The sequence below is a fragment of the Myotis daubentonii genome, chromosome 16 (assembly GCF_963259705.1).
Source record: "Myotis daubentonii chromosome 16, mMyoDau2.1, whole genome shotgun sequence".
NCBI classification, from domain to species: Eukaryota; Metazoa; Chordata; class Mammalia; order Chiroptera; family Vespertilionidae; genus Myotis; species Myotis daubentonii.
Window position 1 is genome coordinate 47,089,022 of NC_081855.1, and position 135,792 is coordinate 47,224,813.

Consider the following 135,792-nt stretch of genomic DNA (forward strand, 5'->3'; position numbering starts at 1 on the left):
AGTTGCCAGGGGACAGTCCAGCATCCACCTCCTTAACCCCTGGAGGGGTGTGTCTGGTGTAGACTGGGCTCCAGGTCCCCCCTTCCTGGTGGGAAGGAGTTAAAGTTGGTGGTAAAAGAACTTTGACCTTGAGTTTAGCTGTGTCGCCATGACTTCAGCCAGAGGTGAGGGGATGATGTCCAGTTCCAGCCAGAATGAGGCTCCCCTTCCCGCCTCTGGACTGCTTCCATTTCATTGGTAGAATATCTACAAAGGAGAGGAATTCATTAGTATCTTGTTAGAGGAGAGAGGGAGAGTTGCATTCTGATCTTTTTCCAGGGCGTTTTCCCTATTCAAAACCAGCTGAGTGAGGATGGCCTAGTCTGTTACCAACCACCTGGGTTACCAACTGCCTGATTTCTATCCCTGTCTTTTACACATTTCTCCCATTTCAAGTCCTGTCCCCGGGCTCCAGTCCTCTGTCTCTGCTCTTGCCTGTGGAGAGATCTAAACTTCTGAGATCCTACCCACCCTAGGCCTCTGGGATGCTGATACACACATGTCCCCTCTCCACCTCCTGGCCCGGATTTCCTGCAGCCCCTGGGACCCCCTGCTACACTTTTTGGCCCAAGCTTGCTCTCCTGTGAGGTCTGCCAGGGAGGTACTCTACTCTGAGGAAGGAATGGTTCTGAATAATCAATATAATTTTTCCTCGGAGATAACCAGTCTGCCTGTGTAGACCCAGCTGCCAAGGGCACTGTTGTTTCTGGATGTGCGCTTCATTTGCGGTGGTGCAGGGGAGCTGGCGGGAGGATGTGGGAGATGAGAAGAGGAAGCAGGCATGAGGAGCCAGAGAGGCTAGGGAACAGTCTCCCTGTGGGCATGAAGTTTCTCTCTCTTCTCTAGGCCTCTGTCCAGTTAGACTCAACATCTGGATATAAACCGAGAAAAGGGGAAAAAACAACCCGAGCCCACAACCTAGACGTTTGGTTTGCATGCCGCTGAACATCTGGACACTGGAAAATATCTGGTTTGGGAACTATAATTTTAGCTTCCTTTCAAATTTTGGAACCTATGGTCATATTTGATGGCCATGTGACCTTAAACAAACACGTCTTTCACTCTTGCACATCTTGAAGAGATCTCTGTGTGCACAACATCATAGATAACTCACGCTTTCCTTTTTCTTTTTTTTAAATATATTTTATTGATTTTTCACAGAGAGGAAGGGAGAGAGAGAGAGAGAGTTAGAAACATCGATGAGAGAGAAACATTGATCAGCTGGCTCCTGCACACCCCCCACTGGGTATGTGCCCGCAACCCAGGTACATGCCCCTGACCAGAATCGAACCTGGGACCCTTCAGTCCGCAGGCCAACGCTCTATCCACTGAGCCAAACCGGTTACGGCATAACTCATGCTTTTCAAGGCTTCACAAAGGGCAAAGGAAAAATACACAGAGAGTCCAAGAGATCCAGATAACTGAGTGTGGTTGGGGAAGTCTGTGTAGGCATGACTATTTACAGCCTAGAACACAGAGGAATCTCTGGAGAGCATTGTTCCCATCCTCCCCCCTCCCCGCCCCCACCACTCAGGATGTGTATTGGAGCACATCCTCCTTTGTCCATCAGCAAATGAAATCCCAGACGGACTGGTGCTTGGATACCATGGCAGTGACACGGCCCCCAAGCTCATCAATGTTATGAGCTCTGCTTTATTGGTCATTTAATAACCAGCTGAGGAGCCAGTCCAGGAAACAAGGCCTTCTTTTTCCAGGAAACTACTTGTCTTGGCTTTGGAATAGCTTTCCCAGCCACCTCTTGGCTGAAGAAGAACACAATCATGAACTCTTTTTGCCAAAATCTCCAGTTCTGCCACATCAGCATGATTCGCCTCCCTCTCTGGGAGGGGCCCGGCGGCGATGGGGGTGGACCCTGTCCAGATGGCGCTGGCAGACTTGGGCCTGGTAGAAAGATGCTGAGGAGGTCATATTCTGATTGTAAGCCAGCCGAGCGGCCCTGCAGAGGTGACAGCACGCCTGAGACTGCTCCGTTTCCTCTCCTACTTCACCTCTCTCAGGACAACCAGCGGCATTGTAATTCTTTCCCTCATTTTGCAGATGAGAAGACTGAGGCTCAGAGAAGTGACGCAACCTCCTAAAGTCATGTAGCTACTTAGTACTAGAGCTGGGGTCTGCACTCAGACTGTCTGATTCGAAGCTTGGGCTCTCCACTCCAACCCAAGGCGCACAGCATCCACTGCAGAGACAAAACCAGCCCTTATGAAGCAGGAGGTGACAGCGGAAGGGTGGGCGGAGCTTGCAAAATGAAGCTAGTTGGAGTAGTCACGGGAGGCTTCCAGAAAAAGGGGCTACATGAGCCTGGAAGAAAGGGCAGGATATGGTGAAAGGAGGAAGGAGAAGGCATTGCAGCCACTGAACAGGGAATGCAGAATTGGGTTTGGATGGCTCATGGCCCAACAAGGGGAGTTGCCTAATTATTGGTATTTTGATTTTAAATAATAGCCAGACGTGGGAGGGCTCTTAAAACCCCCACAAAAGTGCCCCATTAGAAAGAGTTACCCTTGGGACATTGCCCATATCAAGAGCGCTCCAAGCTGATTAAAACTGTAAGGTTTTTCCTGCCCCTGTCTTTCCTTGCCTTTTCTCATTCCAGCACCGATGAAGGCAGTACAGGAGTAAGGTGGGGAAATAGTAAAAAGCGTTGGAGGGCCCTAAAGTGGGCCTAGGCTTTGGGAGGCAAAATTTAGAATGGACTAAAGTTTAGAGTATTGATGTTAATCTGAAAACACACACATATGTTTATAACTGGAATGGACTGAAAGCGCTATGAATCCGCCTGACATTTCATCCACAAGAAAAACGAGGCCCAGGTTAGCTTGAAAGACAGACATGAGAAAGACTAAAATTGCTCTCTGCTTGCTCCCTCTAGAGTTTGACTTGTTTAAAAACAAGAAAGCAAAGAATTCCACTGTGGAGAAGATGGAGGAGCTGTATTTTTCCCCATTCCTCCCACTGGAACCCGAGGCTTTAGCTGTAAGACAACAGCAGGAAGACTTGAAAGGTGGAGAGAAGGCAGGCTGGCCCTAGACCTCGGTGATGACACAGTGGTGAGTTCACTCAGTTTGCTTTTTGTTTCATGTAGCCAAGACTTGGAACAGCGACCCAGAAGAGCCAGTGGGTGCAGACAAACAAACAAAGCCCCAACAAAAAGCCTGCTCTCACTAGCCAAGAACCAGGAGAGGGACAGCCCCACAAGACAGGAAACTTAGAAAATAACCACTCTACTCCAGCCAGATACCTGGGGACAAATGCGGACCCATCATGTTAGCAGAGGTTGAGTGAGGAGCCAGGACTTCCACTCTTTCGAGGGTGAGGCTGTAACAAGGCCCCCTTAACATGCCCCCTGGGGTGGGATCAGTAACGGCCAAGTGGGGATCGGGGACCTTCATTCCTGCGGCCAATAACCTCCCTGAACACCTCCGCCTGGCAGTAATAAGGTGCTCTTCCTCTCCCCACTACCCTGCTGTCAGGGGAGGCCTACTGGGGAGGCAGGACTTTCCCCACTACCCAGTGGTAACAAGGACACCCCCACCGTGGTGTCCCTGGGGACTGGGTGGGGGGAAGCAGAACTCTGGGGGTCCCTGCCCAGCAGTAATGAAGAATAGCCCCCCTTTGGGTATCAAGAAAGATGACGTGAAAAACCTGGACTTTTACCTCCACCTGGAGATAAGCAGGGAAGCCCACCTTTCTCTCCCTCTCTAAGCAGCGCGGGTGCAGACCAGCTAAGACCGAAGGATTAAATAAGTCCAGAGTCTCAGGATTTGAAAATATGTAGGTATCAGTGAAAAATCGGTCATCACCCCGTATCGGTAGCAGTTAAATCCCTAATTGGGTGAGACTTTCTAATGACACTTCCCAGCAAAAGGGAGGGGGAGAAAAACGGAAGTCAGAGATAGACTCTATCGAGAGAGTGCCACCCCCACTTAGAGTTTAAAAAACAAGCTGAGAGGCTAAGCCAAGACGTTGGCTGATTCGGGACTCAAATCCAGGTCTCTGTCCTTCCCACCGCACCACTGCCAAAACCAAACCAAACCCATACATTTGGATTTTTCTGTGTCGTTTTAAAAATGGACTTTCAGGGAGACAGTCCATCTAGTCAGCCTGTTTTATGTTCCAGTTTTCCTCTTGAGCCTATGCCTGGCTTTGGACAAAAGGCTGCCTTTTCTCTGCTCTCCTGTTGTTGCCATCCTACTGGTCAATATTCACACGTCTGTCTAGGGCAGTGATGGCGAACCTCTGACGCGCGTGTCAGAGGTGACACGCAAACTCATTTTTTTGGTTGATTTTTCTTTGTTCAATGGCATTTAAATATATAAAATAAATATCAAAAATATAAATCTTTGTTTTACTATGGTTGCAAATATCAAAAAATTTCTATATCAAAAAATTTCTATCTGTGACACGGCACCAGAGTTAAGTTAGGGTTTTTCAAAATGCTGACACGCCGAGCTCAAAAGGTTCGCCATCACCTTGATCGGCATCACAAGCATCAAGGTCCTCAAAATGCTTTGGACAAGGACAGTGGGTTATTGAGGCGGGTGAGGATGGAGATGAGGCTGAGAGTTTCGGAAGCCGTGGGGCCACATGGGAGGGAACATTATAGGACATTTGGAGCCACAGGCCCACAGCATTTTTTCACACTTCCGTTTTATCACATCAGTCATTTCCCCACACCTTATTCTCAATGTCACTGGTCACAAAAACGAGTCATTAAGCTGGTTTACTTAATTTATCTTGTGAACATTCTAATAAAAAGACTGTTATCAAATCCCCTTGACGTAGGCAATGGAAGGTGGGTAGGAGTTTCAGGAGATCCAATAACCCCTTTAATTAAATTAGATAATGGCCATTAGAGCTAGTAATTAGTGTCGCTTGCCTGGTAATGGGACGGTTGAAATGAAAAATGGCTCTGTATCAGGATCTGTCTTGGAATGACTTTAAGAGGTGTATAAATTTATGTACTCCGCCATATTTATTGTGCGTCAGGAACTACGTTGAGCAACAGGCTCAGAGCCGTGAGCAAGACAGATGAGGTCTCTACCCGGCCGGAGCTTGTATTCTAGTGGCTGGTTTCACAAGCCCACCAACAGGGGACGTTTCTAACAACTGAAAAATGCCGTCCCCTACTTCTCTTCTTAGCAGGAGAGAGCACCCACCAGGACCCAGGCCAAAGTGTCAGGAGAGAATAATCATAGCATGTTCACATTTTAATTCTCACTATAGCGCTGCAAGGCAGGGTAACATGGTGGAAAGGGCCAGTCCTGGGTTCAGATGCTGACCTTGCCACCTCCTGCAGCTAATTCTCTCTGAGCCACAGTGTCCTCAAATTAAGCCCTGAGATGGTAGTATACAGAGCATATGGCATACAAATCTTGGGCACATGGCATAACAGCTATTCTTTTTTTATTATTTAAATTCTTTATTGTTTAAAGTATTACATGAGTCTTCTTTTTTCCCCATTGACCCCCCCCCCCGGCCACTCCCACCCCACAGCACATGCCCTCACCCCCCGCCCCTTACTGTCTGTGTCCATTGGTTATGCTCATATACATCCATACAAGTCCTTTGGTTGATCTCTTACCGCCTCACCCCCCACCTTCCCTCATAGGTTGCACAGTCTGTTCGATGCTTCTTTGTCTCCGGTTCTATTTTTTTCGTCAGTTTATGTTGTTCATTATATTCCACAAATGAGTGAGATCATGTGATATGTATCTTTCTCTGACTGGCTTATTTCGCTTAGCATAATGGCTCTCCAGTTCCATCTATGCTGTTGCAGATGGTAAGAATTCCTTCTTTTTTACTGCACCATAGTATTCCATTGTGTAGATGTACCACAGTTTTCTATCCACTCATCTGCTGAAACAGCACTTAGGCTGTTTCCAAATCTCAGCTATTGTAAATTGTGCTGCTATGAACATAGTGGGGCATATATCCTTTCTGATTGGTGTTTCTGTGTTTTGGGGATATATTCCTAGAAGTGCGATTACTGGGTCAAATGGAAGTTCCAATTTTTTAAAAAAATATATATTTTATTGATTTCTTACAGAGAGGAAGGGAGAGGGATAGAGAGTTAGAAACATCGATGAGAGAGAAACATCGATCAGCTGCCTCCTGCACACTCCCTATTGGGTATGTGCCTGCAACCAAGGTACATGCCCTTGACCAGAATCGAACCTGGGACCCTTGAGTCCTCAGGCCGATGCTCTATCCATTGAGCCAAACCAGTTAGGGCTGGAAGGTCCAATTTTAATTTTTATTGTCATTAGCTCATTTTTGAAGACGAGAAACTTGACACAGAGAGGCAAAGTGGTTTGTTTGCCCAAAGTCACACAGCCGGTAATTGACAGAGCAGGAACCTGACCCCAAGCCCCACCCTCTTTCCAATTTGGCACCACTGTGTACCATAACGCCAAGAGGTAATTATCCATCGGTGGAGTGCCGTTCGCTTATGGAGGGGTGCAGGCACCCTTACTTGGGAGGGGCAGCCCCGGAGAGCCAGGAAAGATGTGGGGGTCCCGCTAGGCGAGAACACAGACAATGGTGGTGAACAAGTCCAGACAGATTGGTAGGGACAAAACCCAACTGGAGGAACCCCACGCAGCCGCTGGCTGCTGCCTGCTCACGTGCGGCCAAACACTGACCCCTGCCGGCCGCCTGAGTGGCCAGGCCCTGGCCCCGCTCCTGGAGCCTGCGGGCTGCCCAACCAAGGCTGGAACCACCCGGCTGGAGCTCGCTGCACAGGCAGGAGCCCTGGGGACCACGCCCTCGCTCCCGGAACAAGGCAGAGGGCTGGAGAAGCGGCCGCAGCTCGAGACCTCTGTGCCCACCTGGGCCACCTCGGTGCCTCGAGACCTCTGTGCCCACCTGGGCCACCTCGGTGCCGTCGCACTCCCCTCTCATTCACTCAGCTTTTGACCAGAAGGGGCCAGAGCTGAGGATTTTGCCTGCAGTGTTCCCCCACCCTGGGCCTCTCTCGGGTCTCCCCTTGTCGCGCAACCTGTCACCCCGTTTGGGGACCTAAGGACCGCCAGCCTCACCCTGCTTAGGACACCACCCACCTGGGAGCTGAACCTGAGCCTTGCGTGGAGCACCTTAACCAATTCTGGACCAAATGCCACTTGATCTCCGGCCGAGGGGACAGTGTGGCAGATGCCACCAAATGCAGCTGCAACTTGTTCCTCCTCCTGGCATCCACAGCCCAGATCTAGAGGGGTTAATCCTGCCAGCGCACTCACCACTATTTAGGCCCATAGACGCCAGGTTTGGGGGTTGGGCTTCTCCCCACGTCATCTCATCCCTTTCCTCCCTGCTGTCCACCTTCCTTGGCCAGAACTGCTAAAAAAGAAAAATGAGTTAAAAGCTAGTATTTCAGCTTTAATTCCAACGTGGCCCTGCGCCTTCTTTGCTCTCTGCAAAATGAACTGAGTTCAATACTCTGAGAACCAGAGTGAACAGCACGTCTTCATATAACCATGCATTTCTTTCTTTTTTTAAAAAATGTATTTTATTGATTTTTTTTTTTTTTATAGAGAGGAAGGGAGAGGGATAGTGAGTTAGAAACATCGATCAGCTGCCTCCTGCACACTCCCCACTGGGGATGTGCCTGCAACCAAGGTACATGCCCTTGACCGGAATTGAACCTGGGACCCTTGAGTCCGCAGGCCGACGCTCTATCCACTGAGCCAAACCAATTAGGGCTAACCATGCATTTCTTAATATAAGAGAACCCCTTGGGCGAGCAATCTGCAGGAGACCTTTTTTGCAACTTAGCCAAACATCAGACACAGCCAGGGAGCCAGCGGGAGATGTGACATATGTCTCACACAATACTTAGAAGTTGGTGAAACCACAGAGGACAAGCCCAGTAGCATCTGGAGGGAGGTCTGGGTTGGGGTGGAGTGGAGGGGGGTTCTCTAGCCTTCTGTGCAGGGCTTTGCATTTCACCCTAGGACTTGGATAAAAACAAAGAAGACAGGGTTGTTAGCAATTCAAATGTATTGATTTAGGGGGCAGGATTTTTAAAAATGTCAGTGAGCTCGGATTACCATTAGAAAGGGAGGAGAAGTTTCACAAATAGGGGTTGGTGTCAAGTCCTTTTTCTTCTTCTCCTCAAGTCAAGAGTCCTCATTTGGAAGCGAAGAGCTCTGACTCAACTAAGATTTCCTTGAAAAAGGAGGGAGGGTAGCGGGGTAAGCTGGCCGAGTTGACCTTGCACTGGGGGTGAGAGCGTCTGCAGCCCAGTTGTCTGCAATTGAAGGTAGCTGAGCCTGATTGGATAGGCCACACTCCCCTTTACAAAGTGTGAGGAACTTTCCAGAGCATCTTCAGTCATCTGAACTCCACTCTGCCGGAGGCAGGCCAGGCGGCTCTTGCCATCCTCATTTTCCATAAGGAACTTGGAACTTGAAGCTCAGAGAAGTGAAGAGTATAGCTTGCCTGGCTGGTGTGGCTCAGTGGTTGAGCATCGACCTATGAACCAGGAGGTCACGGTTCGATTCCCAGTCAGGGCACATGCCTGGGTTGTGGGCTCCATCCCCAGTGTGGAGGCAGCCCACCAATGATTCTCTCTCATCATTGATGTTTCTCTTTCCCTCTCCCTTCCTTTCTCAAATCAATAAAAAAAATTTTTTTTAAGGAGATTACTTTGGTGGAAAGAGGAATCAGAACACAGGTTTTTTTTGTTTTTTTTTTTCTTTCCAACCCAGTGCATTGATGCCTTTTTAATCAAGTGTGACCTGTGCTAGGTCCCTGGCCTCTTGAGCACTGCATTTTAACCAGACACCATCAGACTGTCTCATTTTCATTATCAATTAGATCTCCACGCAAATGTCCCCTCTGAGTGGTCTTCCCTGGCCTTCCTAGTATTGTCTCCATCCCCAGCGATATACTTGCCCTCTGTGGCACCATCACCTGAACATGTCTTATTTGTGTGCACATGTTCACGGTCTGTCTCCCCTCAAGAATGCCAGGCATTTCTTGTTTCCCCCTGTGTCCCTAGGGCAGTGGTTCTCAACCTTGGCTGCACATTAGAATCACCTGGGAATCCTGATTTCTGGGCCTCATCCTCTGGAAATTCTCTTTCTTTGTTATGGGGTGGGGTCACAACATTAGTAACAAAGAAACAGAATTTTCTGGAGGATGAGGCCCAGAAATCAGGATTTTAAAAAGATTCCCAGGTGATTCTAATGTGCAGCCAAGGTTGAGAACCACTGCCTTAGGGCCTAGTTAAGACCTAGCATTACATCAGGTGCTCCATTAAAATGTTTGACTGAATGAACTAGAACAGTGGTTCTCAAAATCTGGCCCACAGACTCCTTGGGGGCTCTAGACTTTCCAGGGGGTCTGTGAAATCCAGCACTAAGTCATAACGTGTCTTTTTCGCTGCCTTGACATTGGCACAGTTTACAATGATGGTGCAAGAGCAGTGGTGGATAACGCTGCTGTGGCACCAGGTGGAACTAGTAGTCATTGCATTCTTCACCACCGGGCACTGATAGTTTCCCTTAAGAATGTCCTTGACGCCTGGCCGGTGTGATTCAGTGGTTGAGCGTTGACCTATGAACCTGGAGGTGATGGTTTGATTCCCAGTCAGGGCACATGCCCCGATGTGGGCTCAGTCCCCAGTGGGGGGCATGAAGGAGGCAGATGATCAATGATTTTCTCTCATCATTGATGTTTCTATCTCTCTCTCCCTCTCCCTTTCTCTCTGAAATTAATAATATATATATTTTATATAAAAAATATATTTTATATAAAAAATATATTTTATATAAAATATATATATATATATTTTTAAATGCTGCTATGATGGATGAGTAAGACACTGCCCTAGTTTTCTGGAAGGTCACAGCCCAGCTGAAAGTCAGTTGGTGAAAGTTTGGGGGAGCCAGATTTCTGCTAGATACAGCCACTTGCTGTCCCCTCCTAATTCTCCCAAAGTCCTTAGTCTCGGAAACAACGCAGCAGCGACTGCACTTTAAATCAAGGGCAAGTTTCAGAACAAGCAGTCCAAACGCTCCCTGGCAGTTCTCTGCGCCTGGAAACATGTGGCTTTCTGAGCACGGAGCACCCTCTAGTGTCTGTCTCCGGTAAGGCAGGTCCAAAGAGGAACTCCGAAGATGCCTATTTACTTCGAAGAGTTTCTTCCTTAGGTTAGCGCTGCTTATGGCTGAGCTACGTTCAGGTCTCTGCTGCAAGAAACAACACTGCCAGTTTAAAAAGTAATAAATGACATAGTTGCCAACATTTTTGAGCACTTACTGTGTCCCAGGCCCTATATTAATTACCTTACCTTGCTTACCCAAGAGGCAAACACCATTATTATTATTATTATTATTAATTATTATTATTATCATCATCATCGTTATTTCCAGTATACAGGTGAGACAGCCAACTAGAGGCAGAGACAGGATTCAATCCAATCCAAGTGGTCAGACTCCATAACTATGCTATTATTATTATTATTATTATTATTATTGGTTTATTGTCAAGGAGAAGCACTAGTCACAGGCAATACCAAGACAATTCCAGTGAAATGTCTCCTGTTTACTTGGGAGAATTGTAATTTATGTAGCTCTGGAAAATTTATGTTGACAGATCAAGGATGGAATGAGAATGAGCCTTTCTTTGGTTTATAATGAAAGTGATATAAAGAAAGAATCTAAATTGGAGTTTTCAAACTGAGGTTGGAACTCATTGATGAGCTGTATAAAACTTGATGTACAGTCGATCAGAAAAACACTAGAATGTCCTGTCATGACCCAGTGTGCTCCCCCTGACATATGAATATGAATATATAAGGGGCTGATAAAAACATTGGAAAACTACTGACCCAGCTATGCGCCTGTCCACCCAGGACTAACAGTGAGCCATTTCTGTGCAGGGGAAGCTCCCTGTTGTGTTCTGAGACCCCAATAATCTGACGTCACAACCTTTCCCCTCCTCTTAGTCATTGGTTTTCTGTGAGTGACCCATGCTGCCAAAAAAGTCATCTTGGGTCTAAATTTATCCATGCCATAGCCCCCTCTCTTCTGTTTTAGATATGAAGAACTGAGCTCTTTTATTCTTTTATGATAGATAGGACCCGTGGCTAAAAATAGCAAGTTTAGCCCTAGCTGGTTTGGTTCAGTGGATAGAGTGTCACCTGCGGGCTGAGGGGTCCCGGGTTCGATTCCAGCCAAGGGCACATGCCAGGTTGCAGGCTACATCCCCTGTGGGGGTGTGTGCAGGAGGCAATTAGTCAGTGATTCTCTCTCATCATTGATGTTTCTATCTCTCTCTCCCTCTCCCTTCCTCTCTGAATAAAGAGATATTTTTTAAAATAGCAAGATTATTATTAAAATCTAAATTTGGTATCCAGTAACTATTTTTTCACTAAACTTTAGGCGTCGGAGTTAGCCTTCTCTGTGATGGTTCATTGAAAGGTAGACATCAATTAGTCCCGATTTGCGTTTATATTTTAGAGAAGATAAGAACTTTGTCCCAGTTCATATAGTTAATAAGAGGAAGACCTGGGATTAGAACACAGGACAGTCTGAGTCCAGGACAGCAAGCTTTCAACCACTATGTTATGCAAAAGAATCAGAGCTGAGGGTACACAGACAGTGTCTGGGATGCTGATGAACTGGGTAGAGCAAGAGTGTGTGTGGGGTTGTATTATAAGAGCTGCTACGTTGTAGAGATACTTGTCTTTCCGTGTGTTGGAGGCGCCGTGACAATGGGTTGGGGGATCCTTGGTGTTTGTGCCCTGATCTGTGACACTGAGGGAATATGTGTTGCAGTGTGAAACACTCGAGAGGTTTCAGAACAACTCTGAGATGTTTATCATTCACATAACAGATGAAGAAACGGAGGTTCAGGTTGGTCCACGGAGAGTAAATAGCTGAGATGTAAATCAGGTAATAAAAAAGTATAACTAACAGTATTTGAAGGCTTACTCCATGACAGGAACTATGTTAGGATATTCCCATACATTATCTTATGTAACTGTCTCAAGGAATGATCTGAATGTTAAAGCCAACGGCACTGGTGCTCAGCGCAGGTGATTAAGATGCCTGAGGTTGCACAGTGAGTGCAGAGCCATGAGTCAAACTTCGGTCTACCTGACTCCGAAGACCTTGCTTTCCACCACTCTTAAGACCTAACCAGAGAATGTCTGACCTTCTCCTCAGTCACAGAAACAAAGTAAATTATAGATAGATAGATAGATAGATAGATAGATAGATAGATAGATAGATAGATAGAAAGATAGTGTGGCTGGCGTGGCTCAGTGGTTGAGTGTTGACCTATGAACCAGAAGGTCACGGTTCGATTCCCTGTCAGGGCACATGCTGGGGTTGCGGGTTTGATCCCCAGTGTGGGGTGTGCAAGAGGCAGTCAATCAATGATTCTCTCTCATCATTGATGTTTCTATCTCTCTCTCCTCCATTTCTCTCTGAAATCAATAAAAAATATTTTTTAAATGGAAAAAAACTCATAGCCATAAAAGAGTCAAAGTGGTATGGTGGTTAGTACCCAATAAATATTGGCTGTTATTTATTCCAGTTTCCTATTGCTGCATAACAACTCACCCATGAGCTCAGCATGGCTATAGTGGCCTCCTTGCTAAAAGGAGAATGTTATCTATAGGACAGATCAAAACTTGATCTAATAGCGTATTCCACCTGAAGGAGGGGGTAGCCCTCAGTTCCTGGCCAAATACCACAGTACTGGAGAAGGTCATTTCCCTCCCAGACCCCTTGGCTACTTGGGGAGCCCCTTGGAATCAACTGAGTGAACAGCAAAGGAGAGTCATATATTTTAGGGACAGCAGCACAGCCATCATACCAGATGAGCCTTGCTTTCTGTCTGTGCCTCTCAACCCTGAAGAGACATCACTGATAAAGGACAGGCCTCGAGGGTCCACACCATTAGCCAAATGTCAACAGTCACCTTAGCAATAGAGGATGCCTTGGCCAACCATTGGCATCATCTGCGCATTTTTTTCAGACCTTCAGGCCATTGCCCATGACCTAGCTGTCTGGTCCAACACTGAGGACAACAACAGCTCTTTCTTCAAAGTCACCCCTTTGGGGAAAAGAACTATTGGAATGTTCTTGTTTCACAGATGCCCAAAATAAAAATCAAGGTCAGACATATCTTTGCACATACTGAAGCCACATTACAAGGCCTCACCAAGACACTGTCCTCTTCAGAGTTCCAGACATTATTGACAGTGACCAGGGCATTCATTTCTAAAAATACATAACACTGGGCCCTTGAACAAGGCATTCAATAGAATTTTCACCTCCATTACTGGCTCCAGGCTGTAGCCCTCATAAAACATCGTAATGGCTTTACATAGAAAAGTTCAAATTCAATTAAATGAAATGACACATTTTAGTCAAACACCAGGGGTGAATTGTAATAGAGTCCATGTTTGTTAATGTGCTTGATCATCTTTTCATATGATTACTGGCTTATAATGTAGGCAATAAAAGAATTCTCAATAAATTTAAAAGGATTGATGTTATACAAAGTATGCTTTCTGACCAAAGCAGAATTAAAGTCAAAATCTATAACAGATTTGACAAAGCATTAAAACTTGTAAAAATTAAACAACATACTGAGCTTCTATCTTTTTTAAAAGTATGTTTGTGTTGACAGTATTATAGGTGTCCCCCATTTTCTCCCTTTTTTGCTCCCTCTACCCACCCCCTCCCCCCGCCTCCCCCCTCACCTTTACCACACTATTGTCTGTACCGATGGGCTATGCAAACACGTATATAAATTCTTCAGTTTACCTCTTCCTGTCCCGCTCCCCTCCCCTCAGAGATATATCAGTCAGTTCCATGCCTCCATGACTCTGGACTTATTTTGTTGGTCAGTTTATTTTGTTCATTAGATTCCACAAATAAGTGAGGTCATACGATATTTGTCTTTCTGTGTCTGGCTTATTTCACTTAGCACCATAATCTCCAGGTCCATCCATGGTATCTCAAAGGGTAAATGATCCTTCTTTTTTAGAGCTGCATAGTATTCCATTGTATACTCGTACCATAGCTTTTTTTTTCAATTTAACCATTCATCTATTGGGCACTTGGGCTGTTTTCAGATCTTAGCTATGTAAATAACACTGCTATGAACATAGGCGTGCATATATTCTTTCTGATTGGTGTTTTACGGTTCTTAGGATATATTCCCAGAAGTGGGATTGCTGGGTCAAACAGCAGTTCCATTTTTAATTTTTTTGAAGAAACTCCATGTTGTTTTCCCTGAGTTTATATCTTAAGAAGTTAGGTCCTGGCCAGTTTTGCTCAGTGGATAGAGCGTCGGCCTGTGGAATGAAGGGTCCCAGGTTCAATTCTGGTCAAGGGCACTTGCCTGGGTTGCGGGCTCCATCCCCAGTGGGGGCTTGCGGGAGGCAGCAGATCAATGATTCTTTCTCATCTTTGATGTTTCTGACTCTCTCTCCCTCTCCCTTCTTCTCTGAAATCAATATATATATATATACACACACACTGAGTGGCCAGATTATTATGACCGACCAGATTATTATGACCACTCTTCACTTCATCGACACTTCCAAAAATACTGAATATTGGAAACTTCCTAAGCAAATACTCTCAAGGTTTTATTATTATTACTATTTGCATAACTAATTCACTTCATTGTACTGATGGGGTGATCATAATAATCTGGCCACTCAATATATATAGTAAATTACACTTAAAGTAAACTGAGGGAAGGAAATAATAAATATAAAAGTTGAAATCAATGAAATATAAAATGTATAAACAATCAAAATATCAATGAAACAAACACTAAAAAACAAAGATCAATAAAACCTTACAAGGCAAAAGGGATTTGCAGATATGATCAAGGACAGTGAGATGGGGAGGTTATCTTGAATTATTCAGGAAGGACCAATCTAATCACATGGGCCTTTAAAATCGGAGAAACTTTCCTGGCTGAACCAGAGAGATAAAACCAAAGAAGAAAAGGAAATTTGGCCCTGGCTGGTGTTTCTCAGTGGTTAGAGTATCAGCCCATGCACGGAATGGTCTCAGGTTTGATTCCCAGTCCAAGTCACATGGATTCGCTCCCCACCCCCAGTCTGGGTATATGAGGGAGGCAACTAATCGATGTGTCTCTCTCCCATCGATACTTCTCTCTCTCCCCCTTCCACTCTCTCTGAAAAGCAGTGGAAAAAATATTCTCATGTGAGGATTAACAAAAACAAAAACAGGAAATTTGAAGCATAAGAGGTACTTTAATGGCCACTGATGGCTTTGAAGATGAGGAAACGAGGCAGAATAATAAGAAGTCAGGAAAATTCCCTGGCAAGTGGAATGGGGAAACTGAGACAGAAGGCTAATACAAATTGGTTATTGATTAGAAGGAGTTATAAGGGAGACTTCTGGTAGGCTGAAAATATGGCTGGAAATATCTTGATCTAGATGGTGTTACATGTGCATGTATGCAAAAATACATTAAGTCATACACTTAATATTAACACCCTTTGCTGTGTTTATATTATACATCAATAAAATGTAAAGAAAATAGAAACATAGATTCAACCATGGAAATACAACTTCACTTTACCGTATTGCTATCTTCAGATTGAAGTGGCTATAGAATAAAATCATCACTTGGATGCTTTTCCCCCTCCTGGCAGTACAAGCTCACGGTAACCTGCAAACCAGATCAGGATGCAAAGTTGATCACCCAGCACTCCTCCATTATACAGAGGAAATAAACTGAGGCCGGAAGAGGTGCGGGCTGGAGTTCCACAATGAGTTAGTGGCAGAGCCAGCCTAGGACTCAGATCTCAGACACACCCCATTCTACTCCCGGGCAACTGTTTGCAAGAAAGGGCTGGGTATGGTGGGTACAGTGGGTACAGAGGAGGAAGGGGTCAGGTCTCAGGCCAGCAGGCAGGCTTGCAGTCAGGGCGGCTGGAACTCCAACAATCGGTGGCAGTGTCGCTGGTTTTCAGTAAGTTGGAACCTCCATTTGCGTCTCAGAGAGAAATAAAGAGAAGAGCCTGCGGCTTCAAGGTGACACCCAAGGAACCCCAAGGGCCAAAAAGCGCCAAGGGGGCCTATGGGCCGGGATGGAAAGTGAAACTTGCAAGCTCTTCCTTTGACCTTGGCCAAGGTCGGTCCCTCTGGACTCACCTCTGTTCATTCAGGGGGGGATGATCCCAGTTAAGGCCCAGGGAACAGAAGAAAGGAACAGGTTGAAGGGCGGTCCTCAGCCGGGTGCTGTCCCCCAGGCAGGACGAGCCCCAGACAGGCGGGGCGCCCCGGCGTGGGGGGGGGGGGGGCGGGCGGGGCGCCCCGGCGTGGGGGAGGGGGGGGCGGGCTGGAAGTCTCGCCCCGTAGCAGCATCAAACAGGAGACCGGCTACATCAGGGCGAGGAACCTGATTGGGGGGGCGGGGGGCGGGGGAGCACAGAGACGGAGGAGGGTCCCGGGCTCTCCTCCTCCTGGCTCTGCGTTCTCTGTGGGGATCGGTGGCCTCCAGGGTGTGTGTGTGTGTGTCTGTGCGCTCCCTCCCCTTCCCAGACTCCACCCGCCTCGACCCTCACATTTCCAACTCCCAAGGACAACTTGTCGTGGCTTCCGAAGGGGGGCTTCTTCCTGCCCCCCAGACTCTGCTGTCCTTTTGTCTGTTTCTGCATTTGACGGTTTCTGAGATTGGCTTCTCTCTTGTCTGTTCTCTCTCTCTCTCTCTCTCTCTCTCTCTCTCTCTCTCTCTCTCACACACACACACACACACACACACACACACACACACGCAGACACACCCTCTCTCTGCCGGCCATCTCGGCGCCTTTCCTCCGAGGCTCTAGCCTTTCACAGGCGCGCAGGGCCCATTCCTGGAATCTTGACGCAGCGATCGGACGGCGCCCCGGGGAGGGGCAGGTGAGATTCGCCGGAGCCCCGCCCGGGACGGGACGCGGGGAAGGTGGCGCCAGCGCCAATCCGCCGCCGCCGGGGGCCCTGTCCTCGCCCCCGCCCCCCCCCCCCCCGCCCCTCCTGTTCTCCGGCGCCAGGGGGACCGGGACGCAGGAGTCCCTTTGCGCCCCCAGCGCCTGGCTGCGCCGCTGCCCTGACCCAGACGCCGCCGTGCGCCCAGAGGCCTCCAGGGGCTGGGGCTGGAGCCGCCCAGCCCCCCGGCTCCCCAGCGCCGGCCACTTTGGTCCCTGGACTGTGTCGCGCCTAAAGGCCCGCGTTCCCGCAGCCTGTGAAGACCCGCGGAAGACCTGGCGGTTGGGAAGGTAGGTGAGGCACCCCGCGCCCTTTCTCTCGCTGCTGGGGACCCCGGCCATGCAGATCAGAGCGCCGGCGTGGAACACCCCCGCCCGGACTGGGCACCCCGGCCGCGCATTGAGGACTGATGGCCGCGGCGGGCGGGCCTGAGCGATAGGGACCACCGGTTAACCTTGAGCTCCGACCCATCCCACCTCCCCGAGGGGCCTGGGGCGCCCGTGCAAAGCCACGGCCTCCCGCTCTCTCCCACCCCATCTCCTTCTCCAAGCCCGGGTGTGTGAGGGGGCAGAGGGCCGCCTCCCATCCCTCCCCCACGACTTGGGCTCCCCAGAACCGGGTGTCGAATGTGCAGCCTCAGCCCCGTCTCCACTCACAGCCCCGAATCCCAATGAACGTAGCGGGAGAGACCGGGATCGGCTTCCCTGAGCGGCCTCGTGGGTAGGGGTCGCTTAGAAAGGGTTGTTACTCTTCCTCTAAGGAAATTAGGAATTGGTCTGGAGCTCTGGGTCCGTACAGGAGCCCCGGATCCCCAAGTTGTGGAACCCCCCCCCCCCCTCTAGCAGCCCCTCCTGAAAGGGAGGGGGAAATGCTTGGGGAAGCCTCCTGCTGGCCACCACCTTCCACTGAGGGCGGACACCTAGGCCCCCTTGCCTTCCGGACTGTGCTGGGGCTCGGGGCCTCCTCCGTAAGAGCCGTATCTGAATCTGAAGGGATGCCAGGCACCGCCATCTTGCTTGAAACTCATACCCACAGAAATGGAGCGAGTGCTTTTTTGGTGAGAGGGCCTGTTGTTTGCAGGGGGAGGCAGGAGGCAGGGAAAAGTTCCCCATCTGTATGGACGGGGCCAATACCAAATCGGGTGGATTTTGCAAAGGCGTGCACGTGTAGAGAAGCAGGCAGGCTGGGCATTGTGGAGTCCCTTAGGAAGGAGTGGCCCTCGGGAGTCAGCGAGGAACCCCGGCTCAGGGCCGCTGTGCCTCTCAGAATAGTAAGCATCGGGTAAAGGTTGAGGATTTGTACAAACGCGTAAAGGATTCATGGAACGATGTGCGCCCGATCGTGCTCAATAATAAAGGTCGCAGGTGGGAATTTCATGTCTTCACCTATACGCCCTCGTGCCAAAGTACCACAGTGCACAGTATAGTTCCCATAGTCCACATGTCAAATGGGGGAACATACAGCATAGAGTTGTACTTTCTAGAATCAAGAGAAGCATAAAGATACGTAAGTGGAAGTTTGCGTGTCTCGCTGTGCTCCCCTGATCCTGGCAGGAAGAGAGGGCTTTTCCTGATATCATCTTCCTTCCAAATCCCCCTTTTCCTAGAGAGGCCTCCTCACTCCCACAGCCCAGGAGGGGGGAAGCCTTCTTCCACCCCCAACCACGGGGCCCTGAGCTTCCCAGGAGGCAAGTTGCCCGCCCCCTGCCAGGGCTTAGACCCACCACCCCAGCACACACACACACACACACACACACACACTCTGCACATACACATGCACATGCACATACACAGGCTCATTGCCCCAGAACAAATGCGAGAAAAGGCTTTCCTAGCCCCAGGCACGGCCCTGTGGGAGAGCTCAGAAGCCCCTAAGAAGAGCCCCTCACTCTTTCACACTGCAAATTGGACACCCAGTCCCCCACCTCTACCCCCAGCAGATGGCTGGCAGTTCTGCGTTGTCACCGCCTCAGAAAGCACTGATCCTATGACAGGAGCATCTGTTAGGCCGGGAACTTAGTCTCCAACCCACCCTGCCTCCGACTTCTCTTCCTGGCCTGATTCAAACCAACACCAGGCCGCAAGTGCTGCTGGATTAGAGGCTTTGATTATTTTGATCTATTGGAATTTTCTCCTCCCTCGTTGCACCCTTTCTCTTGGGTTTTGACTTCTGTTTCTCCTGAGCTTAGGAAATCCTACCTTTTCTGGGCTTGGAGGGGAGGGATAGAGAAAGGAAGGAAGAGTTGACCCACCCAGGAAGCACCCAGAACTGTGATTGGAAACATGAAGTCATCATAGTAGACCCTTCCCTCCAAGGCCAAGAAACCATTAAGTCCCACAACCACCCCCTAACCCCACGCTCCATGGTAGCATCTTCTCTGAGAGGATAAGAATGTGGAGCTTCTGCAGTTTTCAAAAATAGGGAGAGGAAACAATTCCCGAGGTTATTCAGGTGGCGGATGTGGAGGGAGTCTGCCGAGGGAGGCTGCCCTTTGCCCAGGAGGCCTGGGCTCTCAGAGAAATGAAATCCTCAGGTCTGAAGGCATTGGGGCAAGTCTTGCTTACTGAGCCCGAGCCTCAGTGCTTGGCCCTGCCCTGGGGAGCTGGGCTGTTCCCCAGGAGGAGGTGCGATCAGGGGACTGGAGGCCCAGGTCCCTCTCCTGCCTGGATGCCTCATGGGCCCCAGAACCTCTTCTAAGACAAAAAGCAGGAATGGCTGAAAGAAAAAACAATCCTGGCCAAAACCGGTTTGGCTCAGTGGATAGAGCGTTGGCCTGCGGACTGAAAGGTCCCAGGTTCGATTCCGGTCAAGGGCATGTACCTGGGTTGCGGGCACATCCCCAGTAGGAGATGTGCAGGAGGCAGCTGATAGATGTTTCTAACTCTCTATCTCTCTTCCTTCCTCTCTGTAAAAAATCAATAAAAAATATATTTAAAAAAAAACACCATAATCCTGAAAAACCCATGCGTAGACACCCAGAGCCCTGCTGCAAGCAGTGGGAAAAGTCTGTCCCCTTGACCCCAACTTGCCTGTGTGGATGGGCCGGCTTGAGGTTCAGATCTTGGCCTCTAGAGCACAGTCTAGGGAGCAAGATTGTAGGGTTTGGGGCTTCTTACCTCCTCTCCCCATGGCTCCCCTTGCTTGCTTCCCCTTCCAGAGCTCCTCAGAAGGTGACCAGGGCTTTCTGGAGAGCACGGATCCCACAGTTCCAGAGGGTTTAGACCCCATAGACAGCAGGCTAAGAACTTCTGTTTGGATTGGTCAGAGGAGTTCTTGTCTGGAAAGTGCTGAGGCCAAATCCGAATGCCCATGTGGATCTCCACTTTTTGCTCTTCAGCTGATGCCCGGTGCTTACCAGGTCCACCGCCTGGGAAAGCAGCCAGCGGAGGTGCTCCTACCCGCCCCCCAACTGTCTGTAAAGCAAAGGGCAAAAGACACCCAGACCGGAAAGGTGGTCACAAATCTCAGGCCTTTTCCTCGGGAAGATGCCTGAATGCACTCCCTCACGCGGCTCACTCTCCATCCTTCCCCATCCCGCTCCTCCGCCCCGCTTACAGGAATAACAAACAGCTTCTACCAGGAGGTGATCACCAAGGCCAAAGCGCCCCCAGCCCCATCCCATCGCCCCTCTTGGGGCGGCCTCCTTGCCCCCTCTGAGCCCTCCCTTTTGAAGTCTTCCTGGGCTAGTGTTCCAGGCTGAATCGGAGGCCAGGGTTTAGTTGAGAATAAACTGGGTATTAGCTAATTATGATGAGAAAAATAACCATGAACTCCAGAGCCTCCTCCGTCTGAGAAGTTTCTCCTTAAACTAGGGCGGAGGCCGGTGCCATGGCCCAGCCGTCAGGGACTGATCCGAATGCCCCAAACTCTGTTATAGGGAGAGAAGCCAATATCCAGAGACCCCATCCTGTAACACATTGAAAGAGGATCCAAATGTCTACCTAGTAAACTTCTTACCTTTCTCAGTCCGTTCCTTCTCGCCCCTGGGACTGGTCTCCGGGGCTGGGGGGCCGAGGGAAGGAGGGAACGAGGCTACTCCTGGGAGCGGAGACTCTCCGCTGGGCCGCTCCCGCCATGGCTGGGGGAGAGCCGAGTGACTGCCGTGGGTCCAGGGGGCCTGGGGATGGGGATGACTGGAGAAGTGGTGAGGGGGTTTGAGACCGCTGCGTCCTTCAGTCCCCAACTCCGCCCGCGTTTAGCAATGCACCCAGCGCCCCAAGTCCGGTCTAGGGTGCCCTAGCGCAGGGCCAGCGCGGCGGCCCCCCACGGCGCACCCCGAAGTGTTTGCCGAGGGTCAGCACCTTCGCCCCGCCGGCCGCAGAGTGAAGCTGCCTGTGCAAGGCGCTGGCCGGCGCTGCGGCTGTCCCCCGCGGCGGCAGGACAGGGAGGCCCTGGGCGGGGCGGCGGCTGAGTCGGAGCCTCAGAGTTGGGGGCACCTCGGGACGCCACGTCGCCAGCCCCATCTGCCTCCCGCTCGCTCGGCGCGTTAGGTAGGAAGGAGGGTTTGAAATCGAGCTGCAGTGTCCGGAGCGACACTCACGAGGCGAAGGGAGGTCGCAATGAACACAGGTGTCGCTTCCTACGCTGCCGTGCCACCGCCTGTCCTTGCCAGCGCTGCCGTCGAACGGAGGAAGGAATGGGCTGGGCTGGGCTGGGGGTTCCGCTGAGCCAGCGCCTTGCCCCAGCGGATCCTGGATCCCCGGCGGTGCGGGAGCCGCGGGGCTGGGCGGGCGCCCTTTCCCAGTGAGCAGCTCCTTCCCGCGGGTCGGCCCGGAGGAGAGTGGGTCCTGGTCTCTGGGCCTCGGCTCTCCCTCCAGGCCGCCGCCCGCGCCAGCACCACTGGCCCCATCTCCCGGCTCTGGATTTGCCTCCCAGGCGCGCCTTTCCTCCCCACAAGCCCGCCAGCCCCCCCGCGGAGGGGCAGCTCCATCTTCCCGTGCCCACGAATTAATCAGAGAGCCCCCGGGAGGCCGAGGAGTTGTAAACGGGAGGTTTAGAGCGAGGGGGCGCTGATGAGGCCAATAATCTCCCGGTAAATCCGCGAACCGGAGGCGCGCCAGGCCGCGGAGGCGGCACCTACGCGCCCTTCTCAGCACGCGGGTTTTGGCCACCCAGCGAGCTCCAGCTCCCGCCTCCTGTCGGGCTGTTTCACTTCGCTCCGTCGTTCCCCTTCTCTCTGGCCACCTTGAGGACCCCTTTCTCCGTGTCTGCTTCTGTCTGCCAGTCCAGATGTCTCTTGCGCCCTTTCCCGTGCCCAACCCAGACCAAGAGAACTTGCAGGTCAGGGCGAGGGGTCTTGGCTGGCGGCCTGGCTCCCGGATCTCACACGCAGCAGCACCGCAGGCTGGGCTGGAGCTGAGAGAGCTAGAGATCTGTGGGAAATATATGCCCATCCCCACCCCCAAGGGCGAGGACATTTGCAGGAAAAACGGACCCTGAAACTTTTGGTTCTCTTTGGGGTGGACCAGCTCAGGACAAGGCGGCAAGTGGCAGGAGTGATCCAGGCCGCAGTGGAAAAAAGCTTCGTATCACTTTTGTTAGAGACATAGAGGCTTGTACCCGCCTTCTCTGTGTGGACAAGGGGGACAAGGTAGGGGCTTGTCGCGTCCTGGAGTCCTCAGCACGGTGGATCCTGGGAAGGCCCGGTGACAGGATCCACCCAACTTTGTGATCCACACAATTGCTAGTCCTCTCTTTTCATTTATCTTGTGGGAGACCCAAGTCTATTTTACTGCCTCTCTCTGTATCACATTTGTGATATCTGTATGTGAATGATGAGTGAAAGGTTCTTAACATTTTTTTGGGGGGGTATCGCTCATTGATCATTTAAATCTGATGAAAGTTATTGATTCTTACCTCCCCAGAAAAAAATGCACTTAGGTAGTACCCACCAAATCCCACAATTTCAGAGGGTTTCAGACCCTTGGACCCCAGGTTAAGATCTCCTATTTGGATTGATCAAAGAAGCTGGTATCTGGAAAATGCAGAGACCAAATATGGTCCTTTAATGTAGATCTTCACCCCCCCCCCCAACCTTCTGTGGCTGATATCGTGGTGTTTGCCAGGTCAACCTTCAGCTTTAAAAGTACTCCTCTCCCCTGCACTACTAATGGGGTCTGGTTTCCCTGTGGGGTCCAGTCTTTCCTCCTTTCCCAGGACAAGGGGGCTCAAGCAAGTGGGGAAAGCTTTGCTGGGGAAAACGGATTTAGGGATGAGACCATCTGCTGGAGGGAAGTTGGGTTTGGGCAGCCTCCCACAGGGAGTAAAAAAAATACTGAAACTCCTAGGAAGGGAGGCCATCCGGAGACAACCCCCTAGATAATTTTGTCTGTGAGTCAAACAAGGGAGACCAGGCAGTAGAATGTTCTAATCTACCTGTTTAGTTTCCTCAGAGACTCTGGGCTTGGCCAAGGTTAGAGGCTGGGTGAAAGGGAAAAGATTTGTTCCTAAACATGTGTGTAACTTGTTTGTAGGAGCCAAGAAACAGGTGGCCCCTGACAAACCAGAGCGAAGGGGTAGCGGTCGAGTGGGAGTGGGAGGTTTAGGAACCCCCTAGTCTCCCCCAGCCGACTGTGTTTGGCTTCTGTAGATGTAGCTCTTCCTCCCCAGCCAGTAAATCTCCCAACCTTCTCCCCACGGTCCTGTGACCTGAAAAGTCAGGTTTTCTTGGGGTCGATGATATGAATAAACTTCCTTCTTTTAGGACTATATTCAGACCAATGAAGGGAACTGGAAATTACCTGGTTTATTGTATTCTCTCCCTACACACAGACATACACATTCCAAACCCAATCCCGCCTGGCTGGCCCTTAATTGCCTAGACATCTCAGGCAAATGTGACTTGGGACAGGAAAGACCCGCACCCCCCGTTTCTGCCTGCCCCTCTCTGAGCTGGCACAACCCCCACCTACCACCAGCCCAGTAGTTCTGGGCTGTAACAAGAAGCCAATGATTGGTTGACTAAGATTATTCAGAATCCTGCTTGGAAAAAAAGAAAAGAAAAGGAAAAAGGAAAAACAACAACAGGATTTTCTGCTTGGGACAACTTAAACTGAAAATTCTGGCTGTGAACGCCTGGCCTAAATGCTTTTAATCAGAGCAGAAGAAATATATGTCTATTTGTTCCCTACTTTCCTAATTAAAAAAAAGTTAATTGGTGTTCTCAGGAACGTCCCACTGAGGATCACAAGCCTCTAGAGCAGTGATGGCAAACCTATGACACGCGTGTCAGAGGTGACACGTGAACTCATTTTTTTGGTTGATTTTTCTTTGTTAAATGGCATTTAAATATATAAAATAAATATCAAAAATATAAGTATTTGTTTTACTATGGTTGCAAATATCACAAAATTTCTATAGGTGACACGGCACCAGAGTTAAGTTAGGGTTTTTCAAAATGCTGACACGCAGAGCTCAAAAGGTTCGCCATCACTGCTGTAGACAGTTCTTTGCCCCTCCTGCCACAAGGCCATCCCCACCATGGAGTTGGCCTCTTTCTGACAGTGGGAGGGGGTGCCCTCAGACCCCCTGGCTCCACCCTTGCACCAGGACTTTGGCCCTGAAAAGGCAATGCTGCCATGGCCAGAAGTTCTTGCCCAGCAGGGTCATCCCCCTCCCAGGGTTCCTGGACTCCTTTCCGGGAGCAGAGAACTCTCCCTGGCTGCAAGTCAGCACTCTGAGCACGGGTGGGGTGCAGCTCCAGCTGGAGCCTTGGAGCTTAGCCCACTGCTGGGCACACAGTAGGCACTCCACTCGGGAAATCTTGTTGAATGTGGAATGAAAGTTCCCACCAGGCAAAGGTCTTGTTTGGGGAGTCTCCAAGGCCTCCTGGCTGCTCAGGAAATGAGTGAGACCTCCACGTTTTAATTCCAGCTCCCTGGGGCCCCTGTTTCTTTTCTACTCATTCTCTAAGGCAGGATCTCGCTCCTCTGGCAAAAGGAAAAGGCTCATTGAGAATCTCCATGAGAATATGCTGCCACTCCCCAGACCTTTCCCCCACCAGATCCAGATATTTCAGGCTAAAGGGAGTTTGAACCTGAAATGAGCCAGATAATTGCCCCAATTCTCTGTTCCTCATTGAAGAGGGAGTTGCAGGCCAAGGGGTTCAAGTGGCCTCACTTTTATGGACATTGCTCTAAGTCAAAAGAATTCATTACACATATACAGCTGAGAGGCACACACTCCAATCTAGACTGGTTCTCTGGGAACAAAGCAGGCTTCTTCCTCTCCCCCTTTGCCTCCTCCTCCAACTCTTCCTCCCTCTCCTTTCCCCCCTCCTCCTCCTCTCCCTCCTCCTCCTCCCCCTCCTCCTCCTCTTCCTCCTTGTTATTAATAGTTACTATTTGCTCCCTGTTTACCTGGCATTGTGCTAAACCCTAGACCAGTGGTCGGCAAACTCATTAGTCAACAGAGCCAAATATCAACAGTTCAATGATTGAAATTTCTTTTGAGAGCCAAATTTTTTAAACTTAAACTATATAGGTAGGTACATTGTTATTAACTTAATTAGGGTACTCCTAAGGCTTAAGAAGAGCCACACTCAAGGGGCCAAAGAGCCACATATGGCTTGCGAACAACCACGGCCCTAGACACATTGTACATTAACTAATCCTTACAAGGATCCTAAGAGTTAAGATATCCAGATTTTGCAGATGCAGAAGCTAACTTATTTTTCCAGGCATGAAGCCTCTCTCTCTCTCTCTTATAATGTTGCTGTGATACTGGCAGATTTGAATGCTCAAGAGGTATAACATGGAATGGAATGGAAATAAAATTGACAAGGAAAAACTCTTAAAGTTTTTGAAAGATGGAAAGTTTTAATAGAATACAGCTAGTTTCTCCTGTGTTCAAGAGAACAAGGAAGTGATTCAATTAACTGGCTAATTCTGAGCCCCAAATGCTTTTCCTTGAAATGGGCGGATAATGAGGCTGACAGAATGTTCCCATTTGAATTTGCCTGATGTTGTTCCATGTTTCCCTCCAAACTTGTGAGGCATGCAGACACACACACACACACACACACATTCACCCTCACAGGAATGCTGACACACACAGACCTAGCTTTATCCTGCCTCCAGTCTTTTATGACTCAGCCCTGGGAATGAAAATAGGGTTTGAGCAGAATAACATGCCCAAGGCACCTGATGTGCACTCAACAATGAGGCACCCCACCCGGGGCAGCCCCTGCCAGGCTGGGAAAGACGCCTCTCCAAGGCCGCAGCCCTGGGCAGGCACTGCACCCTAGTCTACCAGGGCAGACACGTGCCCGTGCCCTTTGCTGGCCCTCTATCCCCTTCCTTCCCTTCTTTCTCTGCAGAGTATTCTCCTCCGGGACCACTGTCCTGAGAATAACTTCGGAGAAGCCTCTGGAAGAGGGCTGTGAAGTCCAAAAAGGCATCTCTGCCTTAGGGGGAGGGAGAGAGGGACCCCCGTTTTCCCTACCCCACTCTTCTCTCCTCAGACTCCGGATGTCTCTGAGCTCAGAGTCAGAGAGGCTGAATGCAGAACAAGCTTCTTTTTCCCCCACCCCACCCTATACCCCACAGTCTCCATTCCAGTCAAGTGAGTGACCCCACTGTCAGCCCTAAATGACCTTCTCTTTTTGGATTATGGGACAGTCAGGTATTCAACACCTTCTCTTAGTCACCAGAGCCTCATTCAAACCTCACAACAGCACAGTTAAAGGTCTTTTTCATCTGGGCCTTTGAGGGCCTAAGGCACTTGCCGGCAATCACACACACAGCCAGGGAGGTGATAGGCTGGCCATGTCCTGGAAGGGAGGGGGCCGCACTTGTCTTGGCTCCCGATCCTAGCTGAGCTGCTCCTATGTGGCTTCCAGTTCCCTTATATGCTCCCCCAAATCTCAGACCCAGAAACCCCTTTACTTCCAACACAGACAACCGACACAGGCTGCCTTTCTGGAAATGAGTCTTGCTTACAAAAAAGACATCGTTGCTCAGGTCCTCAGAGTTTGGGGGTAGGAACATTCCATTCGAGGAAAGGACACATCCTCCAGTTCTGCTTCACCACTTGTAACAGCTGCTCTGATCTTGGCCAACCACGTGGGGCCTCCGTGTTCCCTTTTGTAGGTTAGGGAAGGGGGTGTTGAAGATTCTGGCGCTGCCCTTGAGCTGGCTACTGTGGAGATCAAAGGAGGTTTGGTCTGTGGAAGGCTCCCGATGGGGGTAAGGGGTAAGGGGCGGATGGAGTCGATTCCTTTCCCAGCCTTCACCCGTTTAATGGTGTTTCTTTCGCTTGGCAGAGGTCGCCAAAGGCGACACACCAGCGTCCAGCTCCCGGCCAAGCCCAGTGAGTCTGCAGGAACCAGACCCTTCACCCTTCACCTGGCTTGGGACTCGGAGCTGCAGGAAGATCTTTCTAGTTCAGCGTAGACTCAACGCCAGGGCGCCGCCTAGAGGTCAGCCGCGGCCTCAGCGTCACCCGCCAACCACCATAGAGCTACTCCAGCCTCGGTCAGAAATTGGGGGGGGTGGGAGTGGGCGGGGAGAGGGGGAATTCAGCTCGTCGACTCTCCCGGATGCGGCTTCTGGCACCTCTGACTTCTCTGAGACACCCCCCCCCCCAGCCCCCACCAACGAACCCTAAGAAGGGATCAGAAAGGCCCAGAAATATTTATTCTTGTGACTCTCACGAGTGTCCATTTCCGTTTCTTTGAGGATCCTGTGTTTTGCCCTCTGTGTCTATATTGCCTCCTCTCACCATCCAAATTGTCCAGCCCCCTCCAATTATGCTAAACTCTGCTTTATCTTCACCGAGGGAGGGAGTAGGGAACCGTTACCCCGAAATCTGACAGCGTGGTTATCTACATTTTCAATTCTCTGAATAATTTGAAGATCGGCGTGCTTTGGGAAAAGCAGTCAGAAAACTTTTGAGGGTGAAAAAAGCAGCCGCATTGTCTCAGTGGCCTTTACTCGCTGAATGGCCGCAGCTCCACTAGTGAACGAACCAGACTGGAGGGTGCTTGTGGGCACGAGCGCCCCTGTCGGTGGCTGTCTGTGCTGACCATTTGAAAGTTGACTCCTTGGGAATGAGAAGGCTGGCGGACGCCTCTGGGAATGGGTTTGAGCTGTTGTTCCACGACATGCAGAGAGTTTCCTTTTTAAAACTGGGATCCATGGCCGGGGGTAGGGGAAAGCCACAGAGCCCCTGAAAAGTGTATGCAAAACTTATATGTCATTTGAAGGCCGTGGCCTCTTCAAATTGTCTAGAGTTTAAGAGTAAAATAGTTCAATCCCCTTTACTTGGCCCAGGGAGCCACTAACCTGCCCCCCCCCCCCCCCACACACACACTGCAGGCCCCTGGGGTGGGTCAGGGCCTGGGTAATAACAGTCTTGAATGGTGTGGAAACGGCTGGTCCCTCAGTTCTGCCCTCTGCCCGTCACTAACAGTCCCCAGAGGCCAATCCTGAGAGGAGGGGTGCCTGCCAGTGGCTGCCATCACAGTATTTTTAATAAAAATATAGCATGATAAAGTGCAAAGTGAGGGAGTTCGGGTAAATAATGAGGGGGGAGCTGCAGGGGCCTCCCCACGCATATCCTAGACCAGTGATGGCGAACCTTTTGAGCTCGGCGTGTCAGCATTTTGAAAAACCCTAACTTAACTCTGGTGCTGCGTCACATATAGAAATTTTCTGATCTTTGCAACCATAGTAAAACAAAAAATTATATTTTTGATATTTATTTTATATATTTAAATGCCATTTAACAAAGAAAAATCAACCAAAAAAATGAGTTCGCGTGTCATAGGTTCGCCATCACTGTCCTAGACTATGAGTGTTGGGATGGAAACAAGCTACTTCTTGTCCTCCAGCTGTTAATTGGCTCCCCTCTTCCTCCTTCTTGGTGCAAGGAAGGGGCCAGTGGTCCCCCTGACCCCTTGCAGCAGAGTGGGACTGCCTACATCAGAAGTAGCCTTTCAGAAAATTCAGGAACTGTAGACTGCAGCCTAGTATTTTTCTTCCCATTCCACTTTTTAACCATTGAGAAAGAAATCCCCACAGTTCTCAGTTCTTGGGCACCTGTTTTTTTGTGTGTGTGTGGGGTGGTGGTGGTGGTGGTGGTGGTGGTGGTGGTGGTGGTGGTGAGGAAGGTGCCCTCAGGGCACCAAATCCCCACCTGAGTCTGCAGCTGGGTCCCACTCTTGTACCCAAGCCTGACCTGAGCCTGAGCTCATCTTAGCTCCCCGGTGCCTCTTACACCTGACCCGTTGGCATTTCGCGGGTGAATAACTGTGAGATGTGCTCAAATTCCTTCGCTCTGCCACCCAGCAGCGCACCTAACCAGGCCCCTCAGCAGACCGAGTGAAGGAAACCACTAACTTCGCTCCCAGTTATCCGGGACCCACAGCGCATAGCGGTTTTTCCTAGTTTTGGGTTAGGATGGCCAATTAGCGATTCCAAATGCGGATTCCACAAAGTTTTATAAAAAACCACACCAGAGTAGAAAAGAGCGATGGCGCTCTGGAGAAGGCCCTGGACATGCAGGTGGCGGCGGCTGCTGTTTGATCTTGAGGCTTTTGAAGAGCCGGAGAGGAGACGGAGGAGACTGCGGAGGGAGCTCGGCACAGGCTGGTTTGGACACGACTCAGCGCTGGCCGTCACTCCACTTCCCCGAGACGAGACCCTCGGGTGGGTTTCCTCCAGCAGCCCCTGCCCACTCAGGCCCCGACCCCTCTCCTCTTCTCACAAGGACCTGGCAACACACGGGTGGGGCAGGGCCAAGGCCTGGCAGCTGGAGACAGAAAGAGAAAAACAAAAAACCCGCTTTCAGCGGACAGATGCAAAGAACGGCGGTCCAGGGCATGGTTGGCAGAGCCCGGGCTTTCGCCTAGAAGGGCCAGGCGCCTAACTGCGCTGGTGAAGATCCGGGGGTCCCATTCGGGCCGGGGAGCCAACGCAGTGACGTGCGCGCGGCCCGGGACTGTCGTGCGGGCGGTGCGTCCCGTCCGGGCCGCGGCCTCGGCCTGGTGGCCGCCGCTGGCCGGGACAGGGCAGCGCGGTGGCTCCTGCGCGCAGGGCGCGCCTGGCAAGGCCCAGGGACCAGCTGCCGCTCTCGATGCAAAGTCTGCTGCCGCGGGAAAAAGGGGGGAACCTAGGCGGGGGATTGTGCGGCTCGTAAATTTGTTCCCCCTGCCTTGTAACCCGCCCCCCGGCCGTCTGTCTTTTCAGGACGCGAGGGGATGTAAACCGTTTGAAGTTCATCAACACGGTGAAGTTTTATTGTATTTCCGGTCCCCAAGATTTATACCCGGGAGGGGGAGCGGGCGGCCAGGCAGACTTCTTCGCTCCCTGGGACTTCCCCGCCGGACAGACACGTGGCCGCTCGGACACTCACCTCCCGGGCGAGGGCGGGAGGGAGCCGGGCGGGACGGGACTCGAGCGCTCGCATCCGCCGCACCTTCCCACAGCCGCTCCGGTCCAGCGCCGCCGCCGCGGCCCAGGTAAGTCCGCCGCCGCCGCCGCGGGGCCAGGTCGGCTGCCAGCCGCGTGTGGAGAGTGTGCGGGAGGGAGCACCTGTGAGGACGCGGGTGTCTGGAGAGGCAGAGGTGGCGGTAGCGGGCATCGGTGGGGCCTGGAAGCCAAGGGCCCAGGCTGAAGGTCGGGAAGAAAGAAGCAAGTCTGTTCTCCGAGTTCGCAGCCTCCCTCCCGGTGTCATTTGTGAATTCGGAATAGATTGTCTTACCTGGGGCAGCTCCGCCTCTGCGGGCCCGGGTCCTGGGACCTTCTGGCAGCGAGACTTCCCAGCGGCTGTTCAGGTCAGCAGCGGGCCTTCCCTTCCAGTCCGTTCCGTTCCTCCGGCTGCTCCCAGTCTTCCTAACTTTCTCGCACTCTCGCCCACCGTCACTTCTCAGCACTCCTCTCCACTCTCCTGTCTGTGTCCCAGCCTGGAAACTGGGGTTTGGTGTCCGGCTTGAGGATTTGGCTTCTCAGGGCTACCCTGGACGACCCTGGAATATAGCCTCACCTTGGTAACAGTTTGAAGTTGAGAAGTCTTTTTATCTGCGGAGGCCTCCGGCTGCGTTCACGGGGGTGGATGAACCACGCAGGAATATCACCCATCCAGGAGGCCCTGTCCAGGTCTGGGTTTGGGCCCAGGGGCCCTCCGGCCAGGGCTCCTGCAAGACAGCAAAAGTGCCTGGGATCTGAGCGGCCAGGACGAGCGAGCTCCAGAGTGGTTTTGCCTGGAGTCCTGCCTCCAGTTCTTTGGATGTGTTGTTGAATGGCAACTGTGTTCTGTGAGGGAAGAGGTGGAGGAAAATGAATGAAGTTAGCCGGCCAGCCGGTTTGGCCCACAAAATGGCTGCAGGGCCCTGCCCCCCAGTGAGCCCTTGACCCCCCGGAACCTGAACTGGAACTGCTGAGTGAATTAGGTAGTTTCATGTTGTTGGGCCTGGATTTCTGAACACAACGACATTAAACCACCCGACTCACGGCAGTTACTGCTCCTCGCTTAGCTGGAGGAGTAGGGGTGTGGGAGGGAGGCAGAGTCAGGACTGTGCAAGACAGTGAAGCGGCCTGAGGTCCCTCAACCCGGAGCAGCCGGGGTGTTCCACAGAGAAGAGATCTCGGGAGTTCTAGAGTGTCTCCCCACGTCTGCATTTTTAAAATGTGTATTGGGAGGGAAAGGAGGAACGGGGAGCACTCCACTCTCCAAAGGGCATATTGCTGAGCTGTTCTGCAGAGCCCAAGGATGGTAGTTGGGGCTTTGAGCTTCCTTCCTTGGGGTCTGGGGCTCCCATCTGCCTTCAGATTTTCCAATAAAAGTTTCCCCAACTTGGCAAATCTAGCTTTCAAGAGACACAGGGAGTCACTGAGGTTTTTGTAACCCCTTGAGAGGCAGGGCTCCAGGCAGCTTTAGGTCCTTGAAGAGGGCTCAGGATCCTTTGCAATGTCAGCCTCTGGGCCTCCAGGATCCTTCCTAGAGCCCCCTAGTGGGACAGCGGTGGGTTAAAAAAAAAAAGTCGTTTCTCAATCCCACAGTTGGCTCCTGCCCTACGGAGAGGGCAAGGCTTCCCCATAGACCCTTGGTCTGGGCTGCAGGTTTACCTAGGTCTTGAGGGCCAACTCCTGGGACAGGGGTCTGACTTGTAGGCTAGTGGGGAGCTCAGTCTTGGGCAGATGGATAGCGTGACCGGTGATGGAGCAGGGGGTGGGGCAGGGGCAAAGCTGTGATACCCTCTTTGACCCCAGCCCTCTCCAGGCTCCTGGCTCTCTGCCCAGGGAAGGAATAACTAGAAGTGCTGGCGGAAGGCGTGGGACAGTCCAAAGCATAAGCTAACTTTTGTTCCCAAACTGCCCCCCTCCCCCTTGAGGCAGAGGAAATGTAGAAAGGGGCCCAACCGGATGGGGCTCTGGCGGCGCCAGGCTGACTTGGATGGCAAAGGAGGGGGTCTCTGAACAACAGGCCTCTGCTAGGGTGGAGGGGCCCTCAGAGGACCCACCCCCACCCAGAGGAAAGGCAGTCTTCAACCCGCCGTCCTGGTGAGCAAAGGCCCACTCTACTGCCCCCTGACACTTCCTTGTCCTCCGTCTGGGTGAAGAATGTCTGGAGTGTCCTGTTGCCTTACCTTGCTTCTCCCTGGGGCTCTCACAAACCTGCCCAGCCACTCGGAGCCTCACTGTCTTCCATCCCTGGCGTCCCTTGGCCACCCCCTCCCAGGAACAGTGCTGTAAAAAAGAAAAAAAGGGGGATGTTAGAGAGAAAGGAGGAAATAAAGTCTTTGGAAAGCAGAGAGTTTTACAACAGCCACAGGTTTTATGGAAGCAATTTCGTAATAACCTTCTACCTGCTCAGCTCCTTTCTGTCCCGCCTGCTGCCCACCCCGTTTGGCCTCCTGGATGCTCCCTCCCAAAGAGTCAGCCACCCCCCCCCCCCACCTTCCAGATCCCTGATGGCTGAGAGTTGGGAAGAGGAGAGTCCAGGGATCTGCCTGGGCCGCTGACCTCTCAGTCCTTCCTTTCACCTCTGGCGCTTGGGGAGGGAGGCTGAGCAGAAGATTTCGTTGCTTTACAGTGAAGATCCCCACTCGCAGGGTGTGGAAGCGCTGAGGTTTGAACTCATGTGTGCAGACTCCATGCGATTCATTTTGGAGGCGGTTTTGTGGAAAGGCTGCGGGTTCTGGGGTCCTCGTCTTCTCCCCCTGGAGCAAGTGTTTCCACACCTCCTTTCCCAGAGGGGCCTGGACTCCGATTCTGGGCCAGAAGAAAGATCTCAGGGTGTTTGGGGACAGAGACTTGGGGACTTTGCTGATTTCGTTGTGCCCAGCAGTGCTTTCGTGTGACCTCCACAGCTACTGAGAGCTTTCCCATTAGACTCAGCTCTCTCTTCTGGTCAGAGGCACATTTGTGTGGAACACGCTCATGCACAACTAATGGTGTCTTCATCTGGTGCCCATCACCACCATGAAATAAGGATCACACGACGCACGCTGCCCCCGCAGCTTTGGGAAAGATACGCAGTAAAGGATTTCATGGTCGGACAAAAAAGTCACAAAATTCCATGACCTCCCTGAACCAATCTGAGGCATTTCCTTCACCTTCCAGAGAAATATTTTAGAAGGAAGTTGTAAAAGAATCCAGCTTTAAGCCACATGCATTTGTTGGAGAATACGGACGGTATCTACTTGGCTTGACTATCAAGTCAACAGGCAGATTTTCAATGGCAGCTTCCGAACCCACTAATGTTTTATAGCTACAATTCAAGGACACAAATAGTCAAGTTTTTGCCCTTTTCATAGGGGTGTGATGGTTACAAAAACGTCCACAAAAGCTTTTGGATCATAGATCTTCTTATATGAGTAGAGCTGTAAATCTACATCACAGGAGTTATTCACACATCCACATATATACCACTAGATCTTACATACAAATGCTTAAGCAATCAGGTATTATGGTTGGGCAGATTTTACTTATTACATATTCTATATGCAGCATGGAGTACAGTATATTTGCACACTAGGTTCAATATTGATTTGAAATATACATACAGGATAGACACATCTATTCAAACACAGCATGCATAAATTTCAGCTTAGCTTATCAATTAAAAACAATCTTTCCCCTTTATTATTTTTGTTTTTACTTTCTTCTTCTTCTTTTCTTTTTTTGGTTTATTTCCCCGTTAGTTTAAAATTTTCTCTTACTGACAAGGACCCTGCTAAAAGCCACCCCTCAAGCTAGGCACTCACCAGCTGGTCCAGGCCAGGCTTGGCCTCTGCGTTCCCCACCTCGGCCTCATGCCTCTGCGCTCAGGGCCCCAGTGTGAGCAGGGCTGCAGCTTGTCCCTGCCTGCTCTTCCCCGAGCCACCAGACAGCAGCCCAGCTGTGTTCAGGCGCGCTCCTGTGCAGGGAATGGCAAGAGGCTTCGAGGGAAAGCAGGGTTTCCCTTCTTTCTCTTTAGGATTGGGGGTGGGGTGGGGTACAGTTTGCTCTCTCAGGACAAGGTGACCCTCACTCAAGGAACCCCTCTATTAGGCATCTTTAGAAACTGGACATCACTGGCTGAAATCCTGTTTGCCTCCCTCGGTCAGGGTAGGTAGCATTGTCTGCAAGAGAAAATAAGGGTTTTGGGGGGGTTTTCTTTGAGGGGGGGAAGGCCTTCTGAACACCCAAACCAGGGGCTCCCCCTCAGCCAACCCTTTGGTCATTTGTCTGAACTGGAGTTGAGTTTCAATTGGGAGCAACAGTGTTTTCTAGAAAGCCCGCCTGGGTGGGGCTCATTTCTTGGTTGCACCGGAGTCCCCACCTGGAGGGAGATGAGCTGAGGGGCCAGTTCATTCTTTTCCTTTCAGGGTCCCCTCTCTGAGGAGATGGAGACCTCAAAGCCTGTCATTTAGACATCGTTCCCATTCTCCAGCTTCTGTGTGAGCGCAGGCTGAGTTCTGGGGGCAGAAAAGAGGTCTGGGTCCCCTCGGTCAGCACCCAGGAACCACCCAGGGCAAGGGGCAGCTCCTCAGACAGACAGCAGCCCGCAGCCTAGACCCTGCCTGCTGGGACCCTCCACCCTGGTAGGGCACAGCCCATGAGCCCAAACGCTCTTCTTCCTCCAACTTCTTCCCTAAACTCAGTGGCCCTCTGGACTGCTCTCCTGCAAAGGGAGGCAGCAACACAGCCAGAGTGGGAAGGGCCGCCAGGAGGGCTGCAGGCGAGCTCAGCGCCTGCACAGCCTGAGTCTTAAGAACAACCCAGTGCTGTGACTTCCCCATAAATAAATAAAGTCTCTGCCCACAGTCCGAACCTCCTTCGGACCCTAATTTATATGCCACAGAAGCCATGTCCGCAGCCCGCCCTGCTTCAGAGCACGATTATTTACGGCAGGAGAGTCTTTTCCCTGAAGAGTATGTTTATTACAGGTAAAGCCAACAGCGGACTCCATGCAGCTGGCAAATTCAGAGCAGGTGCTGCGCCTTAACTGTGACTCATCCACTCGGCGCCCAGCTTCCGGCTGGCGAGTCCAGGTAGCTCTCTGGACTTTCCCAAGTGTCCGGCCGCTACTTAGGATTGGCATCGGGGTTTATTTTTTTTTTTGTCTCCGCCGCACTTGGGTCCCCTGGAGAAAGCAGATCTTCCTGCTGTTTGGTTTCGGATATGCCTGCCTGTCACCCTCGGAGAGCTGGGGTGGGAGAGGAGGGGAGGGGGCGGCTGGGTGCCCGCATTGATCTTTAAAAAATCATTTTGAAATCGCCATAATGTGAAGAAATATGGCGCTTTGCCCTCGTATTTCACATGTAATGACACGAGATGGCTTCATTTGGAGAGAAAAGCTGGCGGGAGGGTGTGTGTGTGTGTGTGTGTGTGTGTGTGTGTGTGTGTGTGTGTGTGCAGAGGTAATCTGCAGCTTGCTGCACAGCAGAAAGGGCCATGGCCAAAATGATAAAACCTCACATTAGCATCGCCCCGCTTGTGTTAAAATAATGGGGCTGGGGGCGGCCTATTTTATAAGGTCCCAGAGTTGGAGAATGCCGAGGAAATCAGCCCCAGCCTGCCCCTAAACCCAACCGGAGGAGAGGAGAAAGAGGAGGGGAGGGAAGAATCGGGTCTGTCCAGGCCACTGCACCCAGGGCAGAAGCAGGAAGGGCAAGCTCAGTGCCCAAAGAATTGATACCAACAAAACGGGGGATTTGGAAACTCCAGCAAGAGAAGGCGGAGGGTGGGCGGGAGACGGACCCACGGGCTCTCTGCCTATGCTGGTTGGTGTCCAACACTAGTGTCTGGAGATCTTTCTGGACGACAGTGACCGGTGAGAGGAGTGGGACAGGGGAGCCTTGAAAGGCTCCATCCTCACTGGGTGGAAGGGGAGATAGCTGGACCCCTTCCCACACCTCTGCTCGCTGACACCTTAGGGAAGTTGCCTTAATCCTTTGTCACATCCAGCTCCCCCATCTGGGCAATTTTAAGGGCCTGGCCTGTTATTCAGTGGAGGGAAGGAGAAATGGCTGTGTCCCCCCAACCCCATACTTCCCTCTGGCCAGGGCCAAAGAGAGGTCCCAGAAGTCTAGAGGAGCTTTGGCGAGTTGTATTAAACTCTTTCAGAGGCTCAACTTTCCAGGGCCTGATGAATCCCTTTCAACTCATGCAGGTTCTAAGTTCAGGACAGCTGAATTTTAGGACAGGAATTTTGGACACTCACCCCCTTATATTCCCCTCTCTCAGCTACTGAGGGTCAGGAGAAAGTCCCGGGGCAGTAACCTTCCTGGAATAGTCGCAGAGAGCCCCCTCCAAAGAGGATCACGTCTCAAAAATCCCCAACTTCTCTCCCCAACCATCTCCAACGAATGGCTGCTGCGCAGTTGTTTCATAAACATCTTGTGACAAGAGGACAGAAGAGAGGAAAGGAGGGCCCGAGGGATGGAGTGAAGGTGTGTGTGTGTAGGGGGGTGGGGGGGCAGGACCACTTCCTGGTTAATTACGCCCTGGGCCCTGCTGGCTGCTCCCAAGCTGGGGCTCGGTCCCTCCCACTGTCCTGCTCTCCCTCTCTCCCTCCCCGACCCGCCTGGGGAGAGGGCTCCGCCGCCCGCGTCCCTCCAGAGGCAGCCGCTGCTTCCCTCCGCCTCTCCTCCGCCCCCGCCACCCCCCCCCCCCCATGGAGAACTCCACCCCCCTTCTCGCAAAAGGCGGAGGGACCGGGCGGCCGGCTGCTCTCGCTGAGGTTACGTGGCCGCCCGAGCCCTGACGTGATAGCACATTGCATCAGCATAAAACAATCCATCCTCGATATGGAATGCGCTTGCGGACGGATGACAGAGCGCGCGGCCCCCTCGCCGGATTGATTTATGTCGGAGTGACGCTTTATCAGGCAGTCGGAAAAACTTTGACCAATCATTTTGCAAGGAGCGCTGAGCCGGGCCGCTCCACTGTACTTTGTTGGCTGAGAAGTTGAGCAGGGGGTGGGGGTGGGAGGGTGGGGGGCCGGGGGGGTCGTGTCCGAAAGCCCTCACACCGGTCTGGGTGCCACCTCTCCCTGCCCGGGCGCCGCCGCGCGAGCGCTTCCCTTCCCCCTGCTAGCGCCCGGATAATGTCTGAGAATGTCCATTTCTGGGACGCTTAGCAGCTATTATGTCGACTCGATCATAAGTCACGAGAGTGAGGACGCGCCTCCAGCCAAGTTTCCTTCCGGCCAGTACGCGAGCCCGCGGCAGCCGGGCCACGCGGAGCACCTGGAGTTCCCCTCCTGCAGCTTCCAGCCCAAAGCGCCGGTGTTCGGCGCGTCCTGGGCGCCCCTGAGCCCGCACGCGTCCGGGAGCCTGCCGGCCGTCTATCACCCCTACCTCCAGCCCCAGGGCGTCCCGCCGGCCGAGAGCAGGTACCTCCGCACCTGGCTGGAGCCGGCGCCGCGCGGCGAGGCGGCCCCGGGGCCCGGCCCGGCGGTGAAGGCGGAGCCGCTGCTGGGCGCGCCGGGGGAGCTGCTCAAGCCGGGCGCGCCCGAGTACAGTTTGGAAACTTCGGCGGGCAGGGAGGCCGTCCTGTCTAATCAAAGACCCGGCTTCGGGGACAATAAAGTTTGCGAAGGAAGCGAGGACAAAGAGAGGCCGGATCAAAGTAAGTTATAAAAAGTGAGGAAATGCCCAGGCCGAAGGCCAGCGAGGGGGAGGGGAGAGGCCATAAACCGCGGACAATGTGGAGGGAGACCGCGGCGCGGGCGGCGGGCGAGCGGGGGAGGAGGGAAGAGGGCGGAAGGAAGGAGGGAAGGAAGGAAGGGAGGAAGCCAGCCCGGTGTCCCCGAGGGGAGCCCGAGGCCGCGGGAGGAGCGGCGCGCCCACTGCGCAGAGCCCGGGAGGAAACGGGGGAGCAGGGACCCGCTCACGGCTCCCTCGGCTGCCTGCCCCCGCGGTCCCGGAGACCCGGCGGGCGGCCGGGGAGAGGCCGGGCCGGCGGCAGCCGCAGGCGGAGGGCCCGGCGGCCGGAGGGAGCGCACGCGGCGGCGGCCCGCGCGGCTGGCAGAGCTCCCCGCGCCGCGCGCGCCCCGTCAAAGCGGGCCAAGGGGAAGGGGGGGGGCGCTCATTAGGATTTTATTTGCGATGCAACAGCTTGGTGGAGGACTGCGCCGAGCGGGTTTCGAGCAGGAGCGGCTCAGGGTCCGCAGCCGGCGCCGGGAGGGGCGGGGAAGCCCGGGGCCTGGGCGCTGAGCCTCCTCCCCGGTGCGACGGCCCCTCCCCGGGAGCCTGTCCTCGGCCTCCTCCTCCTCTCCTCCGCCTCCTCGCCGGGGTTGCGGCTGCCTTTTCCAAGGCCTCCCGCTGCTCTCCGAGGCCTCCCCCGCCCCAGCCGGCGCTGTCCGCCTGGCGGGGAGTCGGGAATCGCTTCCGAACTTCGGGACCGACCGGCAGAGTGGAGGAGGAGAGATCCCGCAGGGCCCCCGGGGAGCGGAGGGTGGGGGAAGAGAGGCTGACGGAGGGGTGCGGGGCTTTACCCTCTGACGGCAGCTTCTCTTCACCTCCCACTCCCCCCTAAGCACCCCCTACAGGAACCCGAGTCAGGCCGTTTCCCGGAGGTGCTGCTGCCGGAGGGGGGGGGGGCGGTGGTAGGGAGCGTCCTAGGTTTTGTCTTTAAGGTTGAGAAGAGCAAATATGTGGGGGGCTCAGCCCCAACCAATAACCCTCAGGCTGGTGGGGCCAAGCCCTCACCCCTTCCTCTCTTTGGAGCGTGGGGGTCAGATGCTCACTCTCTGCTTGCTTTGCCAGATTTCCCACCAACAGAGTGGGGCACAGGCCCTATGGGGTGTTCCTACGGCCCCACTCCCCTGAGGTGCCTGTGGGGTCCCACCTGCCAGGTTGAATCACAAGAGCTGGCATTTGGGTAACACCGGCTCTTCCCAAACCCTCCCTGCTCACACCCAAATAGAGCCCCCCACCCCCAGCCCCCCAAACTCTGCCTGGAAAACCCATTATTGCAAGGCAGCAGTTTGGTTAGGATCAATTATTAACATTTTTTCCTCTTTCATATTTAATGTGAATGTAGGTCCTATCACAGGCAATCACATTAAGGAAATAGCGCTGCAAATTGGTAAGACATGGTACTTAGTGCAGGATGGACCAGATTATTTAAAAAAAATATTTAGTGCTTTTTTTTTTTTATTTGGGGAGAAGGAATCTAGTAGAGGGCGGCTATTATTTCTAATAGTTCCGCTTTATTTGGCAACTTTTCTGAATTCCAGGATAGGGAGAGAGACCAGAAGGAGAAGAGAAGCCTGTAAATATTTCTACCCGCCCCCCACCCCCCTCCATTACCCTTTCCTCTGTTCCCCTTCACCACAAGGAGCCAGTTGGAGGGAAGTGTGCTGTGAAGAGCTCTCTGTTACCCCGCCTTCTCCCTGGCTCCCCACCTTGGGACTGGAGCAATCTTGCTTCCCAATTTCCCTGAACTTGCTTTCGCCAAACTGCGAGCTGAGCAGGAGCGGAAAAGGAGAGACTATTGCAACCATAAGTTATCTGGGAGCCCCTGGCGCTCCCTTGTCCACAGACTGGAGTTGATAAATGGTTGCAATTGGGCTGCTGGTGAATTGGAGTGTGCTGGATGTTCGCATCTCTGAGTGCGGACACATATTTGTGTGTGGGGGTGTATTTGGGGGGGATCTACATGGACGTTACATGCCTGCTACCATGTGGCCAAGAGGCTAGAGCTTGGGACTGAGGCACGGTGCACTGGGACTGGGCTGGCGGGCCAAGAGGTCTCTTGTCTGTGGCTGAAGCTGCTCTGCCCCAGTCCAACCCTCTCTCACCTCCCAGCCCTAGAGCGAGGACCTTCAGATCAGCCACCCCTAGTTAGACCGGTAGTGCGGGGTGGGGGGGGAGGCCACCATGCTGGGCTCTGACTTGAGTCCTTACCTGTTTGGACCCAAGTGTAGAAAGAGATAAAAAGAAGACCTGAGGCGGGCAAAGCTTTGGCAATGCTGGGCAGCCTGGCAGCTGGTTGGCTCCCTCCTGTCCAAATCACCTCCACCCAGAGATGTCCATCGCAACTCCCGGCCCGTGGCTGGGCCCCTGTCTGGGAACTTGAAGGCCCAGGTGCCCCTTTCTCCAATGCCAGGTGGAGAGTAGGTTGCCAGGGGGGTGCCTTCTTGGAAGGAGAACAGGAGAACCCTTCATACCCCCCCCCTTCCTTTCTTTGATTCTGTCGCTGCTTCTCTTTCAGCCAACCCTTCTGCCAACTGGCTGCACGCTCGCTCTTCCAGGAAAAAGCGCTGTCCCTACACCAAATACCAGACGCTGGAGCTAGAGAAGGAGTTTCTGTTCAATATGTACCTCACCAGGGACCGTAGGCACGAAGTGGCCAGACTCCTCAATCTGAGTGAGAGACAAGTCAAAATCTGGTTTCAGAACCGGCGGATGAAAATGAAGAAAATGAATAAGGAACAGGGGAAAGAGTAAAGACGCCCCCCCTTCCCACTCCTTCCCCATCTCACGCTTATTTATAAGGTGGCTGCAGAGCCAGTGCTGTCTGGGATGTATTCAAGTGGATGGGGAAGGGAGTCTTTCCCTTCCAAGTCCTTTCCTGCGACCTAGAGCCTCTCTCCTTTCTTCCGCTCTCACCAGCCCTCTTCTCCCTAGATCTCAGGAGAAAGTTTTGTTAATTTAGAAGGTAGACGTAGTTGGTTCTTAAGAAGGGAATGGGCCACAAGGAAAGAGAGACCCTAGTTGAACCCCTAGCAACCCGCACCCCTCTCCCCCAGTTTTTCTGGGAAGCCCCAGCCCCTCACTTCCAGCCTGCCTATCCCAGTGCCACCCAGGGACACTCCAGCTGCACACAGCCCAGCAGATGCCCTCATACATGAAGCCTGGGGCCCACAGTAGTGACAGGGAGAGCTCACAGCCAACACTCAAATGCAGGAGCCTCCCTAGTGCAGACCATCGCACGGGCAAATCTATTAGAACAGCCAGCACACCATCAGGCAGGATTCTACCCCTGATGCAAATACAGAGCAAGATGTCTAGAGACACTCCTGAACGAGGCACTGCAGCCAACGAGGCTGGATGTCACCATGCCACCCCCCACAGAACCCCCAACTCTACCCTTCCAGGCCCAAGAGCAAGGGGGACAAACCCGGCCCCCAAGCTGGTGGGCTGGAGGGGGGAAGGAAAGGCAGCGTAGTCTTAGGAGGGTATCTTAGGTTTTCTGAAGGCATTCCACACATTTTGTTGCAGGAAATGCTTAATTCTGCATGTTGTTTTCCTCTCCTTCCAACAAAAGGAGGTCAGATCGTGGGTCGTAAGCCTTGCCAATGTCCACCCGTTCATCCGTGTCCCGCTTGTCTGCGACTGTAGCCCCTCTTGCTCGCCACCGGCCCTGCATCCTTCCGCATCCCCCCAGCTCCGAAATCAACTCTGGTTGGCCAAATCCACCTTGCACCAGCGAGTCAAGCCGCCCCTGGCGGGAAACCCTCCCCTCCATCCCTCTAGGTCCACCCTGCCTTAGGCAGGAAAGCCAGGGCGGAGAGTTCCGTGGAGAATTGATTGAGAATCGATTCCTGAGCGCCCTTCCTGGATAAGTTGTGGCGGACAAGGAGGAGCTAAGGCTCCCGAGCGCGGGCCCGGGGCGCATTCCTCCCCATCCTGCCCAGGTCCCGACCCACTCAGAGGAGGAGCCCCGGGAACTGGCGGCTGCCGCCCTGGCGCAGAAAGAGACGGCCCGGGCGCCGGTCTGCATGGCGACCTGCGCGGCTGCTTCACGCACGCTTCTGGGGATCAGTCCCGCGTGCAAAGGAAAAGGCGGAAAGGCACCTAAGCTTCAGGCCGAAGCTGCCTCTCGGCTTCCCGTCCGCCCCCTGCTCCCCCACCTCGCCAGTCCCTTTCAATTCCATGGACTCTTGCTTCTGCGCCTCCCGCCCTGGCAAGGGGACATTCCAGTAGAACTTTTGCTTCGTCAGTGGCTGTGAAATTGTGCTGTGTTTTGTGATTTCTTTGGGGGTGATTGTCTCGCCTGTTTTCAGTTGTCTCTTACATGGGAGGGTGGTGGGTGGGAGTGGGGAGGGTCGGGGGGCCTAGAGCTCTGATTGTTTTGGAAGAAAAAAAAAGAAAAAAGAACAAAAAAATATATATCGCTCTAGAAAATAAACCTCCTCTTGTGTCTTATTCTGTGCTGGCTCTTCTCACCTAGCCAGGAGCAGGGGTTCTAGTTCCTCTTGGGTGGCTCGGTAAGCAGGAAGTTTAGACCCCGCAGAGCTGGCTCCTGGGGGAGCTGAGAGCTGGTGGGGACCCCAGGTCCCAAGACCAGGGCTTCTATTGAGCAAGAGCCTCCCACAGGAGAGCTGGGAGATGGGAGGGGAGGAAAGGGCCTGGTCTCGATTCTTCCAAAGGTGTACCAGGGGCTCCCACAAACCCCAGAGCCAGGGGGAGGACACGGCCCGGTTGTGGCTCCTGGAAGCAGCTTGGCGCTCAGCTGCCTGAGGTCACCATGGTTTGGTCACTTTAAAATCTCCTGCCAGCGAGGAGGCAGTAGCTTCCTTCTGCTGTTCCCTGCAGCCGGGAGGACTGGTTAGGCGAAGCCCTCCTTTCTAACATTCACGAGGATCAAACCCCTTAGGGCTCTGGGTTTCCTCCCGGAATGGCAGCCAAAGGTAGCTCCTTGGTACAAAGCGGGTGGAGGTTGGTGGTGGTGGGGCGACCTGGGCAGGCAGCTCCAACGGCACCGAGAGAGGATTGAATGGGGAACAGAATTGCCTCGGGAGAGAAAAACAATTCCCTTTCCAATCAGACCCCAGAAGTAAGTTCTGTTGGGAGAGGCACCTTTCTGCCCCCCTCAGACGGTGGTGTCCTCCCCCCGCCCCAGAGCCCCTCTGAAGGCTGCTGTTCTGGGGCAGCGCTGCCCCGCGCCTCCAGGCTTTGGGACTCGGCTTGTGCGGGCCGGCGCTGGGGAACCCGCCTCGCTGGGAGCCTCCCACCTGGCCACGCCGCCCGCGGCGGCCTTCCAGGACCCCAAGGGCTCGGGTGGAGGTGCGGACAAAGCCTAACCCGAGTGAAAGGATCGGGGAGTGAGAAGGCCAGGCCTACCCCTCTCCTGCGAACAAAGGGGTGCGCGAATCGGAAAGCTAGCCGCCGGCAGGAGAAAACGGGGCTCCTGGCCACGGTGGGAGGGCCTGGCGCCCGCCTCCGCCAAGGGTTCCATTCGGGTTATACAAGGAATCTGGCTTTAGAGCCTGTGTAGACCCGGCTCCCTCCTCCTGCTGGTCTCCCCGGCGCCGCTGAGAGCGAGCCGAGCAGGCCGGTGCCGCCCAGAGGAAACGCAAGAAGCGAGAGGAGCCTGCGGGGCGGGGGGCGAGCGCGCTGGGAGCAGCCGCCAGCGGGGTCTGCCTTCTCCGCGGTGGTGGCTTCTTTACAGACAAACAAAGGCGAGGATGCGGAGGCCGGGAAGCCGGAGATGGGGAAAGCTGTTGCCATAAAAGAAAGCGAGAGATTCGGAGAGGAAGAGCGCGCAGAGTGCCAGACAGAGAAGCCGGGAGAGGAATTCAATGCCGTGCGCGCAGCCATAAAAGAATATGACCGCTATAAAAGTTTATAGCGTATAAATTTCTGAAGGTTAAGAAACTAAGCAGCAGCAAAGCAAACAGTGAGGGGAAACTTTCCGGAGCTGAGAGAGCCGCAGCTGGGCCTGGGCTCCGGGCCTGGCGGGGGTGGGGGGATGGGTGGGGGGACATGGGGGGACCAGCTCCCAAGCCCCCACCTTCCCCTCCCAGTACCGGGTTTGAGGTTTCCGGTGCCCCAAGGGGCAAAGAGAGAAGAGGGAAGGGAGAGAGAAAAACACTTTGTTGTCACCAGTGCTTTAGAGAACGCAATTGGAACTCTTGTCTTTGTTCTTCTCTGCCTCCCCCCCACCCCCCCAGAATCGGACGTCATAAAGAAGCCCCCCCCTGCGCGTACACACACACACACACACACACACACACACACACACACACACACGTCCGGCGGGGCCAGACGTCTGGGCGCGGGCAGCCTCTTGATCCTTTTACAGTCCCATTCCACCCTCTCAGGCCTCCTCTCCCCCCACAAAAAGCTCAATTGTTTCTTCTCAGAATTTGAAACAATGTGTTGGGTTTGAAAAGTGCTCGACTCCCCCTTTTACGGGCTATAAACGGCTCACTGCTCGGCGGTCTCCACCAGAATTTCGGGTCTTGGAATCGGGGGCTGGTGTCAGCCGTGGCTTTTATTTTTTTCTTCCCCACCCCCTCACCCTGTTTTTCGGTTTGTTTGTTTTCAGCTTATCTGCACAATTCGATGAACCCTTTCCTGATTTCCGGTGCCCTTTCCCTCCCCCTTTTCTGACCAGAACGAAAGTTTCTCCTCGCTTCTCGCCTGGGTGGCTGGCTCTCGGAGAAACCGGCCGAGCCGGCGGCGACGGCGCCTTTTCTCAAGGCGGCCGCTAGATGGCAGCCTTGCTCCATGCGAAAATCCCCGGTGCGGCGGCTGCGGGCGCTGGTGGCTGCACTTCGCACCTTTGGTGGGCCCTGAATCTACGAACTGAGTGCTGCGAAAAGTCATGAATAATTTGTGCGTAATAAAAATATAGGGTTCATTATGGCCGTTTCCCCCATTTTATAGATTTCAGATGTATTGATGTTGCCCCCCCCCCCAATAGTCAATTTTACGCATTTCCCCCAGGGCTCAGCGCTTCTCATACCCCCAGTTTCTGTGTTCTGTGGGGGCAACAAACGCAAATAGAACGGGGAATAGTAATAATAATAATAATAATAGGAATAATGGGTCTAAATAAAAGAGGAGAATTGGTTCGGGAAAAGGCGTTTTCCGGGGAGGGGAGCAACAGGAATGTCTGCGGATGCGGGTGAGCAAGTCAGGTGAGAGGGGGGAGCCGGCAGAAGGTCAGATGGAGAGGAAGCTGCGGGAAATCTGCCGCCAGATCCGCAGGAGAGGGACTTGGGTGAGCTAGCCCGGGAGGTGGGGGGTAGGGGATGGGGGGACAGTTTTTTTGGGGGGTAAATGGATTCGTGGCTCTGGTGGGATTGGAGGTGCCCATAGCCGGCGAGGTGGGCTCCGCATGGACTGAGGCTCCAAGAGCCTTTGTAAGTGTCGGGGTCTGGGCTGGGCGCCGGGCTAACCCGGGAGCGGGGCAGGGGTTCCCCAGAACGGCGAGGTGCGGGAGGCTGCCTTGTTTCGCCCGGAAAACACGCGCGTTTTCCAGAAGCGCGTGGGGCGGCGCGGGGCGGCAGGGAGCGGCAGGGAGCCGCTGCTCGCTTTCCCCCGGGGTCCGCGGTCCCCAGGTGCGAGCTCGGGCTCGGGCTCGGGGCGCAAACGTGGGGGCGCGGGTCCTTTCGCGATTTAGCAGCTGGAGGCCTGGGCTCCGGGTGCTGCTCACCCTGAGACCCGAGCACTGTCTGCCCTTAGACTCTCCGATTCCAAATCTCCTGTTTCCTCCGGACCCAGCCCGACCCGCGCCCCTCACTGGGACCAACCTGCGCGAGAACTAGCCCCCCTCCCCCCTTAGAACCAGCCCCCTCCTCCCCCAGGAGCGCGTGCGAAGAGGCGAGCGGACTTCCTCAACTTGAGTTTCTCTAATAAATCTGCGCTCCGTTGGGTGTTTATAAATTATCTCCTCGCTCTTTCTTGTTGCGTTTTTTTCCTTCTTATAACAGAAACATTTTCCTTCCATCAGGAATTTCTGGCACGGTGTAGGGATGATTTAGAACAAGTCATTGAATTGCTACCTCACCGGTGAGTCCTCAAATCGTGACCATAAAATCCCCCCGCATTTGATAAAAATGTTGCTTCGGCAACAACTTAACTCTCTCTCGCTTCCACTGCCTCACCGCCCCTCTTCGTCTGGCGTTTGAAGATTCAACACTTTCCCTTCCCTTTCTCCTGTCTCGCTCCCTGGTAGCCCCTCTCCCATTCTCCAGATTCACCTGTGAAGGGCCAGTGGCCCCCCATGGTCACTTCCCCTTAGGAAGGCGCTGGTTTGATTTTTACAAAGGTTGGGGTGACTCGGATCCCCGGAATACACAGCCAACCACGCTCCTAAATAAACAATGAATGGAATGTATTTGTAAAACCTCCACTTTTCTTGCTAGAAAATGTCTCTCCTCTCTCCCCCTTCCTTCCTTCTTTCTTCCCTTCCCTTGGCCAGGGAGCCCCTCCAGGAGCCCATTGGCTCAGACCCTCAGACCAGGGCCTTCTGAAGCCTAAGCCGCCGCCACCAGGCCTGGCAGCCAGGAAAGGCCACCCGCTTAAGGGTATGGCACCAAGTCAGCTCGGATCTGCAGTCCGTATTTCAGGCCTCAGGTCCTCAGGTTGGAAGGAAAGCCAAGCCCAACGAAAGGCTCCCCAAGGAGGGGAGGAGAGAAAACGGGGACTCAGTGGCCTTGCCGCGTCTAAATCCCCTCTACTCCAAGGTCAGTTTAGGCAGTGACAGTGGCTCACAGGATGCTGAAAGCTAAAAGGTGCCCCCTTCATACACACCCTCCCCTCACGGCCAAGGCCCAGGGCTGAGGAGGGCGCAGGGCAGTGGCATCAAGGCCTGGTGCCAGGGCCTGGTGCCCAGCGGTGGCTCCAGTGCCCTTTGCTCCCTGTGATGTGCTGATAGGCTTGGGGTGCCCTCTCCCCAAGCATGCTGGGAAAGTCGGGAGGCCACTGGGCTTGGTTCCTGGGCCCCCAGGCCCGCGTGCAGGAGTGCGACAACCCAAGTGGGTGCCATCCTGCTGGTGGCATCGGGATCCTCTCCCATCACACGAGCTTGGCCCCCCAAAGCCCTGACTGGGCCCAAGCGCCTTCTACCAGAGACCTCATCCCCATCCCAGACCCCCCCCCCCCACCAGGCTGTGAAAAAACTGCGGAATCCTCCGTTTTAGGCGGAACTTTGCTTGGTGCCTATTAACCAGGAAGTTTCTTCTCCCTGTCCCGGGCCCTCCTCACACCCGCCCAGACCCCTTCTCCAAAGAAAAGCCCGGCTTGTTTATTGAATAGGGAAATGCTGGTGAGTGGTCTGGGGGTGGCAGAGGGGGTGGTGGTCTGGGGGCTCCAGAGAGGGGGTGGGGACAGGTGCTCTGCACAGCTGAAGGAGGCAAAAACTCACGGAAAAGCCACCGTTTGCACTGAAAAAAAAACACCCCCAACCCATAATCGTTTTCATTTTGGCTTTGCCACCCCCACCGAGCGGCAGCCGTGCAGCGGGGGCGATCGAAGCTGCAGTTTTATAGCTGTAGAGGAAAGAACTCGTAAAATGCTAACAGCTTTTATGCGCTGCGGCATAAACAACAACAGACTCCGGCTTTATTGCGTTTTATAGTTTGTTAAAGAGTTTACAGGCGTTTTTTTCTGGGGGGGCTGGCTACCCAGCCAATTCCCTTCACACGACAGTTAAACCTTTATCAATAATAAGGAAATTGATCATTAAAGCTTTAAATATGACTACCTCGTTTGTTGGAAAATATGTTTAGGAGGGGAAGCTGTATGATTTGATAACTTGTATTAAAATACCAATTACATTTATCGGACCTTTTAAAACTCAGCGCAATTAAGCCGTGTTCTTTTACATTTTTCCGAAGCGACCCTGACATTTAAAAAGACTTCAACTGCCTCGTTAAAAATCACGAAATTAACAGCGTTGCCTGCGTCTGGCGCTGGGTCTCTGTGTGTGCGCGTGGTTGTGGGTTTTTTTTTTTTCCTCGTGACTCCCCCACATCAGTCTTTGGGGGTGGTCTGCGAAGGTATTTGATTTGTTGTGAGGGAAGAGATATCTCATTAATGTAGGTAGTCAAACAGATTTAATCCGTATTCATTCTCTCTCCCCCCTTCTCCCTCTCCCCCTCTCTCTACCCCCCCCTTCTCTCTGGGTGTTTTTTTTTTCTTCCCCTCCTCCCCCCCCCCCTCGCGCTCTCCTCACTCCCTGGCGCTCGCTCGCTCTAGCTCTCTCGCTCGCTCGCTCTCTCGCGCTCTCACCCTCGTTCTGCGTTCTGTCCGGGAGGAGTACGGAGAAGCCAATAGGATGCGGGGTCTCTAATGGATGCAAATGATCATGAAAAGACAGTGCAAAATATGAAACAACTCATTTGCAGGGAAGTAAATCACCGAAAACTGTTTATGAACTGGCATCCTTTCTTCGAAATGTAAAGCGAGGACCTCTGGAAGTGGCGGTAGATTTTTGTGTGGGGGGTGGGGGGTGGGGGGAGGGCGCGCGAGCCGGCTGCCATGCGAGCGTAGACTTTTGGAGGCTCCGCGGTCCTTCTCGATTCCTGGAAATCGCAAAAAGTGCGGCGGCTCCGAGCTCCCCTTCGCCTTTTTTCTTTCTTTTCTTTTTCCCCCTCCTCCCTTCCCCTCTCCTCTCCTGGCGAGGGTGGCTGGGAGCCGGCGAATCCGCGTTTTTTTTCTCTCTCTCCCTCCCTCTCCCCCTCCCCACCCCCTCCCCACCAGCCCCCAACTACAGCCGCCGCCGCCGCCGCCGCCGCCTCAAAATTCAATAAAATGAGCTCTTATTTCGTCAACTCACTGTTCTCCAAATACAAAACGGGGGAGTCCCTGCGCCCCAATTACTATGACTGCGGCTTCGCCCAGGACCTGGGCGGCCGGCCCACCGTGGTGTACGGCCCCAGCGGCGGCGGCAGCTTCCAGCACCCGTCGCAGATCCAGGAGTTCTACCACGGGCCGTCGTCGCTGTCCACCGCGCCCTACCAGCAGAACCCGTGCGCCGTGGCGTGCCACGGGGACCCCGGCAACTTCTACGGCTACGACCCGCTGCAGCGCCAGAGCCTGTTCGGCGCGCAGGACCCCGACCTGGTGCAGTACGCGGACTGCAAGCTCGCGGCCGCCAGCGGCCTGGGCGAGGAGGCCGAGGGCTCGGAGCAGAGCCCGTCGCCCACCCAGCTCTTCCCCTGGATGCGCCCGCAAGGTGAGCTCGAGGCCGGGCCGGCGAGGGGGGGAGCGCGAGCCCTGAGGGCCCGAGGCCGGGCCGGGGGGCCGGGCAGGCCGGGGCGTCCCCTCCGGCTCCGGGGAGCCGTGCCTGCTCGTTCAGATGGTCTCCCATTTCTCTCCTTCCTTCCTTCCTCTCTTCCTCGTTCTCTCTCTCTGTCTTTTTCTGTTCCTTTTTTTTTTGTTGTTTCCCTTGAAGGAGGGTCGCTAAGAGACATTTCCTGAATCCATAAACCCCTCACCCCGCCTGACTTCTCTTCTTCTCCCCCTGCTTTCCCCCCTTTTACTGTTTTATGGGGGGGGAGTGGGGAGAGGGTGGTGGGAGTGGGGGCGCTCAACTTTTGCACTTCTCAATTGCTTTATAGTTTAATTGCCCTGAAGAAACTTTTCTTCTGGGGCAAAGGCTCTGGGGGCTTTTCAAGGTGGGTCCATTCGTCCCCATCCTGGCATTTTTACTCTTATCTCTCCCCCCCCCCCCTCCTTCACATCCTTCCTTCTAAAGTTTATGGCACTTTTAATAGATTTGAACCACCCCCACCTCACTCTCTGCTGCTTGTTACCAGGGGAGGCGGCTCCCCCTTTCTGGCTGCCTTAAATTCTGTGGTGTCTGATGCCCCTCACCCCCCACGCCCCCACCTCCAGCTGACCGCGGCCTCCTAGCGCCCCCTCCCCCGCGCGGGGTAGCAGGTCCCCTGCCCTTACTTATTATGCTGGTCTCCAAGGCTGGTTCACGAATCTTCCAACCTTCCCCGTCTCCGTCCCCTCCCCCACCCTCCCCTTCCCTCCGTCTCGCCCTTTCCCCCCTTCCCAGCAGCCGCCGGACGCAGGCGAGGCCGACAGACCTACAGCCGCTACCAGACCCTGGAGCTGGAGAAGGAGTTCCTATTTAATCCCTATCTGACTCGCAAGCGGCGGATCGAGGTGTCGCACGCGCTGGGACTGACAGAGAGACAGGTCAAAATCTGGTTCCAGAACCGGAGGATGAAGTGGAAAAAGGAAAACAACAAAGACAAGTTCCCCAGCAGCAAATGTGAGCAGGAGGAGCTGGAGAAGCAGAAGCTGGAGCGGGCCCCGGAGGCGGCGGAGGAGGGCGACGCGCAGAAGGCCGACAAGAAGTAGCCTCCAGCTGGGACTGCCAGGGCCGCGGCCGCCCTCCGCCCGCCCGCGCCGCCGCCGCCGCCCGCCCGCCCGCCCGCCCGAGAGCTCCGGCCCCGCGAGCGGCGCCCGGAGCCTGGCCTCCCGCCGCAGCGTCCCCGCCGCGCCAGTCCCCGCTAGTGGTAGTATCTCGTAATAGCTTCTGTGTGTGAGCTACCGTGGGTGCCCTTCCCTTCCATGGGGGCCGGGGAAGACAGGGATTGTGAGCAAGGACTCCCTCGCCCAGCGAGGGGGAGCGGTTGCTGCTCGGCCGAGCCCCCTCCCCACGCCCCCGTCCCGTGTAAAAAGCCTCCTTGTGCAATGGCCCCCTTTCCCTGTAATGACCGAGGTACCGATTTCTGCTAAGTTCTCCCAACAACATGAAACTGCCTATTCACGCCGTAATTCTTTCTGTCTCCCCTCCCTCTCTTTCTCTCTTTCTCTCTCTCTCTTTGACCCCCCCCCTTTCCTCATTTCCTCCTCCCACCCCCTCCGTCCCCGCTGCCCTACCTAGCTCGCTGGCTTTCTCTCTTGCTTCTCTCTTTCCTCCCACCCCCTTCTTTGATTTGACAATTTCGTCTTAAGTGTTTCTCAAAAGAGGTTACTTTAGTTAGCATGCGCGCTGTGGGCAATTGTTAAAAGTGTTCTTAGGTTTACTGTGAAGAGAATGTATCCTGTATCCGTGAATTGCTTTATTGGGGAGGGAGGGAGGGCTAATTATATATTTTGTTGTTCCTCTATACTTTGTTCTGTTGTCTGCGCCTGAAAAGGGCGGAAGAGTTACAATAAAGTTTACAAGCAAGAACCCGAGACTGGCCGGGCCTCGCTGCTCATTTGCTCCAGGCGCCTTGCAGAGCTGGGGGGGGGGGAGGGAGTTGGGGGGGGGAGCTGGCCACCGGGCTCCAGCGCCCGCCAGGCCTGGACGCGCGGAGGAGGGGGCGGGGGCTGGAGGCAGGTGGTGCGAGTCCCTCGACCCAGGGGCGCAGGGGGTGAGGGAGGCGGCTGCTGCGTGATTGGAGGAGAGAGGAACGAGGGAGGGGAGCCCAGAGAAACCCCCACCCTTTGCGTTCCGAGACTTCGTGGCCCTGGAGACCCCAGCCCTGGCCGCGCAGGAGAGATGCGCCGGGGCTGGTGGCTGTCTCCTCACCACCTTCTCTCCTTTGTTTCTGGGTGCCCTCTGCGTGTGTGTGCGTGTGTGTGTGTGTGTGTGTGTGTGTGTGTGCAGGGGAGGGGGCGGAGGTGGAGTGCAGGGCTACTGAACAAGCTTATATATTTTTATTTTTCCTGGAGTCTGATGGGGGCAACGGGAGGAGAGGCGAGAGGCTCGTGCCTGCCTCTCCCTCTGGGACGTGGCCACCGAGGCCCAGCTCCGAAGTCTTGGCTCGCCGCCTTCCTTCCTTCGCTCCCTCCGCTTCCCCGGCAGCCGGGCAGCCGCTCGAAGGAGGCATCCGCCTCCCGGAACCAGAAGAGCAGTGCACCGGGCCGCCCTGCTCCCTTCCTTTCTCTTCCCACCCACCCCACGCCCCTTCCTTTAAAAAAAAAACATTTTTAAATTTTCAAACCTTTTTTTTTAAGCCACCAGAAAACGCAGCATCCAACACCCGTGGGCTGGATCCGGCGCCTCAAGGAACACCCACGAAGCCTGGCTCCTTCCCTGCCCTGTGCCCGGGCGCCCAGAGAGCCTACGCCAGGCCCCCCGCGCTCCTCACTCAGGACCGGGCTGAGCCCCCCAAAGGCCCAGCCAGGCCGACCTGGGCCGGATTAATAAAGACCTGACTGGCCCACACCCACCCGCCGTGGCGTGCAATCCCTGCATTTGTTTCTCGCTGGTGGCGGCCTGGGAAGGAAGGGTGGGGGTGGGGGGGCGCCAACACGGGTGGCTCCCAGCTTATTTATTTCCCGGCCTCTCCACGCCTTTCTCCCCACGTCTCGCCGGCCAGCGGCCTCCGGCCCACGGGGGTCGACAGCGGCCCTGGAGCCCCCAGCCCCAACCCACAGAGCTTGCCTCCCCCATGCATTATTGATCATATTTTATAAATCCAACGCCACACAATTTTTTCCACATTACCGGAGCCGTGGGGAGGCGGCCCGGCCATTGGCGGAGGGGACGTCACGTGGGCGGGGTCACGTGGCCCGGGGAGGAAAAAGGGGGTCCTTTTTGGTGTAAATCTGGACTCTAATTCTGTAATATATCAAGGAATCTCGTAAAACCGACACTAAAACGTCCCTGCCTACAAATCATCCGGCCAAATTATGAGTTCATTGTATTATGCGAACGCTTTATTTTCTAAATATCCAGCCGCAAGTTCGGTTTTCGCCACCGGAGCCTTCCCCGAACAAACTTCTTGCGCGTTTGCTTCCAACCCCCCGCGCCCGGGCTATGGAGCGGGGTCGGGCGCCTCCTTTGCCGCCTCGGTGCCGGGCTTGTACCCCGGCGGGGGGGGCATGGCGGGCCAGGGTGCCGCCGGCGTCTACGCGGCAGGCTACGGGCTCGAGCCGGGCTCCTTCAACATGCACTGCGCGCCCTTTGAGCAGAGCCTCTCCGGGGTGTGTCCCGGGGACCCCGCCAAGGCGGCGGGCGCCAAGGAGCCGAGGGACGCGGACTTGGCGGCCGAGAGTAACTTCCGGATCTACCCCTGGATGCGCAGCTCAGGTAACGCCACGCACCGAGCCGTCCCGAGCCGCAGGGGCCCGGGCGCCTTCCCCGGAGGGCGCCCCCTGCCCGGCCAAGTGCCCCTTTCCGCGTCCACGGTGCTCCCCCGGCAGGAGGTGGGCCCTGGGGACGCGGCACCCCCCTGGGCCGCGACCCGGCGCGCTGCCTCCACCCCAGGTTTGCTGGGCGCTCTCAGGCTCGCTCTGCTTCCCGGCGGCGCTCTCTCCGCCAACGGCCCAGCGCTCGGATCCCCCAGCTCGCCCCCCACCCTTCCTCGCAGCCTTTTAGCTTTAAATATTTATCAGCCGCGCCCGCAAAGGCCGGGGAAGAGGCCGTTTGTCTTGCGGAGGAAGGCTAGGGTTTGCAGAGAATAGCCATTAGGGTTCTCCCCCCCCCTCCCCGCCCCCTTACCCCCGCTGGGGATCTCAGCTCTGGGTGTGTCCCCCAGACTCGGCTTGGATAAGGTCTAGGGGAGGGGGCTGCAGCGATGAGCAATTCTCCCCTCCCCCTTCCTTCCCAGCCAACCCTGCTCCCGCATTATTCCCTTCTGGACAATTAGAGGTGGGCTCTGGAGGCCTGGCGAGAGGAAGGGGTATGAGAGATTAGGATCCAGCCTGGGACACAGAGCCAGAGAGGCAGGTGGAGAGAGGGGGCAGGCTGAGCCTAAGAGAGATGAGGCTCCTGACCCCCCAGTGAACTTGGGAAGGGGGAGGCAGGAGAAGGAGAGAAAGGGGCAGTGGCCTCATGCTGAGTACAACGGGCTTACTCAGGTGCCCTTCTAGGGCCCCCCAGGCCCCCTGGAGAACTGGCCGACAAGTTTGCAGGTATTATTCCAGAAGGGTGCTGTCCTCTTGGGGGAGGCACTAGGACTGTATAGAGCCAAACCAAGAGCTCGAAAGTACAGGCCACTAAGCCAGCTGCTGTAGGAGCCCCAAGAGACCAGGTGCTCCATGGAGTTTCCTGACAAGCCTTTCCCAGGCATTCTTCCTAATGCTGCCCGGGACTCAGCGGTCAACCCCAAGGTCCGGGAGGCCCAAGACTTGTGGTCAGAGGCTCCCAATCCAGCCAGGGCTGAGGGCCAGGAGAAGACCAGCTCCGACCCCATCAGTATTGGTGGTCACGGTCCCCATTACCTGCTCCATAATTCAACTGCCTTTCCAGTTGATTTATCAAAGTCCCAATTTTTCTGCTCGTAAACATTTCAGCTTGGCTTTTATCTGACTTGAAATTAGGGCCCCCAGCCTCTCCTCCCACCAGCTTCTTCCCTGGCGGGCTGGCACCAGCACCTCCCCCAGTTCAACCTCCCCCAAGCCTCCGCAGGGTTTGGGGCCTAACCGGCGAAGCTCTCCTCTGCCCCTCAGCCCCCATCATCCAAATGCTTTATGTTCTACCCCCAACCCAGGCTGCGGTCTGCACTCTCCCCTGTGCTTTCCTGGAGGCTGAAAGATTGCTTTGGAGAGCTAGGTTGTCCGGCAGGTGGGCAGGCAGGACGGCCTGTCGCTGTAAGACCTCTGCCACTCACTGGAAAAGAGTCATCAGAGGGCAGCTGCTCTCAGACCAACTCCATGCCCCAAGGAAATCTGTGAATTCTCACCAACTCCTCATTCCACAAGAGGGGGGGGGGAGGGAAGGAGGGGAAGGACTGGACATATGAGGGTCCTTTGTCTCCTTTTCTTTTGGGGAAAAGCACTCAGGCCGGGCCTAGTGCTTTATATTGGGGTCACTCACATGGTTCCCATTGCCCCCTACCCCAAAGACCATCAGAGCAGCATCCAAGGCTTGAGGCCCCTAGTCCTGAGGGTGATGGAAAGATTAAGGCCCCTTTGTCCCACATACACCCCTTCGGCCCTGGGCCTTTAACAGGCAGCAGTTTAGACGTTGGGTTCAGAAGCCCAGGCCTGGAAGATTTCTTAGCTGGAAAATGGGAATGTTTGCCTGCGAAGGCCTGTAGACATGTCTGCACACGGAGGAAGAGGGTGGGCATGGGCTGGGGTATGGAAAGTGAAAATTTGGTTTAATGGGAAAATGGGCTCTTCCAACCACTGACTCCAAACCTCCAAACCACACACAAGGTCTAAGAGGGAGACGGGCAGGCTCCTGGCTTTTTCCCCCTGCACGGGCTGATTTTTCTCTAAACACTGTGCGCAGGGACCGACCGCAAGCGAGGCCGCCAGACCTACACGCGCTACCAGACCCTGGAGCTGGAGAAGGAGTTCCACTACAACCGCTACCTGACGCGGCGGCGGCGCATCGAGATCGCGCACGCGCTCTGCCTCACGGAAAGACAGATCAAGATCTGGTTCCAGAACCGCCGCATGAAGTGGAAAAAGGAGAACAAGACGGCGGGCCCCGGAGCCACTGACCAGGACAGGGCTGAGGCTGAGGAGGACGAGGAAGAGTGAGGGATGGAGAACGGGTGGAGGAAGAGAGAGATGAGGAGGGGAGAGAGGGAGAAGCCCAGCTTTGGGGACCGAACCAGGAAACTCAGATCAAATAGGGGAGGAAACCCTATTTAAATGGAAAGCAGTTAAAAAAAATTGTGTAAGGAGAGAAGGTGAAATTTTGGTTTCTTAACACTGAAAACAAAAACTACCTATAGAAAAGTCCGCCGGGTTTGTTTTGTACAGTACGGGAAGGACGTCACCTACCTGTTCTATAGCTTTCTGGAATTTGCCTCCCCTTTTTCTATGTCGCTAACTGTGAGGTCTTTGTAAAATGTTGCTGTTTTGTAAGCTCCCTTCTTTGACACTGTCTTTTGTGGTCTGTGGGTCTGGACTAACGTGTTGTTCCCCCGCCCCCATGAGCCCACCTTCCCAGTAGAGGCACTGAAGGGGCCTTAGGGAGCCCCAAGGACCCACCGACTAGCTCCATTGTCCTCTGTGCACCTGCCCTGCCCGACGCTCCCTGCTCCCGCCTGCCCTGTGATTCTCTTTACATTCTGTGTGTATCTGAAGAAAGGAGAAATAAAACACAATTTAAAAACAAACGGATGCTCTATTTTCTGTCTCCCTGAGGCTGGGAGGGGGTCAGGGTTAGCCGTGCATCCCTGCACCCCTCCGCTGTACGGGCTGATGTTGGCCTATTTTGTTCTGTGCTGGGGTCTGCTCTTTTTCCTGGTGCCCCGGCTCTGGGGGCTGCCAGCTAGTGAACTCCAACATCGTACACACGTTCCCTTTACATTTTTTACACACAAATGCAACCATCCCATATTTATAGGCTGATGCCACCTATAAAGAGATATATCTTGTCATACACAGCCACAGAGAAACACTCGTCTTTCTATATTCACAAATACACGTACAGGCGTCCTCACATCCCAACTTCATGCCCAGATACATGCACTCATGTTCACACACACTCACAAGTAAACACAGATTCACACTCGCTGCCAGACACGTTTATACATACCAGCGTACATTCACACATTGGCTTATAAACACACAGATTCACATCCCCCCCGCCCCCCAGGTAAACACATCCCGAGCCCACATGCTCAATCGCACACAATCACAAAACAAACCTCACTAAACCCTCACACTTCCACAAACTTCCTCCGCCAGGCCTTCCCCCCAGGCCGGGGGCTGGGCAGTGCCGCCAGGGCTCCAGCTGACTTGCAAAGTGCTGGGCCCCATGCGAAGGACGCGCGGAAGGAAAGGGAAAATGACCACCCAATTCCCCTCCGATTCCTGGGATTCCTGGCCGGCGGCGTGGGGCTGCGGCCAGACCAGAAGCAGGAATCCGGGGAGGCCTCCAACGCCAGGCGCGCCCAGCTCGCTCGGCAGATATTTTCTGCAAGATCCATGCGGTCATTTTATTTCCATTCATTTTCACTTCCATGTCTTTCCACGTATATGTCCTAAATTAACACAGTGACCCGGATAAAACTTTTAAAAAATGGGGGCTGGGGGCCGAGCGGAGAGAAGGAGAGCCTGGGCCGCGCGAATTTACCGGCTGGTGTGGCCGCGTCCCGGCGCCCGGGCGCCGCCCGCCCCTTCGCCGCCGGCTTCTTCGGCGCCTTTCGGCTCGCTTTTGGCGCCGCCAGCAACCTGCAGTCTCCTCCGGAGCTCAGAGAAAGAGAGAGAAAAGAGAAACATTGGCGGGGGAGTTATTTCGTTTCCAGAATTGGGGCGCCAGGAGCTTAATTCAAAATACCGGCGGAGGGTTGGGGGGGGGGCTGAGAAACAGGAGGTGCATGGCGTGGTTCTTGGGGTTGCTTTTGCTCCAAAAGACGACTCCCTAATTGAGGGACAAAGCCCCGGAGGCTGGCACCTCCGAAGCCGGACCTGCGGCGCCCGGTTGGAGTGTGTATTCGATGATCAACCCAGGATTTTTATTTCAATGGAAAGAACAGCAGTCGGCAGACTGGCAGACTGAAGGAAGAGGATGGGAAGGGAAGCACGTTTTAAAATCTGTTTGATTGGGATTTGTAAGTAAAAGGCCCCTAAACCTGCAATTCCCCCCATTAATGGCCGCAGAACCCCCTGGAGAGCACATGGAGTTGTCCCTGGGAACCTGGGCGTGTGGGCATTTGGGTGGGAGAAGCAGGGATCCCGCTTTAGCCTCCTCCAATTCGTGGGGTGCAGAGGCGAGAATCTGGTTGCTGCACATCTGCCTAGCCCTCCATCAGGGCCACCTTTCCTCCCTGGGGGAAAACTAGGGCCCAGGGGATCTAGGGCCCCCACACCCACAATGCTGCAGCCTCACAGGTGGGGTCCCGCCATTAATAGAGCTAGGAATGAGGGGGGCACGGAAGCTTTCATTTTGCCTCGATGCAATTGGCAACTCAGAACACCAGCTGCTGCTCCGGACTAACCCCCAAATTGGCTCAGAACAGTCCCCGTGTGGAGTATGTGGGGTGAGTTTTTACTAGAAGAGGGGGCAGAGCTCCTGTGAGAATAGGGAGGTTCCAAAAAGAACCCCCTTCCCAGCTGGACCCTTGTGGCTCCTCGACCTGACTGCCTGCACCCCAAATATCACCCCTTCTTAGGGTGGGATTTCCCAAAAAAAGCGAGAAGGAGAAGAAAAGAAGATGGCGACTGAGAAAAGGGTTGCTGGTGGAGCAGCCATGAAGAAATGCAATAAATTCCTTGTTGTTTTATGAAAATTTACAACTTTGTGATAGAAGTTTATGAGTGGTTGAATCCAGCGATTGGCCGGCGCCGGTCATGTGGCCGGGCGATCGTGAACATGAACTTTTTATCATTTCCCTGGTGGTTATAATGCAGCATTCTTTTGGACACCACACCTAGGTCGGAGCACTGTCGTCCTTGAGGGTCTCCAGCCTCTTGATATTTTTATACTTCAGTATCAGTTCGATCAAGCAAAAGAGAGAGGGAGAGAGAGGAAGAGAGAGGGGGAGAGGAAAGAAGAGAGAGAGGGGGGAAGGAAGGGTGGGGATTACACAAAAGAGAGAGCCTAAAATAATTTTAATTCCTAAGTTAATTTCCTTGCTGATCTGGGATTTTAGTCACCATGGAGGGTAAATGGACAATCTGCCCCGGACTGCAGGCTGATACCGTTTTTCAAAGCCAGAACTTACTCCATTTTCTATGCAAATATCAGAAAAAACGAAACACCCTCTCTCCCAAGTCAGAGAAGGACAAGCGACGGCTCTCAGGTTGGGACAATATTATCTGGAAGATGAAGAAGAAACGGAACGCTCTTTCCCCCCCCTCCTTCCTCCCCACCCCTTTCAATCGGAGGACAGAAACCTCAAGGTCTGCAAAGGTAAGAGAGATTCTACAATTTTCTTCTTATTCTTTTGCCTCGATTTTGTAGGTGGGGCTTGGGTTTGTCTCCCCCCTCCCCTGTCCAAGATGGGGCTGAACCCCACCTCTGGGTGCTGCAGGGTGAGGCTTCCCAGGAAATTCGGCGGTAGAGAGAGGGGTGGCTGCTTCCTGGAGGAGGAACGAAGGCAGGGAAGATGGGAGGAGGACCCGAAAGGGGCCACAGAGGCGAGCTCTAAGTCGCCTTTTTAAGCCGGGAGGAGAGGCTCAAGCGAGGGGGCTGCCAAAGGGAGGATGGTGGTGTTTGGGTGTCAGGGCACTGGAAGAAGCCGGTGGCTACAGCCTCTGTGGGTTTGTGCCTCCACCCCCTCCTCCCACCATCCCTCCCTCGTTCTGGCCTCCCCCCCAATTGCCCCTACGCTGTTCTCTTGCCCGGTTCGGGTGTCGGCAGTTTCCCGGCAGCATTGGCACGAGGGGCGGTGGCGCGGAGGGCCGTCCTGGTCTCTGGAGGGCCTGGAATCTCCGCAGAGGCCATGGCGGGCAAGGAGGCGGCTAGAGAGAGACAGAAAGAACAATTTACGGAGAAACACGCTCATTCTCTCTCTTTGGAGACATTTCTGAAATTAAAGGGCTGTGAGTGGAGGTACCTAAATGGAGGTACTCCCCTCCCCCCAGCCTGCCTGAGAATGCCCAGGTCTCTGGCCACTCCCGGAGGAGGGAGCCTGGCTCTGCAGGGAGACCACGTTGTGGTGTTCAACGCGGTAGGTTACAATGTGCTGGTTTCTGTGCGACGCTGATGCTATTACTTGTGTTTTGTTGGTTTGGGGGGTGTGGGTTTCGGTGGAGGAGAAAATTGCCATTTGCATAACTGATGTTGAAGCATTTCAAACTTTCCTGGATCTAAACCTGGTGATTGTGAAGAAGCTGTTCCGTGTGTCGTTGTTTAAGGCTTGTAAATTTAAAAAAAAAAAAAAGAAGAAAATAAGAAAACGCAGTTAGGGGCCCTAATGGTGTCCGGACTAGAGAGCTGCCTGGCGCTGAGCTCAGACAGCTAGTCCTGTCCCTCGGGCGCCAGATTTCATTCCCCAGCCAGGCCTTCTGGGGGTGAAGGGAAGCTTTGGGCCGGAGACGGAGATTCCGAAAGTAGCTGGTGGGGGCGGAAGACGGTGCAAGCCTCTGGGTGTGGACTTAAAATAGAGCGAGAGGGCTTCTGAGGAAGCTGCAAGCCAGGAGATCAGCGACTCTGGAGAGATTGGCTCAGTTTGGTTTGCACGGTTAGGCGATGGTTCTCTCTTCCTACCGACCAGAGGCCGAGTGTGGAGCCCCAGGCCCCTGGTTGCCTAAGGAGGTTGTGTCCGGGGATACTGGCCCTCTGGGTCCCGAGCTGGCAGAGAGGGACTCAGCCACTTGTGGCGCGGGAGGGGTCCCTGGAGGCCCAGGTGGATGCCCTCCCAGCAGGCCGGGATTGGGGGGCTGGGGGGGGCACCCCGCGCTGCGCATAGCCAGAGAAGGTCTCGGCTGCCACCCACGGCACTTGGAGCCTATTCTCAAAGGGAAAACCCCCCCAAACCCACCCGGACGGAAGGTCTTTTTCTCCTGTAGTCTCGGCGGGGTATAAATCATCCCTTAGTTTGCCGTGATCCAAATTATGCGGTTTGCTGCCATCTACCGTCCGTTCGGAGACATGCGGCTTCGGCGCCGCGAGCCCCGCGATGCTGCCGGTGTCGTGCCCGACGCCTGGAGCCCAGGCGCTGAGGTTTGGCGGGATTCGGGGACTTCGGGCCCGGATTGTCGCTTCCCGTCGGACCCCGGTTCCCCCCGCCCGAGTGTGGACTAGAGAACTAGTGTCCCCTCCCCCTCGCCCGCCCCATCCTGGCTCCGAACCTTGCGGCTGGCCGGGGAAGCGGGGTTTTCTAGGGCATATTTAAAGGGACTGATGCCGCCTTCCGCGGGCGGGGGGCCCTGAACCGGGGAGCCCCCCATCCACCACCGCGGGCGCTAGGGGGGATCCTCCGGGCCTCTCGGGAGATCCGAGGCCAAGGCTGTTCAAGGTTTATTTGGTTTTCTTTTTGGCCAAGGGAGGGGCCCGCAGAGGAGGCGCCGGCCCCGGCAGTTCCACTCGGTTGTCAAAAGACAACCGGGTCTGTGTTCTCTCGGTTGGCGGTGGGTCTTGCCAGCTCCTTGGTTGGCGAATCCGTGAGGAAGGAATTGAGCCAAATTTTCTGGAAACGGTCGGTGTCTGCAAGTGAGTGGGGGCCCCCTCCCTCATTCTCAATCGTTTCAAGCGAAATAATCGACAAAGATGCTTTGGGGGGAAATTGGGGTACAGCTCAATCACCGAGGAACCAAACCCTGGGGATTTTCGTTCCTGCCGGACCCCTCACACCCGCCTTCCCAGAAGGGGTGGCGAGGGCGGGGGTCCGCCCCGCGGCCGCCTCGTTTGAATATTGGCCCCTGTCTCGCGGGTTACTGATTAGCTCGGGCTTTCAAGCCCCAGGAGGAAGCCCTGGCCGTCCCTTTCAAGGTGCGGTGGCCCCGGCTCCTGGGCGGGGGCTCCAGGAAATTGCCTGCGGTGCCGGGCAGGCCGAGGTGTTACTAGGGTCTGGCCTGGAGCTGGAGGGGCCCGGCGGGGCTGAGGGCAAACGCCAGGGCTACCGCCCCCCGCGCCCTGGGCAGCCAGAGCGGTTTCCCTGCGGCTGGAAGGCCCGGCCCCGTGCGGGAGGCCCGAGGGAGCGCGCCCCGCCGGGATCGGCCCCCCCCTCCCCTCCACAATCAGGCTTTTTCTTGTGGGCAATCCAGAGGTCAGGTGGGGAGGAGAAGGTGGCTGGTACCAAGGGTGGAAACACTGCGGGGCTCCTAGAGCGCTGGTGGACCTGGGGGTGGGGGGAGCGGGAACTGGGCGCCGCGGCCCGCCCCACCCCCAGATCAGAGACAAGGTGGTTCATTTGCATATGAAAATGAGGTCCTGGCGCCGAGCTCCGGCCCGGCCCGTTTGAAGGGCCTGTTCCATCTAAACTGCTCGCAAAGGTTGGGAGCCATCACGTTGCTTCCTCTGGGAACATTTATGCTTCCCAAACCCAGAGACTCACAGAATTGGGTAGACATGTTTCAACTTGCCACACCCCGGCCAGAGTTACAAGTGGGGTGTGGGGGAAGGTGTCCACAACCCAAAGAGCTGGGGTGGGGGGGCGCTTTGTAGCTGAGAGGAAAGGGGAAGCCTGGACAATGTCTAATCCCCCCTCCCCTCCCCTCCACACACATACAGGAGGATACCCCTCCCTGGTACGGGAGAATTTTCCTCCTGAGCTGAACACAACTGAGGCATTTCCCTGGGAGCTGGAACGTGTGTGCGTCCACAGGGCTGCAGATTCGAAGCACAGAAAACTACAATTATAAACCCTGCCAGTGAGGTTTCTGTGCAATCCTGTTGTGTACTCAAGACTTGGTACACATTTCTATCCACCTCTCCATACGCATGCTTCCTCATGGAAGCAGGGAGAGGACCCCCCCCCCCCCCAGACGGGCAGCCGGCTGTGCCCGCTGCTGTGTATTTACATATTCCCCCTTGGAGACAGACAGATGGGACAGTGGACTGAACCACAGATTCGTAGAGATCTGGCTCCAGGAACCAGGCGGCCTCTGGCCCAGCTCTGCCTGCCTGCTCTTTCTCCCAAACAAACGGATCAGAGGAATAAACGCTCATAAATACCTCTGGGTTTAGATAAGAGCGATGAGGCGCTATTTCCTTTCATGCTGGACTACAGGCGCCCAGGCCCTGCCTTTTCGGCTCCATCTCCCGACAGGCAACCTGCAGAGGTGAGGTTAATTTGGGGCTGTGACTCTCTCTAAGGATAAGAAGGTTATTTTCCTGCTTCTCTCACCCGGGAATCTTACTTTGTCCGAACTCCACCGGCAAGCCTACACCATCCAGTCCCAAGCCATGGACATAGTGGCCAGCGAGGGGACAGCGAGGGCTGGAACCCAAGGCCCAGCTTCAGTGGCAGGGACGGGGGAGGTGCACACAGGCACTTGCTCACCTCGCCCAAATGTTCCACGTGCCTCTGTGGGAATGGGCCCAATCACAGCTAGATTGGAACATTTATGATGCTCCAGCATTTGAGGGCTTGAGTTTGTTTTTCTTAAATCTTGATAAAACGACTGCAGAGTCAGGGCAGGAAGGGATCACCACTTGGCCATGAAGGGGCAACCTAGATGTTGTCCTGAGTTCAGGAAGCCTTGTAGGCCATTTTGCAACCAAACAAGTACCCACCCTTAGTCACCAACCTCATCCCTCTGCCATTTCCCCTAGTGTCTTGTCCCACCTTTAGTGGGTAGAGCTGGCCCACAGAAAGGAGCCCAGAGAGCAAGGTAGAAAGGAGGCCAGCCTGACCCCTCACCAGCTTTTGCCCCACACCCTGGCCCATGCCCAGCTCCAGGTCTGAAGGTGGTCCCCCTTGACATCCTCTACGTGAATATTAGAATTTTGAAAACATACTGTGGCTGTCTTCCAGCCTGGCGTCAATGTTCATTTTCTTTAGACGAGAGCCAGAGACATGCACTCTCACACACGCAAGCTTGTACTGCAGCAAAGCGGGTGCTGCAAAAATGAGAGGGGGGTGGGAGGGACGGTAGAGATGCTGAGAGACAGAGGGTGGTGAGCATCTGGAGAGGGGATGTGGGCTGATAGTTCTAAGCTGCCTGCTGAGACCCAAACCCTCTTCCCTCCTTATACAACTAAACCAAAATGAAGTCTGGGGAAAGAATTAATTTTAAAAAGAACGGCCAGCTTCTGGAGAGACTTGGAAAAGGTGTGAGGGACCCCTCTCTTCCTGGTGGTCTCTAATCGCCTCAACTATCAGGAGGGTTTGAGGACCCCAACTTAGAGGAGGACCAATTTCTCTCCTATACCCTCTTTCTGAGACAACCTTGATTCCTAAGGATCTGTCACCAAGGATATTTTCATGTCTTTGTGGGGGTGAAGGTTGCAGGCAGGATAAGTGATCAGACTAACCCAGGCTGGGGGACGCCCCTCACACCCCCTCTCTTTATCCCTAAGTGGAGAGGACTAGACCCTCTCCCCATCGCCCCTTCCTGTGCCCAGAGCAAGCGGTGCACACTAGACCCAGGCGTGATGTCTTGGGGAGCAGCCATAGCAGCCCAGGAGGCTCCTAACCCAGCTGCAGAGCCAGGAGAAGGTTAGGCTCAGACCCTCCTCCCATTTACCGGCCTTCGGGGTCCTCTGGGCAGCAGGCTCTGGCCTGCCTCTCAGACCACGAGAGCTGTGGAGAAGCAGGAATCAGAATCCCAGGCTTGGAAGAGATAGAGTGGATCTGAGAAACAAGGGGAGGAGGGATGTCTTCAAAACCTGGGAAGGGGATGGTTTCCTTTTCGCCTCTCTCTCTCTCTCTGAAGGGATGCTAGTTAGCAGCGAACTCTTCTCCCCTTCGACCAACACAAACTCCTAGAAATAAACCGCCTTTGGTTCTCTCCTGGCTGGGCTGAGATGTGAGATTCAGGGATGGCTGCCCACCCTTCCCTTGGGGGGAATGGGGCTCAAGCCACGCAGGGGTTAACTTTCCTGAAAACACAATTAACTTTTTCCTATCCTGAGTGGGGAGGGAGGGGGAGATTTATTTAATCACTGGGGGATGCGGTGGTCTCCACCAAAGCTCCCTCCTCCCGCACAGACGTCTCCCTCGCAGATCCTACGTAGAGGGAACAGAACGCGTAGTGTTGTTGGGGAGAGAGAGAGAGAGAGAAAGGAGAAGGAGAAGAAGGAGGGGAAAAAAAGGTTGATAGGTTTGTGCGCGGGTCCCTCGCGCGGGCCGCGCTCCTCCTGGGTGCTATTTGACAATTCCTGCCTCTGCTATTGGTCAGCGCCGGATCAGATGCTTGTATTTCCTTCTGGCCCTCACTGGCACCTCGCCATCCCCCCTCAGCGAAAACCCAATCTCAGATATACTACTAATAGGCGCGGCGCTCGGACTATAAAACACAACAAATCATAAGCCCGGCGGAGCAGCAGCGGCCGCGCGCCTCCCTCCCAATGAGTTCCTATTTCGTGAACTCCACCTTCCCCGTCACTCTGGCCAGCGGGCAGGAGTCCTTCCTGGGCCAGCTCCCGCTCTACTCCTCCGGCTATGCGGACCCGCTGCGGCACTACCCCGCGCCCTACGGGCCCGCGCCCGGCCAGGACAAGGGCTTTGCCGCCTCCTCCTACTACCCGCCGGCGGGCGGCGGCTACGGCCGAGCGGCGCCCTGCGACTACGGCCCGGCGCCCGCCTTCTACCGCGAGAAGGAGTCGGCCTGCGCGCTCTCCGGGGCCGACGAGCCGCCCCCCTTCCACCCCGAGCCGCGCAAGTCCGACTGCGCGCAGGACAAGAGCGTGTTCGGCGAGCCCGACGAGCAGAAGTGCTCCACGCCCGTCTACCCGTGGATGCAGCGGATGAACTCGTGCAACAGTGAGTGAGGCGCCGCCGCGGCCGCGATCCCTGCGGGCGCCCACCCCGGGAGACAGAGCTAGTGAGCCCCCCCTTCTCTCACTGGGTGCCGGCTGGGCATCTCAGTTAGGATCGAAGGGGAGACGGGGCGCCTGTCCAGGGTCCCCTGCGCTGCCCTCTCACCCTCAGGAGTTAGAAAGTTTGCCAAGTCCCAGTCGCACTCTGAGCCAGGGAAGCGAGTGAGGCCCGCCGAGCCAGGGGGCCAGGCCAACCCGGGGTTGCGGGTCAGGGGTCGCAGCCACGGGCTTGGCTTTCCCCGGGGCCCCAAGTCCTGGTCGGCCCCCCCACCCCAAGACTGTTGCACTAAAACCCGAGTGCGTCACGGGAAGGGGGCGGTGTGACGCTAGCAGGGGAGAGCGGAGTCTGTCCCGCACTGTTTCCCTGGGGGTGGGGGGCTGGCGAAGGATGAGGCACCAGGAAAGGGGCGGTCGTCAGAGGAAGGAGGAGAAGAAGGGGAAGGGAAAGAGTGGGAGCAGACGGAGGGGGTGAGTGGGAGAGGCAGGCGCCGGGGTCTCAGGGTGGATTATTTGTGGGCCTTAAGTCCCAAATTGATGTCCATTAGCGGGACAAGAGAGTGAGGAGCCGTTAATGCCCACTGTGGATCGATCCACGTCATTGCGGATTAAGGGCTGGAATCTATCACCGGGGGTGGGGGGTGGGGGCTAGATGCCTGCAAAGAGAAGAGGCAGCTGGGAACAGACACACCTGGGCGCCGCTTCTGCAGCCCCTCCCCCGCGGCCCAGGTGGGAGTTTTGCTCTGCTCCTCCCCTCCCCCCACGGAAAGGCTAGGGAGGCGCAGGCCCAGGAGGCCCGGAGGGCATCTGGAGGGGGCGCTGCAGGGACCCGGGGAGGGAAGGGCGCCCCGGGACGGGCTGGAGCCCCTGTGTGAGGGTGGAGTGGGAAAGGGAGCCCTGGCCCTGGTGACCCCAGGCCTCAGCATCTCCTCTCTACGTAACAGGTTCCTCCTTTGGGCCCAGCGGCCGGCGCGGCCGCCAGACCTACACGCGCTACCAGACCCTGGAGCTGGAGAAGGAGTTCCACTACAACCGCTACCTGACGCGGCGGCGGCGCATCGAGATCGCGCACGCCCTGTGCCTGACCGAGCGGCAGATCAAGATCTGGTTCCAGAACCGGCGCATGAAGTGGAAAAAGGAGAGCAAACTGCTCAGCGCGTCTCAGCTCAGTGCGGAGGAGGAGGAGGAGAAGCCAGCGGAGTGAAGGCGCTGGGAAGGGCCGGGGGCGCGAAGGGAGAGGCCTGTGGGCAGCCGAGGGCCTTGGAGCTCTGGAGAAGGCTCTGCGGGGCGGGGGGCGCCTGGGGACCCGCTCCCCAGCACGAGACGGGCGGGGCCCAGGGCTCCCCGCGTCGCCCCCGCCCGCAGAGCTCTGGCGGGTGCCAGAAGGCGGTGCAGCCTGAGCCCACCCGGCCCCCCTCGGCCCCCTCCCTCCCCGCCGCACCCGCCTCGGCCTGACCAGGCTCCCTCCCCCCCGCCCCGTGAGAACTGAGGACCGGACTCACTCGAGGTTTCCTGGAAGCAGAGCAAAAACACTCTTGTCCGTGTCGCATCTCATTTCGCCCCCGTCCCCCCGTGCACGGTTCAATGGTAGCTTCGCAGCCCCCTCAGCGGGGGCCTCGAAGACTCCCTGACCCCAGACCTCTGGCCCGGTCCCTCCCCGAAGCCACTGGAAGGAGCACATACTACCTAGAAGCAAGAAGAGGAGCCTGAGAAGAAAACAAAGTTCTATTTTATTAATTTTCTATGTGTTGTGTTTGTAGTCTTGTCTTAGCTCTGGACGTGAAATACTTCCGTAATAATATTAATATTATTAATAATGATGATGATGATAATAATAATAATAAAGACATAAAAATTCGCCGCTTGGTCACCTCTGCTCTTGCCGGCCACGCCCCCACCCCCGCGGCTACCCCGCGGCCCCTGGGCCGGAAACTGGGCCGCACCGGCTGCAGCGCCCGCCGCGGGCCCCCGGGGCCTGGCAGGACTCGGAAGTTACAGTTGAGATAAAGGCTGGAGCTTCCAGCGCCGCTCGCCTCGCCGGTGCTGGGGCTCCGAACGGCCCCTCTCGGTGCAGACTTGGGGGACCCAGAAGGGCCGTTTCCCTCGTATTCTGCAGCATTCCCCGTTTGCCCGTGGCAGGAGGGACGCCACCCAGGCCCCCTAGCCCCAGCTCCTGTAGACACTGAGCCAGGAGGGTCTCGCGCCCGAGCAGCAATTTTTGGTCCTCGGAGGCCGTGGCCTTTGGCCTGTCCACATGGCCCATCCCTGCTGGCCTTGGACCTCAGGCTCTTGGCTTGTGGCTCCGGAGACCGACCAAATCAGGGTCGGGCGATATCTCTTCCCCCGCAGCTGAAAGCTCCAGGCGCCTTTCCTGCCTTAAGTAGGAGTTCAGTGACAAGGAGGGGGTGCGAAGCCAGGGGCAGGCCAGGCGCTGGCGGAAGGGCACGACTTTCTCCTCCGTGGGAAACCTGAGAGTAGGGGGCCAGGTTCGGGGGCAGGCTAGTCTGCTCTCATCCAATCTACCCAAAACGACCCATTCTCTCTTATCCCCACCCGCGCCCAGGCGGCAAGCTGTGGACGCTGTTTTCCTTTCTTCCTCCTCCCTCTCTCTCCCCTTTTTTATTTTTAAAGAAAATAGCCTATCGGCAGAAGGGGCCCAGCTGCGGCTTGTCTCTGGCCGCCCAGCGGGCTCAGCAAGGCGCTGCTGGTCCTTGGAACCCCTTCCCGGGAAAGGCATGGGCCGGCCGCGGGGCACATTCAGAAAGTACCCAGACGCTAGCGAGGGGCCTCCACAGGCCATGGCAGGCATCTGGTGCGGAGGCGAAAGGCTCCTGCCTGATCCTGAACTCTGAAAACCTCGTTTCCACCCAGACCCCAGTCGCCCGATGCGGTCGCCGCCTCCGTTTTTCCCGACAACTAGGCCCTTTAGCCTCAGCCAGGTTCCTCCTCGGGGTCCCTGTCCGGCTCTGCTATTCCCCAGGCTGGGCTAAGGGTGGGAAGGAGGTGGAGAGGAGGATTCCCAAGTTCTAAGGGACACAGGAGAAGCGAAAGTTTTTCCTTCCAACACTCGGCCCAGCCCTGCCTGCTCGGCCTGAGGGCTGCGGATGGGCCACTGCAGCCCCGTAGGAAGCAGGCCAGGCCGGGCTGGCGTGTGAGGGTGTGGGTATTCCGTGTCAGTAATTGTTTCCCACACCCATCTTCCAACCCTCTCTCCTATTTCCGCGCCCTACCCGGAGACTTGCAAAAACCAGAGTAAGGGAAAAGCAACTCAATGTCTGATCACCTCATCCAGAGTTAAAATAATAATGACAGAGCGAAGAACACAACTAGAGAGAAATAACCACACTCCCAGGAAAGTGAGTAAAGGCTCAAAAGGGTCCCTCCTCTCAAAGACTCAACCCTGCGGGTGACCTAGGCCGGGTTTCTTTCCCGCCTGACAGGTTTCGGGGAGCCAGCAGGGAGGCAGCCAGCCTACGCCGCCATTGCGGTCTGCGGCCGGCGCTCCCGCCGATTGCCGGGAGGTGGCGCGCTCTGCTCAGAGGCCGCTGCCAACCTTCTCCCGGCGTCTCCCCCTTCTCCTTGTTTCCCCCTCTCTCGGAGGCTCGCATTGAATCGGCCCTAACGATTCTCGGATCGTCATTATTTGTAACCATAGAGCATGAATTACCTCTTGAGGTCATCAGTGAGAATTTACGACTGGTCAACAAAAGCACGTGATTCCCTAACGCCCCCCCATCCCCCTTCCAACCTCCCCCCCCCCATATTTGGCCGCATACATAGCAAAACGAAGTACAGTGCATCGCTATAATTCATTAATACATCATAAATCGTGAAGCACAGGGTTATAACGACCACGATCCACAAATCAAGCCCTCCAAAATCACCCAAATGAGCTCCTACTTTGTAAACTCCTTCTCGGGGCGTTATCCAAATGGCCCGGACTATCAGTTGCTAAATTATGGCAGTGGCAGCTCTCTGAGCGGCTCTTACAGGGATCCCGCTGCCATGCACACCGGCTCTTACGGCTACAATTACAATGGGATGGACCTCAGCGTCAACCGCTCCTCGGCCTCCTCCAGCCACTTTGGGGCGGCGGTGGGCGAGGGCTCGCGCGCCTTCCCCACGCCCGCCCAGGAGCCCCGCTTCAGGCCAGCGGCGTCGAGCTGCTCCCTGTCCTCGCCCGAGTCCCTGCCCTGCACCAACGGCGACAGCCACGGCGCCAAGCCCTCTGCCTCGTCCCCCTCCGACCAGGCGACCCCGGCCAGCTCCAGCGCCAATTTCACCGAAATAGACGAGGCCAGCGCGTCCTCGGAGCCAGAGGAAGCGGCGAGCCAGCTAAACAGCCCGAGCCTGGCTCGGGCGCAGCCAGAGCCCATGGCCACCTCCACGGCCGCGCCCGAGGGGCAGACTCCGCAGATCTTTCCCTGGATGAGGAAGCTGCACATCAGCCATGGTAATTCTGGCTCTCTCCTCTTTTTTGTGTCTTCTCGGCCGTGCCTTCTCTGCGTTTGGGGGGTGGGGGTCGGGGCGAGGAGCGGTAGGCTTTCCTCAAATATAGGTTTATTATTTTTTTCCAGGGGGGGCAGAAGTCTCTAAGAGAGTCCTCACAGCTCCGGGGACAGAGCCAAAGAAGGTGTTTAGCTGGGAGGGGGGGGTGGTCGGGGAGGAGTATTTTAAATAATTTGTTCCCCCACTCGGCTTGGGTTTTATTCGCCCAGCGGTACTAGCTTTGGGATGAGGGATGGGGTTTCTGGAAGGTGGGGAAGGGTCCTGCTCGCTACCGAAATGTTGAGGCTGCCACCGGCAGAGGAGGGGCGAGGAGTCCAGCTTTCCAGGGCCAAAGTGCAGCCGCTCTCCTCCCTCCGGGGGGCCAGCGGGCCGCCTGAGCCCAGCGCAGGGTGAGGCGCAGGGAGGGAGCCAGAGACAAAGCCGGGCGCTTCGCTGCCCGCAGACGTGGGGGCTGCAGGAGAAGAGGGTGCAGAAAGCGAGCTCGGATTCGGGGCCTCTGGAGTGGGGAGGATGGGCGCTGCAGCGAGCTGGTGGCCGGGGACGCCTGGGTCCTGCTCCACGCCCCCCTCCCACCCGGGACCCCCCTCCCTGAACCCGAGTAACGTGGCCTCGCGGCTCTGCTCTGTCTGCTCCAGATATGACCGGGCCTGACGGCAAGAGGGCCCGGACCGCCTACACGCGCTACCAGACCCTGGAGCTGGAGAAGGAGTTCCACTTCAACCGCTACCTGACCCGGCGGCGGCGCATCGAGATCGCCCACGCGCTCTGCCTGTCCGAGCGCCAGATCAAGATCTGGTTCCAGAACCGCCGCATGAAGTGGAAGAAAGATAACAAACTGAAAAGTATGAGCCTGGCCACAGCCGGCAGCGCCTTCCAGCCCTGAGTCCTCTGGGAGGAGCCCTGGGCGGCCCAAGAGCCCCGGCCGCCCCCAGCCCCGGCCCCTCCGAGCCTCCCCGCGCCGCCGCCGCCGCCCCGCTGGGGACTGGATCCCATGCGCCTGCCTCGCCCCAGCCTTGTGTTACCATGTTTCCTTTGGTCTTAGATCTTCCTGTGGCTCCCTCTCTCCTGGACTGGTTGATCATGTTATTATTGTTAATAATGATGATAATTATTTCCCCTCCCTGCTCCTGGCTCCCCTCGGCGCCCCCCACATCCACCAGTGTTTCTGAATGTTCGTGTCCGTGGTTGCACTCCTTCCCCCAGGAAGAAAAGAAACTCGCATGTGTAATGTGAACTTCCCCCTCCCCATCTTGTTCTTCTAACTTATTTATAAAAGGATGAGCGCTGTATTTTGAGTTTCAGCTGGAAACTTCTCTAAGGGGCAGCAGTGGAGGTGGGGTGGTTCCGCAGTGCCGGGCGGGCCCAGCTGAGCTGGCCTCGGAGATGGAGTCCATGACTGTGTTTCTTTCCGCCCTCCTCTCCCTCCGCCCCCTCCACTCCCCAGGCCCAAGTCTCTTGGTGGCTTGGTCCCGGAGTGGGAAGGGGCCAGGGAGGACCAAAGCGGTGATGTTGAGAAGAGGGAAGGTGTATAGTGAGATTTGAGAGTTCCTGCCGCCTGGGTAGGCCCCACAGGCCTGCTCTGGGAGTGTACGGAAACAAAAAGAATCCTCAGTGTAAAATGTCTTGTGTATTCCTCTGTGAATCCATGGGTCTGGTGTAGAGAGGCCTAACGCTTGTAAATACGGGGATACTCTGGGTAGACCCATCTCCTTCCCCCCCTTATCCATTTTGCTTCCAAGACTATTTGTAGTGAGCGAGTGGATGCTGTGCTACGTGTGAAATCTGTCTTTGCCGGGCCTGTCTCAGTGATTCGCTTTTGGTATTTGTTTGTAGCTTTCCTTAAAGTCAAATAAATGTTTCCCCTACTCCACTGCCCTTCCACTTGTCTTTTCTCTGAGGGGCCTGCCTCTCCCATCACTGGGCACACCCTAGACCATGCTTGATGGGTCTGGGGGGCAGGGAAGGGAAAACAGGATGCTCACCAGCAGCCCCTCTCAACTACCTAAGCCCCTGGCTGGCTCAGCAGTGCTTGGGCCAGAGGACAGGCCTGCACGCCTGGGGGACTGAGGCCCAGAAACCCCACCTGGGGCCGGGGCAGGGAAAGGCTGAGCTGGACTTCACCCTGGCCTTCCACCAGCTGGTCAGAAGAGCCCCTGAAACCTCTTCAGGGAATGTAATTTGGGCCTAAGTTCTGAGCAGGAGGCTCCTGGCCAGTTGGGAGTGGTACTGGGGTATCCAGCTCCAAATCCCAATTCAGTTCTGCCACCCACTAAAGCAAAGTAAATAAATAAATAAATCCGCTGGATTTCAAAGGTTTCCCTCACCCTCAATCTTCTCTGCACTTATCAAGGGCTCTCTCTCTCTCTCTCCAGGGGCCTAACTGACCTTCCCTCTTGATTAGGAGTTGGGGGGTCTCTCCTGGAAGACCCCCTGGTTCCCCCCCTCCAGTCAGACTGGCCTAGGGCCAGGGCCCAGTCCTCCTCCATCCAAGTCAGCCTCCACCCTGAGCGCAAGAGTCAAGTCTGAACACTTACCCGCACATCCCTTCCAGCTTGGCCCAACTTCTTACAGGACTTGTGGGGGAGGGGAAGCTGGTGAGGAGGCAGCAGAGGGTCTTGGAGGCTCTACTGGGCCCTCTTTCCCCCTCACCCCTTGACTTTGTCCCCCTTTGTCCATAGCAAACTATCCCAAAAGTCGCTATGACATTTAGATGTCAAATGGATAGGGGTTTTATCTCGAACTTAGATCGTAAAAATCGCGGAGAAGTCAGACAGATACCCCTCACTGGCTCGAGAAAGTCACGTGAGGTCCATAAAGTTAGTTTTATGGTTTTGGGGAGTTGACACCGCACGGTATATTTCACATTCTCCAGAATGTTAAGTGACACTTTAACTGCTCGCTGTGGTGGGGAAGGGGGCAGAGGTAGGTGAGGGCTCTCCCAGCCCAGAAGGCAGTGGCGGCGGCGGAGGCCCAGCACTCCCGCAGTAAGTGGCTTCCAGCTTTTGCTTTCTCCCCTTGCAATTTTGGGGCTTAGAACTGGGGAAGGAAATCTTGCCTCCGGCAGGGCTATGGGATAAGTGGGCGAAATTTGGTCTGCTTTTTGCTTTTTGCACCAAGATCTGACCAACTGGGTGTCTGAATGGGGGGGGGGGGCGCATTTAGTTCAATAAGGCCTCAGTGGTTGGGGCGCCTGGTTTTTTATTTGCAATAGTGTCTGACTCTTTGTGGGGGAAAGGGTCTGTGTGGGTTCCTTCAGTGTCCTTGGAAATGTAGGTGGTAAGAAGAAGGGGTGTGTGGTACTGAAAGAAGGGCCCCTTGTGGAGGCCAATTCACTGCTGGGTCTTCAGACAGAGGTCTCCCACCCCCAGGAAAGAAACTTTATGGCATTCATTTGTTAGGGGTGTGTTGGGGGTGCGCTGCTGGGCACTTTTATCTGGCTACATCTGAACTGAGAAAAAGCACCCAGAAGGCTAAGTAAGGCAGCTGGCTTGCACTGGAATATTCTTTGGTTTTCAGATCTTTGAACCCCATGAAAGGGGTACCTCTGATTCTCCATAGCCTCATCAGGATTATCCAAGATGGGAAGCATGGCGCTTTTGCACCCCACTTCAGCCTGTTGGTCCCAAGCCTACCCTTCTTCTGGGCTCTAAGTAGGGCCCTGAGATCAGAGTGGGGAGCGGACAGAGCTGCAGTGGGCTGAAGCGGGGAGCTTCTCCCCCTGATTAGAGGGGTTCGATGCTGAAGTAGGTCCCAGAAAATCCTCCCACAAATAAAACTTGCTCAAGAAAGGAGACCCAACTGTCCGGAGGGATAAAAGGGACTCAGGAGCTGGGAGAGAAAATAGGAAAGGTGCTTTCTTTCCCGTCCTCTCCTCTCTCGCTACCAGATCCTTAAATGCCCTTTTGTTTTGTGGCACCACAAACCAAAGGGATTTCATTATTTGACCCTCAGGAGCCTGTTATTTTCCAAGGATAAGTCACCCTTCCAAAAACCAGAGGCCCTTCTCCACCAAATTGACCCCCCAATTTTGAGACTTATTGGGTCAACCACCTTGTCACTCCAGCTTTTGCCAGCCTGCCAGCTCTTGCTTCCGCTGACCAATTCCTGTGGATAGTGCCTGGAATTGGACATGTGGCACCTTAAGAAGCTTCTGGTCTTTGGGACAAGAAAAGGGTCACAAGATTCTCTCCATTCCCCCTTAAAGGACCTTCTCCCTCTCTTCCTCTGTCCCCGCAGCGACCCTCTGCTTCCTGAGCTCTTCAATCCCTGCACAGGCCTGACTTACAGGAGAGCCTTCACAGGCTCTGAGAGCAGAAAGGACAGAGAGCTCGGGGTCCTCACCCTGATTTGAAGACCCATCTCCTCAAGAATGATGAGGCATTTGTACACTTTGGAAAGGAGGAAAGGAGGCTCTTCTCCCAAAAGATTCCCAGCAGCAGATCAAATACTAATAATACATGTCGGCCAGAGCTTCCACCGGCTTCCACTGTGGATAAGGCAGATGAGTTGAGCGAGGTGCAGAGGAAACTGCCTCAGGGGCAGAATCCGACCTGGGGCCTCCTGGGAAGCCCCATCCTGTTGCGAGCCTGCCTCCCCTCTCTCAGAAACGCCAGACCACCAGGCCTGCGTCCCTGCAGATTTTTTGGCCCTCTCCCATGTCAGTTCTGCAAATTCTGATAAAGAGTGTGGGACCTACGGCCCAGGACATGTGCTGGGCATATCTAGACAGATTTTCCGGAGTGGTAAAGAGCAGCCCAGAGCAGGCGGATTGCCCATTTCCGCTGCGGAGGCCAAAGCGCTTGGAAGGTCTTCTGCTCTAAGCGGGTCCCGGAGAAGACGCTCTTGCTGGGCTTTCCTCTTCTCCCCTTGAGTAACCGTCTCTGGATAACAGTCTTCCTTGAACCCCAACAGGGACCTGTTTGAGGAGGAGATGAGAGGTGAGCAGGGGTCTTTGGTGCAAAGGAGCTCAGTCCTCTGCCCCAGACCCCCACCCTCCCCTCCCACCTTCCTCAAGACATTCTCCAGGTCTCGCTGGGACTTTTCACTCCCTCCTCTCCTACCAGCGACTGCGGCTTCCTCTGGATTCAGGCCTCAACCTTCTGAGCTGCCGGCTGGTGCCATCTGGCCAGATCCTTGCGCCCAGCCTCCCAGCCAACAGCGCACCCTCACCTCCGGGCAGGGCCCAGGAGGCGGCAGCAGGACTTTGAGGCTGAAGTTTCCCTTTCCCCCTTGGAGGCCAGCCTGACCATCACTCAGTAGACAATTTGATTGTTTTGTTTTATTTGGTTGTGTTTTTTGTTTGTTTGTTTTGTGTTGTTTCTCCTTGGCCACAGGGGTGGGAGGAAGTATAAAGAAGTGTAAACAGGAAAGCCAGCCGGCCTGGAGTTCCGAGGGCCCATATTTCATTGGCTTCCTTTCCATAACTGCAGCCGGGACACTTAACCCTTCCCTGGCTGTGAGAAGGTATTCACTCGGGGCTGGTGAGGCAGGGTGTGGGGAGGAGAGACAAGTTGGAAGCTCCTTTCTAGCCCTGATCCCTTTATCCCTGGGGTCTGGGTGCCGGGGTGGAAGGCCGAGGATTCAGAGCAAGGCGGAAGACAGGCAGACGGCACTGTGCAATCGCCCACACTCAGTCCCTGCGGGGACGGAGAGGAGAAGGCTCATGCACTTCACAGCCTGGGGCCAACCTGGGCCAACCAGGGAGGACAGGGCTGGCAAGAACCCCTCCCTTCGGATAGGGGAGAGCCCACTGGCCATTCTCTTCATTTTGGGAGATTCTAGGAGTAATCAGATTTCAGGCTGGGCTCTGCCCACAGCGGGATTTATCGATTACTGCAGCACTGTTACACATCCATATTAATTAACCCAGACACCGCCTAGAAACCAAGCAGGGGGAGGGGAGAAATAGGGGCTCCTTAAGGAGTAGGGACAAACCTCTCTGAGCGTCCCTGGGGCCCAGATTGGAGAGTCATTCCCCACAAGAATCCTATGGCCTTCCCCAGCTCAGTTCCTGCACTTCTCAGCAGGGATAAGTGAGAGGCACTCTCTACAGTCCACCTCACACCAAATCTCCTGGGGGAGGGGGCGGGGAGGAGAGGAGAGGGAAGGAATTAAATACCTACCCCCAGGACCGAAGGACTTTTCCTAGTCAGAATTAGGGTGCCCCAGCCCTCGAATGGACGGATTTTTTGATACTTGTTCCTCCCCACCTTTTTTTCAACTTCCCCAAGGTAGAAGCTTTCTCTGGTCTGGAAGCTTGTTTTGTTTTAGTGTTTGGTGGTGGTGGTGGTGGTAGTGATGGCCTATCCCTTCCTCCTGCCCCTCCCTCCAAAAAGTGATTAAAATCTGTTAAAGGATTTAATTAAGAGAGTTAAATGAAAATGAAGGAGGCGCAAATGAGTTGGGGAAGAAAACCCACACCAAAGCTATTCTCAACGATTAAATCGCCATTTTAACAATATAATGGAGTTTGCATCCTGAAAGGGGAAATCAACGCTCATATCTCATCAATAATTCATAGAGTTCGGGATCACGCAGAGGTCAGCAGACAGGGCCAGAGCGCCGGCCTATGTGGGGCTGCCAGCCGCTGCCGCATACATTATTCGCTGGGTGCCAACCGCTACCTCCACTGCTCAGCCCCGGGCCGGGCCATGCCGGCAGGTTTAGGCGGATTTTGCGTTCTTTCATTTTGGAGAATTTACTGCGACCACATTTCGGGCTCCGGGAGGAGAGGGGATTTAGGAGACGGAAAGGATTGAACTTCAGGCAGTTGGGGATCTGTCCGACTCCCAATATGACCACCTTCCCAAATTGTAATCTCTCTTCCCCTTATCTCTCCTCCCTTTCTCTGTTTTAGGCGTCCCCTTCTCTTTCTCTTCTGTCTTTAACTTTCCTCTTCGAAAGGAAAATGCACTCTCTGCAGCATCTTCTAGCTTTTCCTGCCCGGAAACGCTCGCTTCCAGGCTGCCGCCCGGCTGCGCTCTGGCCTTGCTCTCTGAGTGGATTGGGGCTGACCCCCCCCCCCCAAGGCTGTGGCCTTGGCTGCCGCCTGGAGCTCGAGCTCGGAGACCCCACCTTGGAGACAGGGATCCCCGAACCTCAGAACCCTGTGGGCTAGAGATGGCTGCATCGGGGGAGAAACGGTGCCTAGCAAAGGGGTGATCCAGGTCAGGCGGAAAGGAGGGAATTCCGCCCGGAAAGCAGCATCTAGGGGAGAAGTGGAGGGAGAGTCCCAGCAAGTGGGAACCTGTCACCTAGGGGAGTTGGAGGCAGCAGGGAGGATAAGCCCTATCTGGCAGCTTTTCTGCAGGCTTGTTCCATTTTTATCTTTCTCTCTGGGTGTTTCTCTAACTCGCTCCCTTTCTTTCTGTTTTCCGACTCTCCAAGGCCCCTAGGGAAAGAGGAATGAAACCCTTCCTTGGGAGAGATGAGGAGCCTGGGACGAAATATTTGCGCGCAGGGGGGACCCAAAGAGCCCAGGTTGCCCGCGCGGCCGCTGCGCGGGCCGAGAGGCACAGGCTGTAACGTCCCCGAGCTGCCAGTAGAGTCCGCCTTAGACCAAGTTCACAGCCAGGCTGGGGCCGCGGAGGCGCCAGCGAGCGGCGGCCGCGCAAGGTGACCCGGGGCCCGCTGGGCCTCGCCTGGCCCGGACACTGAGCTCTCTCTTTCTCTCCAGCCCTGTGGGGACTGTCGCCTCCTCCGCTCGCAAGGAACTCTTGCTCCAGAAATACCCTTCCTTAGGCCAGACCATTCGCCCGCTCCCCAAACGTCTCCTTGCCAGCAGTCGCCCCCCCCCCCCCCGGGACAGGAGTGGGGAGAAGGGGGTCATCAAAAGCTCTTCCAGGCACCCTAACAGGAGGCCGGTGAAAATGCAGGAAGGGGGGTCGATGCGGGAAGGGGGCTGGCGACTCCCCCCCCCCCCCACGTTATTTAATAATCAAAAGACTCCTCTTCCCCAGGTCTAAGGCCCCTAGTGTGTGTGGTGGGGGGAGGGGGGGGAGGGGGAGGGGCAGGGGAGGGGGTTTGCGCTGGGGTTCCTGCAGCCAGCGCAGCAGAATGAGACCCTGGGCGGTGAGGCCAGTGTTATTGCCCGAGGGGTCGGAAAGTTGGAGGGTCAAAAGTTTACGGCTTGCGTGAGCGGGCGGCGGTGGCGTCTAGCGGCGGGGGCGGGGTGGGAGAGGGGAGGAGGCCGTGTGTGCGAAGAGAGAAGAAAGCAAGCCAGGGATGCTGGAGGTAAGGAAGGCTTGCGGCTGTGCGGTGGGGGGAGTGGCAGAGCAGCGCTGGGGCGGGAGGACAGGCAGATGTTTGGGGGAGGAGAAACGGAGGGAGGATGAAACAGTCCTTAAAACAAACAAACAACAACAAGACCCCAGCACCAGGCCTGGTGGAGTGGGGAGCTGTACGAAAGAGAGCGCTCTCGGGAGATGGCGAATCCTCGGCGCAATTTTCTCTCCCAAAGATAACCTTTGAGTCACCATATAAAATTTAATTATAACCTACTTAGAAGCACACATTTTAAAAATCCAATTACCCATTCGTCCTTGCAGGAGGTTTGGCGGGGCCAAGAAGGGCTTCCAAGGTGAAGGCCTGAGTCCCCATAGGATCAGTCCTACCCAGCTTACCCTAAAGGGGCCAAACAGCTGGCTCCCCCAAACCCCTCTCTCTCTCCTGGCAGGCCTGTTCTTCAGGCAGGGTTCGACCCCCAGGCTGGGTGCAAACAGCTGAAATCTATGACCATGGGCCAAGACCGGAAGATTTCTAACCTCCCATTCCTCTTCCAAATTGCTTGATTTTAAGAACCTGCATACTGAAAGCAGTTTAGCTTGTTAATGCTCTCACTCTCCCAAACCTCCACTTGTATGTTCAGCCAGCTCCTCTCTTCCTATTTGGAGGAGGGAGGGGAAATGAGAAGGAAAAATACTGAATGGTCTCACAGAGAGCTTTTTAAGTGGAGTTGAAACAGGCGACCTGAAATGAACCTTGAATTGATGCATTAAGCTTATCTCCTAAGTAAAAAGCTTAGAGACCTTGTAATTATAACACCAGGGCATATGTCTATTTTGGGTCTTTAAATGACTGTTTGTTGCTTTATGAGATGTCATCATATTTTCTTCTAAGCATCCAATACAGGGGGTGCACTGTGGGTGTTTGTCCTGCCAGAATAGAGATAACCTAAGAGTTTTCATAAAGATGCCTTTTGAAATATGGCCAGAGAGAGAATGGTTGAATGTCAAATTTCAAATAGATTTGACCCCCAGTTTTGTTTTTTTGTTTGTTTTTTTTTACTAAGCCAGCTGGGTATGGGTCCCTGTTTCTACTTAGCCTTCAGGCAAGTTTCTCTACGGAGTCAAGCCAGGAAGGAATTCCTGGGGTCTAGAGGAGGTATAGGTAAAAGCCTGAACTGGAGGATCTGTCTCCTGTTCCCCCTTAGACTCCTTCTCCTGCATCCCAGGACATAATGTTAGCAAATTTATGGTCCTGTGGGATAGACTGGAGCAGCCCAAAGTCCTGGGCGAGAGGGGGCCTCAGGATGGGGAAGGAGAACCCTCTGCCACCCCAGGCCAAACTGCGTACCTTGGGACTCTCTCCCCCGACCTCCCTGTACTAGGGGGACACCAGTTCACTCCTCCTAGGCTTGAACTGGATGGAAGGGGAGTCACCTGATCTGCCTTTATGGGTCCCCCGGAGGCTGCAGAAAGGGGAGATGTGTTGTTGGCAGTCCACCAGGTTCTGATCCTACAGGGACAAACCAAAGACAATCTCTGAATAGTTCTGACACCTCTTTGATTTGCCCCTGAACCTTCTTGTGGTGGGGATAGGGGTAGGCAAAGGAGTTACTGTGTAGATAAGTGGTTTTAAACAAAAATTGCAGGCTGGGAGGATATTGTTTTGTTTTTAAGGAAGAATTAGAGTCTCTGAAAGCCAAGTCCTCAGCTTGGACCGGTGCATTTCTCTCTGTCTTCCCCAAATTTACTGGCCTATGGACCAAATCTCACCACACCCCCCCAGGTGGAGGGGGTCATTCCTGAGCCTCTGGGGCCTCCAAAGTTTGGGTAGAAATGGGGGCTATTTCTGACATTGGGGGACAGAATAAAGTAGATGGAGTATGCAGTAAGGTTGAGACACAGGCCCGCCAAATTCAGCCATTTATCGGGGAGACTGTAAGGAAGGGGGCTCTCTGGCCTGCTCTCTGGGACACAGACCCCCAAGGCCACATTTCCACTTCTCCGGGTGCCAGCCTCCTTCACCGGCCACACAGGCAACCCCCACAGGATCCTACCCTCTTCCTCTTTGCTGGGAACCAGAGCTGACAAAAACAGAGGAATGACAGAATATTAAAGCGCAGGCCGGGCAGGCTGAGTCCTCTCCAAATGGGACCTTTGTGAGATGGGGGTTACGCTGCAGTGAAGGGAAAGTTCTGGCAAAAAGTGAGCCGGAGAGGATGAACTGAACCAAAATTCTGCTCTGTCATTTTTCGCCCAAGTAATGACCTGCACAAAATTCAGGATGACCTAGCGAACTGCGCGGCTGGATTATGGTAACTGGCTGTTCATGGGGGAGGCCTGGAGAGGGGTGAACCGCAGGTCACGGCGTCTAAAAATTATTAAAATGTTCGAGAGCCTGGTGACGCGCCTAGCTGTTTAACAAAGACTGCCAAAGTATGAGATTAATACGAAAACTTGCGCTTCAAAAACACACCAAAAAAAAAAAAGTCTTGTTCCGGCCTCCAAGGGGGCCTAGAGCTCTTCTGCCGGCGGCCGCGGTTCGGTTTTCTGGACACACAAGAGTGGACAAGAGCGAACTAGGCCGTTGCCGCGCCGATCGCGGGCGGGTCGGTGGCCGGGAGGTTGGGGAGCCGCCCTGTGAGTACCCTGCCCGCTCCCGCGCTGGGCCTTCCACTCCCGCGGCTGCCAGGGCGATGAGCGGACCGGCTGGGGCTTGTCTCCTTGGCCCTTTGGTTTCCTGCCCTCGCTCTGCCTGTCCCTCCCACCCTGCCGACAAAAGGTAGATGATTTCTCGCTGGCTGGGCACGATCGGATGGCGGAGGGGCGCCGAGCAGCGAAAGGTCACGCTAGCAACCTGTGGCTGCGGGAGAAGGCGGCCGCCGGCCGCTGGAGGTCAGGGGAGGTGGCTCCAACGCGCGCGGAGCTCTGTCCGTTTCCTATTTTTATTATTATGCGCATCGGTGTTAGGCTTCTTCTGGGAATGGAGGACAGAGGCAGACTCCCGTTCTGGTGGAACCCATCATGGGAATGGCTGACAAACCTTATCTCCTACCCATCGCGGCTGGACTGGGCTGGGGTGGGGGCGGGACATTCGTGGGATGGGTGGCATGGGCAGGTGGCGGCTCCCAGCCCGCCGAGGAGAACATTTCTGTGCTGTATACCGAGGATCAGCCATACACAGCCCCTCCGTGGTCCTGCCTCCCATCCCTCTCTCCTGGGGTGTTCTGGGCACCTGGGCCACATCCCTAGAGAAGTGTAGAGCAGCAGAGATGCCTGTGAGCAGCTCAGCGGCCCTCCCATAATTTTGAAAAGCCCTGAGTTGGACGTGTTTCAGAGAGCTAGAGAGTTGAGGAGGAGGTATGGGGTGGGGGAAGGGCCCGAACAGTTGGAGTGGGTTGTGCAGCTCCTAAGTGGCCTTTGACAAGACTTGGAAAGGTCCTTGCTTGATGCCGGGGGCCTGGTGGAGGTCCTACTTAGACCTCAGTGTCCCTGGGTGCCCAGATGGGGGTCTGAGATTAAGATGGCTACAGTAGAATTGTATGTGTGGTTTTTCAATGCCTGGCTGGGAGAATGTTGGCGGTAGAGATCAGGCCTGGAGGCCCACAGGAGCACTCTAGATTTGGGATAGAAAAGAGGGTCCCTGGACCTAGTTGCAGGCAAATGGGAGTGCTCCTCTGAGCCACCTGCAAGGGTCCCAGGACTGGGATGGGCAGAGACTTCTGGAGTGTGGGGGGCTAGAGGGTCTTTTGTGTGTGTGTGTGTGTGTGTGTGTGTGTGTGTGTGTGTGTGTTACTGCAGTATTTGTGAACGAAATTGATATTATTCTGACTTATTCACTAGGGATACAAAAATTGTTCAGACCTAGGGAGATGGGTAGGGAGCCTGGGCGGGGAGGAAGTTGCTTCTGTGCACGCTTGGCCTTACAATGGGAAGGCTGTCAGCTTTCGCAGTCGAGGATTCAGTTCCCTCCAGCCCAGCCCCCCTGTCTCCCAGTTTAGTACATGTACTGGTTGCTGGAAACCCCAGATCCCCCAGGTCTCCCAGATCCCCTTTTGGGTCCCACTGTCAGCAACCCTAGCAGGTGGCAGAGTGAGCAAGTTGAGAGAGAGAGAGAGAGAGAGAGAGAGAGAGAGAGAGAGAGAGAACACGCCTGCCTGGGGCTAGGGAGGTGGGAAACGGGGGTCCTCCTCACACTTCAGGGATTATCCTCCATTTCTGGCCCCAGGAGGTCTCGGGAGGTTGGGAGGGACCGGAATATCATCTGGCTGCATTTTTATGGTTCTTCATTGCCCTTCATTCGGAAATGAAACGCCTTTGATCTTTTTCTCAGGTTGTAAACGGAATTGCCCGTCATTAAATATCCAGGGCCCCATCTGCTTGGTCTCCCAGCATTTTTCTTTACAGCTGTTTCTCCCTCATTTTACCATTGAAATTTTCCAAAAGGACTTTATGACACCCGCTTCACACCCAGCCGCCTTTCCCCCCCTTCCCTTTGCTAAGAGGCGCCTTGAAAAATATATAGATATTCGTTTGATCGCAAACTAAAGGCTGCAAGGGTCACTGGAGGAGCCCATTGGGGTTTTGTTTTTCTTTTTTAAAAAAAAGTCCTGGGGGGATGGGAGGGGCGGGAGGGCACCCAGAAGGGCCCGATTCTGACTTGCCTTGCAGCCTCAGGATGACCCTTCCTCCTTTTGTGTTTAGCTAATGTTTACATCTCATAATTCATGCCCCACCGCCGAGCGCTGCGCAGCGCTGCGAGGTTTGCGTCTCTTTGCCAGACTCGCCGCTTCTAGTTCTCCCTAAAAGAAGAGGAAGAGAACTGGAAACCTTGTAATCCCAAGGATGGATCCGCAGTATCTTTTCCTGTTCCCAGAACTCAAAATCAGAACAGAACGAAATAAATTCAAAGCGTTCAAACCACACCCCAAACGAAGAACACCCGGAAAGTAGGAGAACTGGAAAATTTCTGGGCCAAGAAGATCTCTCTGTCTTCTGTATATACCCTGTAGATCCGAATTTGTGTAAGAAATTTTGTGGTCACAAATTCGTATCTAGGGGAATATGTAGTTGACATAAACACTCCGCTCATTTTTTCTCCCCCCTGAAGAAATTTTTTTTTTTTTCCTAAATGAGGACCATGCGGTGACTGGCCATGCGAAGACTCCTTCCTTCTCTCTTCTTCCTTCTTGTCCTCCGGAAACTGGTTAGAGAAATCATCTACCTGAAATCTGCCCATGTCTGTCCCTGGGAGCCTTGGTCCCTTTTCACTTCTCTCTATAGGTTCATGCTGGTGGTGTTGTAAATGTCATCCTCTCCCTCCAGCCCACATAGTCTCTCTTCTGGGTTCAGGGAGGTTTGACTGAAAATCTGGGGAAAATGACTGCTGTCCTCAGTGTGCGAAGGCAAAGGAAATGCGCTTTTCAAACGGATGTTGATGTCGCCTTTCTGTTTGGGTTCAGGACAAGATGCCCTGGAAATACCTGATTACCAAGGGGCGTTATTGTGTGTGTGTGTGTGTGTGTGTGTGTGTGTGTGTGTGTGTGTGGGGCCTCCAGGGCACCTACCCCAGCATCACAGGGATGTGCGACCTGTGTGCACTCAGGAGGCTGTGGATTAGTGGCAATTACCACGCCGTCACCCCCGCCCGCGGTTAGTATTGCTCCGATGGTTCTGGAATTAGCAAATTGCTATTCAATGCGCTCTCAAAAGTTGCAGGGTTTTTTTTATCCACTGCTCACGTTCAGTGTGGGAAACCAAGTTGTTTCTCCCCTGTCGGGGAAGGAGCGGAGTGGGCAGGAGAGGGGAACAGACAGACGGACTGACAAAGCCAAACTAATAGCGCAGCTAAATGCGATTTGGAAGGCGAGGTCTCCCCGAATTAGTGCATGAATTTTCTATCGATCCGCCCGCGGTTCCATTCATCTCTGACAAGCCCCTCCGTGCACCCGCCCGCTGGCTCCCCACGCCTCCTCTCTCCTTCCCTCCCCCTCCCCGTGCGGCTGCCGGAGAAAAGCTCCACGCTCAGTGCCTCTCGCCCCCGAGTGGGCTCCCCTCTCCGGGCAAAGACCCCCGTCCTCCTCTCACTTCGCTCCCCACGCAGACGCAGGGCGCACGGGCTCCCTTCCCGCGGGAGGAAGGGAAGGGGCCCACGGAGGCAGAGAATGCGGGCGGAGGTGAGGCAGGACAGGAGGGGCTACACGGGGAGCCCCAACTTCCGAGGGTGTCTAGGGATTGCGCTCTGCCCAGGGCCCCACCAGGCCCTCGGTTGGCAGCCCGCTCGCTCTCTCCCTGGGTCTCGGGGACGGGCAGGCCGCCCCGCAGGAGCCCTATGCAAATCCCGGCGTTGGCTGGGTGTCTGTGGGTGGGTGGGGAGGGGGCAGAAGAAGGGGAAATAAACCCCTTTGGCTGGAGTAGGGTCCGGGTGAGCAGATTTCCTTATCCGGGGATCGCAGGCGGGGCGGCCATTGGCTCCCAGGATCACGTGGGGCCCTAACTTTGTTCACTTGACAGTAAGTAGGAGGGCTTTCGGAAACAGGAAAACGAGTCAGGGGTCGGAATAAATTTTAGTATATTTTGTGGGCAATTCCCAGAAATTAATGGCTATGAGTTCTTTTTTGATCAACTCAAACTATGTCGACCCCAAGTTCCCTCCGTGCGAGGAATACTCACAGGGCGATTACCTCCCCAGCGACCACTCGCCGGGGTACTACGCCGGCGGCCAGAGGCGAGAGAGCGGCTTCCAGCCGGAGGCGGGCTTCGGGCGGCGCGCGGCGTGCACCGTGCAGCGCTACGCGGCCTGCCGGGACCCCGGGCCCCCGCCGCCGCCCCCGCCGCCCCCGCCGCCGCCCGGGCTGTCCCCTCGGGCTCCGGCGCCGCCACCCTCCGGGGCCCTCCTCCCGGAGCCCGGCCAGCGCTGCGAGGCGGTCAGCAGCAGCCCCCCGCCGCCTCCCTGCGCGCAGAACCCCCTGCACCCCAGCCCGTCCCACTCCGCGTGCAAAGAGCCCGTCGTCTACCCCTGGATGCGCAAAGTTCACGTGAGCACGGGTGAGTGCGTGGGCGCCCCTTCCCCCTCCCACCCCCGGCGCTTTACACCAAAGGGACCTCGGAGGCATGGGGGGGCGGGGGGGGAGCCGGGGGAAGCCAATTGTCCCCGCTATAAACTCGCCACGGCCGAGATTTACGGTCGCCTGTTTTCAGAGCCACATAATTACATCCCCCATAAATTTTTATGGCCTGGTGGGCCCCGCGCCTTTGAAGTCGGCTCCCCATTCTCTGTGGCCATTCTCACCAGCGACTTTCTCGCCGGGGACGCGTAGTCTCAGTGAAGTTGGAAGTCGGGGAGGGGGCGGGAGGTGGGAGAGAAGGAGGAGGAGGAGGAAATCTGTATTTAAGCGGAGCGTTGAGTCAACTCCCACTACTGATTTTTTCCCTTGCTTTCCCCTGGCCTGGCTCCTGGGCGCCAGAAGTGGGCAAAAGTTTTTTGTTGGGGGCAGGCACTGCTTGGAATCCGAGCAGAGAGGGTGGGAACTGACAGCAGAAAGGTTGAGGGAAGCCCCCTCCCCTTTCACCCCTCATTCTCCCACCCCGGGCCTCGGGCCAAGGCGGGAGAGGAACGAGGAAAACCTGGTGAAGATTTCCTCACTCTGAGCACCCCCCCCCCCACCAGACTCCCCCAAACAACATGGAGATAAGCCTCCAAAACTCCGAGGTCTCCTTTTCTTCCAGCGGCCCCCGCTTGCTTCCCTGTCCCCCACCCCGCCCCCCGGAGTCAGAAGAGGCGGCGGGAGAGGGAGGGAGGGAGGGCGGGCGATACTGTGTTCTCTGGAAGAAAGTGCTCTCCCTCCTCCCTTTGGGGGCCATAAAACTTTCTCTTTCTCCTTCTCTCTGTGTGTGTCCAGTAAACCCCAATTACGCCGGCGGGGAGCCCAAGCGCTCTCGCACCGCCTACACCCGCCAGCAGGTGCTGGAGCTGGAGAAGGAGTTCCACTACAACCGCTACCTGACGCGGCGCCGGCGGGTGGAGATCGCCCACGCGCTCTGCCTGTCCGAGCGCCAGATCAAGATCTGGTTCCAGAACCGGCGCATGAAGTGGAAAAAAGACCACAAGCTGCCCAACACCAAGATCCGCTCGGGCGGCGCCGCAGGCGCAGCCGGAGGGCCCCCAGGCCGGCCCAACGGAGGTCCCCCCGCGCTCTAGTGGCCTCTGCGCGCGCGGGGAGCCACGGACCTGGGGCGGGGGAGGGTGGCGAGCGCCGGGAAGGCGGGGGAGAGAGGCGGGAGGAGACCCTGGGGCCTGGGCCTGGAGAAGCCTTCCTGCCCCCCCCAACCCCCCTCTATCTATTTTCACGAATAAACGCAGAGAAGGGGTCGGGGAAGCTTTATTTATAGAAACCACAATGGGGAGCCGGTGGAGGCCCCCCCAGAAGCAAAGCTCAAGTCTCTTGCTTTCTTAAAAAAAAATAAATAAGAGGAGAAGAAGAAGGAAGAAAGAAAAGACAGAAAGAGAAATAGGAGGAGGCTGCACGCCTCGTTTTCAGCTGTGGCGAAGATGGATCCACGTTTCATCTTTAATCACGCCAGGCCCGGGCCATCTGTCTTGTTTACTCTGCCGCGGAGAGGACGGGCCTCGGCGGCCACCATTACCTCGACACTCGGCTAACAAATGAGGCTGCCCGCCACCGGCCTCTGCTGCTGCCACTGCCGGAACACGGCCCGGATTTTCTTTCTTTGTCCCCCAGGCCTGACACCCAGCGAAAGCGCCCTCTGATTGCCAGAGAGCGCGGTGTGTTGGCCACGGTAACACACACACACACATAACACCTCCTCCCGGTGGCCCATCCAGGCCCCTTTGCGGGGGACACTGACTGCACCCCGTTCCACGGCGGGGCTGGGAAGGGGAGGCAGCAGAAAGGGGGCAAGTGGAGGCTTGGGCGGCCTTGGCCACCGCAGGGAAATTGAGTCCAAGGAGAAAGAAAGAAAAGAAAGAGACATGCAGACAGCAGACCTGGGAGGGCCTGCCTTGGGCAGGTCAAGCTGTCCCTGCAGGGTGAGGGCGGCGGAGTTCTGGGCACATCCCCCTGGCCCATCTCCAGTTGTGCAGAGGTGACCGGCCCTCCTAGCCTGAAACTGAATGTGAAACTAGGAAATAAAATGTTGCGCCCCTCCCGGGTCTGGGAGATGATGTGCCAGAGACCTCTCCCATAGTTGATCATTGTTGCATTGATTATTATTATTAATTAATTATTATTATTATTTTATGTTATGTGTGTCCTTTCTCCTCTTCCCTTCCTGACATTCCAAACTAGGCCCCCTTCCTAGTTCCGGGGCTGCCTGAGTCTAGAACCCTTCGTTGGCGTGAAAATGTGTGTCCTGTACCGAGTGACAATAGAAATAAATGTTTGGTTTCTTGTGACCAGCACAGCGTGTTTTTGTTTAAGCCTTGATCTAAAGATACGGACAAATGCCCCCTAGCCTCCATCGGAAGCACCTCAGTCCATTTGGATTCACATTGTATGTGGCTGAGGATTTTTTTTTCCCCCCAAAAGGGTCCGATGGGCATTTCTATCTTCAAGGACTCCAAACTGTGGTAGCTGGTTTGTTTTCTTTTGGGGGTGGGTGTGTTCTTTAAATTTTCCCCCCTCCAGTGCAAAAAAAAAAAATGGATGGAAAGGACTAGGAGGGCTGACTCCAGTCCCTAATGTGGAGGTGGGGGGAATGTTTCATTGTAGGACACAAGAGGCTTAAGTATGGCAAAGCCTCTCATATCATGATTTATTTGTCATAAGCAAATAAAATGCGGTTAAGCTGTCTCCTTCTAGACAGACGGCTCTTTGCTTATTAAAGTTCCGAGAGAGGATTCCGCGAGGCCAGCCCCTTTTCTCCTGCATAAGAAGGTATCGTTTTCCTCCGAGGTGTTTAAGGCTTTAATGAGTCTAATTTTTTGCACAGATGTTTCTGGGTGTTTGCAGGTTTTCAGAGTATTTTTATATTACAAAGGAGCTAGCCGGTGCCATAGCTCAAACTCTGACAAGCAAATAGATAATCAAGAAGACAAATGGCCTCTTTTGTGAAGCCCTGCTCCTGTATTAATTTTCATTTTCTTTCTCATAGAAAGTATCGAAAGTGCGACTGGGGACCAAATCGCTTTCTGTCTCGGAGGTCCCAGTCACCCCTAGAATGGAGTGGGGGAAGGGAATGCAGGTGACCCTCAGAAGTTCTGTTAAGCGTGGGCCGCTTTTGTGCAGTACCCCCGGGAAGTTTGAAGGTCTGGGGGCTCCAGCCTGAGCTCTCTGGTCCTGTGGTGGCCCAGGGGATAGACCCTGCCTCCAGAGAGCCCGGGGCTGGGGAGAGCATATGAATGAAAAGTGGTTGGTTGTTTTAGTGCCCTCTCCCTTTAGGAAATAAAAATAGCCAATTCCACCCACACATTTTATTGTTACTTCTTTATTGTATTCCCCTGGTTTGCAGCACCCGGGAATTTGAAGCTGGGTAGGTCCAAGGGACCGAGGGGGCTGGTGTCCCTAGCCCTGAGAAAGGGTTGAACTGCCGGTTTAAATGCTGCGGGGAGACTCGTAAAAAATCGCCCAGACCTGGAGGATGAGAGCGGCCAGCTTTGTTCGGTCCATTTTGGTGCGATGTTTAGCTGCCAGGAGATGCGACTGCCCTTAGCAGAGGGAGAAAATAGTTCTTAAAAAGCATATGCCCCCCCCCCCCAGGAATGCCTCTATAGAACCAAATCAAAGCTACTCCTTGGAAGGTATGAATAGAATAAAAAAAAGATTTCTATGGAGCTTAAAGTTCACAGCCATTCTGTGTAGACAAGAGCTAAGAAAAATGTGAGAATTATACAGAAAACCATTAATCACTTCTTTTCTTTAAATACGTATCCTCTCTCCTTTGTTATTATTCAACAGCAAATCTCTGCAGACCGGCTGTTGGGGGGAAAAAGTGTTAGCCGCCTCTCCCAGATCTGCGAGGGGGAAAAATTTTGGAACCGTAAAGTTGAAAACTTTTTTCTCTCAGTTTGGAAGAAGCCCTTCGCCATGAATGGGATTCGAGGAGTTCGGGGCGAGAGGAGGCGAGAGGCGCAAAGGTAACAAAGCCCCGCCTGGGCTGGCATTTTTTTTAAAAAAATCGTTTTATGAGCTTTTTTTCCTTCTGCTTTTTTTTTTTTATATATATAAACAAGGGAAAGAAGAAACCCCTATCGTGGTGGGGTTTTTATGGTGACTCTGGTCAGGTTTGGGGCCTTTTATGATGACTGATGCTTGGGTCAGATGGGAGAGAGGCCTGACACCTGGAGAATGTTTGAACTGCTGGGGCCTGAGTGTGAGGGTCCCCGAGAGCCCCAGAGAAGGTTGTGTGTGAGGCAGCTCAGGGTGCTGTCCTGGTTTTGGAGGATGCAGGTGGGCCTGTGGCACCCAAGCATCTGTGCGTGTGTATGTGTGTAGCGACGCGCACATGTGGCCGGGCGTTCTGTGACTCTGTTTGTCTACACTGAGGGCTTGTGTCCCACGTAGCTGTTTACAGTGAGATGTCATGCTGCCCCTGGAAAAACGGAATGCATTTCTTGGAGGGAATGCCCCAGGCTTGGAGCAGCGCATAGGTGGATGTCTTCCCCTTTCCCCTTTTTGTGGCAAGCTTGGGATTCCAGGCAAATATTTCCAATTCTCTGGAGCAGGAAACTGCTCCGTTCACAGGCAAGGTTCCTGCCGCGGGAATCTTCCTCTTTAGCTCTGTCCCCCTCCCTTTTTCCTGGAGGCTCCGTGTTCGGTTTGGTTTCCTTTTGCTCTCTTAGTTTGGGGGCTGTGTCCCTCACCGCCCCCCGCCCCCCAGCCTGGGGCCCTGCTTCTGAGGGTGAGCGAGCCAGCGGGCTCTGCCTCGGACCTGACTGTGCTGGCCCTTTTTCCCTGGGGCTCACTGCGAGGTTGGAGGCAGGAGGTTGGCAGGAGAGAGAGTTCATGGAAAGGCCACGTTTTCTAGGCGATTAGCTCAGTATTAGAACCACAAAATGACCTCGGAAGCCCCTTGACCTCTCTGAGACTGGACATTGTGCTGGCTCCTGCGTCCTGCCCAGGAGGGAAAGTCACACCTCCGCTGGGAGCCAGCGGCCCCTGGGCTGCTGTGTGCCCATGTCCACCCCCTCTCGCCCCCAACCCCTTCTTTGCTATTTTGGAATTTCTAGGTTGTTTTTATGTTGGGGAGAAAAGGAATAAAAGCGTTTGCTTGGGTACAGCCAGGGGAGGGAGGAGGGTGCTGGTCTGTGTCCCTACAGGGCTCCTTCCTTCAGCCAGGCTCCCACCGCTGTCCCCAGGTCCAGCTCACCCCTCCTGTCCTGTTTTGCTTGGAGGGAGCTGAGGGGGGGGGACAGACAAAGGGAAGTGGCAGGAGAGGCCCACAAGGCTTCAGGGGCTAGGGGGGCAGCCTCTGGGTCCGAAGGAGAGAGGGCTCCCCAGCCACTTGAACAGTTCCTTGGGGATTACTGTGTTTCAAAGTCTGATATCCGAATCCACAACCCCTCAACCCATTTTTTTTTCCTGAAGTTCCTTTGTTTGGGAAGCTACTCCTAGAATCACTTTCACCCCCTTCCCCTGACCCCCAATTTCACCTCAGCTACTCCCAGAGCCGGTGGAATACCTCTCCACCGAAGGGGCAAGGGAGCTGGGAGAAGGGCCAGCGCAGACCCGTCCGACCATCTCCAGGGAGAGCTCTGCCATGTTAGCCAAAGTTTCCAGCAACTTTTAATTTTCAGAGATGGGTGGAGGGTTTCTAAGAGCCTTTCCAAATCTGTATGCCGCTTGCTGTACCTTAAAAGTCCACATGAGCAGCCATCCTCTCCGGAGGAGATGGGGTTGGGGGGACACTCCAGCTGGGAAGAGGAAATGCTCCTTTGAGGTTAAGACTAGGAGAGACTGAGCCTTGCTGGGATGTGCTTGGCGTTGGTTTGCGTGTTGTGAATGGTCTATTGGCACTTAGGGACTTGGTCTTAGGTGAGAAATAACTGGAGTTGGTTGGGATCCTCTTTGTCCCTGGATGGCAAATAATAATAAATGCAGGGGGTGGAGGCCTTCGGAAGGAAAGGGAGTGAGCAGAAAGGGGAGCTGGGCTGCTCCCGGGCTGGAAAAAGCTGGGGCTTCAGGGAGATGCACCCATGATGGGGGCAGACAACCGATTGTGGGAGCTCTGTAGGCCGAGGGACTTCGCAAGCTTCTCTCTGGCAATGTGAGGGTTAGGGGTTCCCCGATGGGAAGGAGGAGGGAAACAATGGGAAGGGAGGGTTAGGGTCCACTCAAGGATTTCATCCTACAGGTGGGAACCTGGAGATCTCACTTTCCCCCATTCCCAGGCCCCAACCCGAGTGCTGCCTAGGGCTCCCCAACCCTTTGGGCTCACCGTCTACACTTCTGGCGGCTGCCTCTAGTCCTCCTCATCTTTGACCTCTCTTCCCTCCAGGTCCCTGGTCCTCCCCATCTTTCTCTCCCTTCCGCCGCCTGGACAAACTGGGGGCAGCCCCAGGCCCCGTGGTGGGTCTCCCTGGGAAGCGGCCAGGGAATGGGGTCTGGTTAGAAAGCGAAGTGGGGAAGTTTCCCAGCGTGAGTTGAGCGCTGACGGATTTGTGATCAGCCATAAAACCGGCGCGTTCTGATTCGTAAATCAATCTCGCCTTTCTCCCAGTATAAACGTTCGCTTTATCGGCAGCAAGAAAGCGCTCGGCGCTCCACTCGCTCTCGGCGCTTGTTTATTTGAACACGGACATTCCCAGGATCCGAAGAGTGTGGGCATTTTAACAGAACCTGCCCCGCATGCCTTCCTGTCAGTTTGCTGTTCTTGTCCTGAAAAAGAATGTCTCGGTCTCAGAGATCGCCGCCCTCCCCTGCCCCAGCATATTATACCTTCTCTCCTGCTTGCTCATATTTTCCTTTTAGACTTTAGGGGAGAGCTTTCTTGGGGGGACCCCTTTAATGGATTTGTGGTCAGGACCTTGCAGAGAGTTGCACGGGCTCAGGACCCACGTCCCAAGCAGGCTGAATTCAATACCAGTCTGTGTTTTGTATCGAGACAATCAAAGCCGACCACCCCCCTACAGAGTCTGAGCCTGGCCCGGGCCTGCCGGCGCCCCACCAGTGCACCGGGAGCAAGATTCTGAGGAGGCCAGGCCACCCGGTGCCTTCTGCAGGGGCCTTGCTGCTGCCACAGCTGGACCCTACCGACACCCACTCGACACCCACTCGGGGTGCATGTTGCTTTGGGGGGTTATTAAACCATCTGGGCTCTCGGCCTTCTCCCCATTGAGTTGCTTTTGGTTCAGAACCCTCCAAACAAATCACAAGGGGAAGCCCCCAGCCTCCCTCCCCGAAAGCGCATTTGTTCTTCCCCTGTCCGGCCTGCCCTCCACGGCGGCGGTGGCCTGGCTGCCCCCAGAGCTGCTGGAGATAAGGCTGGGAATGTGCAGCGAGGGGCTTCTTCAGGAATGTCTTCTCCACCCCCCTTTGGGCCCTCACCTCAGCCCATAGCTAAGGACTCTGACTCTGGTTGTAGCTGGTCTGCTCATTCTGGGGTTGAGCTGTGTGGGAATGTTTGGGGATGTTTTATTTTATTTACCTCTGAGGTGAAGGTTTCTCTCTCTAGGCCCAGGGAATGGCTCCCTCCTATCATCCTGGGTGTTGAACCCTTTAATATGCAAACCCCCCCCCCAGTCTTTTTCCTATTGACCAGACTCCATTGTCTGTGGATTGGAAGCTCAGGGTACCAACACCTGGGAAATAGGGACCCGGGGCTGCCAGGCCGACTTTGACTTCAAAGCCTCTTTCTTCCTTTCCCCTCCCCACCCCCCTTCAGTTAGAATCTCCAGCTGTCTTCCGTGGAGTTGGGGGTAAGGGGACGGACACAGGGTGTGACAGAGGTAGAGAGAGGCGGACAGTCCACTTCTTTTGTTAGAAACTTCAGTCCGGCCTTTGTCTCTGGACATGCTCTCAGTCAGTCGGTAGGATTCGGTTGCCTATAATAGTAACACCACAAACGAAAAAAGTCCCCGCTTGCGGTTCTTCTCAACTTTGGAAGTCCCAGCGTCGCCTGTCCACCCAGTCCCTTTTCTGCCTCTTCAAAAGGTACCACCAGAGATCAAAAAGAGAATGAAAGCCACAAGCCCCCTTCTTTATACATATATAATGTGGACTTCAGAAGTGTCTCTTTTGGAGATGGTCCCTTTAGAAATTTTGTTGATTATTTAGGAAGAGGGGGGGTGGGTCCCACAAAAATCAGTTTCCTAAGAGTGAGGGAGAGAAGGGAGTTGGGGGGAATCTTAACCTTAAAGGGTGCAGGGAGAAGAATTGGAAGCTGAGAAATCCAGGGGCTTGGAGAAGGGCTCTCGCCCACCCCACCCCCACCCCAGACGCCCCTGCAGACTATTTCTGCACCTCCACGAACTAAGCAGAAGCAGGAGGAGAAGAGAGAGAGGAGAGGTGGGCTGTAGGTAAGTGTGTCGGGGTGGAGATGGTTAGGGAGCTGTCGCTACAGCAGGCATAGATGTGAATCTGGAAGAGAGGAGAACTGGATACTATTCCATTGGTGGGTTGGGGGGGGGGACCTATTTTGCAGGAAAATTTCTCCTCCTGAAGGGGAAGGTCATAGTGGTCCTTTGAGCCTGAAATCGAAAGACCCCCTTCCCCCCCCTGGTCACGTGATTCATTAAATAATTAATGCCGAGGTTGCAGAATAGATATGTATTCGTCAGGAAAATCGCAGGCTTGGTCTCCCTGTTTCTGACGTGCAATTCAACTGTCCTTTGAAAAAACAAGCCTGTACCCTGAGAAAAAAGAGAGGGGGGGGGGGGAGAGAGAGAAAGAGAGAGAGAGAGAGAGAAAGAGAGGGAGGCAGCAATAAAACAGCCCCGCAGCCGGAGCCACACCACGGGCTGGGGTATTGTAAGTAGAAGGGATTTCTCACTACCTACCGCGTCTTATATGTCCATGTAAATTTATTGTTTGTTATTAATGTTATTGTCGTAAACTGTGACAAATAGCCATCTTCATTTCCTGCCATTTCTCTTCACACGGTGCTCTGTGTGCTTATATCCATTGAGGCATTGCATAGAGATTTTAGGAATATTCCTCTCCCCTCTCTCTCTCCCTCTCCTCCAACCCTTTTCTTGATTTATAGCAATATGGGTGTCAGCTTCTCGGGGCCGGCATGCCAGCCATTGTGTGTGTGTGTGTGTGTGCTTGCGTCTGCGTGTGTTTGTGAGCGAGTTGTGTTGTTTATGGCCATGTCTTCGATAAATCATTTCTCACGGAAAATGATGTGGAAGCTGGGCTATTTCTGCGGCCGGGAGAGAGTCGCTCTCGGAGGCACTTCCTCCCTCTCTGCTCTGCTCCCAGGAGTTGGTTATTTCAGATGATTTACAGTAATATATCAGCAGTTAATATGAAAGCTCTATAGCTGGAGGTCTTAAATTACAGCATCCGTGATTATCAATTAAGGCGAGATTTGTATAAATTCGGTAAACCAGAAATGCCTCATTGGCATATAAACCCAGTCAAAGACCATGACCTAATATAAAAATTCTATTTGTGAGCCCGATAGAGCCAACATTCCTGCAGCAGCAGACAGAGCTTCATTTTCCAGCAGTTCCCCGCCAGAGGTTGGCTGCTCCAATTCCAGCCACTGGGAAAGAACCCAACTCTGAAGGCAGAAGGAGCCTGGGGGAAAGAGAGGTGGAGGCAGAGGAAGGAATGACTGGTGTTGAAGGCAAAGATTCTTGTTGTCGATGGGGACCAAATCCAAGTCCCGTGCAATTGGGGGGGGGGGAGGGCTGGAGAGATTCAGCTATAGCATTAAAGCTTAACCTATAGGACTGATGTGTATGACAGGGTATTTAGGGTGGAGAATGAGCTGCCCAAATTGGGCAAAACAATGGAGGCAGAGGGTGAAGGGCATGGAGAAAAGCTGAAAGCCCTGGCTCCCCACCCTCCTGGCTAACAAAACAAGGAAATGAATTCACACCCCAGCAGCCTTCCTTCGACCTCCTGAAACAAAGAAAGTTTCCTCAGCAGCCAGGGACTGTGTGTATATGTGGGGCTAAAGCAGGGAGAAGTTCTCCAAGTTTTTCTAGAGAAGAAATGTACCCGGAATCAGGTGGTCCCAGAAGTTGAAGCCTGTTCCTCTCCCTAAGCCCCGTTTCAAAGAGGAAGCAAACAGGGTAGAGATTGGGAGGGGGAGAACTGGTAGCTTTGCCCTAGGGTTTCATATGGGGGGTCCCAGTCCCTCCCCATCAGGGAAGAGTCTGCTGGCCAAGAGAAAACTAGTGGTGTCTTCTGGAGACATGCTATGCTGTACCCCAAAGTGGTGATAGAGGAGGGGCAGAGGGTACAGCCTTTGCCAAGTCTGGCCAAGGCTACTGGCTTTTTCTTCCCTGGCTGGAGCTGGGCCAACTGACTTTATAGCTACTATTATCTGTGATCTTTAACTCTGCCTGCTCGTGTAAGCCTTTGAGTAGGGAAATTAGAGCGACTCTGCACCCAGGTGTTAATTATTTATGGCATAAGCCTCTCCAATGGCTGCTTAGGCCCCAGTGGAGCATCTAGGAGCTCCCAAGCTCTACTCCAAGTGGGCGCTGAGCCCCCCTGTCCTTGTTAACAGGCAGATTTGTGGGAGGGTGGTGGGTGAAGCCTCCCAATTTGGGAGTCTGGGTTGACAAGGGTTTAGGGAGAAAGAGAAGGAGAGGAACAAGACCCTAGGCTAGCATGGGTGGGGGCATTACCTGGCCTGGATAAAAGGAAGGTGGAGTCTGGATTCAAGGGCTGGAGGGTGGAAGGGTTGGGGGGCAGCAGCAAAGAGATCTGAGGGGTAGGGGGCTCCAAGCCTTTCAGGCCCTCCATCCTTCAGTGTTGGAGAATTCCCAGTGTGGGAGGTGACAAGGTGGGTGTAAATGTGAGTTCACCCCGGAAACTGGTGCTCCAGAATGTAGGTCAAAGTCTTGGAATCCCTGAGAGAGCGAGGCAGGATTACCCCTTCCCTGGAGAGGAAGAGGGACATAAAGGAGAAGGGAGAGAGTAGAGTTGTGTTTATTAGCTCCTGAATTTAGTCTGTTTTGGAGGCTGGGGAACAAAAGGGTGGAGGCTGAAGGATTTGCTCTTTGGGACAGGCCATAGCTACTGGGAAGAGGTGGGGGCCAGTGCCACAGGCTCCTACCCCTGTGTTGCCAACTCCACCCCCTATCTTGCCCCCTCTGCTGCCTTTGCTTGTGCTTATGACATGGAGGTCTCCCCCCCCCTTTTCCTCTCCATTCTTTCAGCCCCCTTCAGGTCTTTGTCTCTTCTGGCCCCGGGGATACCCCCTCCCTTTCCCTTTCCCCAACTCTCACGCAGACGCTGCCCCAGGAGACAAAAGCAGGGAGACCATCCCTTTCCACCAGTATCTTTTAGTCCCTGGCCCCTGGTTAAATCTCCATCTGTGAGTCCTGATGCCCTCCATCCAGGCTCATAGGCCTACCCCCCAAATCACCAAGTTTGAAAAGACTTTGTTGGTTTTTTTAAAAAAAGATACATTTGGTTCATTTAACCATGAAGCACTCTGCCTCTTGCCAGGTCTTATGCACACACACACTCTCCGTTTGCTTTTGTGCTTGCTGTTGGGGGGGGGGGGTCTAATGCATTTGATGGAGGGGGGTTTTAGGAAAGCTGCTGATTCTGTTTTCTCCCCAGACTCTGCTGGTGTCCACTTTCTCTGTATAATTATCATGTTTTCCCCGTGCCTTTGAGAAGCTGGGCTGCCACTGCTTTCATGACCAGAGGAGTTGGATAAAAGATGAGGAGGGAGGATGAAGGAAACAGAGAGGGCCCCAGAGAGAGAAGGGGCAGAAGGATCCCTTTCTGAGGTGAGAAGTCAAGGCAGACGGCAAGGAGAGGATGGCAGGGAGAGTGGAGACAAAGGCCAGTCTGAGAGGCAGGAGGCTGTCCTGGAAGAAGAACCCCACAACTTGGATAAAGAGAGAGAGAGAGAGAGAGACAGACAGACAGACAGACAGACACACAGTCTCCTCTGAGCTAAGTGAGAAGAAGGGAAGTGAAAAGGAAACCACTTCCCTTGCCCCCTTCTCTGCAGAAGAGAATGTCTCCATACAAAAGGGTAGGTTTTCCCTGTAGATGAGAGGGCCCGGAGGCCAAGGGCTCCACACTGCCCCAGGGAGAGCGGCGGCCTAATAAGGCAGCCCAGCCCAGAAGTGGTTTCTGGAGATGCTTCCACATCCTTCCCATGGCTCAGTTCAAATTTACTTAAGAGACACAGAGAGGCAGAGTATGAGAAGACAAAGGGGCTGTGAGAGAGGGACAGAGGCAGCAGAGACGGTTAGAAAATGGGGGTGGAGGGCAGAGAGAGACAGGGAGAGTGCACCAGTGAGCCCAAACCCCTTACACCCCTGGCAGGGCAGGCACAGAGGGGAGAGGGCTGTGGGACGGGAAGCTTTTCTAGACGCCCTGCTTTCTTCACAGACAGCTGCCCAAGCTGAGACCGTCCCAGGAGCAACTGCCTCTAGAGTAGGCCCTCTGGGTGCTACCTCCGGTGGGAGGCAGCTGGGCAGCCACTGAAGCTTCAGGAAATGGCCAAGATGCCGTGGGCACTTCCGTCTCCTCTTCTCCCACCATCATGAGTCGCCTAATGGCGGGACTGGCCCCCAAACAGAATTCCCCACGAGGGACTCTCGCTCCTGGACCCGGGATCTTCTTGGCTTTCTCTTTCCCCTCATGGGTACGGTCTGGGTCTGGGTCTCTTCCTTTCCTCTTTAGGGGAGGGGAGAGGTTGATCTTCCAGCCGCCTCTGAACTTTCCCTTTCACCTCCCATCTACATCCCTTCGCAGGAATCTCAGCCTGAACGAACGGATGCTACCTTCACTGACCTCTTCCCTATCCGCCCCCCACCCCCATCTTTCAGGAAAGAAAAGGGAAAGAAAGTTCCTACTCGCCTAAGCAGCCTTTAAAGATTCCGGGGAAACTGGGAAATGCAAACCTTTTCGCCTCTCCAGTCCCTCTCCCCCCCACCCCCCCTCGCCGCTGCTCTGCTCCCTCCATGGAGCACCCCCAGCGCCGTCCAGTCCTGCTCAGAGCTCTCTCCCTTCCCCTCCCTTCTCTGCCGGCCGGACATATGGAACCCATTTCGCTGGTGACATTGAAGAGCCGCCCGTGCGCCCGCCTTCCCTTCCGCCATGGCGCCCCCGGTGCTCCCGCGCCTCGCCGTGCCCCCCGTCAGTCGCGGCTCCCCTTCCCGGCTACTGGGCCGCCTCTCAGAGCCCCGAGCCCAGCGCCGTGCCCGGCCGGCCCGGCGGAGGGGGACCCCCGGCTCCTCCAGAGAGGGGCGCCTCGAGGGCAGCCCCGCGCGCCCCGCCGCCCGCGGCCTCGAAGGCCGAACAAAGCCGGGGGCGGGGGCGGGGGCGGGGGCGGGGTGCGGGCCGTGCTTCCGGGCCTCTCCCCGCGGCCGCCCGCCCGTCCCAGGGCCGCCCGGGGTGGAATGACCGGGATGCGGCCGGCCCAGCCCCGGCGGGGGCCGAGGGACCCGAGCCCGGCCGGTGGCTCCTGCGAGCGCCCCTCGCCCCGCGGCCTGGCGCGGCCTGCGCCCTAGCGGGAGCGCACAGGTAAGTGTGGGTGCGGAGCCCGGGCGGGCGGGGCGGGGAGCGGAGTGACTGAGACCCGGCCCGGCAGCACCCCTGGGTCCGCACAGAGGCCGGATCCAAACCGTGGGAGACAAAGATGAGGCAACTTCAGAGGCGGTGGGGCCGGAGGGGGTCGAGGCACCCCGCGGTGCAGGGCCGAGTGGAGGAGCGTGGGTGCGCCTGTGGTGTGTGGACAGGAACGGGGTTCGGGGTTCGGGTGTGGGAGCGCCCCCTCGCAGGCAGGGTGTTGGAGGCGGTGGAGGGCTTTCCAGGGCGGCGAGGGGCATCCGCTGGGGAGGGGCCAGCGCGCCCGGCCTCCGGCCCGCACAGCCCAGCTGCCCCCACGGCCCAGCCTTTTAGCACCTTGCGGGCTATTTGAAGCGGAGACTACAAGGGGCTGCGCTGAGGCCGGGTGTTACACTGAGAAGGTAGGAGAGGGGGTGATTTATGGCTGCAGAGAAGCCGTGTTTACTCCCTGCCTGCCTTGGAAACCAAAAACCAAACAGAGCGGAGGCCGGAGCAGCCCCTCTCCTCGGGGGCGGGAGGCAATGCCAGGTGGATGCTCCGGGATTTATTTTCTCAGATGTGGGGAGATGGTGGGAACTCCCTTTGAGGCACAGAGTGTGGTGGGTCTGTGTGAGGTGTAAGGAGGGTGTGCGCGCATGCACACGTGTAGGTGTGTTCGTGAGTATGTCAGTTCTGGGGCTGGGGTTTGTTGGGCGCAGCATGGCTTTGTGAGGGGGCACCCAGGGAGCTGGGGGGAGGCCGATGTTCTCTGGTCCTGATCCTCTGGGACGGGGCAGCTCTGGACACGCTTTGCTGCTCGGTTCCCTCGCCCATGGGGCACTGCTTGGCTCCGCCTGGGCGTTCTTTCCTCCCGCGGCCACATGCAGCAGGGTCCACTTGGCCTGGCCCCTGGCCCCTCTGTGTCATCTGCCCACGCGACACCTGATATTCACTTTGAACCTTTGACTTTGCTGTGGGAGACTAAGGAACTAGTGAGCATAGCTGTGTGAGAAGGGGAGGGGGCGGGGAGGGAGGGAGGAGGAAAAGGCCTGGGGTAGTAGGGGGGATCAGTGGTTGGAAGCTGGGCCTTGCAGGCTTGGGTTCCACCATTACTGCTCAAATTCCCCTGAAGTTGCTGCTGGGGGGAGGGGGGGGGGCAAGGGAGCACAAAGGGGAACAGAGCAGGATGGTGGGGGTGGGGAGAAATATATTTTTGACCCCCAGATCGTTATTTCCGCAGGCCAACTGGTGGCTCTTGCATTTCTGTCCAGACGCCCCAGCTTTGCCTGGAAATTGTTTTGCATTAAATTTTCTCAGCCGCAGAATTATCTTTCCTCGCCTCCAGCTAAACTTGCATTTTTCCACCAGACACTTGGGTCCTGCACCAATGAAATCTGAGAGGAAGCGGCTGGGCCCTAAGTGGCCGTAATTTAATTGATTTTATCATAAATCATCAACTTGATGAAGAACCCGAGGTTTCAGTGAAGTAAATTGATATTAATGGGAGTTTCTTGAAATGCAAACTCGCTGTATTGCTGGATTGTTGGGGCATCTTGAGCTGGGGAGGTGGATTACTCGTATCCCAAGAGCGGGGAGCCTGGGACCTGGAGCCCAGCACAGCTAGGGGGTAGGGAAAGCAAGCTGCAGAGGGCAGCTGCAGGCCTGATTTCTAGGGGGAGGGGGAGCAGGTAGGGAACAGAACTTTGTGAGGAGGGAGCAGCGTCTGACTCCGTGAATCCTGATGGCCATCTTGAGAATGCTGGACTCCAATTGGGGGGAGGCAGTTGGGAAGCTGGGCTGGTAGGTGTGTGGGCAGAGTTGGGGGTCGGGGCGGGTGAGAAGGCCAGGCTGGTACAATGGGTGCATTGAATTTGGGTTAAAAATTGCCAGGTCGAAGCCTTCCTCCTCTAATTAGACAAATTAATTATTTACTGCTAAGGTTCCTGTGTTCCAAATCAGCACTTTTGAGTTGGTGGCGAAGGTGGAGAACAGCCCCCCACATGAACACACACACACAAGCACAAGCGGGAAAGCAGTAAAGCCAGTGCGTGAGCCTCTGTGGGGCAAGAAGGACCAAGGTGGAGGTGGTGTTTGGTAGGAGAGGTGTACGCTTTTAAATCCCAAAAGGAAATACTCTTCCTTATTGTCCGAACTTAGTGTTGTTGGTTGTTGCTCACTTTTACATTAGCACATGGGGAAGCACAAGCTCTCAGTCCAAAAAGGACCTCAGGCCCACCCCCTCCCCTCCCTCCACACATATGCTCTGGCTTTACAGAAGGGGAAACTGAGGCCCAAGGAGCTCTCTGCCTCAGCTCGTACAGCCAATCTGGAACACCTAGAATTTAAGCCTCCTGACTCCCCAGCCTATCCCCAGGATGACTTAAGACAAGTCATTTCCCTGGTCTCAGTTTCTGGATGTAACAATGACAGGAGGGGACAGGATGGTCCCTGCGTTTTCCCAGTTCTGCCCCGGATGTAACTGTCTAGGGCTTGGGAACATCTCCCTTGCATACAGAAGTTGCTGCATGCTTATTTGCAATATACAGGGGGTTTGTACCCACCCAGAGCAGTGGGTGGTGACTCAGACTGGCTCTAGGAAATCTACTGGCATCTGGACCATTCCTCCTCCTGAAGATTAGAGGCGAAGCTCAGGCCTCTGAGAGCAATGGAAATAGAAGGCAGTGGAGAGGGGCTTGCTAGCTGGATTGGGCTGGAATGGGCATTTGGGCGCTAAGGAAGCAGGGCTCAACCACACAGAGCAAGGCACTCTTCCCCTAGGTGCCCAGCTGAGGCTGGAGTTAGTTGTTCAGAATGCAGTTCTTAAAGTCCCTTCTACCCCAGCCAGGGACAGAACTGTGGTTTTAGAACTTAGATTCTATGATGGCAGGCTACCCCCCCCCCCCCACCTCCAGCTTCACCCTGACCCCTAGGTCTTTGGACCCTCTTTTTCTAGGAGAGGGCACTATACCACTATACCAGCTCTTCTGCCAGGGCAGCCAGGATAGGCCTGCAAGGCGGATGACCCCCCCCCCCCCAAACCACCACCAATTCTTGCTCTCATTTTCCATCTCTTTCCCCAAACTGGGAGAAAATAAAATTCAAGAGGGGTGGGAGTTTCTCAGAAGTTTAATGGTTATGAGAAGAGAGATTTCTTGTAGGAGCAGAGATATGAGGAGGGAGAGGGGAGTGGGGAGCTCCCCAGATTGCCTTGGGAAGTGTGAGCAGGGATATGAGTTGTGCAGGAGGAAGTGGGAAGAGATGGGAAACAACCTCATCTTAGTTCTGGAAATCAGAGTCTCAGGCCAGATTTTATATATATATATATATATATATATATATATATATATATATATATATATATATATATATATAGAGAGAGAGAGAGAGAGAGAGAGAGAGAGAGAGAGAGAGAGAGAGAGAGAATGAGAATGAGCGCTGGCAGGTCCAGACTCTGGCCCTATCCCATTCGACTTTGGAGTTTTATATTTGGAGGCAATTCGGAAGGCCTTCAGCTGATTGGTCATTAATCCGGTGAGTTATTGTCTGTTAAACAGAGGTCACTGGGAGAGAGACATCCAATCTGTCAGGAGAGACCTGCGCAGTCACTCTCAGCGGCTGGGCCCCTGTTCCTCCCCGGCCTGCTTCTCCCTCCCTTCCCCAGCACCCCCACCCCCTGCCCAGCTGTCCTAGACTCGACCCTCTCCCTGGTGCCTTCTCTACTTTGCCCACCTTTGTCTCGACATCCGCGGGTGTGGGTGAGCTGGGCCAGGACCATGTTTCTAGATGAGGCGGGACCCCTGATTCAGAATTGACTCATGTGCCAGCAAGGCGCCCGCCTGCCGGTAACTCCCAACTTGGCCTGAGGCAGCCCCATCCACTGCTCCTCAGCACGTTCAGGCGGCCTCCACGCTCACCCCGAGGAGTCTTTGCAAATTCTCTTGGTTGCCCTGTCTTCTCCTGCCTCCCTTTTCACCCTGTCGCTTGGGGTTGGGGGGAGAGTACAGCTTGGATTTTTCTTCCACCCTAGTGGCCTTTTTATTCTTTCGATCCCCGTTTCTGCTGAGCCAGGTCTATACCCGGTCTACACCGGTCTCTGCTGAGGCGCCAAATCTGCATGCGGCTGCCCCTTTGTTCCCTCCTGCTCCCGGCATCTTGGGGTGGGGTGGGTAGGGGGGAAGGCAGGTTTGAGGATCCAGATACCAGGAGCGGTCTTCAGTAGCAATTACCGTTTTACAACCCCAGCTTGAAAATTTTTATGAATGTTTAGATGGAGATTTGGGTGTGGGTGTGAACTTTACAAGACTCTGCCGCCGCTGCAACAAAGTTGGGCGATGAAGCTAGAAGAGTGTGGGTCTGGGAACCAGACAGGACCAGAAAGAAACAGATCCCTAGATGCTTCGTTGGGCTTGCAGGTCCCAGCGCCTCCACGATCAGCCTGCGGTCGGAATTTGGGGCAGAATCCTTGGTCACCCCAAGGCTGATCATCAGAAATCGATTTGAACGGGGCCAGCCAATTTGTGCTTTGTGAGAGGAGAATTTTCGTTTGCTCTTTGATTTTCTGTGTATGTGTGTATGGGGAGGGCGGGGGCTGGGGGGGGGGAACTGATGTGATCCCCCAAAGGCCTGGAAGGCTGGACCGCCAGGGATTTCTCAAGGGGGTTTAAAGTGCTCCGTGTCCCCTGGTACTGGGTACCGATTAGGAGTGGGGGAGGGGAGTGCCAGTGCCAGAGAGAGCACTCTAGCTTTTTGGAAACTTAAGCAGAGAGAAAAGAATGTCTCTGAAGGGGGACGCTTTCTCTAATTTTTACCTTTATTGTTAATTTTTGCCTTTATTAGATTACACTAAGGTCTCTGTGTCTTGATCTTTCTCTCCATTTTTTCCAATTTCTCTCTCTCAACACACACACACACACACACACACACACACACACACACACAGTAAGTTAAGTTTCCCTGCCTTGTGTCCAGGAAGAAATTGTTTCCTCTCCTCTCTGTAGTCTAACCCTGAATCAGGACTCCCTTGGCATCGCTGCAGCCCTCTCCCCTCCTCTTCTCCAGACCCCAAAGTCTCCCCTCAGACCCCTCTGGTGTCTCCCACCCCAAGGTCCTTGCCCACACTCCTCACTATCCTGCCTTTGTCCCTTGAAGTTTGAAAGGTCCCCATCCTGCATCAACACCTCAAACGAAATGGGAGCCCTCAGGGCTGCCTGTTCTACCGTCCACACCCCACACCCTCCCTGTCCCAATCTGGGGCAACCGGCCAGCCAGAAATCTCCAAGAAAGGAAGAAAAAGGCAAGAAAGAAACCAAAATGGGATCTAATTGCCTCCCAAACATTTCAAATGGGCTCTGCTTTCCAGAACTAAGAAGTCCCACTTCATCTCCTACCGCATTTGGGGGTGCATGTCTTCTGAACTTTTTCTCCAGGTTAGTTTTCTTGCTCCCCAGTTCTTTTTGCTTCCACCCCACTACACCCCATTTCTTTGCGTAGCCAGAAGGCACCGCAGTGAGATGAGGCTCCAGGAGGGGAAGAGTCCACTGCTGTCTCTGGAAAGCGCCTCCACCCCCAGCTCAGCTCCAGGCCCCATCAGCCTGCAGCCCCGGCTTGCAGGCCGGCAGCTGGCGGGGTGCCCTCCAGGCTCTCTTTTTATTCCTTGATGCAAAGCTTTGGAGCCACAAACAACCAGGTTTTCTCTTCTCTCAATTTTTATGAAGATCTTCTCTAGCAACAGCTAGGACAGATGGAGGGTCTGAGATACATTCTTGGCTTTTTAAGTTTTGGGGAGTGAGAGAAAAGACCCAAAGGTGCTGGTTCCCTTAAGCCTCTGGCAGCCTCCGTGGGCTGAGTCCCTGACCCACCAGACCCAAAGCTACATAGAGTCCCACTCTGTAGGTCTCTCACCGGGGACTAGAGGTCTCAGGGCAGATTTCTTGCAGCCACATCCTCATGCAGCCATAATCACTCTCTTCGAGGGTCATGGCTTGAGCCCCAGCATTGGGTCTGGCTTGGGCATTTTCTTTTCTTGATACTCTTGATGAACACAGAAAAAAATGGCTCCCACCCTCTATCTTCATCTGTCCTTTCTCTCAGCCACCATCTCTCTAGGAGGCCATAGGATCCTTGGGAATATCACAGTGAAAGCTCTACATGCGGTTCTTGTTGCTAGAGGGTAGGGAGGCCATGGGTACCCCAACCCCTAATTCAGCAGGGCCTCAGGAAACCTACTGCTTCAACCCAGAAAGTCTGACTTACGGGGCCTGGAAGAAGTGGGGGGGGGGGCAGAGGAGCCCAGGAACCACTTCCTATGGGAATAGAATGGTTTCTCAGCCCAAAGCAGAGCCTGTGAGTGAGGAACAACGATAGGATCTGAGGGAAGTTTTGCCAGACACAACCACCCTCTCCTGGAAGGAAGACAATAGAATAGCTGGAAACAGTTTCTCACCTTTGTTCTCCCAGTCCCATCTCTCCTTGGTGCATCCAGCTGGGAGAAGGCAAAAGCCAAATATTCTAACCGGGAGCTCACGGGGCAGTGGCTGGTGCTATCCACAAAAAGTTAAGAGAACAAGTTTTCCAAGCTGCCTTTGTAGGAAAAAAAGAGACCGTCTGCCTCCTATTTTATCCCCTAAACCCAGAGTCAGCACTTAGCAGAGTTGCAGACACTCCTGCTTTTGGGAATGCCCCGTGCTCTTTTTGTCTTTTTCCTCCACCAACGGGACTGGTCCCCACCCCCGACCCAAATCTGCAGACACCTACATTCCTGGCTCCAGTCTTCCTCCTACAGGCCTCCCCGCCCTTCTCAAACACACCCTAAGAAAAGTTTAGCTTCTATCATCTTCCTTACTTCTGCCAAGAATCATCATCTTGCAGAGCTGAGAGAACAAGTTTGTTCTGAATAATAATAATAATAATAATAATAATAATGACGACAGCCACCACCACAACAACTATCCTCTGTGTCTCCTGCCGGTTCCCTTAAAATTAAGCCATTTTGCTAGTTCTTCTCATCTTCTTAGAAGTACAAATATCCTTATCACCTCTGAGTCCCTTCTGCCCACCCAGAGGTGAGAATCCTAACAGAAACTTCTCTGGGAGGTTCTTACAGGCTCTGGCCAGCCGGTCTGGAGCTGAAGCGAAACACAGGGTCCTCCTTTTGTCACCATCTCATCAGCCCCCCTTCGCTCTGCAAGATGGTCTGGGTTTTTTAAATAATCACCGCTTGTTGTCTGTTCTCAAAAAAAAGGGGGGAGGGGGCTGTTTAAAAAAAAATCTGGCCTTCCCTCCCTACCAGTTGGAAACTGGGTCTGGAAACTTGTGGGGAGAGAGGAAGAATAGAATGGGTGTGGGGAGAGAAGCAGCAGACCCGGAGATTCAGATGGAGGGAGCCAGAGGCAGAGGGCGGAAGACCCAGCCACTAGTCCCAGAGGAGTGAAACTACTTAAAAAAAAAAAAAAGTCCTAGTGTTCCACTGCACATGAATACAGAGGGGCGCCAGGCACCCCACCCCCGGGGAGCACAGAGCCTTTGACAGGCCTCCCAGCAGCTCCTTCTCAATTAGCATAATGGTTTACTACTGGGGTGGTAAGAGCTGGGAACTCCAACTGGCTTGCCTTGCCTTGGCTCCCCCTGCCTCCCCTGCCAAAATCTCCATTTAAAAATGTACCTGTTCTTACAAAATGAAAAGACCAAAAAAAAAAAAAAAAAATCCTCAACCTCCACCTTCTTTCCTTACTCACCCTTTTTTGGGGGTGGGGGTGGGGTGGGGTGCAAAAATCCCCTCTCCCCCAATACCACCATCACCTTCCCTCCTTATCAGGCATCTAAGCCCGCTAAAGGGGGAGAGGTGGGGTGTGTGTGTGAGCGTGTGTGTGTGTGTGTGTGTGTGTGTGTGTGTGTCTGTGTGGTTTTTTTCCCTGTGCAAAAGCAGAGGCCATTGTTACGGAGAGTAGGGCGTACCAGTCTTATAGGGCAACCACACTGTGGCGACTTGGCCGTGGCGGAGCCCGGAGCTGGATTCTCGGCGAGCCCAGCAGCCCAAGCACCTTTCGGGCTCCCGCTTTTCCCCGCTCCCCCACCCCCTCCCTCCTGCGCACCCCCCGCTCCTAAGCCGAGTGAATTGAAGCGGACGCCGCGCGGCACCTCCGGCCGCTCTGCCCCTCGGGCTCCCCAGCCGGGGTGGCTGTTGGGGAGGGGGGGCGACGCCGCTTTAAACAGTGGTCTTTTTTTCCCTTTGCCTTCAAGGAGGGGAGATTTCTCGCCTGCCGCTCGCGCTGGGGCTCGATGTGAATATATATTATGTCTGCCTGTTCTCCCCTCGTCGGTGGCTAAGGTAAGCTGGACTAAAATAGGCTATCAGTTTGTGAATGGCGGAGAGTATGTCTCAATGATTTATGGCCCATATGACTCCAATCTCGGTTCAAGAAGAGTTCACAAGCTTTAAGCTTCCTTCCACGCAGCGACTGACTCTCTCTCTCTCTCTCTCTCTCTCTCTCTCTCTCTCTCCCTCCCTCCCTTCCTCCCTCCCTCTCTCTCTCTCCTTCTCTCCCTCCCTCTCTCCCTCTCTCTTCCTGCTTCTTTCCTTTTCTCTTCTTTTCTTTTAGCAATCAGGTCCTGGGCAGAATTTTTTTTCTCCTGCTGATAAGAAGAGCCTAACCGTTCTCTTCCTTCCCTGTTTTATTTTTCTTCCTTCCATTAATTTTATTTTTTATTTTTTTTAAGTCCTGGAAGGTGGCCTATCCCCTCTCCCGGGGCTTCCCCCGCGATTGTGACTCTCCCGGCTCTTCCAGGGGTGCGCCTGGCCAGGTGGGGTTCTGGGGGTGGCTCACTCCAGCGAGACCCTGGGGGGAAGCCAGGAGCCACCGGCTCCCTCCCGAGAAGCCATATGGAGCCTGGATTTTTCCAACATGGAGGCAAGGGAAATAGACATGTGTGGCTGGGCAGAGCTGCTCCCCACCCCCACGGCTGGCTCCCGGGTCCCCAGATCTCGGATCCCCGAGGCACCTTTCCCGCTCCGCACCCACCGTCCCGCCAGCCAGGCCTCGGCGCCCCGCAGCCCGGCCCCGCGGAGTCCGGGGCGGAGTTGCTCGCGCGCCTTTAATCCGGTTACCTCCCGCGCCCAAACTTGCTGCCGCCCGGAGGGCTCGGCTCTCGGCCCGGAGCGCTTGGAACCTGCCACCGCCAACCGGGTCGGCGTCCCGGACGCTTTCTCGTCGCCTCCGTGGGCCGCGTAGCTAGTCGCCAGCCACCGCGGCAGCAGCGGCCCAGACAGCCCGGCGGCGGCGGCAGCAGCCGGGGGCCAAGCCCCTCCGCAAACCTCCCGGCTCTTTCTCCCCGGCGGCGGCGGAGGCTCCATTCTCTCCTGGCTCCTCCGCTCCCCACACTCTCCCGGCCGCGGTCCTGCAAGGGTTTGCGGGTTTGTTGCAGGGGCAGCGGCAGAAATTTCGGCCTCAGGCGTCTAGTCAAATTATTGTTTTATTATCATCCTCCTCCTCCTCATCATCATTACTGCTGTAACAATCATTTAGACTAAATAAAGCCAGGGCCCAGCCAGCCAACCCCCTCCAAGGTTTTTATTTTATTCTTCTATCTATTAATAACAAACTCAAAGGATGCCTGTTAATTAATTTCCCCTTCAGCCAGGGCTGCTCCGAAGCTAATTTTGGTTAAATCATCAGAGACTAATGGTAATAATAATAAAGGCGCTGGGTCAGCCTGGTCAATTGAACTCCAGTTTTCCTGAAAGGACCTGCTGCTATGCAGACCCATGTGTATTTTCCAGGAACAAATTCTTCCCAGAAACTAATCGGACCTCAGGGCCACCCCGGCTTTCTTTGGGGTATAAATCTGTGCGATTAAGAAGGGGATTTATGTGTGGGAGGGACTTCCTTCACCTACACGCCTTTTCTTTTATTTTCCTATTTTTAGTTTTCTTTGGAGTTTGCCAGCTGGGCTGAATGAGATTTAAGTATTTCAAACTCACATGTCAGAAGAGAGGGTCATTCTGGAGGTTTTATGAAAAAGTGTGATGGTGAGGCCTTGGGGAAGACAGATGAGGGGGGGAGGGATGAAGTCAGAAGTTTCAGAAGAAATATACAAAACCCTATGACAGCTCGAACCTTTATTTTTCCGGCACACTTTAAAAAGGCTGCATGAAAAAAACACAATGATTTTATTTAAAAAAATTTTGCCCCAGAGAACTTTAGTAAACAGGGGTACCCTGTTTCCAGCCCAGAGAATAATATTGTTCAAATTGCTTTGTTGACTTTCTTTTTTTCCTAGGGAATTTTTTTTTTCTCTTTTAGAAAGTCTTTTCCCATCTCTTGGTAGAAAAGTCCAGCAGTTATCCAGTTTCTTTCTTCTTTTCTTCTGTTGAAGGAATCAAAGGAAACAAACTGTCAAGAAAAGGGTGGGAAAAATTAAAGTCCTGTGGGAAAAAAATGAAGGAGGGAGGAGATCTGGGCCAAATGGTCACAGCACCAAGCAGCCGGGCCAGGGAACTGAAACAATCCTGCTCCTTTTGGGGGCCCCATGGGGGCGGCTGGTCCCTTCCCAGACTTGGCTGGGCCAAGACTTAGCCTGGAGGTGGAGATACCTGGAGCAGGGACATGCAGGGACGCCCGGAAAGGCCCAGTTCCTCTGGTTCGGGAGGTGAAAGGTCTTCAGGAAGTTTCTAGGTCAGGCCGTTGTTATTGTCTCTGTGAGGTGAGAGGATCCCTGACATAAGAAGGCTCTCTGCTCAGCGTGCTTCTTCCTTCTGTCTCTTTCGGGAGTTCTGTCTTTCCTTCAGATGAGACTCTGTGGGTGAGAGAGACCTGATAGACACGGAGGGAGCAGAGGCAGGAGGCCTCAGCTCAGAGAAGGGTATTGCTGATGCTTTTAGAGTCTCCCCCTCTCCCTCTTCTTGAGCCACCCTCTCCAGAGTTGGGGCGGAGGAGATAGGGGGAGGAAGGAGGAGAGGTTAGAGGCTAGTGTGCTGGCACAGGAGAGAAGGCAATGACTTTTGCAGTAAGCAGGAAGATTCTAGACCTAGCCAGACCCCAAAGGAATACTGTCCTTATTTTTAAGTGGAAATGAAAACCGGTGGGCTTTTACTTTGCAATTAAAGCGTTGAAATTAAGGACAATCCATTGCTGGCCAGGAAGCGGCCTCAGCATCTGCTGTGAAGATGCCGGGGTTGGGGAGAGGAAAAATCCCTATTGATGTCAGTTCCCTTTTCAGTTCCTAAGATGGATTCGAGCCCCAGTCCTCTTCTCCCCCTTGTGTCTCTTCTCTCACCCCGCAGGTCAGCGGCTCCGAACAGACCCCGGGAGGAGGGGGGCAGGAAGGGGAGGGGGGGTCCGGCGCCTCACGTGACCCCCAGGGGTGCCAATGTCCGGTCGTGAGGGTATCAGGCCCTTGCAAGTTGCCACCCACTGCCCGGGTTTCGCCCAGCGATGCAGAAAGCCACCTACTACGACAACGCCTCGGCTGCACTCTTCGGAGGCTACTCCTCGTACCCTGGCAGTAATGGCTTCGGCTACGATGGTGCCCCCCCACCCCCCTTCCAGGCCGCCACGCACCTGGAGGGTGACTACCAGCGCTCGGCGTGCTCGCTGCAATCCCTGGGCAACGCCGCCCCGCATGCTAAGAGCAAGGAACTCAACGGCAGCTGCATGAGGCCGGGCCTGGCCCCCGAGCCCCTGCCCGCCCCGCCCGGCTCACCCCCGCCCAGCGCCGCACCTACCAGTACCACTAGCAACAGCAGCAGTGGGGGCGGGGCCGGCAAAAGCGGCCCCCCCAAATGCGGTCCCGGCTCCAACTCCACCCTCACCAAACAGATATTCCCCTGGATGAAAGAGTCGAGGCAAACGTCCAAGCTGAAAAACAGCTCCCCCGGCACAGGTACCAGCTCTCCGCCTTCCTCAGCGTGCGCTTTTGTCCGGGCCAGGAATGTCGCTGTTATTCTAGCACCCAGCCCCGAGGCGCCCAGGCGGCGGCCTGGGGACAGTATCGGGTGGAGGTGGCAGCGGCGCAGCTCCCCGACCTCCCACCACCTGATGACCCCTGACCCCACTCACACCCTCTCCCTCCGGCCACCCTGCACCCGAGCTCCAGAAGGCCGGGCGCGGGGCCAGGAGACGCAGAGTCGTCAACGATTGATTATTATTAAGTATGATTACTGTGGGTATTAATCACAATCTCTCGGGCGGCCCGGGGTCCCGGCCTCCAGGCACGGCAGCCTCTTCGCGCCACACTCCCGTGTCCTGCCCACGGATGTCCTGGTGCCTCAAGGGTCGTCCTCGGCCACCCCCATCCTGGTCACAGACAGGGGCAGGAGAGGGGGGAGTGACTCCCCAGACCTGGAGTCGAGGACGGGGGAGAGAGCGTGCGAGAGAAAACCCAGCCCTAAATAAATGGCCATGTGGCTCTGTCTGCGTGACATGATCAAATTTTCATAAGCTGGGGCAGGAGAGGAGAACAGGTCTCTTAATAAATGCCACTATTATAGAGTGTCCGCTAATGCGACGGGCGTTGGGGGGGGGGGTAGCAAGGAGGAGGCGGGGACGGGAAGGGGAGGCGGCGGGGGATCCGAGTCCAGGCCTGGATTTATTAAGAAACGATGCATTCAATTTCGGCGTGTTCAGTAATTATCTTTTATTTCATTTTCTCCCCTTCCCACCCCTCCCCCTCGGATCCAGCGGAGGGCTGCGGTGGTGGCGGCGGCGGAGGCGGCGCGGGCGGAGGCGGAGGCGGTAGCGGCGGGGGCGGCGGGGCCGGCAGCGGCGGCGGGGGAGGGGACAAGAGCCCCCCGGGATCGGCGGCGTCCAAGCGGGCGCGGACCGCATACACGAGCGCGCAGCTGGTGGAGCTGGAAAAGGAGTTCCACTTCAACCGCTACCTGTGCCGGCCGCGCCGCGTGGAGATGGCCAACCTGCTGAACCTCAGCGAGCGGCAGATCAAGATCTGGTTCCAGAACCGGCGCATGAAGTACAAGAAGGACCAGAAGGCCAAGGGCCTGGCCTCGTCGTCGGGGGGCCCCTCCCCCGCCGGCAGCCCCCCGCAGCCCATGCAGTCCACGGCCGGCTTCATGAACGCCTTACACTCCATGACCCCCAGCTACGAGAGCCCGTCCCCGCCCACCTTCGGCAAAGCCCACCCGAATGCCTACGCGCTGTCCTCCAACTACCAGCCCTCGCTCAAAGGCTGCGGCGCCCCGCAGAAATACCCGCCCACGCCGGCGCCCGATTACGAGCCCCACGTTCTCCAAGCCAACGGGGGCGCCTACGGGACGCCCACCATGCAGGGTAGCCCGGTGTACGTGGGCGGGGGCGGCTACGTGGATCCGCTGCCGCCCCCTGCCGGCCCCTCCCTCTACGGCCTCAACCACCTCTCCCACCACCCCTCGGGGAACCTGGACTACAATGGGGCGCCCCCTATGGCCCCCAGCCAGCACCACGGACCCTGCGACCCCCACCCCACCTACACAGACCTCTCCTCTCACCATGCGCCTCCTCCTCAGGGTAGAATCCAAGAAGCGCCCAAGTTAACACACCTGTGATAGGAGAGGTGGGGGTGGGGGTGGGCGGAGGGATGAGGTCAAGGGGTGGGGGAGAGCCTGGAGTGGTATCCTGGAGGACTGAAGGAAGAGGCAGGGACTTGGCAACCAGGCTTCCTGGGAAGGGCAGGCCTGGAGTTCCTTCCCTTCTTGGCCTGAGAGGTTGCTTTTTAAAAATCTTCCAGCCCTTGTTCCATCTGTCTGCCTACCCACTGAAAAGGAATCCACAGCAGATTGGAGATGCAACCCCTCCGACCCCCCTCAACCCGAGGCCTGTGGCAGTATGCAGTTGGTATTCCAGGCTTGGGCGTGGGCTAGAGGGAGGAGACAGGGCAACAAGGTAGAGAAGCACATTTTAAAAACACAGACAAGATGGCTAGGCCATCACCAACCAACTTACCTTCAGTCTCTGTGGGTAATTCCCCCAAATCTTGATTTTTTTTTCCCCCCCTTGCAATTCTCCTTTAAAAAGAATTAGAAAACATTTCAAAACCAGGGGCACCAAGCACGAACCCCTCCCACCTCCCTGAAGTCTCAAATGTCCTCCCATCTCTTTGAGGTCAATTGAGCACTCCCTTCTAGCACCATATTTTTCTGCTCTAGGACATTAATATCTACACCCCGACCCCATCAGTTACAGTTTTCAGAGGGCTCAGGGATGGTGAGAGATCTTGAAAGTCAGAGCTGTCTATATTATAAATATATATATTTTTTTCTTTTATGGAAAAGCTGGGAGGTGATTGTCAGGACTGAGGGTTTGCCCATTCTACTGCCTCCCACCCATCTCAGCTCCAGGTCCATCCCCCTCTTTCCACAAAAAGCAATCGGAGACACGAGGTTCTTCTACACTTTTTCTTCAGTTGCTCTCTTGACTTAACGTGAAAACAGGGTATATTTTAACAAACTGTCTGTCCCAGGCAGGGGCTGCAGCGGGGCCTGTGTGCCTTGCTCAAGCCCCTGACAGGACACTTTCGTTGCACTTAGAGTTTACATTTTAATGGATATAAAAACAACTGTGAGAGATGCCTGCAGGAGTCCAGCATCGCTCAAAAAGTGTGTGTTCTAGTGAACATTTTCATATATATTTATTGGTCATAGCCTGTTAAAATATTTTCTTTTTTTTGGTATTATTTATCCCCTTACATTATGTATTTATACGAGGGAAAAAGGAAAAAAAACTGTACTTTTTTTTTAGTATTTACTTGTTATAAAGGACGTGTTTCCTGTCATGTAAAACCAGCTATTTTAGTTATTATTGTACTCTAGAAAAGAGCTGTAGATTTATGTTAAACTCGTACTTATGAGCAATTGTAATTAGTTCTAAAAGGCATGAACTCAGCTCCTAATTGTCACTGTATAGTCCTGAATTTGTAGAATTAGAGTTAATTCCCTCTTGGAACTTTCTTTGTTCTTCCGTAGTCACTTTTTTTCCTTACTTAAAAGGGTTGTCTGTCAAACAATTCTTGAATAAACTTTCTGTTATCAATTTTATCTTGTCCTGGTGGTCCAATTTAGATAGCAGAGGGAGGCTGCTGACTGCCAAATTTCCCCCAAGGGAATGAGGACACTGGAGACCCCATCTTGGCCTTTTCGCGCACTGCTCAGGCGCCGACCTCCCCTGGCTGTATCTCATGTTTGTATAGCTTTTCTCATAGCAGCCTGGGACATCCTGCCAGCTCCTTGAGCTAAGATTTAAGAAACAAGTTGGGAGGAAGGAGGACTCTTGGGTGCTCGCTCTAGGTCTTTCTGTTTGGTTTCTTTGCCTCTCCATTTTTCTCTTTCATTGACCTTTTGTCCTTTTGCTCCTTTGGCTACAACTTCCTTGCCCAGCCCCTGCCCCTACGCCCCCCGCCCCCCAATAACAACAACAACAAAAATCGGCAGATTACTGCTCCTTCCACGCAACCTAAACTTCACAGTTCTCTTCCGGAGCGACAAAGAAGTCGTCACGTGACCCGAAGCCCAACCACCATTGGGTCTAGAATGAAAACAAAGGAAAATGATTAATCTAAAAAAAAAAAAAAATCTGAGGCCTGGACTTCTAAGGTCAAACCTTAAAACTAAAATGAAATTAAATTACTAAATAAAACTGGGGGCGGAGAGAAAGGAGGCCCCTTTGATTTCCCCAGCCAGGCAGCCAGGGGACGGGGAGAGGCGGAGGGTGGGAGAAGCTGTTGGATGGAAGCGTAAATAAAATAGTCCCCAGGCTAATGGGCGACTCTGTTTTCCACGGTCCCTGGGAAAACTTCATTTCTTAGTCGTGGTTCCATAAAAGTTTTATCACATTGGAGCGAGGATAGAGAGGGTCTGTCAAAGATGAAATGTCACCGCTGCGTCGCTGGAGTCGATAAGAGCGAGGAGACAGGGCGGCTGAAATATGGAGCTAATTCGTTGAAAGGGAAGCGGTGGCGGCTTGCTGAAGAGTTGCATAATTCTAATTGTAAGCGATGCGCAGGCATTGCTTAATTAGGAGCATATATTTGGTGGAAGTGATGGGGGGAGGGTGTGTCGGTGAGAATCTTTGCAGGCCCTCAGCCTTAAAGAGAGGGCTGATTTTCATTTTTATGTTGCATCCTGGCAGTCCAAGGTTAGTAATTACAGTCTTTATGCAACAATAAATAACAATAAAAAAAAAAAGCAACCTGAGTTCTACACCCCCTCCCCACCCCCCCACCCTCCCCAGTAGGATTTTTAACTGGACTCGGCTCATCCAAGCGGCAAGCAATTTAGCATTGGGTCAGGCTATAATTTAAAGGCATAAGAGCGTGCAAAGTTTGATTGGGATCAAATAACGCTCAAGGGTTTTTCTTTCTCTCTCTCTTCCCCTCTTCCCTGAATAACATTTTCTGAATGATGTAACTAGATGAGGCGCCATGTTTGGCTCTGGGGGTGCAGTGGATTGATCGTTTAGCAGGAGAGAGGTAGGCCAAGAGAGAGAATTTAGCTCGAGCTTGAAAACCAGAGCTCTGGCTTAAAGCTGGTTGGCAAACAAGAAAAACAAGGGCGGACTTAGCTTGGTGTCCCCCACCCCTTTTTTTCCTGCGAGATTCCAGCGCTAGCTCAGCAGCCAAAGTCATGGCGAAAATATCTGTGTGTAAGATTCACAGCACAACAGGGGGCGGGGAAGCCGTGTCTCCGGGAAGGAGGGCTCTCTTGGCCCCTTTTAACACCCAAGTTTTCTGCTGTTCTCTAATCTGGCAGTAAAACCTGTCAGCAGGGTTAGGGAGAGCCGTATTTCCTGCAGGGGCAGGCTTGGCCGGCTGGTGCCGGCAGAAGCCCTGGACCATGCAGCCAGCTCCAGAGCCCGTGAAAAAACTTTCAGGGCTTCTCAAGGGGGTGGCGGAGAGAGAGCCCGCTCGCAGGCCTCACTGCACAACTTGCAGACAACCACTACCCCGATTCTTCTGTGCCTCCCCCTCCCCCGACCCCCGTCCCCATCCACACCTCCAAATGGTAAATTGTGCTTTCTTTGGAGCTGAGCTGGACATAACCGTCTCTGGCCAGTTTGTCCAGTTCATAGCAGTTCTCTTTTGAGCCTTTCAGAGCTTGCCAGACCGGCCACCCCCTGTCCCCGCAGCCCCCACCTCCAACTGGCTCTCCTCCAGCCCCAACTTTCCGATGCAGACATCTCGGTCCTTTTTAAATACTCACCACCACCCACGCGGATGAATACTCACCACCACCCACGCGGCTGTTTGCATCGACAGAAAGTTTCTAGTTCCAGCTCCCGGCTGAGTGGCCATGTCTCTCTGCTAACCAGCCTTCTCCTCCTGGCTGGGCAGCTGGGAGCCAGGAGGGGGAGGGGAGGCCAGAGCCGTGGGAGTTCTCCAGACAAACTTTCCACCCAACTCAGCGCCCTACCCTCTGTCCCCATTCCCCATCTGTTTCCCCAGCTCCCAGAATCACCTTTCTCTTGTGCTAACACCACCCACCCCCGGGCCTTTTAAAGGGATGGGGAATTTCGGCTGTTCCCTCTGCTTTCCCAAAGAGCCAAATTCTTTGATGCCATCCGAGGGAGCTGTCAGGGGGCTAAGATTGATCGCCTCATCTCCTCTCCGTCCCTCTGACCCACTTATTTAAAAATCTTCCCCCAGATCGACTTTTCATTTTCTGCTTTGAGATCTGGTTTACCACCAATTGTGTGGAACCCTCAGTCTTGTGCCTCCTCCCTGCAGTAAATTACAGCACTGCCTGAAGTTCAGACTATCTGGATCCCTTTAAAATAAATAACAAACAAACAAACAAACAAAAAACAAAAATTCCCTCTGGGGCCAGGAAAGGAGTATCATCTCAGTGGTCATTATTTCCACCCTCTCCATGTTCAGGGAATTCTTTCTTGACAGTGATTTTTTTTTTTTTTTAACTAGCACAATGATAAAAGTGGGAGGGGGCATTTCTTTGTTCTAGGGGGGAAAATCCACCCCCCACCCCCAACTTTGAGAATGCTCTAAGTGAAATGAATGGGTGACCACCTTGGTTCTTGTTCATGTTCCTGAGTATAGATACAGATACAGGCTTGAGGCTTGAGTGGTGCTATGCATTTTAGACCCTGACCCTTGAGAGGGCAGGTCATAGAGGAGTGCAGATGCCTCCAGGTGAGCAAGGCAGGTGGATGGGCATAGGGGCAGGGGCAATGCTGCAAACACTGGGCAGAAGGGGAACTGAGACCACACAGCTATGGAGGCCAGAGGCCCAAAAGGGCCTCTCACCATCTATCTCACTCCTCTGTGTCAGCCTGGGAGTGCCTGTCGATTTTCCAAGATTTATCTGTTGCTTTTGGAGGGTGGGATGGGGATAGTGGTGCTGATGATTGTAAATCTCTTCTCTTCCTTATTGCACCTTAACACTGACTTTTCCCAAAGGCTGGCGGGGAAGCCGCTTTTTACTACCTCTTCCTGCCACACTGAGATCCTCACTCAACCTTCTTTTTTGGGGGGTGCGGGATGATGCTGCTGGCCGTGTACAGAAAGCAATTAACTCTATTAAAATATTTCAAAAAGAGGAAAATCTCTCCCTTAGATACTCTTGTTTTCCAGGCTTCTGGAGGATCTTAATTCTCTGAAGGAGATGAGGGAAAGGTCCTCTAGCGTTTTTTTGTTTTTGTTTTTGAAGAAAGGGAGGCATTGGGGAGAGGGAGTGAAGGACTGGGGGGGTTCATGGTGTCCAGGTCGGGGGTCCTCTGGAGTTTTTGAATCAATTAAAGCAAATAATGCTCTCTGTTTTCCACCAGGCCCAGACCAGCGATTGGCCGAGTCTGGTCCCGTGACCACGAATTCCCTGCAATTTCGCCAGAGTCCTGGGTTTAATAGAGAGAGTCCCCATACGCTTGTATTTATCAGCAATATACAATTATAAAGGCCCCAAATTTAAAAAAAAGAGAGAGAGACAGCAAAATCCCTCCCTCCCAAAATCGCTCCATCACATAAACCTGGGGGGGGCAGGAGGGGGGGTCCCTTCCGATCCTCCCTCCTGACGCCCCCCCCCAGCAGCCCCCCTCCCCCACCATTGAAAGCCATGAATTTTGAATTTGAGAGGGAGATTGGGTTTATAAACAGCCAGCCATCGCTCGCCGAGTGTCTGACTTCCTTCCCCGCTGTCTTGGAGACATTTCAAACTTCATCAATCAAGGAGTCGACATTAATTCCTCCTCCTCCTCCTTTCGAGCTAACCTTCCCCAGCCTCCAGCTCGGCGCCTCCACCCTTCAGAGACCCGGGAGCCAAAAGCGAGCCGAAGATGGGCCCGCTCTGCCGCCGCCGCCGCCGCCGCCGCTCCCCGCCGCCCCCCTGGCCCCCGAGTTCCCCTGGATGAAAGAGAAGAAATCTGCCAAGAAACCCAGCCCATCGGCCACGTCCCCTCCGGCCGCCTCCTCGGTCCCAGCCTCCGGGGTCGGCTCGCCCACAGGTCTGTAAAAGGGGTAGGGGTGGGGTGAAGGGCAGCTAGAAAATGGGGAGAAAGAGCGATGGGGGAGGAAGAAAAGGTGGCAAGCCTGTTGGGGTTCCTAGCCCCGTTGGTTTCAGTGACAAGGAAGCAGAATAGATCGCTGGGGTTCAGGCCTGGCCGCTGCCAGATTCCATCTCCCTCCCTCCCGCCGCCCCCCCCCCCAGCAGATTTTGGAAGCTGGCTGGGGAAGAGCTTTTTCTCTGCTGGGAGAAGAGAATTCGATTGCCCTTTATCTGTGAGGAGGGATGCATGTGTGTTGTTGGGGCTGAATCTGAGGACAGGAAAAGATTCGGTCCCATTCCCCCAGCTCTTACACGGGAGGGGGAATCTAGGATCTAGGGAGGAAAGGAGGTGAGGAACCATCTTTCTTTATACACCCCCTCCCTGCGTGGAGTCCGAATTAAGGGATCCACTCGGAGGACCCGGGGAGGCTCTGAGGTCCTGGGGGCAGAGGGGAGCCGGTTCTAACCCCTGCATGGCCCGTGGGCGGCTCTCTGAATGCTTTGCCCTGACCTGGGCCGGCTGTGCAGGGAGAGGGACGGGAAAGAAGGGAAAAGCCATGAGCGCGAGCGGCTGTGGTGGGCGGGAAGGAAGGGGCACGGCGGCTCCTGTTTTTGGCGGATGGAAGGGTCTTTTATTTCAGCTGAACTGAGGTTGGGAGGAGGATGCGGCCCGCTCTGATGCTCCGTCCGCTTTCCCAGCAGATGGCCCGGGGCTGGCGGAGGCGGCCGGCGGCGGGGCGCGCAGGCTGCGCACGGCTTACACCAACACGCAGCTGCTGGAGCTGGAGAAGGAATTCCACTTCAACAAGTACCTGTGCCGGCCGCGCCGCGTCGAGATCGCGGCCTTACTGGACCTCACCGAGAGGCAGGTCAAAGTCTGGTTCCAGAACCGGCGCATGAAGCACAAGCGGCAGACGCAGCACCGAGAGCCGCCCGACGGGGAGCCAGCCTGCCCGGGCTCCCTAGAGGACCCCGGCGAGCCCGCCCCGGAACCTGCGGCCAGCCCCGGCCGCCTCTCCGCCCCGCGGGCGGCGCGGGAAGCCTGCTCTCACCCGTCCGAGGTCGCGCCAGGCCCTCTGCGCGCTCCGTGCGCCCCGCCGTTGGCCTCTCGCCCGGACGGCGCGGGGACGCCGAGCCCCGGCGGCGCCCTGCGCGGGGCCCGCGGGCTGGAACCCGAGCTGTTGCCCGAGGACGCCTTCCCTGAGCGGCAGGATTCGCCTTTCCTGCCCGACCTCAACTTCTTCGCGGCCGACTCCTGCCTCCAGCTGTCCGGAGGCCTCTCCCCCAGCCTGCAGGGCTCGCTCGACAGCCCTGCGCCCTTTTCCGAGGAAGACCTGGACTTCTTCACCAGCAGCCTCTGTGCCATCGACCTGCAGTTCCCCTAACCGTCTCCTCCCGGCCTCTCTGCCCCCCACCCCCAGGGCCTCCCAGGACCCCCCAGCCCCCAAGTGGTTTAGACTTCTTTAGGTATTTTGCTAAAATTCAGGTATTATTGAATTAGCGTTTAATCCACGTCCTTTCTTCTCTCTCTAAAATATTTGGATACTCGGGCGTCTTTTGGAAACCACAGAAAAATTCCGTTCGGTAGACTCCTTCCAACGAAATCTCAGGAATCATTACACTGTAAGGGGCGGGGCGGGGCTTTTCTTTAAAAAGAGCTAGAGGAGCCTATTTTCCACTTTTTTTTTAAGTTTTAGGACGTAGATTATTTATTAAAACTCTTTAATAATAGGAAAAGGGGAAAGTATTTATTGTACATTATTTTCATAGATTGAATAAATGCCTTTATTATACGAACACGAGTGCTTGTGTTGGGACGCAGCCCCTTCCCCCGAAGCCCTTAGGCCGGCCTGACGCCCTCGGTTCTCCCCGGGCTGGGTCTGGTCCCGGGCTGGCTGAGTCCGCGTGGTACAAAAATGGCCCCACTTGGCCGCCCACCGCTTCTCCTCCCGCAGCTCCGAGACTGCGGGGAGGTTTGCTGGAGGCCGGGTCACCTCGCCACCGCCCCACCGAAGGCCTCTGGCCCCTGGCGGGTGTTCCGGGCCTCGGCTTGGAAAGGTGGGCGGTGCAGGGAGAGGTGTGCGGCCCACGGGAGAGGGTGCAAGGAGCGGAGGCCGCGGGCACGCGCGTGGGAGCCCGGGCCGAGGCCGCAGAGACGCAAGGGGATTGGGAGGGGGCCCGGGGCTCCGAGCTGCCGCACCCCAAACGGGTGGAGGGCTTCTCCCGGCGCGCAGGGCGCCTGGGGGCTCGGCCTGGAGGAGTGGAGTGGGCGCCGGGCTTTTCTCGGGAAGCAGGCCCCGTGCCCCGGGCCCCGGGAGGATAAAGGGCCGCCACGTGGGCAGGAAGGAGCCGCGGGAGCAACGCAGCGGGGCCGGCACCGATGCTCCCCGTCCCCGCAGTCGCTCTGGGGCTGGGAGAGCGTCCGAGGGGCGGCGGGTCGACCAGCCCAGGGAGCCCGGGCAGCGTCGGCAGGCGCCTGGCCTGCAGGGAGGGAAGGACGAGCGAGGAGTGCGGCAGGGAGACGGGGAAGCAAGGGTGATGCTCAAAATGGCGCTGAGGCCAGGCGGCGGGGAGGCGAGGGAAGAGCCGCCATGACGGCCGCTTCGGGACGCGCCCGGGGTTCCGCCCGGGGGACCGGCCTTGCACCCCCTTTCTCCTTTCTGGATCGTTCAGACGCCAGTGCAGAAAGGGAACCAGGGAGTCTCCTCCCAGTTTTTGTTTTATTTTATTTTTTTAAATTGAGCCCAATGGATGCCGAGGGCGCGAGATGGACGGAGAGTCCGCGTGGGGATGAGAAGGGGAGGGGAGGGGGCGCGCCGGGTCTGCAGGCCCGGGTGCGCCTGGGCGACTCGGGCTTTTGATCCTTCGCTCTGGGATTGTAGCCTGCCCAGAGCTTTCTCCAAACGCAGACCTACCTGTCTGTGCCAACAACTTCATTTGCCATCTGAACACTATCTCCTATCCCCCACCTCCCAGGCCTGGCTACTTGCTAACCCCGTAAGCGGGAAACCAGGATCGATCTTCCCCATCTGCCTTCTGCTTTCTTCCGGGGAACGTGGAGATTTAAAGGGCCCTGGAAAGCAATCCATCCTCCTTAGGTTTATTTAATATTTCTCGGGCCCAGAAATAGACACTGCAGGGCTACCTCCTAGCAGACGCTGCCAGTCTCCAAAATCAGTTTATTTCTTGGGCCTCCCAGACGTTCCCCTGGACCAACAGGCCGAGGACTTGGAGTCCCGGGCACCAACAGGCAACAACTGTCAGGCAAAGCCAGAAGCCAGATAGGTCATGACATATAGGACCAGACAGGCCTCTGAATATTTTTTTTTAACTGGACCCTCGGTGTGGGAAGTACACACATCTTATTCAGCTGAAATTTCATCCCTTAAACTGTCTTCATATAGAATTCACCTCCCGCATTAAATAATCTTATGTCATGTTAAATTGCACTTATTTCTTTCATAAATAAATTAATATAGAACAATTAGATGTGTTATTATAATATCATGGATCTTATTAGTTTATTTTTCCTCATAAAATATATAGGTATGAAATAAATTCAATATATTAAAGTAATAATACACAGCTTATTGGCTTGTGTGTTTATTTTCCTCATAAATAAGTGAGGCTACAATATATTAAAACCACACTATACATTTTATTGGGCTATGTGTTTATTTCCCTACAAAATATGCCCATAGGCAGTGTTTAACATCTTAAAAATCACAGCACATAGCCATTTCCACACTAGCAAAATGAAACAGGCATTTCAGCTGGGGCTTTGATTTCTATGTACCGCCAAGCTGGATAATTTGGCCTAATTAAAAATGCTCTTTCAGCTATAACAGGTTGTTACCAAGATCAAGAACACCAGAAGGATCTTGCTAATTGCCCACCTTCCAGCTTTCTTTGGTCAAAAAGAGAGCACCTTTCATCAATGCCAAAAGAGCAGGATCTGCTCTGCTGGAGAGAATTCACGTCTTGGGATCAGGGCTTGGTGTGCGATACTCAGGGCCCCTGAGGCTCTGGTTCTGTAAGACCCTTGCTGCCCTGTGGCCCAGCAGCATCAGCACTACCTGTGAGCTGGTTCGAAATGCAGAAACTTCGGTCCCACTCCGAAGAGAATCAAAAACTCAATTTAGCAGATCCCCAGGTAGTTTATATGCACATTAAAGTTTGAGAAGTGCAGCTAGAGCAGTGGTTCTCAACCTTGGCTGCACATTAGAATCACCTGGGAATCATTTCTGGGCCTCATCCTCTGGAAATTCTGTTTCTTTGTTATGGGGTGGGGCCACAACATTAGTAACAAAGAAACAGAATTTCTAGAGGACGAGGCCCAGAAATCAGGATTTTAAAAAGATTCCCAGGTGATTCTCGTGTGCAGCCAAGGTTGAGAACCACTGAGCTAGAGCATAGCGCTACCTTGCTCCCTGCCTTCCTCCGTTGCTTAAGAATTTTTGACCCACTTTACCTGGCTATGGCCTTCCAAGCCTCCCCAACCCAAGTCTCAGCTCCTGCCTGAGGCTGCAGCAGACCTGATTCCTGCCTGCCAGAGCGAGTGTGGAGCCAGGAGGGTCCAGCCAAAGGCTCAACCTACCAGTCTCCTTCTAGGTACTTAGTGAGCCCTGAGGGTGAAAAGCAGTCAATCCAAGGAAATTGGGAGTTTCAGCATTTCCCTTGGTTGATTATTGGGGAGCAGTTGGAACTGTTTTTACAGGCAACACACAGATATTTCTCTCTCTCTCTCTCTCTCTCTCTCTCTCTCTCTCTCTCTCTCTCTCTCTCTCTTCTTCTATTCACAAAACTCACCATTTCTGATGCCACCACAGCAGAACAAAGAGGCAATGCATTTTCAGAAGGAAATGACTCCTGCTTTCAATCTCCCCACCCACTTTAAAATTCAAAGGAATGCCTGGCAATTTGGGATTCATGAAGAATTGGGACTCAAGATACCTGTGTTCCAAATTAGCTCTTTTTTCCTTGTCTCATCACTGGGGTCACCCTCTTTAGTCTGAGTTTCCTGGTTGGCTATGGAGGTGGAAGGAGAAGAGGGCTTCCCAGATAAGGCAGCGGGCTCCCCAGTGGTGGCAGGTTAAAGGACAGTGGCTGTGCCAAGTGGCTGTAATCACTTCTCATCCTGTTTAGGCCTGGACCCAGTGTGAGTGGTCTTGCAGCACAAACTGGACATAAATTGACTGTGGTTGGAATGGGAATATTTCAGTGCCATCCCCAAAGCTGCTTGTCAGTCTGCCCTGCCTTTGATGAGTCATTCTTTGAAGAAGAATGGCTCATTAATATTATAGTGAAAGCAAAGGGCCATTAGGTTGAGGAATTATAACGATAACCCTGAGTCATTTAAAAAAATGTAACTTATGCCTGGACAAGTCCCTTCTCCTTTCTAGACCTCAGTTTCTCTATCTGTAAAATAAATGGAAGAGCTAAATGCCGCTAATGTCCTGCACATTATGTGCCAAAAGTATATTCGTTAGTCTTCACAAACGATACATTAAATATTTATTGTAGCTGGTGCTGTGTGCTTTTAAATGGAGGTGGTGACAATCGCCCACCTCCCAAGTATCCGGTAGAGCCATTTTAGCAAATTTTAATTTGTATCTTTACACCAAAATTGTGCCCATAGTCATTATTTAAATGTGTAAGGAGAGAAATCTTTTCAACAAGCATGTAATTGGATGCAGTGCTGGGTGCCAGATGCCAGGTAGTCAATAAGTATGAATATTAAGGAGTGTCCTAGCCATGCTTTCCGCTGGCTTTCATCCGCTGCCGCCTTCCCCAACATTTGGTTATGTTTACCCTTGTTTGGAAAAGAGTAGGATGTTTTATACAAAAAGAGGCAGGCACCACACTTCTTCTCTGACACGGTGCACTCCACTTTAAAAGTCCCCCTCAGATTTTATCTGCTTGCCAGAGCACCAGAGCATTGGTACAAATGCTGGACCTCCCTAAATAGCCCTGCTGAATTGTCCTGCCCACCTTCCCCCCAAGTCTCTGACGAGCACTCAGTGGCCCCATGGTGCATCTTCTTGAAATGTGCTCTAGTCAAATACATTTCCTCAGTTTGCAGAAAGTAGGGCCCCATGTCCTCATCCTCTTTACCTGCTGTGGTTGGTATGGCCTCCATCCTCCAATGACCTCTCCAGCTCAGCTCTGCTCTTCTGCCCCCCACCCAGCATCCTCTCTCCAGACTCAATGGTGAGGCAGATCTTCAGTGCCTGAAGGACAGCTAACCAACTGCTTCCTCCTCTGAGGAAGAGTCAACAGTGAAAGAATCCTGCTAACACCTTCTCTGACCACCACAGAAAAAACAGTCTGGACAGTCATCCAGATACACATTCAGCTGCATCAGAACTTGGGGAGGTTTCCAAAGTGGATATTTTGGCCACAACTACCACACTTGGATGAACCCAAACCAGTAGGAAGTTATGTCAGTTCTTCTTCCTGTCACTCTAATTCAGTGATGGTGAACCTTTTGAGCTCGGCGTGTCAGCATTTTGAAAAACCCTAACTTAACTCTGGTGCCGTGTCACATATAGAAATTGTTTGATATTTGCAACCATAGTAAAACAAAGACATATTTTTGATATTTATTTTATATATTTAAATGCCATTTAACAAAGAAAAATCAACCAAAAAAATGAGTTCTCATGTCACCTCTGACATGTGTGTCATAGGTTTGCCATCACTGCTCTAATCCTTCCTTTTAGAAAGATCCCAACTCTCTGACTTATGTTTCGATCCAGATGAAAGTTTATATCCTGCTGGTCTATCTAGATTCTAGAAGTGAGGTCTAACCTCCCAGGAAGGACCGTTTCTAAGTGAATCCCTCAAGGAAGAGAGACAACGTCCTCCCTAGAAAACTTTTTCCAAATATTTGTAAGATCAGGAAGTTCTTGTTAATATCCAACTTCAAACCTTCAGCTGCAATTTTAATGCTTTGGGTTCTTTATAGATTATATAATATTGGGTTTCAATGATCAGAAAAGTCTTCAGCTTAGAAAAAAAAATCCCTTTTCTAAACAAAGCCAACGGTCACAATTCTCAGTGAAATTTGCATATGATAAAGTACATATTGTATAATATATGATGATATGTTACATGAAAATATAGCACATATGCTATTTTCCTATCACATATTTCCATATTTTAATATGCTAGTTTTATTAAAAAGCAGAAGACTGACTCATACTATTTCAGAATGTGCATGTAATGTTAATATCATACCTGTATAGTGTTCTCTATGGCTTATATTTTCTTGTTTACTTTAATATTACTAACAATGCGGTGAAATAAGTACTATTAAACACATTCTTCTTCTCTGAGGCTGAGACTCAGAAACCGGAAAACTTGTCCAGGGTCATAATGCTAAGAACTGGTCAAGCAAGAATTTGAACGCAAGTATCCTGGCCCCCAAACTAGTAGTGTTTGAATTACAATATGCACCACCTATAGGCTCTGGTTCTTGACCAGATTTGTGACAATTTAATTAGCTTGCATTAAAAGATATACCACTGCCAAAACCGGTTTGGCTCAGTGGATAGAGCGTCTGCCTGCGGACTGAAAGGTCCCAGGTTCGATTCCGGTCAAGGGCATGTACCTGGGTTGCAGGCACATCCCCAGTGGGAGATGTGCAGGAGGCAGCTGATCGATGTTTCTCTCTCATCGATGTTTCTAGCTCTCTATCTCTCTCCCTTCCTCTCTGTAAAAAATCAATAAAATATATTTTAAAAAAAAAGAAAGAAAGAAATACCACTGAATTTAAATCCATCCTGCCCACAAACAGGAGAAATAATTATAGAGAAAAAGTTAGAACCCTGAATATCTTTTTAATTCTTAAGTTCCAAGCTTTGATCTTGGGCTTGGCCTTCAAGATCTGAGCACTGAGGAGAGCAGGCAGAGAGGCACGTCAATACCTAAGGAAAGAACTGTTCAAATTGCTCGCGCCAATCCCCGGCTAAAGCAACTTCCTCCACAGAAAGGCCAGAATCAAGTGTAAACTTCTAACACATCCTCCTTCTGATTAGAATTGTTCCCGTGTCTGCGCACTCAGTGTGATAAGGACTGGCACCTCTCAAACATAATTTCAGTTCTCAGCATTCCTATGTTCTCCTTGCTCTCCTATATGTCTTATCTAAGTAGATTATAGAAATGAGGAAATCAACTTTATTTCACTTGGGTGTTGGGACCATCAGACCTTCTCTGGTGAAGCTCATTTGGTCAACCAGAAACTCCTAGAGCCCATAGGTTAGTCCAGCTGTGGATTACTTGTCCTTGTTTGTTTTGTTTTGCACTCAGCTGTGGGATTAGTGGGGAATCCAGGCTCCATAGACTTTCTCCTCAGGTCAGGTGGTGAATCTTCCTTCTAGGAGGAAGAGACTTGGGAACCTAGGAAGCCAAGTTGTTTTTTTCTCCCAGTTCTTTCTGCTGGGGCTGGGAGAGCCAGCAGGAATTTTGGGAAAAGTTTACATCTTTCTGCTACACAAGAGAGGGAAGCAAGACTCAGGGATGAAGTGGAGATTATGGTGACTTTGGAGGGCTGGGGGTAAAGCAATCACTGACAGTATAACTTGAGGCACTTTTGCCCCACCCCCTTCTCTTTTTGTCATTAATAATGGGCTGCTGGTGGCTCCAGCAGCAGTGCCTCAGGAGACTGCATTTCCCTAGCTCCCACACAGATTTCTGCTGTTTTATTAAACTGATTTGGAATTTACTTCCTCCTCAAGACCTCAGATTGCTCCCATAATTAAGAGGGCAAGGGATGAGGTGAGTAGGTTCTCTCTGGTTGAGGGAAAGGTGGAAAGAGAAGACTCAGGTCTCTCAGAGGCAGGGCAGCCAGGCCTAGCTCGGGGTTAGGCCTAGCTCAGATTTGGGGTTAAAAGAGAAACCCTAGTTCCCCATACCCTTCTTCTCCAAAGGCCACTGTGGAGAACATCTTAAAGTCAGAGGAAAAAGCTGGGAACATCTACAAACCCAAAAAGTTACTGGGAAATAGAAAGAAATATGCTTGCCCTTACCTCAACACCCTTTTCTCTTCAAGCTCTCTGCAGGCCACCCCTGCCTCCCATCTCAGTTCTCCTTTCCTTTGTCTGCCCTCATCCCTTTGGCAGTGAACATTATCTCAACCTCCCCTATTGTATCTCTCTTAAAGAAGTAACCAGCTGTCCCCCCTCCCCCAACTTGTCCTGGTCCTAGGCAGGGGTCCGAAGTAACATGTGAGGAGGGAAAGGGGCAGGGTCCTGTGAAATGCTTTGAGGTCTTTCTTGGTTGGGGGCTAAGCAAGGCTCACAGTAAGAGAAGAGAAAGGCGGTGTGTGATTCTGGGGATAAAAATAGAAAGCAGGAGAGGCGACTGTAGAGGAAAGGCAAAACGAGGGGGAATGGGAACCAGAAAAATGGAGACTGAGAGATAACTTTGGGGTTTGTTGCAGAGTGAGGAGTACTCACCCTGCCCTTTCTGTGGGTGGGGCAACCTGAGTAGTTTGAGGTTTCTCTCTGGACCCGTCCCACCTGCTTCTCTTCCTTTCCTGAGCTCAATTGTTTACAAAGATCCCTCCCTGAACTCTTGCCCTGCTGGACTTGCCCTAGCCCCGGCCTCAGGCCTCCAGCCAGGCAGACACCCTGACAGGTTACAAATGAGCGTGGGTGTTGGATTGCACCAAGCTCTTGTCCTCAGAGTCTGGAGGAGGAGAATCAATGGGCTCTACCTAAGAGCTTCTCTTCCAGTCCCAGCCCAGTCTGAAGAGAGTGAAGGGGGCACTTCCTGTTCTCCTCTCCTCCCCCATCCCTGACCCAACAGACACATAAGAGCAGAAAGTGGGGAGAGTCCACTCCTGAGCCTCAAGACTCCACACTGCATCTCCCATTCTCTGAGCAAACGCCCTTGATCTAGTCTAGAAAATTCATTGAAAATTTGAGTAATCTTTAAGATGTAATTGGTATTGAGCTTATGGATTTGAGGCTTGGGATTCTTTTGGGCAGTGGGGAGAAGATATGGAGGGTGGTGAGGGAGACAAGGGTAGGAGGGAACTAAATAATTCAGGATCCACACTAGTTTTAAATGCTTCCGAAAAAAGAATAAAATTTCCCTCCTCTTCACCTGTAAACATCACCGAGCTCGGAGCTCATTATGGCTCTCTGGAGAGAGACAGGGAGTTATCTGAGTTTGAGTGAGCGAGCCCGCTACAGCTATGGATGGCTAGAGAGAGGATAAATACATCTCGGGAGATGAGTTGATGGATAGGTAGGGAACAAATATAAATATGGAGAGAGATGGACGAACAGAGAGATGGATTGAGACAGAGGGAATATAAAGAGAGGCTGAGGGAGAAAAATGGATGCGTGAATGAGGAGAGAGCATTTATGTGGAGAGATGGAGAGAGAAATGGGGGCATTTCTCATCCTCCTTCCACATTTCTGCCCTGTTTTTTCCCCTGAAATGCCAGTTTCCCACCCTTCATATAATGAATTCAAACTCTAGATTCTAGATCCTGCCTCACACCCTTAGGTATTTTTGCACCCTATTCTTTCACAGTCTCACAGTCATCCATTTGGCCCAAGATAACATACCTCACCCGGCTGTCCTAGCCCATCACCCCTAGACAAACTGGGAGAAAGAAACTGGGACTGGGAGCTGTGGGCAACGTAAGGAGGCTGGATTCCCTACCTCCCCATCTACAGCCTTGGGGGGAAGGCTCCTTTGGGGTGTGGGAAGAGTGAGGGGCAGCTGGGTTGAATTTGCCCAAATCTAATAACCCAGGAGCCTATTGAAGGTCTTGGGGGTTGGGAGGGGAGGAAAGTCTTCAATATTCCTCTAACTTTACCCCCCTCTCCCTCTGGTCCCTTCTTTCCAAAAGTCTTTGAAGAAAGATGTTTTTGACGCTTCCACGTCGCTCTCAGATGGATGGGCTGCGGGTGATTGAAGTGTCTTTGTCATGCTAATGATTGGGGGGTGATGGATGGGCGCTGGGGCTGCCAAACTCTGGCCCACTGCGCCCATTGGCCTGGGAGAGATCACATGCGCCCCTCCACCCCCACTCTCTACCCGCTTCCTGGGGGAGCGCTGGCCCAGGAGAGCTGGCCCAGGCCATGGATGCAAGCTTCAGCGCTGTGACATACTGCCGAAAGGTTGTAGGGCAAGAGGGTGTCTCCCCAAAACGGGCCGACCCTCCTGCGGCCTCCACGCATGGACTATAATAGGATGAACTCCTTCTTAGAGTACCCACTCTGTAACCGGGGACCCAGCGTCTACAGCGCCCACCACAGCGCCCCTACTTCCTTCCCCCCCAGCTCGGCTCCCGATGTTGACAGCTACGCAAGTGAGACCCGCTATGGTGGGGGGCTGCCCAGCCCCGAGCTTCAGCAGAACTCAGGCTATCCCGTCCAGCCGCCGCCTTCGGCACTGGGGGTGCCCTTCCCCAGCTCCGCGACCTCGGGGTACCCCCCGGCAACTTGCAGCCCCAGCTATGGGCCTTCTCAGTACTACCCTCTGGGCCAACCAGAAGGAGATGGAGGCTATTTCCATCCTTCGAGCTATGGGGTCCAGCTAGGGGGCTTGTCCGACGGCTATGGAACCGGTGGAGCTGGCCCCGGACCGTACCCTCCGCCACAGCCCCCTTACGGGACCGAGCAGAGAGGGAGCTTTGCACCGGCCTATGCTGACCTCCTCTCCGAGGACAAGGAATCGCCCAGCACGTCAGAACCCAGCGCCCCCACTGCCCGGACGTTCGACTGGATGAAGGTTAAGAGGAACCCACCCAAGACAGGTAGGGCTCAGGCGTGGCCACCCTCTCTCGGGGCCCCAAAGCCGCTCTGCTGCTCCTGCACTGGGGTGTCCTGAGCCCAGGCTGGGTTCCTTGCTCTGAGACGCTCTGGTAGAGGCAGGTAAGAGCACTCTCCGCCTGTCTCAGGACGCGCGTGGGGACCCCACTGAGTGAGTGCGGGTCTACCCTCCAGAGTAAGTCTCCACCCTCACCCCCAACTTCCTGATCTGTGTGCCTAGCACAGCCCAGGTCCTGGCGCGCCGAACGGGCTGGGGGGTGGGAATGGAAGTGTGGGGCAGGTTGCTCCAGATCCGGAGAACACCTTGAGGGTGGGGTGTGCCTGGTGATCCACGAGAACTTTGAGAGCAGAAATGGGACAGAATGGTGAAGGGGGTGCAGAGTGGCCCAGGGGTGGGGGGTGGGGTGGGGCCGAGGAGAAAGGTGAGCTCACTGACGTGCCTTCTCCGCCCCGCCCCTAGCAAAGGTGTCGGAGCTGGGCCTGGGCGCTGCCGGCGGCCTCCGCACCAACTTCACGACGCGGCAGCTGACGGAGCTGGAGAAGGAGTTCCATTTCAACAAGTACCTGAGCCGGGCCCGGAGGGTGGAGATCGCCGCCACCCTGGAGCTCAACGAGACGCAGGTCAAGATTTGGTTCCAGAACCGGCGCATGAAGCAGAAGAAGCGAGAGCGGGAGGGAGGCCGGCTGCCCCCAGCCCCTCCAGGCTGCTCCAAGGAGGCCACGGGAGACGCCTCCGACCAGTCCACGTGCACCTCCCCGGAGGCCTCGCCCAGCTCCGTCACCTCCTGAGCTCAGCCTCCGACCCGATGGGGCTCCCCAGCGCTGCCATCCAGCCCTCGCCTCCGCCTCTGCTCCCCCTAACCCAGGCCTGGGCTGCCGGCCGGGGGGGGGGGGGCGCCAGTTTGGAGCTGCCTTAGGGGGCAGCAGGGAAACACTTTCCTCCGGTCTGGGTGGGATGCTGGTGGCTGGGGACCCTATGGGACCAGAGGCGTGAGAGACCTGTAACCTGCCAGATGTGGAGGGAAGGGCTGCCTGTCGCCTTTGATCTGGGGATCAGCCCGGGTGGGGTGGGAGCAAGCGGAATTCCCCGAATTCTGCTTCCCTCATAACTTCGGTTGGCTCAGTTCAGTGCCTTTGAGCTGCGAGGACTGTCCTCATGCACTCACCCCTGCCCCAACTCCCCCTTCTAGGCCTGGGATGGAGAGAAGGCCTAGGAGTTTCTTGTGTGGGACGTGTTTGGGTGCGGGCCTATCACCAATGCTTACTCTCTCCAATCACCACAGACCTTACAATAGCACCAGCTGCCTTGTGACAGACCAAAAAGCACCCCCTCCCCCATCTAACCCTATTACCCGCCCCCCCCCACATTTGTATTGCACTAATGCAGCCTCTAGAGGTTGTTTCCTGAGACCTGACTCCTCCTCCCAGCGATCTCATCTCTAAGCCACCAAAGTGTTTCAGAACTTGGTTCTGCTGAGACTTTTGGAATGTTGTGCGAGGCCTGCCCCCCACCCCCGCAAGTCTCCACCAGGAAGGCGCAGGCGCGCCCCCACTAGTTCCTCCCCTATTTATTGCCTTCTGGAAACCCAGGACCCTCATCCCCATCTCCACCTGGGCGCCCCACTCTCTGGGGGAGAACAGGGAGGCCCAGGTGCCCTGACAGCTCCTAGCAGCTGCAAGCATTTCTCTGAACCTTGGAGACCGTGGGGGCACCACCCGAGTTTCTGGAAACCTGAGCCCCAAGCAAGCTGGGTTCTCTCTGTACCTCCAACTACCTCATTGCAATAAAGTCTGTGTTTTCCCTTCTTCCCGACTGCTTCTGCTCCTCCACCTCAGGGTAGAGAAGGCTTTCTGCTCCAAGAATCCTGGGGAGAGGGAAAGACAGAGTTGGCCAAGCCTGGCTGGGCTGGAAAGAACTGGGTGGATCTAAAGCAGAACCAGAACCAGGTCTCCAGGTCTGACAGATGTCAGTCCCCGGGGTCATTGGAAGAAGCAAGACAGAGATGGGCGGAAAGGGCATGGGGAGGAAATCGTTGGGAGAAAGTCCTGAGAGGAAGGCAGGAAAGGAGAGCTCTTTGGAGAAAACAGAAAAGGGTATAAAAAGGGTAGGACGAGGGGGGGGAGGCAAAGGCAACTCCCCCTCCCCCACCCTCACCCCCCAGACCGGGCCTGGCATCCAGAGAGTCAGAGGATGGTCGCCCCCAACCCAGCTCTCTTCCACCCAGCCAGGACATCCGTCCGGACATTGGAAGCCAGAGAGCCTAGGACACTCAGCCTCAGCTGGCCCACCTCCAAAGTGCCAACCTCCCAGCTCAGTGCCATCCTCCCAGGGTTGAAGGTGAACTCCCCGGGTTTTTGGTGCTGGGCCACAGGAAGAAGGCGGCCTCAAAAAGGGCGAGTGGGGGTGGGAGAAGGGGAAGGTGGCCCCAAGGGGGCAAGTTGGAGGACCAGGGGCCTGGGGGTGGGGGAGGAGGCCGAGGTAGGTCCGGATCTGGAGCTGACCTTTTTACCTCCAAGCGCCTTTGGGCTTTCCAAACAAGCCAACAGAGCACCCGCGGGGACAGCTATTGTCTCCAGGGCCGTCCCACCAACAACCCCTTGGTCTGCTGCGGGGAGGGGTGTGGGGGGTGGGGAGGCCGGGGCTCAGGAAGCTCCGAGATGGTCAACAAACCTCCATCGCTCACTGGCCCCTCAGTGCCATTGAGATGACCCGGGCCTGCGGGCTCTGGGCGCCAGAGACCCGCTTTATTGATTCCGGTTACCCAGGGAGCCCACATGCCCCCGAGCCAGGACAGCTGGTGGGGGCAGCAGTGGACCCGGGTGTGTGTGTGGGGGGGCACTTATCCACCCCATCCATTTAATTTTTGACGATTCAAAGGAAGAGAGGCAGCAAAGAGAACTAACAGCTAAGAGGACTAAGAGCATGTATATGAAATGCCCAGCATTTGCTTCCTAATGAAATTGGTGCCATTACAGGAGAGGCAATGTTAGCAAGAATGGCACAGCCCAGCTGCAGAGGAAGAGAGCGTGTAGCAAGAGGAAGTCTAGCTTTCCCAGAGGCTCCTGCCTGGTCCTCCATCTTCAAAAAAAAAATCTATTAACTGCTTTTCTGTATTTAATTGAAATTGCCATCAAGATTGGCTTCCCCAAAGGGTCACCTTGACAGAGGGGACAGAGTGAGTGTCTGTGGAAACAAAACTCCCCTAGAGCCTTCTGGTTGGGGTAATTGTGGATCCTACAACTTTGGATCAGTAGGCAGGAAAGCAGGGAGGAGCAGTGGTTAGAGCAGGGCCACATGGATGGTAGATCTGGGCCTCAGGCTGGTCCTGGGGGAGGGTGACATGATGGAAGGGACAGGAGGAAAGGGAAGGCTGCCCATTTGATTTTGGGTCACAGCGCAAGGAACCACCAGATTCCCCCAGGGAAGGGTGAGGGGGCAAATCAATTCTCTGTTAACCGAGGCACAAACTCAAAATAATCCACAATAAATATGAGCCTCCTACCTCCTTAGGTGCAAAGCTACTGACCCCATCCCACATGGCTCTCTCCTAAAATCCCACTTTGCAGTTAAGGCCCCAGATTGGTTTACACAGGAGGCACTTATTTGGAGAAAGAAAAGATGACTGTGTGTTTCCCCAGCATACAGGACAAAGGAAAAAATGGTCAACCAAATAAACAAAAACACATTTGGCTGCAGCTGAATTAAGTTGATGGTCTTTGTTAAACTTTCCAGTCAGAGACGCCTCCATGCCTTTCAGGCTGGTGGTGTTTCTCAGGCCTTGAAGGGGTGAAGGGAATCATATTCACCAGGGCATCTCAAAGTGCATTTCTGCAAAAATTGAAAGCCCTCCCTCCACTCTTACACCTTCCTTTTCTAGATTCAAAAAAAATCTCCTGGTTTGAAAGTAAAAATCTTGAGAGATTTTTTCCCCCCTTGGTTCTTCAGAAACCTTGACAAGCATCTCCTGGCCCCTCCCCGACGGTCTGAGTGGGGGGACAGTCCAGCCTCCACTCCACCCAGCCCTCTGCACCATCTGTTTCTCAGCCCCAAGTGTGAACTTTTCCTCTTTCATTTGCCTTTTCCTTTAGCGTTTGTTCTCCCAATGCGAGGTCCTTTGATCTTCTGGACAAGAGACAAGAAAAAGAGAATTAAAAACCCCTGAAGTTCTCCTTACTTTTAATGTGGGTTTCTTTGTTATGAACATTCTCTGCACCAATACCACTGGGCTGCTGGAAGGGATTTGGTGGGATGGGGAGTGGAAGAGGGTGCAGATGGGAAGGCTGGGGACACCTCCGGGTGACAGCCGAGGGGTTGGGGAGATGTCCCGGATACCTGGTTTCAAATCCTTCCAGCGCTGCCTCTCAAGCCTTGAGCAGGCTGTCTAATTCCCTGGGCCCAGTTTTACTATCTACAAAATGAAGATCATAATAGTACATATTTCATAAAGTTGATGCTGATATTAAATAACTTAATATGTGCAAAATGCTTGGAGCAGTCCCTAATAAATACATGTGAGCTATAATAAGAATAATAGTAATTATTATTATTACTCAAAGGGACTCGTCCTCTCCCTTTTCTATAGTCCTTTACCTATTCCAGAGTGCTTCTTGGTCCTTAGAGATGTGAGTGCACTCTCACATCTTGTTTGACCCCAAGTTAGGTGTATGGAGCTAGAGACAGGTTATGAGGCCAAGGACAGGTAAAAGGGATTCCTTCTTAGCAGCTGAGAACACCTCGACTGGGTTGAGACCCCTTCCTTCCCTTCAGGCCTCAGCCTACTCGCCCGCCCGAAGAAGAGGAGCGTTATCCTGAGCCCCCCACACTCTTGCCCTCCCTTCTCCGTTGAGAGGATGGATAGGAAGTCTTGAAGGCAGACACTTTGAGGTCCTGAGTTAGAGTGGTGGGGGCAAGGGTTCTGAAGTATAACTTCGTTATCAATGTGCCCCCTCTTATTAGCTGGGTGAGCTTACCCAGTTATTCAACTTCCCTGTGCGTCCATTTCTTCGGATGTAAAGTGGAAGACATTGAAGAATAAATGAGATGTATCAGAAACACTTAGGACGCTGTCTGGCAGTGTTCGGTAGAAATTTTCTGTTTTATGTATTCCCATAAGACATTTTCCTACTACTTTTTCATCCTGAGTTGTTTTTGGCATGATGGAAGCAGATATCCCTCAGTGTTGGTCCTCTTGCACTGCACCCACAGACCCACCTGGTATCATAACCATGAAACTTGCTGCGAGGGAATAAATTATGAACGAAAAGGTTCCAGGTAGTCCCACAGAATACTGGTTTACAGTAAGTAGTGTATCATAATGAGACATGCTCTTGGCAGGACAGCCTCCTTGCATAACTCTGGCAGCACATTCTCATGTAGGGCATGAGATTGGCACCCCCTGCAGTTGTGCCAGATTTTTTTCTGATGGTTTAGTCCTGGCTCTCAGGACTTCCTTGCATGACTTCTTTGCATGACTCAACCACAGATGCTTCAGCTTTTGCTTTATATAATCAAAGTGAGTCTTGGGCAGGACAGGAGTTGGAGATGCAAAATATTTAATGCCCATTTCTGGAAAAACAGAGAGGCTCAAGCAGCTGTAGACTTCAGCTCAGAGATAGACCTCTTGGTCCTTGTCCACTGTTTTTCGCTTCATCAACATATAAATGGATCAGATACTCCAGAGAAGAACTTTATAGGAGCTTCCAGAATTTTCTCTACCAA

General features: G+C 54.3%; 9 protein-coding genes and 4 long non-coding RNA genes across 24 annotated transcripts; 10 read left to right on the plus strand and 3 right to left on the minus strand.

Annotated features, from left to right (window-relative positions):
• Positions 1-17,084: 17,084 nt before the first annotated feature.
• Positions 17,085-30,339, plus strand: LOC132218877 (uncharacterized). Its single transcript, XR_009449303.1, has 3 exons — positions 17,085-17,323; positions 27,295-27,450; positions 30,221-30,339. It is a non-coding gene; the product is annotated as an uncharacterized LOC132218877 (long non-coding RNA).
• Positions 30,340-30,506: 167 nt separating this feature from the next.
• LOC132218878 (uncharacterized) lies at positions 30,507-35,879 on the minus strand. Of its 2 annotated transcripts, XR_009449305.1 has the most exons (4): positions 32,996-35,879; positions 32,620-32,719; positions 30,735-31,285; positions 30,507-30,643 (listed from the first exon to the last, which is right to left on the minus strand). It is a non-coding gene; the product is annotated as an uncharacterized LOC132218878 (long non-coding RNA). The 2 variants fall into 2 exon arrangements; XR_009449304.1 differs by having other exon boundaries at positions 32,620-35,878.
• A 1,589-nt stretch (positions 35,880-37,468) lies between these two features.
• Positions 37,469-42,490, plus strand: HOXB9 (homeobox B9). Its single transcript, XM_059670717.1, has 2 exons — positions 37,469-38,089; positions 40,679-42,490. The coding sequence occupies exons 1-2, from the start codon at positions 37,576-37,578 to the stop codon at positions 40,912-40,914; spliced, it is 750 nt and encodes a 249-aa protein (XP_059526700.1). The 5' UTR covers positions 37,469-37,575; the 3' UTR covers positions 40,915-42,490.
• Positions 42,491-45,304: 2,814 nt separating this feature from the next.
• On the plus strand, positions 45,305-51,335 carry HOXB8 (homeobox B8). 3 transcript variants are annotated; one of them, XM_059670719.1, is made up of 3 exons: positions 45,305-45,418; positions 48,400-49,378; positions 50,210-51,335. In XM_059670719.1, the coding sequence occupies exons 2-3, from the start codon at positions 48,955-48,957 to the stop codon at positions 50,515-50,517; spliced, it is 732 nt and encodes a 243-aa protein (XP_059526702.1). In that variant the 5' UTR covers positions 45,305-45,418; positions 48,400-48,954; the 3' UTR covers positions 50,518-51,335. The 3 variants fall into 3 exon arrangements, with proteins under 3 accessions (XP_059526702.1, XP_059526701.1, XP_059526703.1); XM_059670718.1 differs by lacking the exon at positions 45,305-45,418 and adding an exon at positions 46,091-46,209; XM_059670720.1 differs by lacking the exon at positions 45,305-45,418 and adding an exon at positions 46,092-46,209 and having other exon boundaries at positions 50,213-51,335.
• A 1,063-nt stretch (positions 51,336-52,398) lies between these two features.
• Positions 52,399-56,162, plus strand: HOXB7 (homeobox B7). Its single transcript, XM_059670729.1, has 2 exons — positions 52,399-53,185; positions 55,334-56,162. Exons 1-2 carry the CDS (start codon positions 52,786-52,788, stop codon positions 55,585-55,587), a joined length of 654 nt encoding a protein of 217 aa, XP_059526712.1. The 5' UTR covers positions 52,399-52,785; the 3' UTR covers positions 55,588-56,162.
• Positions 56,163-58,384: 2,222 nt separating this feature from the next.
• Positions 58,385-112,356, plus strand: HOXB3 (homeobox B3). 4 transcript variants are annotated; one of them, XM_059670722.1, is made up of 5 exons: positions 58,385-58,912; positions 89,073-89,251; positions 107,046-107,133; positions 110,086-110,684; positions 111,482-112,356. In XM_059670722.1, exons 4-5 carry the CDS (start codon positions 110,237-110,239, stop codon positions 112,339-112,341), a joined length of 1,308 nt encoding a protein of 435 aa, XP_059526705.1. In that variant the 5' UTR covers positions 58,385-58,912; positions 89,073-89,251; positions 107,046-107,133; positions 110,086-110,236; the 3' UTR covers positions 112,342-112,356. The 4 variants fall into 4 exon arrangements, with proteins under 4 accessions (XP_059526705.1, XP_059526709.1, XP_059526707.1 ...); XM_059670724.1 differs by lacking the exon at positions 58,385-58,912 and adding an exon at positions 80,835-80,938; XM_059670726.1 differs by lacking the exon at positions 89,073-89,251.
• HOXB6 (homeobox B6) lies at positions 60,854-67,277 on the plus strand. Its single transcript, XM_059670728.1, has 2 exons — positions 60,854-65,372; positions 66,370-67,277. Exons 1-2 carry the CDS (start codon positions 64,958-64,960, stop codon positions 66,627-66,629), a joined length of 675 nt encoding a protein of 224 aa, XP_059526711.1. The 5' UTR covers positions 60,854-64,957; the 3' UTR covers positions 66,630-67,277.
• Positions 69,200-71,804, plus strand: HOXB5 (homeobox B5). The gene is made up of 2 exons (XM_059670721.1): positions 69,200-69,878; positions 70,570-71,804. The coding sequence occupies exons 1-2, from the start codon at positions 69,314-69,316 to the stop codon at positions 70,815-70,817; spliced, it is 813 nt and encodes a 270-aa protein (XP_059526704.1). The 5' UTR covers positions 69,200-69,313; the 3' UTR covers positions 70,818-71,804.
• Positions 84,551-87,574, plus strand: HOXB4 (homeobox B4). Its single transcript, XM_059670727.1, has 2 exons — positions 84,551-85,203; positions 86,058-87,574. The coding sequence occupies exons 1-2, from the start codon at positions 84,756-84,758 to the stop codon at positions 86,354-86,356; spliced, it is 747 nt and encodes a 248-aa protein (XP_059526710.1). The 5' UTR covers positions 84,551-84,755; the 3' UTR covers positions 86,357-87,574.
• Positions 109,002-110,628, minus strand: LOC132218886 (uncharacterized). 2 transcript variants are annotated; one of them, XR_009449311.1, is made up of 3 exons: positions 110,527-110,628; positions 109,396-109,598; positions 109,002-109,195 (listed from the first exon to the last, which is right to left on the minus strand). It is a non-coding gene; the product is annotated as an uncharacterized LOC132218886 (long non-coding RNA). The 2 variants fall into 2 exon arrangements; XR_009449310.1 differs by lacking the exon at positions 110,527-110,628 and adding an exon at positions 110,363-110,465.
• Positions 111,526-116,449, minus strand: LOC132218885 (uncharacterized). 4 transcript variants are annotated; one of them, XR_009449309.1, is made up of 5 exons: positions 116,016-116,415; positions 114,245-114,316; positions 112,739-112,800; positions 112,273-112,335; positions 111,526-111,651 (listed from the first exon to the last, which is right to left on the minus strand). It is a non-coding gene; the product is annotated as an uncharacterized LOC132218885 (long non-coding RNA). The 4 variants fall into 4 exon arrangements; XR_009449307.1 differs by having other exon boundaries at positions 111,533-111,651; positions 112,285-112,335; positions 116,016-116,412; XR_009449306.1 differs by having other exon boundaries at positions 111,613-111,746; positions 112,285-112,335; positions 116,016-116,414.
• A 1,089-nt stretch (positions 116,450-117,538) lies between these two features.
• Positions 117,539-119,808, plus strand: HOXB2 (homeobox B2). Of its 2 annotated transcripts, none has more exons than XM_059670732.1 (2): positions 117,539-118,240; positions 118,984-119,808. In XM_059670732.1, exons 1-2 carry the CDS (start codon positions 117,853-117,855, stop codon positions 119,664-119,666), a joined length of 1,071 nt encoding a protein of 356 aa, XP_059526715.1. In that variant the 5' UTR covers positions 117,539-117,852; the 3' UTR covers positions 119,667-119,808. The 2 variants fall into 2 exon arrangements, with proteins under 2 accessions (XP_059526715.1, XP_059526714.1); XM_059670731.1 differs by having other exon boundaries at positions 117,540-118,240; positions 118,981-119,808.
• A 9,669-nt stretch (positions 119,809-129,477) lies between these two features.
• On the plus strand, positions 129,478-130,862 carry HOXB1 (homeobox B1). The gene is made up of 2 exons (XM_059668287.1): positions 129,478-130,057; positions 130,534-130,862. Exons 1-2 carry the CDS (start codon positions 129,478-129,480, stop codon positions 130,860-130,862), a joined length of 909 nt encoding a protein of 302 aa, XP_059524270.1.
• The last annotated feature ends 4,930 nt before the right edge of the window (positions 130,863-135,792 follow it).

Excerpts from the sequence above, each read along its gene's own strand:
- HOXB8 (XM_059670719.1), top strand. The coding sequence starts at position 48,955 with ATGAGCTCTTATTTCGTCAACTCACTGTTCTCCAAATACAAAACGGGG. Across the intron at positions 49,379-50,209 it reads CCCCTGGATGCGCCCGCAAG|CAGCCGCCGGACGCAGGCGA; the intron begins GTGAGCTCGAGG and ends CCCCCTTCCCAG.
- HOXB1 (XM_059668287.1), top strand. The coding sequence starts at position 129,478 with ATGGACTATAATAGGATGAACTCCTTCTTAGAGTACCCACTCTGTAAC. Across the intron at positions 130,058-130,533 it reads GAGGAACCCACCCAAGACAG|CAAAGGTGTCGGAGCTGGGC; the intron begins GTAGGGCTCAGG and ends CCCCGCCCCTAG.
- HOXB5 (XM_059670721.1), top strand. The coding sequence starts at position 69,314 with ATGAGCTCCTACTTTGTAAACTCCTTCTCGGGGCGTTATCCAAATGGC. Across the intron at positions 69,879-70,569 it reads GAAGCTGCACATCAGCCATG|ATATGACCGGGCCTGACGGC; the intron begins GTAATTCTGGCT and ends TGTCTGCTCCAG.
- HOXB2 (XM_059670731.1), top strand. The coding sequence starts at position 117,853 with ATGAATTTTGAATTTGAGAGGGAGATTGGGTTTATAAACAGCCAGCCA. Across the intron at positions 118,241-118,980 it reads CGGGGTCGGCTCGCCCACAG|CAGATGGCCCGGGGCTGGCG; the intron begins GTCTGTAAAAGG and ends CCGCTTTCCCAG.
- HOXB3 (XM_059670722.1), top strand. The coding sequence starts at position 110,237 with ATGCAGAAAGCCACCTACTACGACAACGCCTCGGCTGCACTCTTCGGA. Across the intron at positions 110,685-111,481 it reads AAACAGCTCCCCCGGCACAG|CGGAGGGCTGCGGTGGTGGC; the intron begins GTACCAGCTCTC and ends CCTCGGATCCAG.
- HOXB9 (XM_059670717.1), top strand. The coding sequence starts at position 37,576 with ATGTCCATTTCTGGGACGCTTAGCAGCTATTATGTCGACTCGATCATA. Across the intron at positions 38,090-40,678 it reads CAAAGAGAGGCCGGATCAAA|CCAACCCTTCTGCCAACTGG; the intron begins GTAAGTTATAAA and ends CTTCTCTTTCAG.
- HOXB7 (XM_059670729.1), top strand. The coding sequence starts at position 52,786 with ATGAGTTCATTGTATTATGCGAACGCTTTATTTTCTAAATATCCAGCC. Across the intron at positions 53,186-55,333 it reads CCCCTGGATGCGCAGCTCAG|GGACCGACCGCAAGCGAGGC; the intron begins GTAACGCCACGC and ends CACTGTGCGCAG.
- HOXB6 (XM_059670728.1), top strand. The coding sequence starts at position 64,958 with ATGAGTTCCTATTTCGTGAACTCCACCTTCCCCGTCACTCTGGCCAGC. Across the intron at positions 65,373-66,369 it reads GCGGATGAACTCGTGCAACA|GTTCCTCCTTTGGGCCCAGC; the intron begins GTGAGTGAGGCG and ends TCTACGTAACAG.
- HOXB4 (XM_059670727.1), top strand. The coding sequence starts at position 84,756 with ATGGCTATGAGTTCTTTTTTGATCAACTCAAACTATGTCGACCCCAAG. Across the intron at positions 85,204-86,057 it reads CAAAGTTCACGTGAGCACGG|TAAACCCCAATTACGCCGGC; the intron begins GTGAGTGCGTGG and ends GTGTGTGTCCAG.